We start from the raw sequence: 144,179 nt of genomic DNA on the forward strand, positions 1-144,179 counted from the left end.
ACCAGGGGTATTTATGCAATTGATCAACGAGGTCTTGCACGAACACTTGTTCAAGGGGGTCCTTGTGTATTTAGACGATGTATTGATATATTCTGAGACTGAAGAGGAGCACGAACGCTTGGTTAAGCAGGTGCTCAGGAAACTCCGCAAAGCCAAGCTATTTGCCAAGCTTTCTAAGTGCGAATTTCATAAATCTCAGCTAGATTATCTGGGTTACAGAATCTCTGAGAGGGGCATCAAAATGGACCCTGGGAAAGTCCAGGCCATCCTGGCATGGGAGCGCCCGCGCACTAGGAGGCAACTACAAAGTTTTCTGGGATTTTCTAATTTTTACAGGGGGTTCATCAAGGGACTAGCGGAAATCGTTTTGCCCCTAAATAATTTACTCTGCACCAAGGGTTTGGGAGACACGCGCAAGGCATGAAACCCGGGAGCGCTACTTAACTGGACACCTGAATGCCAAAGGGCTTTTGATCATCTCAAAAGCCTGTTCACAGCCGAACCGGTTCTACAACACCCCGACCCCACCAAGCCCTTTGTAGTCCAAGTAGATGCCTCCGATTTCTCAATTGGGGTGCCCCTGCTTCAGTGGGATCCAAATGATCAGCTGAAGCCCTGCGCGTACCTCTCCCGCAAGTTCTCCGAAACAGAACGGAGATGGCATGTATGGGAGAAAGAGGCTTTTGCCGTCAAAGCTGCCTTAGAGGCATGGAGACACCTCCTGGAAGGGGCCACTTGCCCCTTTGAGGTCTGGATGGACCACAAAAACCTGGAAGCACTCAGTACCCCGAAACGCCTCAGCCCCAAGCAGGTTCGCTGGGCTCAATTTTTCAGCCGCTTTAATTTTCAGCTGAAGTTCATACCGGGAAGAAAGAACTTCTTAGCTGACGCTCTCTCTAGGCGGCCCCAGGATGCCAGTCAGGCATCAGACATTATAGGTACTGTGTGGACCGACACACAGCTGGTTTGCCAAGCTGTCACGCGCAGCCAAACTGGAACACAGCGTACTCCGGCACAACTGCCCGCAAGGGGAGGGAGACGCATGTCAATTTCATCGCAATTGCAACAGCAGTTCGTACAAGCTTAAAAACGGATACATGGTTGCAAACCAATAAAAACAATGTTTCTTTTGAAAATGATTTGGCCTGGAAACAAAATAGCCTGTACGTGCTGGAGCAATTGCGAGCAGAGGTTCTGAGACGTTCTCATGATGACAAAACGGCAGGGCACTTTGGCTTTGTAAAAACACTACATCTGGTAAGGCGACAATTCTGGTGGCCTACACTTAGGAGGGATGTAAAAGATTATGTCGCTGCTTGCCCTACATGTGCTATGGCCAAGCGAAAAGTGGGTAAGCCCCAGGGACTATTGCAGCCGGTGGCAAGCCCCTCCCGCCCTTGGGAGGAAATCTCGATGGATTTCATCGTAGACTTGCCACCCAGCCAGTGGAAAACGGTCATCTGGGTGGTTAAAGACTACTTTTCGAAACAAGCCCATTTTATTCCATGCGCCTCCATTCCCTCCGCTCAACAGCTGGCACGCCTCTTTTTAAATCACATTTACAAATTACACGGTACCCCCTCCCGCTTGGTCACAGATAGGGGTACACAATTTACTTCTCAATTCTGGAAGGCATTTTTGAAGTTAATTGGCACCAAGCAGGCATTGTCCACTGCTTGGCACCCCCACACGGACGGCTCTACGGAAATCCTTAACTCCACCCTGGAGCAATTTTTGCGCTCCTTCATAAGCTACCAGCAAGATGATTGGGTAGACTTACTCCCCTTTGCTGAGGTGGCATACAACAATGCAGTGCACCAGAGCACGGGCCACACACCCTTCCGGGTAGTCTATGGATGAGACTTCGCCCCAATCCCGGAGTTGCCACAGCCAGCTACCCCGCCTTGTTCCCCAGATGACTGGGCTGCTCAGCTAGCCAACGTTTGGCCAATCATTCAGCTGGCTCTCTCTGAAGCCCAAGCAACCTACAAGCATTATGCGGACAACCACAGGGCTGCGCAGCCAGACTTCAAAGTGGGAGATAAGGTCTACCTCTCCAATAAATTCATTAAGTCTCCGCAGCCCTCAAAGAAGTTAGCCCCCAAGTTCATTGGCCCTTTTCCAATAGTGGAAATAATCAACCCGGTAACTTTTAAGTTAGAATTGCCACACAACTTGAAACGCATACACCCGGTGTTCCATTGTGCCTTACTGAAACCGGCTACCTCCTCAAAGTGGCATACCGAACCCCCCCCCCGCCTCCTCCCATCATGATCGATGGGTAGCAGCACTTTGAAATAAAGGAGGTTGTAGATTCCCGAAGGCTACGAGGCACCCTTCAGTACCTGGTCCACTGGAGACATTTCCCCCACCCTGAGTGGGTGCATGCCCAGGATGACTCAGCGCAACGGCTAGTCACACACTTCCATGCAGCGTATCCTTCCAAACTGGCACCTTGAAGTTTCTTTTTGGGGAGGCAGTATGTCATGTCCCCCGTTGCGATGTATACATACATCACAACGGGGAACATGCCTTTCTGGTGAAGGGGAGGGGGGAGGAAAGAATCAGTGCTAATCCCATAAGCACTGAAAGACAATACAGATAAAGGACAAAGGAGCCATACCTTTGCCCTGACCCGGGAAGCCATCATCCTATCTCCCTGACATCTCTGCATTACCACGGGGGACACACCTGCTCCGGACACAGGAAGAGGACAGAGGTAATCAGCGCTAATCCCCCTGATTGCCCATCGAGACTCCGGAATCGCCCCCTGATCGCCCATCGAGACTCCGGGTTCACCGTCGGTCAGGACTTTGAGACAATGGGGGGTGGGGAAGGATCAGGTCCGCACCGTGGGTATTTACCGGGCACCTCGCACACCATGTGCTCATTCCCGTCTTTCTCCGTGTCTGCATTCTATTCTTAATAAACCGGATATCCTTAGCCCTGGCTGGTGAGTCTGTGTTTTTTCTGAATAAGGCAACCATCACACCAGGTTACCTGAGGGACCGCCTCTTCCCCGTTACATCAACCCGTCTCACCCAATTGTGCAGAGAGGTCATGTTGTGGACCCTGTCTGTAAGAGAATTCCATCTGGCAGGGTCCAGGAGGTGGGCCTTCTCTGCAGTAGTGCCCGCCCTCTGGAACATCTTGCCCCAGGAGGCAAGGCTAGCCCCATCACTCCTGGCCTTTCGGAGAAACTTGAATACCTGGCTTTGCCACCTGGCCTGGGGTGGGGAGGAGAACAGTCATGCCTGGGGTTGGCTAGTGCCTTGAAGTACCTCTTCCACGCAGATACTCAATGAGGTACTGTGGGCTCAATGAGATCACAGCCATCTGGACTTTATTCTTATTTATATTTATTAGTGATGTGTCATTCTTTTATAGCGTATTTTTATATATTTACTGTTTTTGTGATTACTTTGTTGTAAACCGCCCAGAGTCCCTCTGGTGGGAGGAGATGGGTGGTGACAAATTTGATAGATAGATAGATAGGTAGGTAGGTAGGTAGGTAGGTAGGTAGGTAGGTAGATAAATATTGCAAAATCTACCTGGAGCAATGCAGATAAATAGAAACGGAAGAATCAACTGCAGCCATCTCCCAATGGTAAATCGACTACTGGTCTCACTCAAGCCAAGTAATTTGGAGAATCCCTATCGAACATTTGAAACCAATCCAGTTTCTGACTACAGACCTTCCATGCTGCCACATTGGCAAGGCCGGGATAGTCCTTTATTATTCTAATCAAGAGCACTATGGATCTTTTAATAGCTGGTCTGCTGCACCCATGGGAAACTCTCCCCCCCCCCAATATTTTCACTCCTCCAAATGGGAAAGAGATGATGGTTAGAAGGTTCACCTTGGAAAGATTTGTGCCTACAAAAAAGAGCAATTGCAGTCCCTTCAACTCCTAGAATATTGAAGTGTGAGAGCAGATTCTTGCAATCTGTTCTCAATCCCTCAGTGTTCAGGTTTCTCCCCATCAGTACATTCAAGAGGGAACACAAAAGATTTTCCTTGGGTTTCTGGATGCACTCAGGCTTTGGAGAAAGAATGAACTGGAAGATGTCAAAAGCGTTTTCCCCCGAATGGCGAACTTCATTAGTGAACAGCTCATGCGGATATCTTAAATCCTGTTCCTAACCGCTGATCCCTACCTGTTTTGGGAAGAGATATATAAGGATGCTTATAAGCAAGTGTCTCATTTCCATTTCCAAAAGGTCACATTTCTATTGAGCAGATGCATTTGTGTACGCTGACGCCACTTTCCCCTGCCATCGTGCTGTTTACTCCATGATCAATATCACAGTCTAGACTTGAATGTCTTTGGAATCTGATTGCAGCTTAATTTCCCACAAGATCAACTGGCCCTGGCTGAAACTGCTGCAATTGGCAGACCTGGGAGGGAAAAAAAAAGACCCAGAATGGCAAATGCCTTTGCAGCACAGTTAACGCAGCCCAGTGTAGTTTGGTGTTTTTATCACTTTTCAGGGAGAATTAATCTGTCACATTTCTCTATTATCAGTTCGGGAACAAAACAGAGTCATTTGCACCATCTTCAGACCATGTCCAGGTCTTGCAAAGATGCCCTGCGTAGATTCAGCTACAGGGGTAAATTTGAGATTCCGTCCTTGCTGCCTCCTCCTCCTCCCATCACCCCCTTTCAAGTTTTAATTACTTGATGGTGGATTCCTTTCAGACTACAGTGACCAGATTGATTGTAGATGCTTTCAGCTGAAACATTACATTATAGGTTGAAATAAAAAAAGATAATAAAAATAATAGGTTGAAATAAAAAAGTTGGTAAGAAAATAAAATGTTTAATACACCGGTCTGGAAACACAAGCAATCAGAAGCTCTTACTGCTACCAGCACAGAATAGACAGGTTGTAAGAATAATAACTTGCACACAGCAGGAAAGATGGGTACCAAGAAAAAGAATTTGAGACAGCATTCATTCTGATGGACGGTTTCTATCTTCCATGTCTGGAGAATACAGTATCAAGCCATATCTTAATATTAAGCTATGTCTGTTGTTCATTTCTAACACCTTCATCATGCCTGTTAAGCATAACCCTTCTTTCTGGAGTGAGGGGGACAGGGACAAGATGATCGGCCTTCTCTTCGGTGTCCCCATGCTTTTGAGCTACTTACTCCCAGATGTTCATAAAGCTCCCTCCTTCCTGATTTTTAGAAGATGGCTTTATTTACTAGGCTTTCAACCCTCACTAAGTTTGATTGGCGTCAATCTGTTGGGACAGGGGGGTGATTTATTATTGTTGACTTGTTACTGTTCCTCTTATCATTTCATTGTTGCACATATCATTTTTACTGGTTGCAACCCCCACCCCCCCAAGGGTCCTTTGAATTGGCTAGAACAACTGCAAAATAAATAAGTGTAGGCATGCACAAACATACACACAGCCCTGTCCAGATCATAGAAGGAAATTATCTGCCTGGGAGAAGAACAGCTGAAGGCACCTCCTTTCTCATTTCCATAATTCCCTAAGAAGATATCAAATGCTATTACTACCAATCTGATCAGGGATGTGGATCAGCAACACCAGATCCAGTCTATGGCTAGATTTCTCCTATATTTTCTTCCAGAAGTTTCCTGCTGGGAATTTCCATGGGAAGCCAGTTCCCAAGGATGTGGGAGCAACCTGGCTTGAAGGCAATTCAAGTCACAGATCTCCAGTTTCATTATGAGAGCATTTGGTTTCTCATTTCTCTATGTGAACCAATGCATTTGGGATCAAATGCAATACTTTACTGATCAAAGAATTCAGGGCAGTAAATATAGATTTCCCCCTTTTTATCTTCCTAACAATCCTGCAAGATAGGTCTGGTTAAAAAAAAGTCATCACCCAGTTACCTTTAAGGCAGGAATTTTAGCTCTGGTCTCCTTTTAACTATTTAATCTCCTGTTCACTTCACTGGGGTGGAAAATCTTTAAGTGACTGAGAAAAAGGAGCATATTTAATAATTTTGGAAGGTAACAGCGAGTGTCCTGCTGTGGGTCAGGCTATGCCACATACAGTATTTTAAAAATGATAGAAAATTATACCAACAGTTGTTTTTGGTCAACAGTGAAGATGAAGTTTTGGACTGTGCCTACTGTATGGTAATATGCTGAATTCTTTGCCCAACTGTTATTTGAAGAAATGAATGGGAGGTTTTTAAACACCCCCCCCCCCCACAATTAAAAGCCACCAACCAACATGTGCCTGTTAAGTGACAGCAAAGGACTGGTGCCTTTTGGATGAACATATTAAAAACCCCAATTAATTCTGAATATTTGTCTATAGATATACATCAGAACTTTGGAAGGAAGCTTAAAATATACAAAAGATCCCTTGTGAATAGAAAATCATGTTATCTTATTGGACAACAGTCTCATAACTACCACATCCTGATACATTTCACATCCTCTCATTGTGCGTGTGTGTGTTTTTTTGATGGCCGTTTCAGCTTTTTCCAGTTCCAGGGCCACTCTGTCAAGAAGACTCATTCTGGTGTGCTGGAACATTTGCTATGACATCCAGAATTGGATCTTAGGACTCATTCTCTCCCAGCTGAGTGGCGCTTGGAAAACAAATCCAGAATCAGACAGTTTCGGGCAGATGGTTCTCAGAAAGGCAGCCTATGCCTTTTTATATGCTTATCAATATTTGTGTATTGGTACATTTAAAAAAGAAAGAAATGAGAGGAGGTCTGCCAGATTGCCTTGGTTTTCCATTTGAGATGAAAGTTGAGATAGAGATAAAGATAGAGAGATGTGATGATGGATGGATGGATGGATAGATAGAGATGATAGGGTAGAGCTGGAGATATATAGATGATAGGATGGATGGATGGATGGATAGAGATGATAGGGTAGAGATAGAGATATATAGATGATAGGATGGATGGATGGATGGATGGATAGAGATGATAGGGTAGAGATAGAGATATATAGATGATAGGATGGATGGATGGATGGATGGATGGATAGATAGAGATGATAGGGTAGAGATAGAGATATATAGATGATAGGATGGATGGATGGATGGATGGATAGAGATGATAGGGTAGAGATAGAGATATATAGATGATAGGATGGATGGATGGATGGATGGATAGAGATGATAGGGTAGTGATAGAGATATATAGATGATAGGATGGATGGATGGATGGATGGATAGAGATGATAGGGTAGAGATAGAGATATATAGATGATAGGATGGATGGATGGATGGATGGATGGATAGATAGAGATGATAGGGTAGAGATAGAGATATATAGATGATAGGATGGATGGATGGATGGATGGATAGAGATGATAGGGTAGAGATAGAGATATATAGATGATAGGATGGATGGATGGATGGATGGATAGATAGAGATGATAGGGTAGAGATAGAGATATATAGATGATAGGATGGATGGATGGATGGATGGATAGAGATGATAGGGTAGAGATAGAGATATATAGATGATAGGATGGATGGATGGATGGATGGATGGATGGATGGATGGAGATGATAGGGTAGAGATAGAGATATATAGATGATAGGATGGATGGATGGATGGATGGATGGATGGATAGATAGATAGATAGATAGATAGATAGATAGATAGATAGATATTATGTGAATCTTAAACCAATTTCCTATGATCCCTTCCCTTTGTTCTAGGCTGAGAATTCCTTTGGAAAACTCTTAAGTGCCAGGGTTAACCATTTTTTCCAGACGCTTGAGTATGCAGATCACACCAATCACATCATGTATCGATCCATGTATCAGAAGGTGGCTTTTTAAAATGCATCTCTCAGTCCTTTGCATAACACGCTGCTCCAGCAGATGCATCTACAGGATCAAAGGCTTCAGTCAGAATGACAAAAGCAGTGTTGCATTGCCACAATACCAGCTCCACCCCTGTGTATTTCCATGTGACATCATGATGCATTAACAAAAGGGTAGGAGCTTGTATTGCAATGGAACAACCCTGCTTTTCATCATTTCTGTCTTACACACCCACAAATGCTTCTGTGCACAAGAAAAGAATTATTTCCACCACAGAACTCTGTTCTCCCAAAAGTCAGTTTGGCATAGTGGTTAAGGCATCAACCTAGAAACCGGGAGACCGTGAGTTCTAGTCCTTCTTTAGGCACAAAGCCAGCTGGGTGACCTTGGGCCAGTCGCTCTCTCTCAGTCCTAAGAAGGAGGCAATGGCAAACCACTTCTGAAATCTTGCAAAGGAAACTGCAGGGACTAATGCAGGCAGTCTCTGAGATAGGACATGATTGAACAGATTAAAAATACATACACACACACACACACATGTATGTATGTATGTATGTATGTATATAGGATATACTGAGTGCCCCAGCATTCCCAAAAGTTACTCCTCCTCTCCAACCCTGGAATCATTGTGACTGCAAGCAAAGCAATTGCACTACTGCTGAACAACATACACCCCTTAAAGATATATATTCTAAATGTCTGCAACATTTATAAGCCTTCATTCACCCAACACATTTTTTTCTCTTGAAATGTATATTTTGATTTCCTTGGGGCAGAAGATTTAGCTGTTTTTCTTGTACTGGCCCAGGAAACATCAGATATGCATAGTACATGGTATAAAAATTAATTGAAAAACATTCCAGGTTACTCAGTCAAAATTCTTTTTCCCCTCCCTTCTTCCCTTTCCTTTATTAAACCAGCACAATGAAAACTTAACCACCATCCAAAAATGTGGTGGTTTTTAATATTTAAATATAACATTCTATCATCTTTTATTAAATAATTTTTTTAAAAGTCATTAGACCATTCCTTAATGCCGAATCCCTTTATGGAGATTAGGGCTATTTCCCCATATTTAAAAGAAGAGCTTTTAACAAGCAAGATGTAGAGATTATTTACTGCTCCTGCAGTAGTTTTTCTCAAAGATTTTTTGTTTGTTTGCTTGTTTTAAAAAAGAACACTCTTGATATTATGGATGCATAATATGCAAATGTGCAGCATCATTAAGATGCATTGGCTGCAAATCTCTTCTCTAAGGGGGAAAAGGACTGGAATGCAAACGAAACACAATATACCGAAGTCAGCAAATTCTTAATGGGTCTTTGTAGAAGCCAGACCGTATTTGGAGTTTTTATCCCTTATTTATCCTTCACAATATCATTTGCACTCTCTTGTGTGCTTTATTGGCATGTGCAAGTTGAGTGATAATAAAAATCCTCAGATGATAACCTTTACTAAAGCACAGCCTTTTGGTGGAAAGCCCTTGATCAGCGTAGAAGAAGAAAGGACAAGCAAATGCTTTTTTTTTCAGTTGTGGGTTAGTCTGTTTTACATGTTTGTTTGTTTACTTTCCTTGTTACATTTTGTCATTCACTCAGGTACTCAGGCTGATGTTACTGGCACACCCTTCCCCATTTTTTCTGCAATCTACAATTCAGTGAGCTAGTAACAGCAAGAGACTCCAAATGCAGAGCATCTATGCTAAGTGTAGACATAACTAGAATCTAGGGAGCCTCCAACTAATGACAGGAGAGGGAAAAGGAAGCTTAGCTTTAGATACAATCCCCACCCCCATGTACTGTGGTGTATGGGAAAAACCTTGGGAGATGAAGGAGGATATGCTGCCTAGGGAATGGTCAGATAAGAGACAGCATAGCCTGCAGGTGGACAGTGGGCGGGGCAAAAGGCTCAGGAGGGACCCTTCCTCGTTTCTTAGGCTGTAAAAGAGACAACGGGAGATTTGTACTTTCAGACTTGCAAGATTCTGTTAATGTAGCCTTGCAATAAAGTAGAATTAGCTTATCTGGTTGAGTTTCCTGTCTGGTCTATCTGGGAAGGCTGACAGGTTCAGTGAGCAGAACCAAGGGACAACACCAGAAGAAAATAGAGGCTACGTGAGTCATGGTTCCACATCCACTCAGAAAGAGATCTGATTACCTGACAATCAGTCAACACCATCTCTGGGTGTTTTCCATCATTCCTGATCCCAGGTTCCTCTCGTGATCCTTGTCATCACGATACAGAGAAATTGGATCTGGCACAATGGGATCAGTGTGTTACTTTATTCCAGGCAAATCGGGTAGACCCAGTTCATAAACATAATAGCATTTAAGGAAAACTTCTTTAAGATGTGATCTCTCTTTCTCTCTCTCACACACACTAATGTTTAATTTTCCCAGCATAGGCATCTGGGAGAAGTCACAATGTCATCACACACATCATGATGCCATCACAAAAATGATGTGAATTTTGGATTGTGCATCAGTTGCATCATGTCATGATGCAAAGTCATGCTATACATCATTTATATGAAAAGGTCATCTTCCTCTCTAGAGTGAATTTGCTGTTAAATCACTCTAGCATAGGCATCCAGTGGAAGCCACAATTTTATATTCCCCATGACATCATTTGCTCCCCCTGCAGGCACCCAGGCACTATAAACCATCATATTCCATTGTTAGTCTCTGAAGAATGTTGTGCTTAAGAAGGGAACTGTAAAATATGGCAGGGGGGAGCATAACAAGCTACGGTAAGTTAGATAGGCACATTACCTAGAAAAATTCATTCTGGAATAGGCCAGGGTTGACAAACTGCAGAGGAGATCTCCAAGGGCCACGTGTGTTCTGTGAATCAGGGTTTTCCACATGTGGCTGACCATGTAAAAAACAGGGGCCTGACAAGAAAATTGTTTGCTGGAACAGGATTTAAAATGCAATCCAAATAAACCAATATAGCCCAAAGCCTGCACCTCCAAAAGTTCTGTCCCAAGCTGAATCTAATAGATATTCCAGTGGTAATCCCCTTGATCCTTAAGCTGTACTTCCTTGACAGAATGCATGAAATAAAGGTCAATGGCTGAATCCTAAACATCTCTACTTGCAACAGTTGAGAAGGTCCTGGCATGGGAAAGTCTGCTTTAGGCCTTAATGAGCTATGACCGGTCAGAGGAAAAAACACAGGGCTAGACAGACCAATGAGCTGATTCAGTCGAAGACATCCTTAGAGCATTTGCCTCATTGATGATACCATTGACAGCTGTTGTTCTGTTTGCTGCTTTGGCCACTTGACTGTTTCTCCCACCATCTGCCCAGTTCATGCTTTTGTCCATAGCATACACAACATCCTTGATATTCATGATTTCCCTTAATAAATGAAGTGGACAGAGATGGCAAGAGATTAACCTTTTTGAAGCTGGCAAATGTTCAAGGGTCTTTGGCCACCCCTAATGGTTAATTTCCTTCTGGAAAGGAACTTGTGATGCCTTTGATTGAGAGGATATGACTAAGAGGAAACAATTTCCCAGCAGACCAAGGAGGTCTGCCGCTTCTGGTAGCTGATCATCAGGAATGCACATTTTAGCTTTGGTCAGGCAGCAGTTATGAATGAGCTAAAGCCTCTTGGTATTTGAACGGGGAGAAAGCTCCCTGGATCCTTCAGTTGTGTAGTGATTCAGCAAGAGCTCACCCTTAGGTAATGAGCTATTAAAACAAAACACAATCAGCTGGTTTGTTTTGATAAATCACATGAGAGCCAAGCAGGAGACGTAGCTGAACAAATGCGCAGGCACCATGAGATGGATTCCTGCTTTCTGTTATGATTAACTGTGCTGTGGTGAAAGTGAACAGCTCACTCAAAAGAGGTAGATATTTCATTTTAAAGCAGTGTGCATTGGACCAGAGCGATTAGTGAGTTACAGGTCTGACTCAGACAAAATCTAGATTGTATAAGCAGATGGGGAAGCTAAAACTTAGAAAGGGGGACTGATAAATTTTCCCTCTTAGGATCATGGGCTGGAAATTCTTGTTTCCAATGGGGAAGAAAGGTCATGGATTCAGGATCTTTTGGCAGGCTCAGTCCAGTATTAAGGTAATGAAATGATGACTTTGATGATGCCAACAGACATGTATGCTGACTGCAGGTCTAGGCCCCCAGAGAATTTCCGAATTCAACACCATGCATCTATTTTTTAAAAAAATGTCAGTTATCCTGCTGCTTGGTAAGGGAGGACGGAGGGAAGAGAAAGAAGAGACAGAAAGGTTAAACGCATAGGGTGCAGGGGAGAGAAAACCCAGGTTGTACATGCTGGTACAGATCAAAACATGTGTTATGGGAATCCAACCTAAGGGTGCCAAAAGGGGGAAATGAAGGAAAGAGAAATGAGGAAATTGACACAGAAGATATAGGACACTCAGAGGGCACCTTGGCCAGTGCTCCTTCGCCTCACTGCAGAAACACAGGCTTATAAAGTTCTCAGCATTTCTGATTAGAGCTTGAATCTGTTGGAATGCAGGCCAACTATGGGTAAGAGAAGCAGCAGGAGGAAAGGGGAATTCCAAGAAATAGCATTGAAATGTGCATCTTGCAGTGGCAAAGAATTAGTAACACTAAGAGATTTATTGTGGTCATTGCAGCCAGCAGTAATGATTAGACATTTACTCATTGGATTCTAGGCAGCTTACAATATGAAAACCATAAAAATGCAAATATAGTGACATCACTAATGAAACCATGCCTTCCTCCACCTCTGTCAGCTAATGAGGACCTTCCATTCAAAAGACCTACACAAATACTGTGTTCACCCCCTGCCTGGAACTGTCATGACCATGGGGAGGAGAGTATTCCATTGCAAAGAGGCTACTGCTAAGAAGGTCAACTTATGGGTCCCAGTGCCTCTCCCCTTGATCTCTTTGGGGTGGTATATGCAGTGTGCCCTCTGAGGCTCCATCTAGAGTAGATAGTCCCAAAGGTAACAAGGGTTCAATCCATGCGGCTTTATAAATACCTTGAATTGAGTTTGGAAGCCTGCTGGCAACCAGTGCAACTCCTGTAGACATGAGTGAGTGTATATATCAATATCAGTATGTATCTCCCCCTCTCCCTTTCTCTCTCTCTCTCTCTCTCTCTATCTGAGCATATGTGTGAATCTAAAGCTACAGATATACCTATTCCAATTGATATATTTGTGTATATATCAACCATTCCATAAACACTTACATCTACAAAAAGAACCAAAAAACCCTTACAATTTCTTGACCATCTAACAGCAGGCATCATATAGTATAAGCAGTAACACAGAATTTGGCCCCATGCTGGAGATACTCAAATATTGATTTGCTGAAAGGAGGTGCTTGTGAAATCCAATATCCCTACTTAGGACAGCTCTTAAAATATGCATCATTGTAGCAGAGACGCCTTATAGAAAAGGAAAGCAAAAAGCTAATTCATACATTACTATTGTGAGAACCTCATGATCACTGCTTACTTCAATGTTCTTCTAGAATTGGTTGCATCCAGGCGTTATACAAATGGGACCAGGGTTATCGTCACTTGCTGGCTTATGATCATCCAGCCAAAAGGAAGAATAATGCTTCAGTGACAAGCAAAAATTTCACTACAGGTAGTCTTTGCTTAACAACCACAATTGGGACCGGAATTTTGGTTGCTAAGTAAAGTGGTCATTAAGTGAATCCAACCCAATTTTACAACCTTTTTTGTGGTGGTCATTAAGCAAACCACATGGTCATTAAGCAAATCACGCAGTTCCCTTTGGCTAGGAAGGTCCAAAATGGTGACCATGTGACCACAGGATGCTGTGACGGTCATAAATGTGAATCAGTTGCAAAGTGCCTAAACCGTGACCATTTATTTATTTATTTATTTTTCAAATTTCTATCACTGCCCATCTCCCCCAAAAAGGAGACTTTGTGACTGCAGGGCCACTGCAATGGTCGTAAGTGTGAGTACCAGTTGTTAAGTTGGTTTTTTCAGCACTGTCGTAAATCTGAATCATCACTAAATGAATGGTCATTAAGTGAGGAATATCTCTACTATTTCTTTGGAGTTCTTGGATATAATACAAATGGAGGGGCATGGGAGAAGGCCACAGGGAAGTGAATTCCACACTGCTACTGTTAATAAATTCTATTACAGAGGTCAAGTAGAATGACCTGTGATTGTACTTTACATTTGTACTAGTACAATTATGTTTTTGTTATGCTGATGCTGGAGCTTGTTTCCTTTCTGGTCTTCATTCTCTGTCTTGCAACTTGATCAGGTGAAAACTGGAAGTTGGTGGTGAGGTCCCAAATGATTCCCTGGCCTTTCACAAAAGAAGCTGTAAGAGGTACATCTTGACAAAATGGCTCTGCTCTGCCTTAAGTCACTTTCCTGATCCAAACTACCACCGTGGTCTGATGAGAAGACTTTCCTTGACTCCAAAAATTCAGTGTCTTCCTTGACGCCTCAACTCAAAACACTGAAATGGGTTGAATCATTTGTCCATCAGTGCACAGAAGCCCCTTTTAGGGATGGGATAGAAGGAGGGAGATCCTCCAATCCCATGCTTCAAAACAGAGATCAGGTTTGACTCAACAGTTTGCTTCAAAGGGGTCCTTTGATAAAATCTCCCTTAATCCAAGTGCTCCACTGAAGCTCTACAAACTATAAGAAGTTGTAAAATCATGGAAAGATAAAACTTCTTGGATGTCTCTAAAAGGTAAAGTGAAGTCTTTTACCCCGTCTCAAAATATTATAAGAGATCCAGTTTGGTGTAGTGGTTAAGACACTGGGCTGGAAACTGGGAGACCGTGAGTTCTAGTCCTACCTTAGGCACAAAGCCAGCTGGGCGACCTTGGGCCAGTCGCTCTCTTTCAGCCCTAGGAAGGAGGCAATGGCAAACCACTTCCAAAAAACCTTGCCAAGAAAACTGCAGGGACTTGTCTAGGCAGTCAGCAGGAGTCACCACTGACTTGAAGGCACACACACGCAAAATGTTAAAGAACATATCTTGCTCACAAAGAGCAAAGAATTTCCTAAATGCAGGATCTGACCCAGTGTTACCTCCCACAGGTATATATTCCAAACAAATTATACATGTACAGAACATTCATAGGATGGCATAAGGATAAGACATTGATAAAGCTCGGATCACAGAATTTCACAGCTTTTATGTACTGTACTGTACCCCAGCGTCTCAAGTGTGGGGGAAATTCCTCCCCTACTGACTGGATTAGTAGTCAAACAAACAATTGAATTGGTCAAGTGGACCTATTTGGGAAAGTGATAGAATACCATTGCACACGAACCAAATGCTAAATAAAGGCAAAACATTAAGGAAATTATAGGCTTGTATACTGCAGTCACCAAACTGGGTGTCCACCATGCCAGGCTTCAATCAGCCTTCCAATCTGTTTCCTTGTCCTGGGATATGAAAGTTTGTGGGGACTGTGAAGAGTCTTTTATACTTATCTGATCAGGTTTGGGTTGGTAGATTACAATCCTTGCATGTTGGAGCAGAAATGTTCAGGAATGCTGTAGCTATCAATGAATGTGGGATGGCTAAAAGCATCACAAGATCTCCAAAGGCTGTCTGTAGCTTTAGTTACACTTTCAGTAGCAAAACAATGAATTACAGTCATCAGCTCTGTTATCAGTTTGGCAGGAGCTGCAAGAGATTTTTACACTAAGAGAGATCCAATTCTGTCAAAAGAGTGGTAAATAACATCTAGAACCTTTTGGAAACAATAAGTGCGTTTTATCAGCTGGACTACAAAGACAGCGAGAGAAATGGTATGGATCCAGGTACAAGGAGATAAACTTGAAGGGCATTTGATTTTGTGTTTTGGCCCCTAAACATTCTGAATTAATCTTGCACCTAATGCTGGAGCCTTGTAAAAGAAGCCATTAATAAATGGCAACTGGCTCTGCTCTTTGTTGTTGTTGTGAACCCACTCTAGAATTAATTTTTCCACTGGTTGGATATTTACCATGTGGGTTTGGCAAGAAAAGGTGACTGCTTTCTTGAAAGCCAAGGCAGTCAATATTCTTCTTGCATGCATAGTGGCAGAACAACAGCTTCAAGGTGACTGGATGTTTGGGTTTAGGGCAACACGCTGCGTGTGTTTTGGTAGAAGACATAAGGACTGTGTGGCAGTGCTGCGCTTGGATGCTGAAAAAGTAGAGCGGTGCACGCACTGCAATGTACTGGTGTGGTAATTAAAGAGTGGTGCAACGTTGCAGTATATTGTACTACAATCAAATTGAATTACCCATTCAGTCACATCCGACCCTTGGCAATTCCATAAGCCAGCTCTCTCCACCCAGCCATGTGCACGTGTTCATCCAGGTGTACATGCTGGTCCCAAGCCTAAGCAAATGGGGAGGGTTAAGGAAAAACCTGGCAACCTACCTTGTAAAAAACAATTGCCAAGAAAATTCCATGAAAAGGCTCTCAAATGATTGTATTATAAAGGAGGGTCAAAAATCTGAACTGCTCTTGGCAGTTCTTACCATTGGCCATGTAAACTAGGTGAATTCCAATACCTTAGTTGTGGATTGAAGTCTTGGATTAGGATCCGGGAGATCCATTTGGAAACTTTCTTATCTGTGTTGATGCTTTTCATCAAGCTTTGACTTCCTCTGTACTAATCTGACAACACCTAACTGACCAAACTGATCTTGCAAAGTCAAACAGGTTTAGAACAGATTAATATTGGAGTGGAAGAGCACTAGGGAATATACACAGTGAGACAGGATGGAGTGGGGAGGATGTCACAACAGGCAAGGTAGTGATAGAGGAAGTGCTATCCAAGCCCTTTGTACATGCATGCAACACTGATGCAGTTCGGAAGGGACAAGGCTTGGATCATGCTGTTGCAATTGCCACCTTACCTGTTGGACATACCCTGATGATGCCACTGAATACCAGAGCTGCAGCACTGGAGGAAGGCAATGGCAGACCATTTCCATATTGTTACCAAGAAAACTGCTAGATGTGACCATGAAGTCACAAGGAATTAAGCTCAATCTGAAGGAAGGTCTACCTTCTGCAACCAATTCAGAGAGTATAATAACTGCCAAATCCCCAGTAATCATTTTGGAAGAATGCCCACAGCATGGTCTCAAAGCTCCAAATGACCCCACCCCAGCAAGGATGACAATCTTGAGAGAATAAGAGACAGAGACAGAGAGAAAGGAGAGGGAAATGGGAATGGCCTTGAAGGACAGGAGGAAGAACTGCAACCAAGGCAATGGTCAGATAAGAGGGGGCTGAGCCCAGGTGAACAAAGTAGCATTAGTAAATGTCTCAGACAAGCCCCTCCCAGGTTAACACAAAGATGAAGGGAGGGAGGGAGGGAGGGAGGGAGGGAGAAGCGCATTCAGGTGTGCAAGACTGTGTTACTACAGCTGTTACAGTAAAAGTAGTCCTGACTTACAAGACATTGATTTCTTAGTCTGGTCTACCTTGATGGACTGACAGAGAGAGAGAAAGATGATAGGGAAGAAAAGTGATTGATTTTTTTTTGGCGTTAATTTTGTATTTAGTGATTGATTAGAACACCCTTAGATTGAGGCTGGGGTGCAGTTTAACAACAACAACAACAACAACTATAATAACAACAACAACAGATATTTGGGGCAAGTCACCAGAGCTCTCTTCAGGCACATATAGGCAAGGTGTGCCTTTGCAATGTTCTTGAAGGGTTATGTTACAGATCAAGCTTGTTCTCATCTCAGAGAGAACAACTTGCATCATGAATAGACCTCATCAGCAATTCATTGCATTCATTTCCTTGACTCTTGACGCACCTTGGATCATCTGTCTTGCTGACTCATTGATGTGACGTCTTTACTAATAATTCTTGGGATCATAACAACATTTTTTTTTCATATTTGTCTTTCCCCACCAATGCAAATACACTATTGCTTGTTAGGAGGAAAAGTGGTCTTAGTGTTCTCCAAAGATCTAAGACAGTATAATCAAATAATTCATCAAGGGACTGCATATGAATTTCACCAAAGGGAAGAGATATAATGAAAGGCAAACACATTTTGCATCAGCTACCATTTACTTAGGCCAATTATCCAGATATCCTTGGACTGAAAATGCACAATATTTTCACTGAATTCAATGCTTGGGTTCACACAACATGCTAAATTAGGCCCAAAGGGGGTTGGGTAGTTTGTGCTTCAGTATCTTGCCCAGCATGTCTAAACATTATCTGAGTCAGCTACGTGAACTAGATCACCGAATTAAGCTATAATGATTTATTTGTTTGGGTATATCGTATTATGTGAGCATAGTCATTGTGTTTTCTTAAACTGGGTTTATTGTTTAGAGTGTGTGTGAATCCCACTAATGAAACCCATAGACCAGTTTTGGGGTATAGTCCTCTGCAGCAGGATCTCTGCCCACTCATGCTACCTGGGAAATCTGAGAGTACTTGCCCAGCACTTCAGGAAGATGTGAGTCAGGAAAGGCTCACCAGGACAACTGTGGCTAAGAGACAAGGAATCATTTCACTTTTTGATCTAAGTGTTTCTTGCTGAAGCTCTCAAAATAATCATGGAAGGAATGGAAGCTAGTTCAGATCCACATTTTTGCATCCATTACTGAGAAAACAACACCAATGGTCAGTGATGATGTTTCCAAAGTCAAGGGTATTAACATTAACCTGTAGACACTTCTTTTGGTCCCTGCTTAGATTCCTTGCTTCTCCTAATTTTAATGATCATCCAGCACCTTTAAAAAATAAAAATGGAAGTGGCTGTAGCTTAATTTGGTTTGGAAATATGCTTCCCTGCCAAGAAAAAAAAAAGAAAGTTGGAATAGTAAGGGACTTTGGAAGGAGAAGTATGAAGGGGGTGAGAACAAATAACCTCCAAAATCTGGTTTCTAGTAAATATGTATTTGTGACTGGCCATGCACCTTCCCCCCATGGCAGCTATTTTGGCAATAGTCAAGCCCAGCCCCGACAGCTATTTTGTATGATTGCCCACCGTATGCTCTAAGAACTCCAAATATGCTCCCTTAGACCAAAAAGGCTACCTATCTCGGTTTGAATTCTTAGATTTTCTTTCACAAATGGCCCAGAAACAGCAGGAGACTTTGTGGATGGAGGAAGAAAAGACCCTCCAGAATTTACATCACCTGTCACATTTCAAATGAGGCATGATGATACTCTCCAGTTAGAATGCACTTGTTCACTGAAAATTTAGTCAAATGTTCAACTCTCCAGCATCACAAAACCTGATCTAAGGACTTTCTGTAGAACCTGTGTATGTGTGTGTCTGTGTTGATTCTGCTATCAAATACAACTATAATACATGATTATGATGTATTCTAGAGCCTTATGGTCATATCCTGAGCAGGCTACATCATAGCCTGACTATTTTGGGGGGTTGAATCTGATTTCCATCCTTGTAGTGAGACCCTTTTCTTCTTTTGTTCTGAGCCATGGGGAAGATACAAATGCTGGGACTCTGGGATAAATACAATCACTTTATATCAACATCAGCCTTACGTCAGGTTAAAATGTGACTTATGTGAAAATGTCTGTGTCTCCCAGAGCAAATAATGGGCTTCCATAGACAAGGGAGAGGGGGGAATCATTACTTTGAGATGGGCAGCTTTGAACAAACAAATACAATCAAAGAATAATGGCAGCTCTGAGACCTAACAAGATCTGCCCATAGGCTGCTCTGACAGTCTGGGGCAACATTTTGCCAATAAAATGTCTCAGATTGACTCAGTGTCAGCCCCACTAGGTAGACCAGACCAGGAAATAACAGGAAGGTTAAAACTACTTTTTACTGAGATTGGCTATAATAACAGAATCCTGGAAGTTTGGTTGAGCTGAACCTCCTCTTCCTTCTTATACTCCAGTGAATTAGGGAGGCATCTGTCTGAGCCACTTCCAAATGGTGTCTGGACTTTAAAAAATGCTTCAGCCCCTTTTGCCTAGGTAATGGTTCCTGCATATTTTGTCAAGGTCATCTTGCTTACTCTCTACATTGAATCTATGGAGGTGACAGAGATAGAGTCTTGTAATCTGATCTGGGATTCATTCCATCCCATAGACCTCAAAGAAGTGATCTCCACCACATGTGATCTGGACTTCTACTATTTATGGCTCTTTCAGGATGAAGTGGTGGTGTGATAAGCTGGATCACAGAAGTGCTCAACAACTTGCTGAAGGACTGTGTGGTGCTGCCTGCCTTGAAAGAGACAGTGATGCACTCCCTCAAGAAAAGGTCTTCTCCAGATCTGGCCATACTAGACAACTACCATCCAGTGTCCAATTTTCCCTTTCTGGAAAAGGTTGTAGAGAGAATGGTGAGGCTTCAACTGTGAAGCACCCTAGAGGAAATGAATTATCTGGATAGTTTTCAGCCAGGATCCATGCCTTGGCATAGGATGAGAACCACTGTGTAATGACTGTATTACTCAATCTGCATTAAACTCGATTCATACGTGATTATAGCAGAAATCTCTTTAATGGAGAGTAGCATACAGAACAGTGAAAAAGTTGCGAATGAAAGTTCCCACGTTTTTCCTAAGTTAAATGACCCAATGAGTACAATTCCCCCTCCCTCTCTCAGGCATGCAGTTCAATTCCCCCTCTTCGTGCCAGTCAGTTCAGCTTCACACAGATGTCTCCAACCATTTGGCAGCTCGACCTTGGATACCAGAGATAGTCCAAACAAGATGTTTTCACACTCCTGGCATGTTCCCCTGCCCAACTCCACTGACCCACAAGTCCCAACATGTGTTAGGTGCATTCATGCATGTGAGTCCAATCAGATGTTCTGGGAATGTTTGATTGGGGAGCATGACACACAGTGATCATATTGTTGGATTGGAGCTTGTATGGAGTACATGTCTCTTTGTGCTATTAGATATCTGAGTGGCATTCAGTACCATATCATGGTATCATTCTGGGATGCCTTCAAGGGTTAGAAATTGGAGACACTGTCCTTCAGTAATTCTCCTTCCTGAATGACCACTTCCATTTGGTGTGGAGGGTGGGGAAGGAGAGAATCAATGCCCATGCCAATGTGGGGAGCTTCAGGGTTCTTCTCCATTTCTTCTGCTGTTCAACATTTACTTGAAATCTTTGTGGTAGATAAGAGTCAAAACTGACTTGATGGCATATAGTTAAAATAAAAAATAAAAAAAGGCTCTCTAGAAGACTAAGAGGTTCTGGGCACTTCTTCTCCAAGGGACATGTTGCTCTAAAGGGCTGGGCAGCCACTGAGAAGGTTCACAATTGTGCCTTATGGTTCTCTAGACACCATAAGAAGGAATCCTGTCATTCTTTCAACTGCTGAGCATTACTTTGTGAAATCGTGTCCAGTTAATTTCATTGTGGCAATCCAGATTCAGAACAGATCTGAGGGATTTGCCTTGTGATACTTGTGAAGACCTTTCTGATCCCACAGTCTTTTAAAAAGCTGATAAACATTTATTGACCAGATTTATTGAAATTACAATAACAACATTTATGCTGCTTCTATCGATCTGTTTTTAGCAGTTTTTGGATATTAATGATTTTAGGTGTTTTTAGTATTTTACTGTAACCTGCTCTAATAATGTTCTTGAAGGATGGGGTCACATAATTTTTAAATGATGCTAGTAAAACAGATTGCTGTTTTATTGAATACAGCAGAAAGATCTTAGCAAATGCTTAAGTTTTCCATTTGAAATCAATGAGAAGTAAAAGTGCTTAACATTTGTTTTTCTAAACGTTTAATATAATATAGTAAGAGTGGATTGCAGTTATAACTGTTCATAATCACCTCTTACCTAAAAATTAAGGGGGGGGGAGATGTAATCAAAGCATGTGTGTTTGCATGCACAAATAAATAACATTAACTTCATTCAAATAATACAAATTTCCTTTCCCCCATTTTTTTTCCTCCCTCCCTCATCTCACTTCAATCTTTGTTCTGGAGATTCTTACCAATCTTTCCAGACTGCATCCTGGCATTTCATTTTCCCATTGCATTTATGAAAAGACACCAGTTATTCCCTCTGTGGAACCAGCTGTAAAGTCACAGCATTGATTAATCAGCAAAGGTTACTTTAAAGGGAAACTATCAACATCATCAACATCCTCTTTGCTGCTTGTCAACTGAAAAATAGCTGATCTTTACTCTGCAGGACCCTTAGGTTACAGACTTATTTCTTTTTTCTTCTGAACCTGTTAGCACTGGCCTTCTGCAGGAGGTGATGGGTGGCTAAGATGGATGGTACTTTCATCGCTCAGCCCTATTTTCTGAAGGATTTATTTCTTGGTTTTTTTCCTATTTCCTTTGTTCCACTGAAGAACTCAAAGTGATGGCCAAGATTCCTAACTCTCCCCACAGCTTTGTCCTCACAGCTATCTTATAAGAAAAGTTAATCTGAGACAATGTCAGAGGTTTTACCTGAATTTCACAAGAACCAAAAGCACAATCTGTCAAGTATGCATCCGGACAGTAAATGCCACCACTTGCCAATTAGATCCATGCCCCTCCTGGCTGGTGAAAGCAGCTCAGGAGGTGACATGTGGTTGGGCCCAGGCGATGGTTAATACATCCTTGAGGGAGCGGGTGTTTCCAGCTGTCTTTAAGGAGGCGCTGGTACATCCCCTCCTCAAGAAACCATTGTTGGACCCTACTGTACCGGATAATTTTCGTCCAGTCTCCCACCTCCCCTTTTTGGGGAAAGTGGTTGAGAAGGTGGTGGCATTACAACTCCAGAGGCTTCTGGAGGAAACGGATTATCTAGACCCCTTTCAGTCAGGTTTCAGGCCAGGATATGGGACAGAAACGGCATTGGTCACACTTATGGATGATCTCTGGCAGGAGCGGGATGGGGGTAGTGCATCCATCCTGGCTCTTCTTGACCTCTCAGCGACTTTCGATACCATCGACCACGGTATCCTTTTGGGTCGGCTCAGGGAGTTGGGGGTGGGCGGCATAGTTTTGCGCTGGTTCACCTCCTTCCTCCAGGGCCAGTCCCAGTCGGTGATAGGGGGGGAGAGATCTGACCCTCGACCTCTCCTTTGTGGGGTGCCACAGGGCTCGGTCCTCTCTCCTCTCCTATTTAACATCTACATGAAACCACTGGGCGAGATCATCTGTCACCACGGGTTGAGGTATCATCAGTATGCTGATGATACCCAATTATACATCTCCATCCCGGGTGAGGTAAGTGATGCAGTGACTGCCCTCTCTCAGTGCCTGGGGGCTGTAGGGGTCTGGATGGGGAACAACAGGCTTTGGCTGAACCCTGGTAAGATGGAGTGGCTGTGGGTTAAGGGTTCCTCCGTATCCGGGACTTTGTTATCTTTAGTTCTAGATGGGGTTGCACTGCCCCAGACAGACCCAGTGCATAATCTGGGGGTCCTCATGGACTCAGGGTTCCTGCTCAAAGAGCAGGTGGCAGCCATGGCCAGAAAGGCCTTTGCACAGCTTCACGTTGTGCACCAGTTACGCCCTGTCCTGGATTGGGGGGCCCTTTGGACAGTCACTCATGCCCTTGTTATCTCCCATATAGACTACTGCAATGCACTCTACATGGGGCTACCCTTGAAGAGTATCTGGAAGCTTCAGCTGGTCCAGAATGCAGCTGCGCGGGCTATTTTTGGCACCCCTAGAAGGGCGCACATAACATCTTTGCTATGTGAGCTGCATTGGATACCAGTTTGCTTCCGGGTCCAATTCAAGGTGTTGGTTATCACCTTTAAAGTGGCATGGGCATGGCATGGGACCTGGTTACCTGAGGGACCGCCTCTTCCCTGTATCATCAGCCCGTCCCACCCGCTCATGCAGAGAGGGCATGCTGCAGACCCCGTCAATAAGAGAATTCCATCTGGCGGGGTCCAGGAGCACCCACCCTTTGGAACATCTTGCCCCCGGAGGTGAGATTAGCCCCATTGCTTCTAGACTTCCAGAGGAAGTTGAAGGCCTGGCTCTGCCACCGGGCTTCGGGCAGGGAGGACAATCGACATACTTGGGGTTGGCTAGTGCCTTAAAGGGCCCCTCCTGCATAATGACTGAAGAGATCATAGCCATCTAGATTGTTTGAGCTGGGGTAGTTAAGAAATTGTTTTAGTGTTAGTTTTAATGGGATTTTATTAGAATTTTATTGTATATTTATTAGAATTTTATTGTATATTTATTCTGTATTGTAAACCGCCCAGAGTCCCTCCGGTCTGAGGAGATGGGCGGTGACAAATTTGATAGATAAATAAATAAATAAATAAATGCATGATGTCAGAGACTAACTAGTTGCAAATCATGATTAAGTGTCTTTCCCCACCAAGTAAGTGGGGAAGTGATGCCGTAGCTGCCCTTTCCAGGTGCCTGGGGGCTGTTGGGGTCTGGAAGGGGAACAACAGCCTTCAGCTGAAACCTGGTAAGATGGAGTGGCTGTGGGTTAATGGCCCCTTGGCTCCTAGGAATATGCCATCTTTGGTTCTGGATGGGGTTGCACTGCCCCAGACAGACCCGGTGCGTAACTTGGGGGTCCTCTTGGACTCACGACTCTTGCTCAAAGAGCAGGTGGCAGTCGTGGCCAGGAGGGCCTTTGCGCAACTTCGTGTTGTGCGCCAGTTATGCCCCTTCCTGGAGTGAGAGGCCCTTCGAACTGTCACTCATGCCCTGGTCATCTCCCATATAGACTACCGTAATGCACTCTACATGGGGCTACTGTTGAAGAGTATCCAGAAGCTACAGCTGGTTCAAAATGCAGCCGCACGGGCAGTTTTTGGTGCCTCAAGATCAGCACACATTACTCCCTTGCTCCGCAAGCTGCATTGGGTGCCAGTTTGCTTCTGGGTCCAATTCAAGGTGTTGGTTATCACCTTTAAAGCCCTACATGGCACGGGTCCAGCTTACCTAATGGACCCATTACATCAACCCTTCCCACCCAGTCATGCAGAGGGGCATGTTGCGGACCCCGTCTGCATGAGAACTCCATCTGGCGGGGTCCAGGAGGCGGGCCTTCTCTGCAGCAGCTCCCACCCTTTGGAACATTCTATCCTCAGAGGTGAGACTGGCCTCCTCTCTTCTGGACTTCAGGAAATGGCTGAAGACCTGGTTTTGTCACCATGCCTGGAGTGGGGAGAGGAAGAGCCAGTCTTGGGGCTGGTTGGTTCCCTTGTCCTGCCAGGACTGGTTCCGGTCGCCTTTGGGTGGAATTAGATCTGCCATCACTTGGATTTTATTATATTTTATATGTATATTTATTTATATTATTCTGATTTTATTGTATTTTATACTGTTTTATTGTGAACTGCCCAGGGTCCCCTGAGTGGGGGGGATGGGCGGCAATAAAAATATGACAAATAAATAAACACATACATAAATAAATAAAAAACCTGTAAGTCCTCAATTAGCATTTGCGTTTTAGCTATCAAACCCAGCCAGATTTAACAGGTCATTGTTGGATCACTCACAAGACAGCAGCGACCACAAACATAAGTACCTGTCATGTACTGCCTACCGCAGAGTAAAACACTGACGCTGATTCATGCGAGAGCAGGTTCAGGTTTATTTCTTACGTAGCAACAGTTGCGAAAAAAGCTGAGAGTGAGTGGAGCGCACCGGTGCGGGGTTTAAATACCCCGCGCCGGTCAGCGCCCCCTCACCCTGGGTTACGTCATCCCCCCTTTGTCCTGCATGCTGTCTTGCCGGTAGGTGAGGGGTTGCGAGGCCTCAGCGGGTGCCCCGGGATCGCCCATCATCGGTTTCCTCATTCAGCCGGTGATTGCTGTCAGCTGGGCGATCTCCGTTGCGCTTGTGCTAACAGCTTGGGTGTGCCTCGCGATCCGCCTATCCTTTGTCCTTTCCTCTCTCTCTTTTGTGTTTTGATGGCTGCATGCCCCAGCTAGGGTCTGTGGTTTTTGTTGTGCATGCTATGCTTATCTTGAGCCCCTTCCTCTGTTTCCTCATTATTGTCATTTGTGCCGTTGTGCTGATGTCTTCAGCTCAACGGCACTCATGACAGTACCTGGCAGGCCAGGACACAATGGCTGTCCATGGCAGCAACCAGCCTTGGGTGGGGAGGGGATGAGGGTGCTAGGCGCTGCAGCCAAGCAGAGCTGGAACAGCTACCTGAATGGAACAAAGTTCTGGAGAACATCAGCTCTGAAGGGCTTAAGACAATTCAGAGGTGGCCATGCTGGCAATGGGCCAAGCAGAAAGAACAGACCTATCCTAAGAAAACATGTTAGCTCCTGGTAACTTTGTGGATAGTTCCATGTACATTTGTTGGCAACATGGAAGTGTTTTGCATTTCCTGGATGCTTTTTCAATATCTTGGTCTAGTATATCTACCTTAGTGGTCATTCTGCCCATACACACCCTGAGTTGTATAAGCCATAGAGGTTACTGGTGATCAGGAAACCTCATGTTGCAGTAGAAACGAGGGTTGTGAATTGAATGAATTGGTAGTGGCCGTATTGCTAATAGGATGAGCAGAAAGTGTGGATCTGCCCACAGTGTAATATATGAAGAAAGAAGTTTTGGTTGGATATAAAAGACAGGCTTCAGTTCTTCTCTGTGGGCATTTTCAAACCATTGCCATTGTCGTTCCTCGCTTTCTCCAAAGCAGGTTTGAAACCAGGCTTCAATTGGCCATCTTGAAGTTCAGGAACATGTGGAGGTCAACATGAACCTATCAGTTCTCCTTTGAACTGACCAATAGAAGAGTTTTTAAAAAAACACCTTCATTCAGTCAGCGCTTCCCCTCCAGAGCTGTTGTGAGTCCCTGAAAACCACAACTCTCCTCCCCTGATGTTCTCACAAAAAAGAAAATAAATGATCCAGAACAAAATATATTTGCAGAGCATCTGTCTATCATCTCTACCTATCATCTGTCTATATCTATATCTATATCTATATCTATATCTATCTTCTATCTATATCTTCTATCTTCTATCTGTCTCTATCATCTATCATCTATCTATCCATCTATCATCTATCATAATCTACATGCAGAGATGCTTGGTTCAGTGAGCTAATACACAGACAAAAAGAAAGAGAGAAAATAACAATAGTACTTAATAAACATAGTGGTAAGATTTATCTATTACACCATTATGAACTAATCAATCATTGTTTGTTGGTGAAGGCACAATTTCCAGTATTCACACAACATACTAAGCCCAAGCCAAAGAATACATATGGTGCTTAATGTGATGTGTGAACCCAGCCCAATTCACCAACTGATTCTGACATCGTCTGCTAAACAATAATATTGTTGGACTGGTTTCAGGTCCAGGTGTTGTGTACATGTAGCCATTAATGTCTGTAAACCATGGTTTTATAGCTCAGCACTCTGTGTCGGCCCAGCCAATCATAGTTCGCTCAATAAAATGCAGAAAAGAAAACCATCTGTACCTCCAAGCTCCCGCTAAATGTGATGGGGATTTGGCTGAAACATGTGGACCTGTCCTTCAGCGAAGAACACGGGGCTGTGCCAAGAGATTTATGTCTTTATTTTGAAAGGTCAGGTATCTATTCAGAAAGCCAAAGTAGCACTGAAAAGATGCTAGGAAAAAGACAGGGGGGAAGAAGTGACAGGTTTAATGCTGTGCATTATGGAATCACTGCTCCCTGCTGGATTTCAAATTGCAGCTGAGCAGTTTGAGCCTTAATAGCAGCAATATTTTATTTCAGAGGTGCAAGTGGGCTCTTTCCTGCAGAATGAAAAGCATATTCATCTGCGATATTGCGTTTTGGAGGTTAAAGGCTTCCATGGGGTTGTAGAGGGAATGCTTTGCTTGGGGATTAGAGATTTCTTCTCCCTCAGCAGTCAGTAACAAGATGGCGTCCTGCGTTTCTTCTCTCAGATGCATACCAGGTTAAAAAATGGATGGTGTTCTAAGTAGAACAATGGCACAAAGCTAGGGGGAAAGAGTTCTGAATGCAAGTATATTTTTTATATAATAAGACAGGCCCTAATAAATAGTCAGCCAATTATTGCTGCCCAAAACAACCATCAATTATCAGCTCTACAACATCCAAGATATCCCTTGTAGTTAATGCTAAACTATAACCATCATCAGTCCCAGCTGGAAGGGTCAGTGGGGAGGGATCTGGAGGGCTACTGATGGTATAAATGGACAGATTGTGGGGTTAGAATCTTCAACACTCACACATAACTCCAGATCATTGATGGCTAAGCTTAAGAAAAGCAGTCCTAAGGCACATCCTGGAGAACCTTATTGTTTACCTTCTGATTTAAGAATGTCATAATTCAATCTTCAATGGAAGAGAATATCTATAGCTCAAGGCTGACCTGTGTTTGCTCAGCTTGGTTGTTTCATTACCCAACTAGGTAACATCATCACTGGCAGTAATGAAACATCTGCAAGTAAACAACCAAGCTTAGAGAACACCAAGAACTCCTTATTCTGATGTGCAGTGGCTGGCAAAAGGGAAATCCTGGAATGAATATATACACAGACATATACACTCACTCCCCCAGGGCTTAAGCTGTGTCATCAGATGTGTATATGTCCTTTGTGTTTTACTCCATTTAGCTAAAAATATCTCTACCACAGCACCCAAGATTCCTTGCATCAGCATTTTCTTTATTTCATGTTTCCAAAAGGATTTGATTTTTTTTTAATCTAGTGAAGGTCATTTTTGCATATATTTTCACTAGCTGAGAATATGTGCCCTTTGGGTATGACAGAGATCTGTTCAGTTTAGAAAATCCCATCTTCTATGTTCATATAACTGATTTAAGACTTTCTTGATCTTTTAAGTTTAGTTGTATAGTGTTCTTTTCAAAAAACTAGAATAAGTAACGTATGAGGGAGAGATCTTTCTTCAGTTTGTCAACTTAGTCCTAGAAGAAAGATTGTGCAGTGTGACATAGTGGCTACTGTGTTGGATTGGGACTAGGAAGATCTGGGTTCATATTCCTAGTCAATCATGGATTTCACTTGTCCATCATGTTCTCTTTGCCTAGCCAACCTCATGGCATCATTGTGGAAATTAAATTGAGAGACAGAGGAAGAAACTGTGGTTCCTTGGAACAAAGATAAGCAACCTCTCCATGGCCAGGGGTCTCAATTAAAAATTTTTGAGAGTGCAAGAATCATGGTGGGGGTGGCAATGAGGAAAGTGAACAGAGATTTATCATACTTGTCTGACACAGGAACTTCTATTTGTGGTTGGTGTTTCAGGGGAATTATGGGGAGTATCTTTGTTCTTCAAGTTTGTCTCAGTAGATGGTTGTGTTTCCTACCTCCAAATGGTGAAAAACTATTAATTTACCTGAAAACTTATTCAGAGCAGCAGGAGAGGAAGAAAAATGGAAGGGAGATAGGACAAGTTCTGGTTCTGAATAACAGCCTGGAGCACCAATTTACTCATCTCTGCCTGGTTATGGTTATAATGAAGATGGATGGATGGATGGATGGATGGAGAGAGAGAGAGAGAGAGAGAAGAGATGATAGATCGTCTTTCTCTAGTATCTTCTTTCTGACTCCTCTGCTCCTTAAGGGCAACTGTGCTGTTACAACATCCCCTTTGAGCCATTTCCTCTTAACTCTACAGCTCCTTTGTTCCTTCCTCCAACTCCCTCTCTGAAATGCCAGGAAGTTCATGAAGTCTGTCCTCTCTCAAAGTCATCCATCTTGTTACTCCCTCTGGTGCTGGGCCATCTTGACATCCAGACCCAAACAAGAAGCTAATGGCATCCCTGCTGTTTTAGCCTTGTACCTTTCTCTTTAAAAGGAAACCAAGACCAGGCTAAAGCTCCTGCTTCTTTTTTGGCAGCAGGAGAAGCAGTTTAATTGGTTTGTGTTTTTCAATCTCACTTGCACTACTTGACTTCAGACTTGTTCAGAATAGTTCCTTATTCTCACTTCTTCTGTAAGGCAAACATTAGAACGCCTCCACATTTCTTGGAGCCCAGTAAACTTAGATGCCATTCAAGATTGAAAGCAAAAAAGGTAGAGAAATGGAGGAAAAAATATAAAGAAGCAAGTTGTGAAATGGAGCTTAACTGCCCAAGCAAAGAAGGGTGCTTCCCACATAAACAAGACTGTGATCCTAAATCTTGTGGAAGTCCAGAGAATCTACCCCTGAGTATTCACTTCTCACAAGTGGCAGCACTGGGGCAAACTTGGTTGCCCATAAAAAGTGAAGCAGAGTGAGACCTGGTTAATATTTGGATGGAAAACCACCAGGGAATACCAAAGTTTTAGGCCAGAATAGAACATTGAAAAACTATCCCAGAAGCAGCCATTAACAAACCACTTCTATACCATGCCAAGAAAACTTCATGGATGTGATCATGCAAATCAACAAGATGAGCTTTTCTTGAAGAAGACTTGTTAGACATATTTAGGTTCACATTCTGCTCTTTCTGATGGAGTTTTTAAAGGTTAATAAATAACTCCAAGCAGCTAACAACAATCTTGCAAAGTAGAAGCGTGAACCAAAGAGAAACTTGCACATTAAGCTTAATTGTGTTCAGAAAAGAATTCAGTCTTCACACAGTAGTTTGATGAAGGGGAAAAAAAAGTAGCTTACTTTTATTCAGTAGATCTGGATACAATTAGCTTCATAGTAGAAAGCACTTATTCATCACTGGTTCTTTGTAGACACATTTCTATGGAAATAGAAATGTCTGCGTGCAAGCAAGTTGAAAGGAGGAGAGCTGCATTCTGCAGCACCTCCTGCTTGCAGGTGTGCCCAAGAGGTAAGATGGAGATTGTTAACCCCCAAACCCAAGAAGGAGGAGGAAGTGGAAATCAGGTGACCCATGTGACATCCCACAAGCACAATAGAAATGCATTTACTAGAAAGACCCCCCCCCCTTATACTTGTGAGACAATGCTGAGTTGACCCCTGATAATTCCAACACTTTTTTGGCTTGCAAATGTTTTTGTTAGGGCTATCAAATGTTTTGTAACTTTTCCACTGATTTTTTTTTAACCCGCTTGATCAGGAGTAGGTTTTTCTGCTGTGTACTTTACTGAAACTTCTAGACAACCATATCCACTGTTAAGACAATACCATGAGACATGCTCAAGCAACCCAGTGTAAGGTAGAAAAAGAAAAGAAAATTTCTTTGAGAAATTGCAAAACAAATTTTAGCACAGCATTGGACTGTTTCTAAAATTTCTTGGAAATGGTGAAATGGAACTTCCTGCTCAGGCACTCGACAATGATCAGGGATGAGTTCCCATTTGCAAAGCACTGTAGTATGTTGCCGTGTGATCTCCAGCTGGAGAAATTCCTCTATGTGTCTTCTTCATTCGCACTGCAGAATCCAGCTTTCCTGGATGAAGAATGTGAGCAACCTTAGGTCCAACTGAATCTTTGCTTTGCTTTAAGTGGAATATACAAAATATTGGAAAGAATGATCAATCAATGCTGTTAGGGAGGACAAAGAAGTCAGTTAATGAATACAGGTAGTCCTCGACTTATGACCATACATTTAATGACTGTTCGAAGTTACGACACCACTGAAAAAAGTGACTTGTGACCAGTCCTCACACTTACGACCATTGCAGAGTCCACATGGTTACATGTCCAAGATTCAGGTGCTTGGCAACCAGCATGTATTTCTGATGGTTGCAGCATCCCAGGGTCACGTGATCACCATTTGCAACCTTCCCAGGGGGCTTCTGACAAGCAAAGTCAATGGGGGAAGCTGGATTTGCTTAATGACCACAGCAAAAAAGGTCGTAAAATTGGGTGCAACTCATTTAATGACTGCATTGCTTAGCAATGGAAGTTCCAGTCCCAGCTGTGGTTGTAAGTCAAGACCTACCTGTGTGACAGCCAGAGTAACACCTGTTTCATCCCCTTGCTCCCACCTAAAAAACAAAAGACTTGGATCATCACATTTAATGAATGGGGGTCTGCCTGCAGCATTTTTTATCTATCTTAACAAATATCTCAGATTTCTGTTATTTTGTGTGGATACTTGTTTGTCTCTTGCAGTAGATACATCTGTACCCCAGGAGAATAGAAAAATACAAAACTCCTGAAAAATTCTTCTTTGTCTGAAATTCAGAGGCTGGTATTTTCCTGATACCTCACTGTGTTTTCAGACTTTAGCTACTCTTAGCTGGTGTTTCATCTAGCTTCCATTTAAAATGACTCATTTTAGGGTTAAGGTGTGTTTGAATTGTTTTCTGTGCCAGGGTATTTCTCACACTTAACAAGCATCAGCTATATTTTAGAGACCTGACAGCATCAGGTTGCTATATTGGTTAAATTGGAGATTGCTTGGTTCTTCTTCATCTTCCACCTTCAAAACCATCAAGCAGGCTGGTTTTGGAGATCAACTGATGTGGATGCAGCTGCTCCTTGAGATGGGAGCTATTGGATGGTGTCCCTCAGAGATTTGTTCAGTCTTCAGTGTTTCCAGTACGAAACTGCTGGGGGAGATTGTTAGATTTCTAGCTGGATGCTATCTGTATGCTGGTGACACCCAAATCTATTGCTCTGTGAGATATTCTTCTTTTTCTCTAAGTGGTTGAATACAATCAATGAGGAGATGGGGGGTTGTCATCAGCTTGACAAAAGCAATGTTGTAGTGTTGCAGTCTGAGCCCTGCCTCTTTTCTATGTGCCACTAAAGTTCACAAACACAAACAAGAACACAATAGCACCCTCCCAAATCACATTCCTCAACAAATGATAAACAGAAGCGTAGTGGAGATACTCACCTGGCATGCATATTATCCCAAACTAGAGTTTGCTTTATCATGTTTTTAAATAATTATTTTTTTAAAAAATGATATTGGTATATGTTAAGCTGTACATGATGTCTTTTAAACCAAGATGGCAGATTTCACACAGCATGCTAAAGCCACATTTTAGCTTAGTTCAATGTGTCAGTATAACCACTATATAGTGATGACATCTACCAGACACTATTTCCCATGAATCTGTCTAAATTCTTTTGAAACTTTTGGCCACTTCCATATCATCACCATTTCCATCCCCCAATTTCTTAAAACAATTTCAAACCAATCCATGACTGTTTCCATTTCCACCAGCTTTGAAACTCTGCTATGAAGGAGAAAGGGCTAAGTTGCCAGGCCTCCATTACTTGGTTGCATTGCAAAGGCATGGGGGGGGGGCAAGGGGGCAAGTAATGAAAGATGAGCCATGACATCATGACACAAACCCCACAACGTATGTCCTTCTGTTAGATGTCCAGATACAAGGACATGAGGTTGGGGGTTGGATCATGATGTTACTGGAGGCATCGCACCCTTTCTCCATCATTGTGACTAACTGCAGATGCTTGTAGAACTTAAGAGTTGGGTAAGGCAAGGGTACCTGTTAATGGGAAAATATCCCACCCACAGGCTTTTCAGAGCTGTAATGCAAATGAAACATCTGTCTCTCCTGCAATTGGGAAAACATCATAGCTGCACCAGAAATAAATCAGTTCAGCTGGTGAACACAGCTGTTCTTCTGAAATCAGATAGCTCGAAAGCCAATTCTACAAGACCCCAGTGTAGATGTTTCCTAAACTGGTGGCCTTTACATTCTGTGGTATCAAATTCCCCAGTTGGAAACTGAACTGTGTCAGAAAAATCCACCAGTATGGATTAGGTCCACCCCCTTTTTACTTTCACTGGGAAACAGAGAAGCCTATTTTTCTTTATTTAACAATGCATTATTTTAGACTCCTCAGTCTTATCTCCCAGTAGCTTCCCTTTCCTCCAGATACAGTTCTGGATGCCTAACACATTCCCTGTCCCATTTTGCCTTTTTAAAAATATTATTTTAATTGGATAAAAAGTAGCCAACATTCTGCAAAGCCCTGGCCAATAACACTGTATTTATTTGCAGCAATAAAAGTCCTGGGATGGTTGAAAGCTTGTTTTCTGGTCAGGAGGCATTTTGTAACTGTCCATGTCCACAACATGCTATTCCTCCAGTAACGTCATGCTCCAACATGTCCTTGTATCTTGACATCTAACAGAAGGATGTAATTTGTGGGGCTACAACAGTAGCCATTTTGAGAGTCCATCCATGACACGCTCTCAAAATTCCAAATCTGTCCCTGTCAAAATAAGGTTGCTTTGGGATAGCAACTTAATGCATTTCAGCAAAACTGATGGAAGCCACAGCCAGTGTTTACAAAGTTTTCAAACAGCATTAGGGAATAGCTGAAGTCTTCTTTTTCAGAAAGAAAACTCTGGTCTTGTTTTCAGGCCACATTCTGTGGGATGCAACAAGTTCACCCAGCAGGCTTTCAAAAGTGGCACCTTCTATGCTGTATTCTTCTTTCCATGATTGGAAGGACAAGGTAGACCGAACTGTCTGGCTAGGCTTCCTCTTTTTTTTTTTCCATAAAAGCACAGCTAAACAGGAGATCAATGGATATCAAAAATCATTCTGCTAAAATGCTGAGGAGGGATGAGATGCTCACTATGCAGACCACTGCTTGCCCTGCCAGAATTCCTTTGTACTGTATAGTTCGCAAGATAGGTTTACACTGCACAACTGAGGTGTCAAGAATTGTGACCTTCAAAATGAGAAGGCTGTTTCAGTCACTTTGGGGAGAATCTTGTCACTCCATGAGGGGGAAGAAAAAAACCCTAGAGATCACATTGTCTAGGAAATGAATGTTCTTTCAATCTATATGACAGGAGGAACCTTTCCTTCTGCTTCTGTGTCCCGAGAGACATTATGTTAGCTTATATTAGATTAAAAGTTTATTTTTAAGCTTCTTTTTGGCCCAAACAGCAGCCAGTGCAAGACCTCAAAATACAATGGAAGCAATCCTTTTAAAAAAGAGCAAACAAGGGTTAATTTTAAAATGTGGGAGGGGTGGAGGAAGCTTAGCCTCTATGAAATTGTAGGGCCAAGTAATAACACTAACTAGGTTTAAAGCCTGGATTTGCTTGTTGGGTTAAATTTCTGTATTTGTCTTAGAAAGGAAGGCTGTTAATGTTGAAACAGTCTTTCAAAAGATGGTCATCAATATCTGGAGAAATATCATGGATCCAATCAATATTAATATACACAATTTGTTCTTTACAGTTAAAATTTCAGTATTGGGAGGGGTGAGGTGGCTTAATATGGTAGAAAGAAAACAGCAGAAAGTTACAGTACATTCTTAACAAAAAACATTTTAAAAGTCAGTTCAAGCAGGAATAATTCCTTAGGCAGATTATCCCAGTGGGAACCATCAGGGATATCTGTAGAGTGTGTCAAAATCTGCAAGATGGCATCATGACACACATCTTGGGGTAGTTTTTTTTTATTATTATTTTTGGTGCCTTCAAGTCATTGTTGACTCCTGGCGACTGCCTGGACAAGTCCCTGCAATTTTCTTGGCAAGATTTCAGAAGTGGCTCGCCATTGCCTCCTTCCTAGGACTGAGAGAGAGTGACTGGCCCAAGGTCACCCAGCTTGCTTCATGCCTAAGGCAGGACTAGAACTCATGGTCTCCCAGTTTCTAGGCTGGTGCCTTCACCACTGCACCAGACTGGCTCTCCTAACACACATCTACAGTATACAAAAGGGGTAGGACTTTGATTGGGACACCACACCACCATCCTGCAGGTTCTGACACCTTCCCCCTTAGCTGTTCCTGGAAACAACACAGTTCATGATGCACCATCATTATCAGGAGCATTCTTAGAAGAAACAGCGACTCTTCTTACTGGTAAACAGCAACACCCTTTGTTCTTCAGCAGTGCAGGCACTGATACAACTAGATCATTTTGAATTCAGACTTATCTTACACTTACACATACGTACAGCAGATCACTCACTTGCTACAACACATGAATCCTTTAGAAGTTTATATGGCATTGCTTCAGTTGTGAAACTGACCCAGGAAACGTGTCTCTCCCTTTCTCATCCATCAATTCATGCTAATTGCTGCTCTGGAAGAAGTACACATTTATGCAGCAAACGAACAGTTTCCCGCCCTGATTTTCTTTGAACATCATTTGAAGTTCTGCATCTTCAACTCATTTAAGTTATATATCTCTTCTTGAATAATAAGCACCATTTTTAATTAAAGAATAAAATATCTTTAGAATTAAAATCATAAAAGTATCCATCATTTGTACATAGCTGTCTCCTTTGTTAATGAGAGAGGGAAAAAATTACTATATCGGTCACTGTTGGTGTCCTTCCTAGGCATGGGGGTGGGGGTTTTATTTAATCTAATTTTCTATTTTGAAGCAATACACAAACCAAAGCACAGTTACACTTTGCTATTCAATGTTCAATATTCAAGAAGAATCTACATAGAAATGCATACAGCCAGGAGAATAAAGTATAAAGAAGCATGACATAGGAGAAATTTTTAAAAAAACTTTTTAGGCAGCACTGCAATATAGAAATGCATGTTTGATGAAAACTACCCAAAAATGCAAACAAATCTTGATTAAAAAAAAAATTGAGCTAGTGTAGGCATGGAAGAAACCAAATGTGTAAAACAAGCAAAGGAAAAAAAAGAAAGAAAGCAACTGACATTGACAAATTTGGAAAAATGAAAAACCCAGGGTTCTTCCATATTAAGTTGCAGCTCCCTTTTTCAAATGTGAGGAACCTTCCAGATACCAGACAATATTGTATCTGAATGCTTGCAGCTGTGATTAATTCCATTTTCTTTATTTCTTATTGGTAGGAGGGCCTTGTTTCAAGGACACAATTGGCACTTCTGAATTGGGAGGTAATTCTGCCTTATTTTGAATAGGCATTTGTGCTGATTTCAACCCCACCTTGCAAGGGTTATCTCACTGCAGGCATGCTAGTTTGATGTAGAAGCCCAAATACAAGAATCCTGGCTTCTAACTATTTTTAAGGGGACCGAGTTTTGCCACCTTGCCTGCATTGAAACTCCTATTTATTTATTTCTTAGAAAAAAGAGATCCGTGCTGACGCATGAAACTGAGTGGGGGCGGGGTGTGGAGGAGTAAATAAGCACTGATTGTTTGAGCATTCTGTGAGCTCATTCATTGGCCAAAAAGGAGAAATGCAGATTGGCTGGCAGTTCCCTAGATCCACAAATATGTAAGTATGTTCCTTCTATTGTGTCTAAGTATCCCCAAGGATGAGGAGATAATCTGAAGCAGTGTTTCTTAACTTTTGCAACCTTAAGATGTGTGAACTTCAACTCCTAGAATTCTGGGAGTTGAAGTCCACACATCTTAAAGTTGCAAAGGTTGAGAAACACTGATCTGGAGGCTAGACTGCCTGAATCAAAGTTGCACACATGACAAAGCAATGTGAAATGACTGGGAGATGAAAAGGTTGGGGACTTGCAGGTGTACTGAGATTTGAAATGTACAAAAATGAGAAACGGAGAAAAAACTGAAATTGACAGATTGGCCAGCTTACCTTCTGATCCTTGATGTTTTGCCACTAGTTGCCTCATCTGGTGCTTTCATGCAGGACCAAAACCTAAGATTTTGGCCCCCAAATGCAACTCTCATTCCATCATGGTCTCAGCCAAGGAAGAAAGGACCCACTGAAGTGTTTACAGTGGTGTTTTAACAGCCGCACCACCAGCAGAAATTGAACAGATGATGTTATTTTCTGTTGAGTTAAATTTCTGCTGGTGGTGCAGCTGTGGAAACCCTATTCCATTAAAAAAAAAACAAGAAGAAAAATTCATATTTTCACCTTTTTGAACCATTGGAAAAAGCACTCTGGTTCTTTTACATCCATTCAATTTAGCTCATGCACAAGGGCTCTACACAAATGAAGTTCTGTACTTTTGCAAGCATCGCCCTGATGCCATATGTTGAGCAGCCAGCAGCCTGAGATTCCACCCCCCTTCCTATTCCTTTTTGTTAATGACTTAAATGGCATTTCGTCCAAGAAATTCTGAAACAGAGGCATTGCTCAATTGTGTGGAAGTACCGAGCTGTATCGTGCTGGCAAATATTTCATAAACATATGTCAGCCACTTAGAAGAAATGCAGTTTATTTGTACATTAATTACATTGACACTCTGGGAAAATATTTGAGTATTGAGAGCTATTTAAACAGACAAGTGTGAAGAGTGCTAGCTATTAAAGACAAGCAGCATTTGCAATCAAACTAAAAACAAAAATGCAACACGTGGGAGATGGTTCACTGTACTGTAAATCCAATTCCCCCAGCAAAATCTATACCAGAAATGTAGTCCTCATTTGTATTCCATGTCATGTGAAAAGGGACTGTGGGTTACATGCTGTATTCCCAAGCAGGTGGACCTGGAGATCCAAGTCTTATGCTCAGATTACCACCAAGGGTTCCTTATGTGCTTTGGAAGAAAACATCCTGACAAACTGAACCTTGGTCTCTTCTGGGAAGAAGTGACTGCTAGATTTCAGATGCTTCACACTAGAACTCCCACACTCCCTCTGGTTTACAAGCTAAGACTGACTAATTTCGAAGTCCAGACAGGGTTGTCCACCCAGTGTTGTCAAAAATGATGATGAACACGAATGGGCTATAGAAAGTTCTGTGACACACACACACACACACACACACACACACACACATTTTTAAAATTGTGTTTCAATAGCACCATTGGGACCGGCATCTTGACTTTGTTGCCCATAGCCTGTGGACACCCTGAGTCTAGAATTCCTGGATGGGTGGTAAGTTGCCTGTTGGTGATATTTTATACATCTTGCTTGCATTCACATTTTATTCCTGAAGCTTTAATGTTTTTTAAAGAAAATATGGATGATTTACTTATTTTTCCAGTGGGAGTGGGGCAATTACCCAGCTTAGTGTAGAAATCCATTATCCTGATTCTTACAACTGCCAGGAGGACACCACTGAGAAGCCAACAAGCAAAATATGGGGCAATTGTTCCTGATCTTTGCTTCCCTCAGCAATGGATATGGAGGGAGTATGGAACTATTACACCTAGGAGCTGTTGATAGAATAGTTTGGACAAATCAATCTATTATTAGACCTTGCCACCAATAATGCAACTAAATAATGTTAGATTTTTGAATTAGAATCCTAGAGTTAAAAAAGGCCACTGAAGACACCAAGTCCCCCCATTCAATGCAGGGATCCAGATTAAAACATCTTCAACAAGTGGCTTTCTAGTCTCTGCTTGAACCCAGCCAGTGAAGGGGAGTCCACCACCCTTCTGGGCAATAGGTTCCACTTAACAACATTGAACCTTCAGCCCCATTTTTGTAGAGCCAGGAATACTATGGATGTCATTGGAGCACACACCTAATATTTCACTTCTTCATTCACCCAGCATTCCATTCTTCACAGCTGCTCCTATATTTCTATAATATAAGAACATCTTTTTCTGGCCTGATGTCCTCAGGATGAAGCATGCTGCCTGCAAATTCTCAGAAGTGCATTTTTAACATATCAGAATGCTAGATGAGCAGAGTATTGGGTTAGAATATAGCAAAGGACAAAAAGGAAATGAACCCTGTTGCTAATCCCATTTTAAGAAAAGAAAAGAAAAAACCTACTTTACCCTGCCTTGATCCTTTTTATAAGCCAATAAAGCCAGTGGAGAGTGGACAGGGCTGTTAGGGCCATAGGGTCCAACCCCTGCTCAGTGTAGGAATCCTAACTGAAGTATCCCCAACAGATGGCTGCCCAGTCTTTGCTTGAACACATCCAATGAAGAAGAGGCCATCAACTTTCTGAATTACTGATCCTACGTCAAACTGGCCTAATTGCTAAGAAAGCTTTTTCTGATGTTCAATCAGGATTTGCCTTCCCATAACTTCCATTTTTCTATGTCAGGCCCTCTGAGATGAGAGAGGATTTTATTTTCTTCTACGTGACTTCCATTCAGGTATTTGAAGAGTGTGATCATATCCTCTCCAGTCATCTGTTCTCAAGACTAAACATAGCCAACTTCTCCAATTTCTCTTCATAGGACTTAGATTCTAGTCCTCTGATCATCCTTGTAGTCTTCTCTGAACTTGTTCCAATTTTTCTGCATCTTCTTTAAAGAATGGTGCCTTAAAATGAATATAATGTTCCACATGGAGTCTATCCAAAGCAAACTAAAGTGCAGTGATTATTTCCTGAGATGGGGAAATTATATTTCTATTGATGGCAAACTAAACTTGCATTTGCATTGAGCCACATCGCACTGCTGCTTCATAATCAGTCTGGAATCAAAGACTATTCCACCATCTTTTCACAAGTAGCATTACCAGTCCATTTACCTGCCATCCCATGGTGCCACACTTGCTTTTTGTTTCCTAGGTGAAGTACTTTGCATCTGTTACTACTAAATTTTATTCTGTTCATTTCAGTCCACTTCCCTAACCTATAGGGATTGCTTTATTTCAGTTTTTTTAGAGATAATAGCTATCCCATCTAATTTGAGTCCTCTGAAAATTCCTTCAATCTCTTTATATCCCCCAAATCTATTGAGGAAGTTAAAGCTGAGACTAGGCTATGTAAAGCTGAGACTAGGCTAATCTGATAGCTTTGTTCTTGACAAATCCATGCTGACTTCTGACAACTGCAATATTGTTTTAAAGGTCTTTATACAGTAGATGGATCTCTTTGTGATCTACTTTAGAACATCTCCAGAGAAGGATCTTCCTTCTGGAGCCCCTGTCTTCCCCTTTTTCAACATAAGGACAATTGAATCTTTCTAGGCATCCTTGAGAAACCCTCACCAGTTCTAAGAAATTCTCAAGAATAATTCATAAGGGTCCAACCAGACCATCAGGTAGTTCCTTCAGTATCTTAAGAAGAGGTATGGCCTCACCGTGTTTCTCTAAATCTAAGTCTCAAACTTCAACCTGGCTTTTTTCATAATTTTCTACTAGAAGACATTCTTCTTTATAGGAGAAGATTGAGTCAAAACAGGAGTTGAATAGCTTTGTCTTTTCTTGGCTGCCATTTTGCCATATGCATTGGGAGCTAGTAAACTGATTCTTTTCTTTTTCTTTTGAACACATTTAAAGACACTTTTTGTGTGTGTGGTTATTCTGAGGTTTTGCTTTCCTGGCATCAGTTCTATAGATCCGGTCTGTAGACCCCTGGTGTGACCTGGCCTCATTTCCATTTCCTATCTGTGTTCTTCCTCGTTGTCAAATATGTATTGTTTTTACCGCATAGTTCTTTCTCTATTTTTTTTTCCTCATAAAATTATTTGCAATGCTTTTAGCATCTTCTTCTTTAGGAAAACCTGGCCTCTTTTTCCATAAGCTTCTCTTGTCAGCAATCCTGCTTATTACAGTTTTGATTTGATTAAACTCCTTTTTTCAAATGGAAGGTATGTATTTGATGTGACTCACCTTTAATTTCCCTTAAAATTGAAAATTCCAGTATTATAGGGTCACTTCCTCTAATGTTTTTGTTACTTCCACTTCCTCTGCCAAATGTTGTATGTGGATTCATATCAGGTTAAGGACAGGTGATCCTCTTCGGTCTTCCTCCATCCTGTGATGGAGACAGTTGCTACCAAGGCAACTGAATTTTTCTGGAAGGACCATGCTTGGCAGAGTTGTCTCCCAACAGAAGTTGGGGTAATTAAACTTTCCCATTGCTCCTATTTCATGTTTCATCCATATTACTTCCTTGGCTGGGCAGGTGGACAGTTGACATGAGTAAGTATTGGATTAATTTGTGAAATTGTTTTACAGTGTGTTTGATATTGGAATTTTATTATATATTTATTGTTTTATATTGTAAACCGCCCAGAGTCCCTCCGCTTGGAGGAGATGGGCGGTGACAAATTTGACAAATAAACAAATAAATAAATTTGTTCCTCCTCTCTATACCATTGCCAGGTTCTGAGCAGAAATGGATATTCTTAGCATACTATGCAACCTTCCTTCTTTTCTGTAGCATTGGTCCATTTTGAAAAAATAGTATCTTTCAACTGCTATATGCCAGTCATCGGAATCATGCCACCAGGCCCCTATTATACTTGTTAAACTGTATTTGTCTTTCTGTACTAAAAGAACAAGTTCATCTTGTTTATTTCCCTTACTCTGAGCATTAGTGTACAGACAATGAAAGTCATGAATTTTATGAGCCAATATATTCAATGCATATTTAAGAGACCCTATTTCAGCAACATTCTTGCTTTCTACCATGTGCAAATCTGAGATCCTTACTTCAGGATTTTCACTTCTATCTCTCACAAGATTAAATTTAGAGTCCTCCTAATCGAACTGGCTATGGCTTGGCCAAACATATTTGTGCTGTTCTTTTCAGATGCAATCCATCTCATGCTAGCAGTTCATCATCTAGATAATTGAGACAGTGGTCCTAGGAACCATATCTTTCCTGTCAGTGCCATTTGTGGATCCAGTCTTCTCATCTTTGGCAATGAATTCAGCAAAGAAATTAGGTGTGATATGCTTCCTTCTGTCTGTCCTCACTTTGCTACCAGTCTGATTTATTAGTTTATTCCCAGGCTCTAGTGTTATGACACTGGGAGACTGTCAAAGGAAATGTATCACACTCGACTTCATCATCTGAAAAGTTGCTTTGAAGGGGGAGCATTTTCCCACTTAAAGTACCTATAAATAGATTGCTACATTAGCTGAACCCTGGGATCCTGGAGGAGGAGCGAGGCAAGAGTTCCTTCCAACTTCTGCAGATCTTCAGCTTTGCAAAAGAAAAACTCCGCTGTTTCCTGTGAAGATGAACTCTTAAAATTTCCCATGCAGTGTGCTTTCAGCAGAATCCAATAAACATTAAATTATTTTAACCAATGTTAAATATGTTTGGGATTCTCTTGAATTTCCTGAGCAAGAACCGTATAATAAAAAGCAAACAGGGCTTTGGGTGGAAATGCAGAAATGTAACCGGAAGTTGGTTCTTTTGTATCCTGGAGCGGTGTGGGGACATGGACACGTATGCTCCATGGGAAAAGATATTTACATGTGCTCTTGACTATTGACTCATAGGACAATCCATGCAAAGGATCAGGGAAAGGGTCACTGAGGTGGTTAAATGCCTTGTGGAAGGAAGATTATATTTCATGGTGCTCTGCTATCTGAAAAAAATAATTAGCTTTGATAAATGAAACTTGAGTAATTTCTGCTGTATGTCAATTCTCCTTTTCTTAGGCACAACTGTTGTTGCTATTTCCCTTCTTTGGGGGGTCAAGTGGCTTTGACTTTTATGGTCAAAGATTGAAGTCCATCAGGCTGGGGATGATTGCCTTGAGTGATCAGTGAGCCTGACTGGGCAAATATAAGGAAAGGCATCACAATGACCTTCAAACCTTTGAAGAGCTGTCAGAGACCAGTGTTTCTCAACCTCAGCATCTTTAAGCTGTCTGGATTTCAACTCCCAGAATTCCCCAGCCAGCATGGGGAATTCTGGGAGTTGAAGTCCACACAGCTTAAAGTTGCTGAGGTTGAGAAACACTGAGCTAGACAATGAGAAAAGCTGGAGAGCAGGATAAAATAAAGGGTTGAATTGCAGGAAAGCAGCTTTTTCATGGTTTGTTGTTTATTCATTTAGTCGCTTCCGACTCTTCGTGACTTCATGGACCAGCCCACGCCAGAGCTTCCTGTCGGTTGTCAACACCCCCAGCTCCCCCAGGGACGAGTCCGTCACCTCTAGAATATCATCCATCCACCTTGCCCTTGGTCGGCCCCTCTTCCTTTTGCCCTCCACTCTCCCTAGCATCAGCATCTTCTCCAGGGTGTCCTGTCTTCTCATTATGTGGCCAAAGTATTTCAGTTTTGCCTTTAATATCATTCCCTCAAGTGAGCAGTCTGGCTTTATTTCCTGGAGGATGGACTGGTTTGATCTTCTGGCAGTCCAAGACACTCTCAGAATTTTCCTCCAACACCACAGTTCAAAAGCATCGATCTTCCTTCTCTCAGCCTTCCTTATGGTCCAGCTCTCGCAGCCATGTGTTACTATGGGGAACACCATTGCTTTAACTATGCGGACCTTTGGTGTCAGTGTGATGTCTCTGCTCTTAACTATTTTATCGAGATTGGTCATTGCTCTTCTCCCAAGGATTAAGCGTCTTCTGATTTCCTGACTGCAGTCAGCATCTGCAGTAATCTTCGCACGTAGAAATACAAAGTCTTTCACTGCTTCTACATTTTCTCCCTCTATCTGCCAGTTATCAATCAAGCTGGTTGCCATAATCTTGGTTTTTCTGAGGTTTAGCTGCAAGCCAGCTTTTGCACTTTCTTCTTTCACCTTCATCATAAGGCTGCTCAGTTCCTCTTCACTTTCAGCCATCAAAGTGGTATCATCTGCATATCTGAGATTGTTAATGTTTCTTCCAGCGATTTTAACTCCAGCCTTGGATTCCTCAAGCCCAGCATGTCGCATGATGTGTTCTGCGTACAAGTTGAATAGGTAGGGTGAGAGTATACAGCCCTGCCGTACTCCTTTCCCAATCTTAAACCAGTCCGTTGTTCCGTGGTCTGTTCTTACTGTTGCTACTTGGTCGTTATACAGATTCCTCAGGAGGCATCCAAGATGACTTGGTATCCTCATACCACTAAGAACTTGCCACAATTTGTTATGGTCCACACAGTCAAAGGCTTTAGAATAGTCGATAAAACAGAAATAGATGTTTTATGAAACTCCCTGGCTTTTTCCATTATCCAGCGGATATTGGCAATTTGGTCCCGAGTTCCTCTGCCTTTTCTAAAGCCAGCTTGTACATCTGGCAATTCTTGCTCCATGAATTGCTGAAGTCTACCTTGCAGGATCTTGAGCATTACCTTACTGGCATGTGAAATGAGTGCCACTGTTCGATAGTTTGAACATTCTTTCATGTTTCCCTTTTTTGGTATGGGGATATAAGTTGATTTTTTCCAATCTGATGGCCATTCTTGTGTTTTCCAAATTTGCTGGCATATAGCATGCATTACCTCGACAGCTTCATCTTGCAAGATTTTGAACAGTTCAGCTGGGATGCCATCATCTCCTGCTGCCTTGTTATTAACAATGCTTCTTAAGGCCCATTCAACCTAACTCTTCAGGATGTCTGGCTCTAGCTCACTGACCACACCGTCAAGGTATCCCCAATATTGTTATCCTTCCTATACAGGTCTTCTGTATATTCTTGCCACCTTGTCTTGATCTCTTCTTCTCCTGTTAGGTCCTTGCCATCTTTGTTTTTGATCATACCCATTTTTGCCTGGAATTTACCTCCAATGTTTCTAATTTTCTGGAAGAGGTCTCTTGTCCTTCCTATTCTATTGTCTTCTTCCACTTCCGCGCATAGCTTGTTTAAAAATAATTCCTTATCTCTTCTGGCTAACCTCTGGAATTTTGCATTTAATTGGGCATATCTCCCCCTATCACTGTTGCCTTTTGCTTTCCTTCTTTCTTGGGCTACTTCTAGTGTCTCAGCAGACAGCCACTTTGCCTTCTTGGTTTTCTCTTTCTTTGGGATGTATTTTGTTGCCGCCTCCTGAACAATGTTGCGAACTTCTGTCCAGAGTTCTTCCGGGACCCTATCTACTAAGTCCAGTCCCTTAAATCGATTCTTCACCTCCACTGCATATTCCTTAGGAATATTAGTGAGCTCATATCTAGCTGATCTGTGGGTCTTCCCTAATCTCTTTAGTCTGACCCTAAATTGTGCAAGAAGAAGTTCATGATCGGAACTACAGTCAGCTCCAGGTCTTGTTTTTACCAACTGTGTAGATGTCCGCCACCTTTGGCTGCAAAGGATGTAGTCAATCTGGTTTCGGTGTTGTCCATCCGGGGAAGTCCATGTATAAAGCCGTCTCTTAGGTTCTTGGAAGAGAGTGTTTGTTATGCAGAGTGAGTTGTCTTGGCAAAATTCTATCAGCCTATGTCCTGCTTCGTTTTGTTCTCCCAGGCCATGCTTACCTGTAATTCCAGGTGTCATATGACTGCCCACCTTAGCATTCCAGTCTCCCGAGATGAAAATAACATCTCTTTTAGGCGTGTTGTCCAGCCGGTGCTGCAGATCCTCATAGAACTGCTCTACTTCAGCTTCTTCAGCATCTGTGGTTGGGGCATATATTTGGATCACTGTGATGTTAGATGGCTTGCCCTGAATTCAAATTGAGATCATTCTATCGTTTTTTGGATTGTATCCAAGCACTGCTTTAGCCACTTGACTATTAATTATGAAGGCTACTCCATTTCTTCTGTGGTCCTCTTGTCCACAGTAGTAGATCTGGTGGTCATTTGATGTGAAGTGGCCCATTCCAGTCCATTTCAGTTCACTGACGCCCAAAATGTCTATCTTTAATCTTGACATCTCACCAAGAACCACATCCAATTTGCCCTGGCTCATAGATCTTACATTCCAGGTTCCAATGGTGTGTTGATCCTTAGAACATCGGATTCGCCATTCACCACCAGCACCGTCGGCCACTAGCCATCCTTTCGGCTTTGAGCTAGCTGCGTCATCACGTCTGGGGCTAGTTGAGCTCATCCTCTGTTCCTCCCCAGTAGCATTTTGACCATCTTCCGACCTGGGGGTCTCATCTTCCAATGATATACCGACATATCTCTGGTTGTACTGATCCATTTAGTTTTCATGGCAAGAATACTGGGGTGGGTTGCCATTACCTTCCCCAGGGGTCGCATTTAGTCTGACCTCTCTGTCATGACCTTCCCATCTTGGGTGGCCCTTCATGGTTTAGCTCATGGCATCATTGAGGTGCTCAAGCTCCAGCATCACAACAAGGTAATGATCCTTCGCTGAAGTTTTTCATGGTAGGACTTCTCCAATAAGGAACAGACAGTCCACCTAGAAAGGTGGTTGGGCTATCTTTCCTGGAGGTATTTTAGCACAGACTACTCAGCAATCTGTCAAGGAACTGGAAGTACACTGAGCTGAGGGTTAGCTTTGGGATGGGTAAGAATTGGTTTGCCATGCTAATCAGAAGATGTGGGGGCAGGACAATGGTGTGAAGTTAGAGACCATGATCCAAAAGTTGGATTCACACAACCCATTTAACTCAAATACCAGGTTAGCACATTTCCTGCACTCACACAATCCATTGAATCGCAATTTAACCAAATAGGTGGGGTACACATCAGACAAACAGATACACAAAGAAACAAACACAGGGACTGCCAAACTTAACATATTGTGTGGATGTAGCTGCTAGGTCTTTGGTTCAGTATGTGGTGTGAATTTCAGGTACATTGTGTTGGTTTGTATGTTTAGAGTTGGGTACATTTAGATCATTTTTTTCAGTGTGGTAAGCCTATTCTAGTTTAGTTGCGGGTTGCATCTAAACATTGCAGGAAATGACATAATCAAGGTTTGTCAATGCAGTGCTGAAATTTCTGGCTTAATTGGAAGGATTCCAGGGGGAGCAAAAATGGAGCCAGTGGAGTGGATGTACTGTACATTCCTCACTTTGGTGATCCCCTAGGCATCATCGAAGTCTGTAATTCTACCACCTTTGGCCAAAAGAGGATTTGTGGGCACCCTTTTCCTGGTTAAAAATTCAGGGCAATTACTAGCTGAACTATGGATCTACTCTAAAAAGCATGAAATAGCATTTTGAGTTAATCAGTAGTGCACTCTGATCTATGTGTGTAGTTCAATAATATATTATTTATCAAGTAAACAATGTATTTCAACATGTTAATTAATTATTCAGTTAACTGATGCTATATGTCTTGATGCATTATATAATTCACATATAGGAAGGAAAGCTTTTTTGAACTCAACAGAACTTATTCCTAAATAAGAATGAGTACTTGAAATGTTGCTTGAAGGCTTGGGGATAGATTACAGCTGATTAAAAGAAATGATCTTTATTTTTTATTTTTCCTTTCAAAGAAAGGAAATTGTTATCGCTCATAGCCCAATGCTCAAATTGCCCTCCCCACTGATGTCTGGCTCAGGTAAATGAATTGTATACCTTTAACATCTAGCTTGGCCCAGATAAATAAGATAGTTAAAGCCTGCATAACAGGAACACTTTGGTGTTCATCAACAAGGGAAGGGAAACTGTTTTAAGAACTCATTGGTAGTGAAGTATTTTAGGAACCAACAGTTTCAAGAACAAATTTGTGTGGGCACTTTCCGTTTCCATCCCTGCAGGTCAATCACGTGTTTCCAGCCCACATCCTCTCTTAGGTACAAAGAGTATCTGGATAGCAAAAGACATTTAATATTTAAATAGCTTGATTAACATTGTTCTTCTCAGGAGGACCTCAGATTGAGGAACTGGCCCATCAGACTCACTTAAGGGAAACTTCTTTCCAGGGTCCAACTGAGGCAGATGCTAAACCTGGGGGATTCTCTAAGCAGAGGTTGTGCTGTGGTACTAAGGAGAGAGAAGTGAAAATTTCATGGAGGGAAAAGATTGTATTTATAAACTGTTGTGGTGTTGTTGTTGTCAATGCAGCTTTTAAAGCTATGGAGACTCTGGAAGCAAGGGGAAGGCCTAGAAAACACAGACAAAAATGTTTTCAAAATATGAGCGTGTGAGCTTAGAGCACAGGTGAGGCACCTATGGGTCCTCCAAGTGTTGCTGAACAACAATTCCCAGCACCCTTTTCTCTAGGCCACCCCTGATCCTTAAAAGCCTTTTTGTGCCCCACAGAGGTTCCTTTAGCTCTGATCACAGAAACCTGATGACATTTCCAAACAGTGTGAGCCTTGCGAAATTGGAAGAAAATGTATTGTTTGTTAGATTTATATCCTACTTTGTATTCTCAAAAAGCTCACCATAGCATGCATGGGTATTGCCCTTTGTTTTATTCGCACAACAATCCCGTGAGGTAGGTTAGAGACAGGGACTGACCCAAAAATCATACATTGAGCTTCTCTGTCTAAGGGTGCACTTGAACCTGGGTCTGTTCAATCCTGGTCCAACATCTTGTCCACTATGCCATTGGTAGTGGGATGATGATGATGATGATGATGATGATGATGATGGCCAATATGATGTAGTATTTAACTGTTCCCTCAACCAGGGAAACTCAGTGGGTGATTTGGGGCCAGTCCTTCTCCCTCAGCCCAACCTATCTTACAGGATTGTTGCTAAGTGGATAAATCAAGAAGAGACCCCCATGAAAGTACCCTCAACTTCATGAGTAAAGATGGGACACACATCTAACATTTCATATGCTAAGATATTTGGAGAAATAAATCAATGAAGGCCAAGCTAGGACTGCCAACTTTTCCAACTAGTGTTTGTTGATTTTTAAAGATGACAGAGAAAAAGACCTCACAGCAGGAATGGGTTGATAAGCTGATAATGTGTAAAAATGCCTATTTTACTTAAAATCTGCTGCTAAATTGGGGAAGTGGGAGTGCAATGGTGCTTTGACCTGCTCTTACTTTCTCTTTCTGCTGCCTTCCATGCCTTTTGAAGTGCAATTTTACTTATGACAAAAGTGCAGTTAGGACACAATTGCCAGGACAAAGAATTGGATAGAAATGAATCACTGAATTATCATTTCCTGAGTCACCCGCAGAGTTCAGTATAAAGGAAGAACCTCTGGTTTGCATGCATGTTACCTGAGGCTGATCTTCAGAGTTGAAAGCAGCCCCTGGAGAGTGTAAAAAGGATCTGAAAATCAAGTTGATTTGCATGTTGGTTGTATGTACAAATGAAGATTCCCAGCTGTTTCAGGTGTACTTCCTCATCCATGGTGTAGTCATACCCAGCCCAAGATTAAAACAAAACATGCCCTCCCCTCCCCTCCCCCTGAAAGCAGAGTGAGGCTCTCCTTGCACAAATGAGACATGGAGGACTCCTGAGTTCTTTATTTCGGGCAGCAGAGAGCATTGCCTGCATGGCATTAAGGCAATGTTGCCCTTGAACCTTCCCTGCCCTCCTGGCCCTGTTGAGCTCAAGACCATTCGGTCACCATCTCTTCAGATCCTTTTCTAGCTGGAAGCTGATCGATTCTACAGAACCCAACATGGTGTTACTCCTTGCTGGGTGAAAAGGATCGTGGGGGGCTTCAGTTTTGTGGCTTGTAATGATTTGAAGGAGTGGAGGGGGATATTGAGCAGTGTGATCTCTTGGTCCTATTTGTTTTCTGCTAGAAACTGGAGGAGGGCTTGTGATGTGTATATTGAACAGATGCTGCTCATCCTGAAAGGCTGACTTAAAAGTTGACTTAAAATGCAGAATTCCATCAATGCGGAAGTTCTGCAATGGGGGACTTATACAAAACGTTCATCAGACTTTGTTTATTTATCCCGTAAAAGATTATTTTCATAACAGAATAATATAGTTTGGACTATCACACACAGAAATGTGCGAAAACCATAAAATACTTATGCAGCATTTCCACTGCACAGATCCACAGGGCATGGAATAATGAGGAGGAGGAACAGGGGTGACTCACAGGTTATATAATGGTAAAAATACAAAAATCAAACTGCAGTGTAAGCAAAATATGGGAAAACCCATAACGGATCTGTTCCTAGAAGGAATCATTAACAATATTTTATTTAATTTATTTCTGCGAAAATTGTACACCGCCTACTTCACAGACATCAAGCTGGTTTGAAATGCCTGTTTCTTGGTTGCTGTCTTCCTAGGATAGGAAAAATAGAAAAAAGTGTTGCGGCTGCACCAGGGAAACAATTTAGAATAGTGGCACATCAAAAGTTGCACTGGAAAAGCTCTCTGTTCTTCCCTTTAATCCCATTGTGTGGCCAGAAAGATCTGCTCCTGATGTAGCCCTTGGCTGGACTCTATGTGTTCGTTGAAAAGATGGCATATGATGGCCGAGTTTGGACTGTTGGCTTGAATAAGAGATTGGCTTCCGGTCTGTGTGCTTTGGGTAACTTCACTGCGGTTGCAAATACTGTCTTTCTATTTTCATGTGGTTACATCTGAGCCAGTAAAGCTCTCTTTATAAAAGAAAAGGATAAGAAAGTCTTGAAAGATCACAGCACTGGTTGCTGTGTTTTTGCCTCTAATTTAAAGTGTGTTTTTCTTGCTTTCTGATAGTTAGATACCTCTCTATTATCTACCTATTATCTGCACATACCTACCTACCCATTATCTATCTGTATACAGAAAGATAAATAATAAAGAGATAGATCACATTTTGGCCCGTAATTATATTTTTACTTGCTTTCAGAAGCTCTGGTACATTGCCACCCCAGAAAAGAATAAAAGAGAGAGGTGTAACAATTACAACCACAGGCATTTTAGATTTTTTTCATCTTTAAATAGAGGAAAAAAGATGATCAAAGGGGGTCTACACCCCACAGTCACTTTTAAAGTTCTCAAAGCATTTAAATATTGTTGAAATTGTTTATGCAGCTCAAGCCAAAGCTGTCTCATTTCTTTGGTATATCCCTGTCCTAGGAAATGGGAAGTGGTTTACAGACTTCCTTATATAGGGATATGAGTTTTGCAAGGTTAAAAAAAAAAAGGAAAGGAAAGAAATTCCTCCTGATCAACGATAAGAAATTGGAAGCCATGTTTACATATTTTTAACTGTGTATCCTTTTATGTAGGGGAGAAGCTTTATTTCTCTTTAAAAGATAAACAGAATTCTGCAAATAATCATTCTGGGTCAGGATGGTTTTTATTTTTGTTTTTTTTTGGTGGGGTCTCAAGGGTTGAAATCCCACTTAGTTCTCAGAGAATAGCTTCCCTATTGCTGACATCTCAATGTAGTTTCCTGTTTTGTGCATTGGAAGGATGATATCATACCAAGCCCCAGATTGCATATAGTCAGGTTAATACTATGTCAGACTCTGCCTTCCAAGTTCCCAAAAGTTTTGCCTCTGCAAAAGAGGCTTTTGCTTTTCCAAGCATTGTAAGAGGGCTGGGGATCCACAATGAATCTTGCAGAGATCCAATTTAAGTGCCAACAAATTTGTGGTGGGGTAACTGCTATATAGAGTGACATTTGCAGCACCTTCATCCTTCCTTGTAAAATAATCCATGGTGGCAACTAATGGTTTTGCACTGACTTTCTCTCAGTTTTATGAAGTTGTGGGAGGGTCTGCCTGCCTTTCTTTGGAGAATCATCTGTCTGGGATGATTTAGCTGAGATTCCTTCACTGAGTAGGGAGTTGGATTCAGTGGAAGGGCTTTGATGGCCCTCCCAAATCTAGGATTCTCGGGTAAGAATTTCACATAAATGTTCTTCTCCGCTAGGGAAACTATTTAAAATAGTTTCATAAAAAACTATTCAAAAAATTGAATAAGAATAGCTGGGAAAAAAAATAAATGTTTGACACAGCAGTGCTGCTATTTCCTTAGTCCACCACCTCCTCTACAAATCGCAGCCCCCCTCCCAGCTGTTTTCCAGTCATTTTCTCCCTTCAGATAGCTCTGAAAAATGAAATATGCCTGCTTTGGAATGACAAAATGGAGGATGTGGATTGGAGAACAAATACAGCCAAGATCAGAAATGGAAAAAAAAAAGAATGACGACTACTAACTTTCAGCTATTTTTCCTCCTGATCACCACAGTACCTGCATTATTGCAATCAATGTAGGGTTGGGGCAATACTCTTCACCTTTACGTGGGGCTAAAGAGTACAGATTCAGACACAATCTGTGAAGACCCAGCTTTCTGGAGAAGGCTCTGATGCTGGGAAAGGTGGAAGGAAAGAGAAGAAGAGGACGACCAGCAGCGAGGGGGATGTTATAGTGCTAATGAGTGCACCGTTGGAAGACCTGAAAGACCAAGTTAGGGAAAAATAATTAATATGGAGATAATATTTTGACTAGGAGTCAAAAACAACTTGATGGCACATACTAAAAAAAATAAAATAAAAGGAGTGCAGAGGTAAAGGACATGAAACCTCACTGACACTGTTAAGAGAATAAATGGAACACTTTGTTCACTGCTGGATTTCTGTAGCAGAAATGGCAACCGCAAATGGAACAGGTCAAAGAGGGAAAGCAAGCCACTGTCAAAACTGAAATCTGAATCCACTTTTTATGCTTAAGAAAATACTTTAAAACATTTTTGCTCCGATTGTTTACATTAATTGTTCCTGAAGAACGATTAGCTCTGGTAATCAATTGAGAATGGCAAACGTGAGAGGTGGGGAGAGAGGGATATTCTGCAACCCAGAACATATGGACTTAGAGCTAGTATTCCATTAACACGCATTATTTGCTGCACTGTTATTGGATTTCCCTGGCATAAGTCCCAAGGCTTGATGCATTTGGCAGTGGAACCAGATTGGCCCAATGTTCCTCCTGATAGGGCTCAAATCAAATTGCAGCACCAGCTCTTGCTATCAGTCCCTATAACTTGGTTTCAAGGGATAGACACTTGTCCAAATTAAACAATTTAGCAGATGGCGTTTCTTTCCAGCCCAGGCTGATGGGAGCCTGGAGATGGGTCGAAGAGGGGGAAGTTGACCTGAGCTTTGACTTCGGAGAAGAGGAAGGTAATGCAGGGAGGAGCAACATGAGAATACAACAGAAGGCATTGCAGGTTAGTGCCTGGGGTACTCAGATGGAGAAAATTCATGCCCAAGGTCAGAAGCTTAATCCAGTCTGGGAAGGGGGCTGTGAATCCATCGTTTAGAAATAATCTGTTGCCCTAATTGTTCACACTTTGTGCTACTGGTTTAGTTTAGGAATGAGATTAGAATCCTGCATTTTTGGGGTGGGGGGGTTATTAATCAAGTTATCTTTGCTCTGTCCATCTTTCTAGATGTCTTTGGCTCTCAGGTCTGGTTTTGATCCACCTTGTCTACATGATTGGCCACAGTTGACCTCTCCAGACAGAGGTTCACTGTGTTTTCTCTGCTGCTGGGAGCATCTGGCTATGCTATAAAGCCCACCCTGTACATGTCTTGCATGTATCATCTATCATCTCTCCAAAAAAGCTCAGAGCAGAATTTGAACATCTCAATAACCCTATGAAAGCAGGCTTGGCTGAGAAAGATTGACTAGCCCTAAGTCTACCTTGCTGAATTTCAGTGGCTCAATGAGAAGAGGGGCCTGGATTGCTCCAGACTGAAGGTGGATACTTGGGGCCAGACATCCAAGCATCTCACTTTGGTACTGAATTTTGGATTGCCAGTTATGTAGCAGGAGAGCTGGGAGATGGAGAAGCAATAGGTGGCAATGTATCCATTGTGAAAGACAGGAAAAGGAGATACGCTTTTGAACACATTTTCTCTGTTTTACCAAGAGACATGAAAGACATAATGGTTGAGCGTTTTTCTTTGGGAACAACTAGGGGAAAAAAGGGAACATTTGCTGCCAGATTTCAGTAGTGTGAGCAGAGTGGGTTCTTGGAATTGCAAAATGGGTGCTGGAGAAAGTATCTGGGTTGTGGGCTATGGATTGCTCATGCCTGAAATAAAAAAAAGGTTCAAAACTGGCCCTTGGAAAAGGTCACATGACTGCCTTCAAAACTTCAGCACTTCCACCTGCATTCTCTGCATTTAAACATCTGATGAATGAAAAATTTAGTCTAAATTTTGATGAGTCTATTGAATTTTCACCTTCCCAACCTGCATGTGAACTGGAATTTGGGCATGCTGAAGTTCACAGTTTTCACAATTTCAACCTATGGTTTGCAACTGCAACTCAGACACACCTGTTAATATGTTTTCTACTACTGAGAAGAGCAATGACAAATCTCGATAAAATAGTTAAGAGCAGAGACATCACACTGACAACAAAGGCCCGCATAGTTAAAGCAATGGTGTTCCCTGTAGTAACATATGGCTGCGAGAGCTGGACCATAAGGAAGGCTGAGCGAAGGAAGATCGATGCTTTTGAACTGTGGTGTTGGAGGAAAATTCTGAGAGTGCCTTGGACTGCAAGAAGATCAAACCAGTCCATCCTCCAGGAAATAAAGCCAGACTGCTCACTTGAGGGAATGATATTAAAGGCAAAACTGAAATACTTTGGCCACATAATGAGAAGACAGGACACCCTGGAGAAGATGCTGATGCTAGGGAGAGTGGAAGGCAAAAGGAAGAGGGGCCGACCAAGGGCAAGATGGATGGATGATATTCTAGAGGTGACGGACTCGTCCCTGGGGGAGCTGGGGATGTTGACGACCGACAGGAAGCTCTGGCGTGGGCTGGTCCATGAAGTCACGAAGAGTCGGAAGCGACTAAACGAATAAACAACAACAACTACAGATTAAGATTACTATGGTAACTAATCATTTTGGTGAAGAGGTTGAATTTAATTGTCCCCTTTTCACATGTTAATGGTTGTATTGCCTAAGGGGAAGAACTTGCCTGGACTTGTTTCAGTTTCAGTTTCCCTTCTGTGTAGGCTTGCAGAAAATATGCAGCTGAGAGAAATCTCTCCTCTCAGCAAACAGCCTTTAAATATGTTTTGCTTTCTGTAAATAAAATTATGTTTATAGAAATGCCTGGTGTGTGACTTTTCTGATCTCTCCTGGGCCAAATGCTTTCTAGCACTCTGCCAACAACACCCACATCCACTTGCCTATTATATTCAGGAAAAGTGCATCCCCAGATGTATGAATTTGGGGGAATTAAACACAAAAACACATTTATAAAAGGGAAAAATGTGTGCTTGCTAGCAAATGTGCATTTTAAATGTGTACAATTTTATGTGGACTTTGGGGAGTGCAGGGGAGGGGAGGTAAGCACTGAATTTAGAAACATTGGCAGAAGCAAGCAGAGTTTGCCATTGTTGAAATAAGGAAAAGGAAGAAAAGAAGGGAAAGGGAAAGGAAAAGGAAATACAGGTTTACCCATGATTAGAAAGAAATATAATCTTTTTTTTTTTTTGGCGTTGGGACATTAGACAAAAGTCATGAGCTTATTTCTCTGCTCCTACCTCCTTGTAAAAATGTCACAATGGTACATCTTTGTAGTTTTAAGGAAAGAGTAACTTGGACTTACTTATGTCATATAGTTAAGCTAGAATAAATTGTGCTATCAGTCTACTAGCAAGAGTCTGACAGCCCTAGGAAAAAGCTTTCTCTTTGATCCAGTAGTCAGATGAGATACTGTGGTCATTTTTCTCACCCAGAACTTTTATGGTTTGACTTCTGATGCTCATGAGTCCGGCTGAAGAGTATTTGGCCAGAAGCCTGAGGTCCTTGGTTGTTGAGGGAAAATTGTCACCTGGTTAGTCATAGAGGGATCAGATGTTTGTTGACCAAGATTAGCTAATAATTGCACAGCAGGACATCAAAGTATGGGGCAGAACTAAACACAGGTTTTGTAGGTTTTGATATCTTAGCTATAGCCTTGGACTTTGAGTTCACAAATTCAGGCTTTGAATGACGTATTACGATGCACTCTAGGAGAGATGGAACACAAAGTCAATGATAGTGTGAGGAATTTGACTGTGATACTGAAGTTGGCCATGCTGAAGTCAGTCTGGAAGAAGTTGACCGTAATAATACATTCTATTTCAGAAATGGGTAGACTTTACAGGCTATAGAAACTTCTGTTAGAATCCTGAAGCCCACCAACTGGAGATACACATGAAATAGTAGGCTGTGCAAAACAGCCTTACTCTATCTCAAGGAATGACTTTATCTAAATATCCACAGCAATCCAATTTGAGGTAGCACCTCATCTTGAAAGCTGGAGTAACTCTGCCACCAAATCTAGGTTGAAGCATTGAAACACCAGCTTGAACCGGCCAACCATTCTGCTCTTTTTGTCTTGGCAAATTGGCTCTTCAAAGATCTTCAACTCCTCTCAGATAATGAGCAGAAATACACAATGAATTAAGGAGTCAAGAAGCACCACTCAGGCCAGAACAATGATAATCAAGCTCGGAGGTTGCATTATATAAAATATCCTTGTTTTCATTGAAGTTTTTAGGCAGACCAGTTTAGGGGCAGGGAAAAACTTCCGTTATTTTGAATCTGCCATGAAAGGTTTGAACGATGACGTCCCAATTTGTGACACTGTTTTGGAAAATGAGTTCTCCAATTCAGTTTCATTCTTCCTTTGTATCTCATGAATATTGCTCCTGATATGTCAACAATTCATTTGTTTATCCTTAAAAGCACAAGAGCAAAGTATTCCAAGTCAGAAATAGGTAAAAAGAACTCTGTAAACCCTATTATTTTTTTTAAATAATCTGCCTCCAAACAACTGAAATTCTGCAAAGGAATTTTGTCTAGTTTGGGATAGTGCATTTTTAGCATGATTTGGAAAGCCCATAGCAAGAGTGCATCCAAAGAAGAATAGTGAAGATGATGTGGATTCTATGAATCAAGTCCAGTGACAAAGGACTGGAACACAGCAATATATTTAGTAGGCTTATGCAGAGCGATTTTGATGATGGTTTTTTTGCCTTGCATCACAGCTTTGACTGGCCCTTCCAATAACCTAACATCTCTTCTGCACATGCACAGATGCCTCTTCCAGCTATTGCAGTGAGTCCTGAAGGGGGCAAACCAAACTGATGTAGATGTTTCTCTTCACTCCAAGAAGCAAGATGGTTGCTTCATCAAGCAGTTTTGAGCAGATGTTTCTCCTGAACCTTCAACAAAGCAAAGCACCTGCTTGAAGATCTGCACAGTCCTAAGGCTGAGCCCAGAGAAGACAAAGCCAAGAAGGAATTGTATAGCAAACATGGAATATCTGAAGGACAAACACATTAGAGATGGGCAGAGACATTGTGCATTTTTTCACAGGGCAGGATTGCAACTAGTGGCTTGCAGGGAAACAGATTTCAGTTCAACTTCGGGAGACAATTCCTGGTGGTGCTAGCTGTTTGATGGCAGAACAACCTGTCTTTGGACCTGTGAAGTTTCCTTTGCTAAAAGTATCTAAGCAAATGTTGGGCAACCATCTCTCAGGGATATTCTACTTTCAAGTATTCTTGAGTGAGCAGTGGGCTGGCATACTCCCTTCCAATTCTAGTATTGAATGAGTATATGAAGAGTTGGGTCTGTGACCTCGATGTCTGAAATTGTGACTTGGAATAGAGGACATTCCTTGTAGCCAGGTGTAATTGTTTCCACATTTTCATCAAACATATGAATACTCTGTTTCAATTCCATTTACAGTCAGGAAAGCGGCATGTGATTATGACCACACTGTACTAAAGTAACTATGATCTTTGCTCCTATTTTTGCCAAGTCCATTATTAACCCATGTTGGTGTGCTCAATGTTTGGAGTTCTTAGCTTGCAGAAAGTCATCTTTGGAGAAGCTCTTCAAAACTGCTTCTACCATCTTTATTTTATTTACAGATTCTTCTCCGAGTGCCAGAATGTTTTTCCAGCATAGTAAAAACAAATATTTCATTCATGACCAAGTAGCTTAGTCATCTAATTTTCAGTCCTGATCTGATCTTTGGGAACAATGGATGGCTTCCATTTCACTGGCAACTAGGAGCCTGCCTTTTCTTTAGAGTTCTCTCCTTGCCCCCCCTTCTTTTAATATCCTTGGCTTTATCATAGAAATTGATTTATTAAATGCACACCTGGCAAGTTTCCTCTAAAGGAGAAAAAGGAGAGAGGGAGGAAGGAAGGTTGTTACTGCAACAGATAAGAGCAGACTCAAAAAGGAAATGTTCTGGGGTAGAATTCAGAGCCTAAGTTACGGATTAATCTGTAAAATCCTTCCTTTGGGAGCCTCACATTTTGCCTCCATTGCCATCTGTACCAATGGAGCCATTGTGTTTGTGTAATACATTCCCTCTAAGAACCTACAGGTGATGTTCACCCCAAATGACTATAGCTTTTTTGTGCTCCATCTTGGATAGAGGTAGGCCACCTGGTACCCTCCAGATGTTTGGAACTACAGCTTCTTAATCCCTTGGTATTGCCTTGGCTTGGAGGGAGTGACAGGAGTTGAACTTCAGAACAATTCTCCACCTCTGAGCTAAGAAGACATGATACTTGTGATCCAGCATTTAGATCAGTGTTTCTCAACCTTGTCAACTTTAAGATGTGTGGACTTCACCTCCCAGAATTCCAGCTGGGGAATTCTGCGGGCAACATAAAGTTGCCAAGGTTGAGAATACTGGTTTAGACAGATGTCCTTGGGATGTTCACAAGCAACACCAAAAACATACCTTCATCCTATTGTAAACCCTCAATATTGATCAGAACTGAGTTGAAAGCCACATGGCATCCCATGCTAGTGTAGAGGAGAGGCTACAGTAAGCAAGGACAACTTTTCTTATTTGGTGAGTTGCAATTCCCAAGGATGATTTGTTGAGGGCTGTATAACAGCAATGGTGGTGGGTCCAGAGCCAAAATTGGCCACAATTGTCTGCCTACCCCATTGTTTTTTTCCCCATCTTTGCCACCAATATGAAATCAGGTTTAAACTGAGAGTAGAGTTAGACCACAGAGATTGAGGTTCAGCTCCTGAGTAGCCTAATGATGGTATTTCCATGCCCTGCTTGTCACAACTTCCAACAGCTCCCCATGACGTAGCACTGTAGAGATTCACATACAGCAGGAACTAAAACAAAGTGCTGAACATTTTTAGGGATTTGTAGCTTCATGTTTGTAGCTGTCCAAGAAAGGCTGTTTCCTACAGAGCTTCTTCTGAACGTCTTGCTAATGTGGACCATATATTCTAATAGAAAAGGCAAAATGCCTTCCTTGCTGCAAGTAGCTCAATAATGATTCAGAAGTCAGATATTACTCTCCCTCCCACCCTGCACAAAAAGGCCAATGTTAACCCTTTAACCTTTATTCTAATATTCTAATAGAAAAGGCAAAATGCCTTCCTTGCTGCAAGTAGCTCAATAATGATTCAGAAGTCAGATATTACTCTCCCTCCCACCCTGCACAAAAAGGCCAATGTTAAGCTAGCCTTTAGGCATCATGGACAAATGAATGATGAAGAGCCAAGCAGATTGTAGAATTGTCTAAGTCTGTCTGAGCTATTAATTTCCCCTGCAACTCTGAGAAACTCCTATGGCTTTTCCGAATCTTAGCCTATCCAGTTGTAAAAATGAATTGGGGAAAAAAATAGAACTTGCATTTTAAATCAGTCCCCTCCCCATTGCAACTCCCAGCATTCAGTGAATAAGGTTTTATGTGGTGCTGCATTTCTTTGCATTGTGAATCTCACAATGTAGTCCCAGTATTTTACAGAGCAAACTGCTGGCAGGTTTGAGAAAAACCATTAGTGAAAAGCAAGCCTAAGTTTTGGTTTTGGGGGTAATCTATGTGCTTCTGTGACTGGACAGCTTTGCAGTAAAGGTAACTTATCAGTTTTATCTAGTGTGGACTCCCTGCAAAAAGAATATCATTTATTACAGACAAGGCTCCTTTTAAAATATGTGCGGTCATAAATGCCTCACTCTTTTACATTAGGGAAATTGCTGCTTGTTTCTTTTTTTTTATAAGAATTTTATTAAGTTCAAGACAAAGATAAAAATTGCAAAAAAGCAAAAAACTACAAAAAAAAGAGAACTGAAAAAGTGCAAAACAGAAGAAAATTGCTGCTTGTTTCTTGATGGGAGGCATTTTTGTACTCTGATCCAAATTGGTCCATGGGAACAAATAACGCTGGCTTCTTTCTTGTTTTTTTCCTGCTAGACGTGGTGCATTTTGAGATAAACCCACCTCAAATCTTGCTGGTTAAATAACAAGACTTGGTTTGAGCCAAAACTTTAAACTGGGAAGGGGCACAACATTTTTTAGGCCAGGGGCTGCACTCCAAAAAGGGAGGAAAAGGATAGGGCACTATGATTTTATTTATTTATTTACATTTATTTATTTATTTAAGTTGTATATGACTCTGGGCAGCTCACAGCAATTAAGTGACTTGGATTCCTAGGCATTTAAATAAAAAGAATTATTGTTAATACTGTAACACGTCAATCATGTATTTAATAGTCTTCTTCTACCACATTAAAAATTAGAATATAGGAGGGATCTCTACTATGGGGTCATACTACAGCCTAGACAAGGAACTACCAAGGAGAAAACCCCACCCCCACCAACACTGGCAGGGCAAGCTACTATATATAAACAGGGAGCAATCCCCACACTCTCTTGCACTGATGATGCTACCTAGTTGGGTTATGAAATGTTTGCAAGGAAACAACCAAACTCAGAGAACACCAAGGACTCCCCAGTTCAACCCTGAGCTACCTATATTCTCTTCTATTGGGACCACTAGTATTCACACTTACATTTTGGGTGGCCACAACCAGCTCTAGGGCCTCAGGTCATGCACCTCAACTGTAAATCCTAATTTGTTCATCTGCTGTATTTAAATACTGGTCTTGCTTTTAGGAAATGGAAAACCAAAAGATGTTTAGAATTGTTTCTGGAATTCTTTCCAAGTCTTTCATAATAGCTCTACTTGGCATCACATAATCAGGACAGATGAGGGAAGTAGGATATAGCAGCATTTGAAGCTTCTGTCCAGTTTCTTCTTTCACTGGGGATTTTTTCCTGAGCTTGTTTCCTTCACAGCCCCCAGCTGGACTGAACCCATTTTTGAACTCAGAATTTATTTTACCCACTTCTCCCACCATACCAAATTTGATCCTATTTGGTCTTGTTTTTAGAGGCTCACCCTCCTGCCAGGTAGAGAGTTTCAAGGTCCTTTACATAATTCTACCCACCCCACCCCCAACATCCCGTTGGGTTGGGAAGAATAAAAAGCATCCACAAAAATATTGGTTAAAGTAATTTGCAATTCTCCCTGAAATGAAGTCATATTTACAGGTCATAAAGGTCCATAAAGAGGAAAAGTAAGTTAATCTCTCCAGCCAGGGAGTTCTTCTGACAAACTGAGACTGCCAAGAAAATTCAGTGTCCTGTAGAAATTCCCTGAAGTAGGCTGACCATATTTCCTTGAGACAAAAACAGGATATTGGGATGGCCAAAAGGGGCAGGGCTGAGCGACGGGCTGGATTGGCAGGCAGGAACTTCTCCAGTTTTCTCGGGCTGGGAATCTTCGGATTCCTTTGTTTGCAAGAGGCAAGGTTGGGCTGGAGAGTCTAGTGAACGGTTGTCCCCGACAAGCCGTTCCTCCTCTGGCCGTGCTTTTACATTCTTTTCTTCCCACCCTTTCAAGGCAGGAGCCAATCAGCTCGCCCTCTGATCACCGCCTATCAGCCGATCCTGTTTTTTTCTTTTTAGGTTTCACGCCAGGTTGAGCTCTGTGGCTTTTTTCCCACCATTTCTGCTGAGCTCCCCCTCTTTCCACTCAAAGTCAGACTGCATTCTGACAGGTTCACAGGAACTTTCAAATTTTTCAGTAAGGCTTTTAAGAAAACGGGACAAAATGGACATCTATGTTAAAACGATGGGATGGTCTGGAAATGTTAAAAAAATGGGAGTGTCCTGTTCAAAATGGAACGTATGGTCAGCCTACCTGAAGCAAAGACACCAGGAGGTGGGGGGAGAGGGACACACAGAGGAGGTCCTGTTTCAATCTGATCTTTAACATCTTCATAAAATGTATCAGATCACTAAAAGCAAGTACAAACAGACTTACTGGACGTCAGAGCCACCAGTCTCCAGGAAACAGACAAGTCCTAAATCGGACTTACCTCTTTCTCAGAGAAGTCAAGCTTGAACAGCAAGTCTTAGAATCTGAACTTTGACACTTCATTTCTTCTCCATTACTTTCTTCTTTCTTATTATATATACTGATGATCTGGCAATGGGTGTTGACAGACTTCTGGGGATATGTGATATTTCTGGGATCTTAGGGTTTGTGGTTCCTTGGAAGCCCTGGTCAAGTGGTCAAATTCATTTTGGGGATCTGTGTCTAGCTCTTCCCTTATTGCCACTTCTGGTTTTTCTGATGTGCTCTGTCCATCTCAATCTATGGAAGAGTCCATCTCACTCTACTCAAGGAGGGGCTCCTAGGGAAAACTCATGGGGGGGATTTATATATGATTTCCTCTATCCATGGACCACTCAACCCCCATTTTCAGTCTAAATCTTGATGGAATTGGCCCTGTGCATGTATCCCAACCAGTATCTATGACATTAATTATACACATGTGCTCCAGTGGTCACTGTGACGTAAGTTGGAGGTTAACTACCTCCATCTTACCATCGCAGTCTGAGGAATTGTGGTCTTCTTTGCAATGGAAAGGGAAACCACAGGATATTGTATCTTGAGAGATGCAAAGTTCTTTATGTAAGTGGTCAATGTCTATGGTTAACTACACCCACACTCGTCATTTACACAGCTGTTAGTATTTACAACCCTCACACTTTCAGTAAGGAAGTGGTAGCTTTCCCAAGTGTGGTCACCATCAGATTGTTTGCTTGATGCAGTGCTTTTAATATGGGAACATGTGGTTGTTATTCTAAACATGGTGTGCAATGTCTGTTAAATTAAACTACAAACATGGCTAATCAGTACCAGGGAGTCATTCGGAGTCCTAGCATGTGTATCCAATCTCAGAGCACCATTCTGAAACATGTGATGCTAAGATTAAATGAAAATAGATGTGACCTGGTACCAAATGCCTTGCTTTCATTACAGAAGCTTCTTCATTGCATGCAGTTCTCCAATAAAATGTCTATAAAAATGCAGTATATTCAGCAAATTATGTGCAGAAATGCACATTAGGCAAGCTTGTGTTAATGCTGTCATGTACTCCATGTGGAGAAACCCACCCACAAAACCTTTTAGACTGTCATGCTAAATAATCTAGATGTTAAGCCACAAACAATGAACCAAGGTTAAAACTAACCAGGTTTATCATGCTGTGCAAATGTAGCCACTAGTCTTTCATTGATCTGGTTGAAGCATCTTGTACAATACAACCAAAAGCTAGATTCCCAGAGACTTCATGGACATGGGCAGTTTTCTTTGGCAACACCATGGAAGTGGTTGACCAGTAGCTTTTTTTGAGATGCTTTTTCACCTTCCCACTCTAGGCTATAGCTTAGGGTCCTCTGGTGGTCTTCCATCCAAGTACTGACCAGATCTGAACCTCCTTAGTTTTTCAAGGTTGGCTAGATGCATAACAACCATTTGGCTTGGTCTTTCCTACCCTTCCATTACAGGCCAATGTCACAGGAAGCCAAAGCTTTTGAAAAGCTACAGATTTATAGTGACCCAAACATAAATTTCCCTGAGCTGCGGCCCATTTGCTGTCCTCTACATCTCATGAAATGGGCTCTCTGGCCTGTAGAAACTCATGCCACAGTCTGTTTGGCTGCCTTGGCTGATCCAGGAAACAATGATCTGTTTCCACTCACGCCCACCTCCCCATATTCAAGCCAAGGTGTTTATCCTGCTCCAAATTCAGCTATTGTTCCATAAATTTAGTTTCATAAGAAAGGCATTTGTTTTGCTAAAGGGTTATAGCAGATAATAGGGGGCCTTGGTAACATTAATGACGCCCTTGATAATTGTGCCATAAATTTTTAACCGGTGCCTTTTTACCTCCACCCCCGAACCACTGATCTCAATGGAATAATAGCCTAGCTTGTGTCTTGCTAATCTCGATGTAGGAGAAGTGAAATAGCAACCTTCATTTTGCAGCTTATGACTGACATATTTCACTACATAATCAGATTGCTCCCTCTAAATTAATGTTGGCTCCATGCTGCCTCTTTCAATTTGCAGGCATTAATGAATAAATTTAAAACTACAGATGGTCGGGTTTTAAATTAGCTAAAGGAATAAACATATCTACATTCATAAATATATATCAAAGTGAGCTTTATATTCTCCCTTTCCAGGGCGAGCAACACCGTTCCCATTATCATTAATGGGAGCTAATGAACGGGCGTTGAGAACCAACTTATTTCCTTGCCAGAAGCTCAAGACTTATTTGTCTGGCGGAACTTTCCATTTTCATGCTGCTGCTGAAATGAAAATATGGGGATTTATAAAGCCTTTCCTCGGATTCCAGATCATCCCTAACTTTCAGAGAAGTAATATCTGAAGGCAGTTTTAAGTAAAAAGTCAGGCCCCATAGGCCAATCACCATAAATTTTATTACTTTTTTTGTTGTTATTCTTATTGCAGAGAAAATGCTAGTGTACTTAGGAACGTTCAAAGGTCAGGCGTCAAACGAGTAAGGAAGTGTTTAGAAGGAAATGGCAACCAATTCAAACATTTAAGGTAATTCATATAATAAATTATCTTTGGGGGACTGATTTTGTCTACAGGGCCTGACATTTGGTGCACCCATATGTGTGTGTGGGTGTGGATGTGTGTAAAAGACATTACTTATTTATCAATGATGTAAGAAGGCATGGCTTGTTGCTAAAGCATATATATATATGTATGTGCGCATATAGATAGACACACACAGAGACACAGAGACTCTTTGAGTCATTCTTGACTCCTGGCAACTGCTAGGACTAGTCCCTGCAGTTTTCTTGGCAGGAGTTTTCAGAAGTGGTTTGCCATTGCCTTCTTCCTAGGGCTGAGAGAGAGTGACTGGCCCAAGGTCACCCAGTTGGCTTCATGCCTAAGGCGGGTCTAGAACTCACAGTCCCCCAGATTCTAGCCTGGTGCCTTTAACCACTACATCAGACTGGCTCTCATACGCATACACATGAACATACCCATACATCTCCATATAAAAGATTTAAATTACTTATTTCTGAAAGGCTATAAGCAAGGCATGGCTTGTTGTTTAATGCTAAAGCATGTGCAGAAGGTCCTGATTCAAACCTTGTATCTGCAGATAGACATGAGATAGCCTCTTGAAGATAGCCTCAGACTGAAGATCTGTTGCCAACCATGACTCCACTTACACAATACACATGAATCAGAGCAAAAACTAACAAAAGCATTCACACAACATGCTAAGCTTGGTTTGTATAAATCTTGTTTAAGTTTCTTAGTGGCTTAGCATGTTGTGTGATCCCAGCCCATTTGGTTTGCTTGGGAGTAGATGGATTGTATAAATCTATCTTATCTATTTATATTTTAAATGTCTAGGGCTGCCCATTCATCAATGATTCTAAGCAACTTAGAAGGATTAAAACCAGAAACAATGCATTTAAGTCATAATAAAAGGCAGCCATACCAGGGGATGAAATCCAGAAAAAGGATAAGTAACTTAAGAGCGGTGGCTGAACATAGACCACTGTAGACCAAAGATAAACAACCAAGAACCCTACAGACATTTTGGACAACTCCTATCAGTCCTAGGTAGCATGCTCAAAGCAATAGTCAGATATTATGGGAGTTGTAGTCCAAGACATTTGGAGGACATCAGAGTATCTAATCCTGATATAGACTATATTGGGCTAGCTGAAACAACGATCTGACTTGGACTAAGGCAGTTTCCTACAACTCTAAATGGTTAGTATTGGCTTTATTATTGACTGTGAAATGTCAGGCTTTGTCAAAAATTATAAATTATTCAGGCCTGTTCCTAGGTTTAGAAGATAAAGTGAAAATGTATTGGAGAGTTAAAAATAGGGAATGCATAGATGCAGTTTTACAAGTTAGTAACAGCTAAGTAAGAGCTATGATAGTGAGTGCAACCTGACAGTTCCTCCAGGACCTTTACTGAATTGGAAGCTGTGTCATCAATAGTTTCTCCTGTTCTCTGTGGATTTTGCCTGTTTCAACTTCCAGCCCATCTGCTGTAGTCTTCAATCCATTTATAGTATAAGGCAAAGAATGGGGAAGGATCCAGACTAATATTTACCAACCTGGAATCTCCAGATTTGTTGGATTATCATCCCCAATATCTACCACAAAAAACCCAAATTTTAGTGTTTAATGTCTGTAATAGGTCTTTAACTCATGTTGTTGTTTATTCGTTTAGTCACTTCCGACTCTTCGTGACTTCATGGACCAGCCCACGCCAGAGCTTCCTGTCGGTCGTCAACACCCCCAGCTTCCCCAGGGATGAGTCCGTCACCTCTAGAATATCATCCATCCACCTTGCCCTTAGTCGGCCCCTCTTCCTTTTGCCTTCCACTCTCCCTAGCATCAGCATCTTCTCCAGGGTGTCCTGTCTTCTCATTATGTGGCCAAAGTATTTCAGTTTGGCCTTTAATATCGTTCCCTCAAGTGAGCAGTCTGGCTTTATTTCCTGGAGGATGGACTGGTTGGATCTTCTGGCAGTCCAAGGCACTCTCAGAATTTTCCTACAACACCACAGTTCCAAAGCATCGATCTTCCTTCTCTCAGCCTTCCTTATGGTCCAGCTCTCGCAGCCATATGTTACTACAGGGAACACCATTGCTTTAACTATGCGGGCCTTTGTTGTCAGTGTGATGTCTCTTAACTATTTTATCGAGATTGGTCATTGCTCTTCTCCCAAGGATTAAGCGTCTTCTGATTTCCTGACTGCAGTCAGCATCTACAGTAATCTTCGCACCTAGAAATACAAAGTCTTTCACTGCTTCTACATTTTCTCCCTCTATTTGCCAGTTATCAATCAAGCTGGTTGCCATAATCTTGGTTTTTTTGAGGTTTAGCTGCAAGCCAGCTTTTGCACTTTCTTCTTTCACCTTCATCATAAGGCTGCTCAGTTCCTCTTCACTTTCAGCCATCAAAGTGGTATCATCTGCATATCTGAGATTGTTAATGTTTCTTCCAGCGATTTTTAACTCCAGCCTTGGATTCCTCAAGGCCAGCTTGTCGCATGATGTGTTCTGCATACAAGTTGAATAGGTAGGGTGAGAGTATACAGCCCTGCCGTACTCCTTTCCCAATCTTAAACCAGTCCGTTGTTCCGTGGTCTGTTCTTACTGTTGCTACTTGGTCGTTATACAGATTCTTCAGGAGGCATCCAAGATGACTTGGTATCCCCATACCACTAAGAACTTGCCACAATTTGTTATGGTCCACACAGTCAAAGGCTTTAGAATAGTCAATAAAACAGAAATAGATGTTTTTCTGAAACTCCCTGGCTTTTTCCATTATCCAGCGGATATTGGCAATTTGGTCCCAAGTTCCTCTGCCTTTTCTAAACCGAGCTTGTACATCTGGCAATTCTCGCTCCATGAATTGCTGAAGTCTACCTTGCAGGAACTTGAGCATTACCTTACTGGCATGTGAAATGAGTGCCACTGTTCAATAGTTTGAACGTTCTTTAGTGTTTCCCTTTTTTGGTATGGGGATATAAGTTGATTTTTTCCAGTCTGATGGCCATTCTTGTGTTTTCCAAATTTGCTGGCATATAGCATGCATTACCTTGACAGCATCATCTTGCAAGATTTTGAACAGTTCAGCTGGGATGCCATCATCTCCTGCTGCCTTGTTATTAGCAATGCTTCTTAAGGTCCATTCAACCTCACTCTTCAGGATGTCTGGCTCTAGCTCACTGACCACACCGTCAAAGCTATCCCCAATATTGTTATCCTTCCTATACAGGTCTTCTATATATTCTTGCCACCTGTTCTTGATCTCTTCTTCTTCTGTTAGGTCTTTGCCATCTTTGTTTTTGATCATACCCATTTTGGCCTGGAATTTACCTCCGATGTTTCTAATTGTGGCTAACCTCTGGAATTTTGCATTTAATTGGGCATATCTCCCCTTATCACTGTTGCCTTTTGCTTTCCTTCTTTCTTGGGCTACTTCTAGTATCTCAGCAGACAGCCATTTTGCCTTCTTGGTTTTCTCTTTCTTTGGGATGTATTTTGTTGCCGCCTCCTGAACAATGTTGCAAACCTCTGTCCATAGTTCTTCCGGGACCCTATCTACTAAGTCCAGTCCCTTAAATCGATTCTTCACCTCCACTGCATATTCCTTAGGAATATTAGTGTGCTCATATCTAGCTGATCTGTGGGTCTTCCCTAATCTCTTTAGTCTGATCCTAAATTGTGCAAGAAGAAGTTCGTGATTGAAACTACAGTCAGTTCCAGGTCTTGTTTTTACCAACTGTATAGATGTCCGCCATCTTTGGCTGCAAAGGATGTAGTCAATCTGATTTTGGTGTTGTCCATCTGGGGAAGTCCATGTATAAAGCCGTCTCTTAGGTTGTTGGAAGAGAGTGTTTTTTCTGCGGAGTGAGTTATCTTGGCAAAATTCTATCAGCCTATGTCCTGCTTTGTTTTGTTCTCCCAGGCCATGCTTACCTGTAATTCCAGGTGTCATTTGACTGCCCACCTTAGCATTCCAGTCTCCCGAGATGAAAATAACATCTCTTTTAGGCATGTTGTCCAGTAGATGCTGCAGATCCTCATAGAACTGCTCTACTTCAGCTTCTTCAGCAGCTGTGGTTGGGCCGTATATTTGGATCATTGTGATGTTAGATGGCTTGCCCTGAATTCGAATTGAGATCATTTTTTGGATTGTATCCAAGGACTACTTTAGCCACTTTACTATTAATTATGAAGGCTACTCCATTTCTTTTGTGGTCCTCTTGTCCACAGTAGTAGATCTGGTGGTCATTTGATGTGAAGTGGCCCATTCCAGTCCATTTCAGTTCACTGACGCCCAAAATGTCTATCTTTAATCTTGACATCTCACCAAGAACCACATCCAATTTGCCCTGGCTCATAGATCTTACATTCCAGGTTCCAAGGGTGTGTTGATCCTTAGAACATCGGATTCGCCGTTCACCACCAGCACCGTCGGCTGCTAGCTGTCCTTTCGGCTTTGAGCTAGCTGCGTCATCACGTCTGGGGCTAGTTGAACTCATCCTCTGTTCCTCCCCAGTAGCATTTTGACCATCTTCCGACCTGGGGGTCTCATCTTCCGATGATATACCGACATATCTCTGGTTGTACTGATCCATTTAGTTTTCACAGCAAGAATACTGGGGTGGGTTGCCATTACCTTCCCCAGGGGTCGCATTTAGTCTGACCTCTCTGTCATGACCTTCCCATCTTGGGTGGCCCTTCATGGTTTAGCTCATGGCATCATTGAGGTGCTCAAGCTCCAGCACCACAACAAGGTAATGATCCTTTGCTGAAGAAGCCATATCTACTTAGATAAATCTCTACCACACTATTATTTTCCCCTAATAAAACAACAAAAATGTATTGACTGAAAGAAGTCTTACAAATGTAGAAAAAGAACCCCTTTGCCAATTCTGCATTTTCCTTTTGTAACATAATGGCAAAATTATTTAATAATCTATTGTTTCTTAGATCATAGGTGATAAGTCTGAGGGTATGTGAATTAAAGACTGAAGAAACATTAAATTATCATTAAATATGCTGCATCATCTTATTTAAATAATTGTGAAGCACAAGTATTATTAAGTCTTTCTTCCTGCTATCTGGAACCAGTGAAATTAGGTTTCAACTTAAACATGGAATCTGATACAGCTTTTTCTGCCTGAAGTCTACTAAAGAAACTATTCAATTTTCTTCCCTACCTGTTCAAGTTTATCTCATAACATATTGGTTCCCCAACTTCCTTCTCTTATTGCTGGTGGCAATGGGATTTCTCTTCTGTAAACACAATTCTAGATTGTAGCATGAAACATGTAATTAAAAAGTCAGTTACCCCAGACAAGGGAGGGCCTGAAAATACATCCAGAGCAGTTAAGGTTGAAGAAGTGTATCCTGAGAATAATTTAGGCTAAATGAGTTTCCACAGGCCAAAGTTGAATCAGAACCTTTCAAATAGATTCACAAGTTCATAAAAGCATTTTCTGACTTTTTAATATATATTATTTGCCTCTCTGTGGGATTCTGTGTACACAAACAAAAGATAAGTCAGCTTTTTAAAAATTTCTCAGGGTCTGATCTTTTATGAAAAAGAGTACTCTACTAACTGCTATATTACTTCCAGGAGATGTGTACATCCATCTATCAATAAAAATCTCTTGAGGTAAATCCAACTACATTTCAGCTGAAAAAAAAAACACTTGAAATTTGCTATAGAAGAGAATCCATCTCTCTGTGTCCCTTTATTGGCAAACTGAACGCAGAAGTTTTCATTTTAGATTCGATATTAGGTGAATGCAACTATCTGAGACAATTGGCAAATACACTGGTGTGGCAACATAATTTGTTAACATTTACTCACTACATTTACTTACTGTACTATGTACTTACTACATACACTAAGTTCGGTACTCAAAACAGAAAAATAGTTTCAGCAAGCAACTAATATTCCTTCTGAAATCTATTTTTATATTGAAAAAGTAATGTTGATTTAATGGTTGGTTACCATAGTGTTCCAGATTCTTTATCTACATTATAAAATTTCATAAATCTCATCCATGTAACATTGAACCTGCAATATGTTTACATCTGATTTGGTGAAGGTGTAACTTGCTAGCTAAATGCTAAGTAGATACATACATCTTCACACAACTCAGTTTATGAAATTCACACCCACTAGATAGTTTTAGTATTTTTATTTGATATGTGCTTGTATATAAACACAGTACAAGGCCTGTTTTTTCCCCCCACAACAGCACCCCTGAGAGGTAAGTTGGGTTGAGTGACAAGCTCAAAGTCATCCAGTGACCTTCCATGGCTGAGGATGGATTAGGACCTAGTTGTCCCAGCTTCTGGTCCAACACCTTGACCTTCACATTTCATAGCTCTCACAAAACCAGTAAGGATAGAATTTGAACCCTTAGTGGATTAATCAACCATCTTCAACTTGTCACTAGATATGCATAGATGATTTTCAGAGATGAATAGATAAAATTATGAAGATCAGGTCTATCAAAACCTATTAGTCACATGGCTATCTGCCACTTTTATTGCACAGAGACCAGCTGTGTTATATCAAAGATGAGAAAGATCCTATAATCTTCAAGCCTAACTTATGAGATTCCTGAAGGCAGCCAGCTGGCCACTGACAGAAGTAAGATGGTATACCAAAGCTTTTCTCAAACTAGTGCACTCCAGATCTATTGGACTCCCAAATTTCCTAGCCAACATGGGTGCCTGGGATTTGCAGCCCAATATATCTGAAGGATACAAGCTGGGGAAGGATGCTGTTTTTGATGGACTGTTGGCATGATTTGGCAAGGTCTTCTTCTGTTCTTCTGCTGTGATCCTATCAGCCAGGGATAATCATTAACATCCCACATCTTGCTTGAATTTGAGAAGAGATCTTTTTTTTTAATCAGATCAGTGGCTAAGATCAGATTCTCTGTATCTGAAAAAGCATCTCTTGAAACCCTCCAAATGAATCCCTTGTATATGTTGAACAGCATAGAAGCAATTGACATCTATGTAACATCCCCTTGAGCTCCTTAGAGGAAAGAAAGGCCATAAGTCTAAGAAAAATAAATAAAAAAATAAAAATTCATGGTTCACGAGATTAACTTTGGAATACATCCAGGAGGATGGATGCCTAAATTGGACACCCAAGCCTCCTTCCCCAACTGAGTTTGCTGCATTGCTAAGATACAATAAAAAGTTAATAAATAGTTCATGGGAAGCATGTTCTCAAAGATTTGTTCCCTTTCCTTATGCCTAGCTTTTTCCTGTTTTATTTTACCAGATTTTAGAACCAAAATAAAGCAGCTGGACTCACTTGTGGGATTATTTCCAATAGCCCAGATAGAAGCTTACCCTAACTAAAGGATGAGCAGCTCCTGACCCATCTGTGTCCTATGAATCCAATTTATTTTCCCCCTGAATCTTCCCGAAATTGCACAATAGCTGCAAATAGACAAAAATGGAAGCCCCAGTTCCTGCAGGCGTTAGCTGAAAAGAAATCAAACAGCTGTGCAAGCCATTATCAAGGCTTGATACTCCTTAAGGGGAAAGGGGGAACCTAATCTCCCTAAATCACATGCAGAGAGAGAGAGAGAGAAAGAAATCTGAAATCACATGGGCATCTCTGGTAGGTGCAAGTGATCTTAGACATCATTGGGTCTTCTACTGATGCCTGTGCCAACTTTGCTTATTTATATGACAAGTTGTGGTTCCCACCATTGGGTAGTCCTTGGTTCCTACCCACCCCCAAATTGATTTGACAAAAGATGACCCTCCACCCCACTTCTGAGCTCTGATCCCAATCTATTGAAGGCTTGCAGTGATCCATTGCTAAGTCCTTTCAGAGTTCTCTAGAACTACGGGTCCTTGCAGAATATGCTAGTATAAAATATGGTCAGCTAGCAAACACACACACAGAATTATTAGCCCCTACTGGTTTTGGAAAAGGTATGGTCATTACAGCCCTCTACATTCTTCTAGGTTAGGGACCTATGCTTTTATTTTTATTCTACTCTCTGTCCTCCTGCTCTGGTTCAAAGCACATGCATGTGGCCTCTCTTGACTAATATAGGAAATGACTCACACTCAGAATGCTGGTGCTATAGTGATCCTTGTCTGGATGTAAGAGGGAGCAGAGGTATCAATTTTAGAAGCTGTCGTCACTCACAATTGATGGCCTGTTGAGCAAATTGCTCCTCCTCATTATTAGTTTGCATAAACGAAAGATTAGCAGCTTTCAACTACTATTTGTCAAAAATTGCTTTGGCAGAGAAATATGATGTCAAGTTCATTATTACATTGCTGCTAACAATTCTTCCCTCCTTTCCTCCCTCCCAGTATTTTCAGGAAAACATAAGATTCATATTTAGCTTTAGCTTAATTCCTCAGACCAAGTTGTGTCTCTCCCTGCTGTGCATGATCATGTCTCCTTTAAAGCAATACGAGGGGACATTTCAGATTTCCCTCCTCTAACACAAAATGACTCATTATCAAAAATACAAGTTTATTTATTATAGCAATTTATATAGCCAACAATCATGCAATTGCAACTCTGGGTGGTGAACATATGGTTGAAAGCAAACCAAAACCACAAAAATTAATAATAGAAGAATTTCACTTGAGGACAAACCCAACTCAGATCATAAGAAAACACATCAGTGGGCTCAACCAACATCCCTTACCTGAGGAAACATCCAGGTTTTTGAGGACTTATGAAATACTAGCAGGGTTGGGGCCATGAGAATCTCAGAAGGTAGAGAGAAGGCACTTTGTAATGGGCAGAAGGATTAACCTTGAGGAAGAGGTGGAAGAGCTGCAGCAAAGACAGTGGTCAGATAAAAGAAATTGAGTCCAAAGCAGAAATGTAATTTGAGAAAGTATCTCTGTCCCTAGTTCTCACAAAGATAAAGGAAGGGGGAGGCACATTCAAACTTGCATAATTCTGTTACTGTAACCTTATAATAAAAGTAGTATTAGCATTTCATAACTTCAGTTTTCTACTCTGGTCTGCCTTGAAGGGCTGACAGGCTTATGAGTATTAACTGTCTTCCTGATTTATTAGTAGCATCAGATCAATGTCAATTCTTAGCAACTGCATAAAAATTCTTAGCAACCTTCTCAAAGGTGGCCAGTTCACAACCTGGCCATTCAAGTTTTCCAACAATGAGTCTTAGTTCTCACTTAAATATTTTTAAAGGATTCATACAAAGTTTATTGCTGAAAATTCATTTGTTCTTTTGACCAAAAATTCAAGCAGATGTTGAATTATGATTTTTCTGTAGCAGCTGAACTCAAACAAGTATCTGGTAATTTCCCCCTTAAATGGGTCTGTGAGCTGGGATTAGGCCACTGTAATCTAGTGCTGTTTCTTCCAGATTATAAATGATATAAACCCTTAAACTGAAGTGAAACTTAGGTCTGTGCTTAAATCCAAACAAACTTTAGATAGGATTTTAGGGTACACACCAAGGGCTTCCACTGGTGTGGGATATTCAAGAGCCACTGCAGCATAGCTGGTTTAACATATTTTGAAGTGATTATGAATCATAGATTTCCAACTATAAAACAGTCCCCATGAGAAATCAATCCCAAATGTTAACATTACTAACTATAACACCTCCTTGTCTGCTGAAGCATGTCCTGTGCTGAAGAGAAGGGGTGAAGCTGAAAAATCAGTGGTCCCTCTCAACTCTGCTTATTTTGTCTGAGCTGTGGAGGGGGAGCTGCTAAGTCAATAGACCACCATGTCTCTTAGAGGCCTGAGAGGAGCAGTGAAGCAAGACATCTCTCCAGCGGGGAAAAAGAGCTTAGTATCTAAAAAAAAATCCAAAACAAATACCCTTCCTTCATTGCAAGTACAACACAGCTGAATTAGAAAGACAATTGACTGAATTGACACAGCTGAATTAGAAAGACTACTGACAATTGTGAGAATGCCAGAAGTTTGGGCTGCCTTCAAAGTGGTGTAGAATTCTTGGGTGGAAATACCTTTAGTTGCATTTGTTTCTATCATCTCTGAGTGCTTCTAATACCATATAGATCTATCTCAACCCAGTTATTCATGGAATCATGAAATCAGAACACACCCTTTAAACCCTGCTCAGTACAAGAATACAAATCAAGGCAACCCAGACAGATGGCTGATCAGCCTCTGTTTGAACATTAAACATTAATTTAGCTTGCTCACACGTTGAATTTTTCTCCCTCTAAAACTAACTCTGTGAATGTGATTGCTTTCTTCTCAAATCCTTAGTTCCATTCCTTTTGTATTCCTGCCTTTGCTTCTCCATTAGTCAGCCTTTTCCAATGTCTTGCTTTTTTTTCTTAGGTGCACCTCTCTCTCCTGCCTGGAAGAGGAAGGAAACTATCTATCTAGAGCTATTAAACTGTCATTCCTCTTGTCTTCCTTAAAAGCCCATGTTTGACTGGAGTCCTGGCAGTGGCTTGGTTGCTCTGTAGCCACTTCTGCTTCTTGCATTGATCACAGACTGTCTTACTACTTCTTCATCTAAACAATCAATATGGAGTAAATATATAAATCATAGTAGGATGTTGTCAGGACCAGCAAAAATGAAGGCAACTGAAAAGGATGTCAGGACAGCTAAAACAACAATAGATGATACAGCATAGGCCCTATGATGGTTCCAGTGCAGAATGCTGTGTGTCACTTGGACTTTGAGTTGGGCTAGAGGACTTTGAGTTGGGGTAGATGCCAGGTAGTTCATTGATCAATCAAGTGCTTCTTAAAATTCATCAATTTAAAATTCATTTTTAAAACCACAAATTCTGCAAATCAACCTTGTTAAATTCCCCCAATTTAATTTGGGGAAAGTTTGAGCAATGGTAACATAGAGGCTTGCTATCCTTAAGCTAGCACCCCACTGTTTTTCCCACTGTGGGGTGGGGTTGGGGAATATTCAGCTTTGAATATTCCTAACCTGCCCTGAGAAGTTGCACTGGCTGGGAAATAGGAGATTTGTAGTCCCATTATATCCACAGGGCCTGAGTTGCAGGGAGCTGTGATAATTATTTGCAAGCTGCAAGCTGCATTCCCCTACCCTTGGTCAAAAAGGTTAGGGGGTGGCATTGCTTGCTCATTCCTTAAAGACCTATCTCACAGCATTGGATATAAGACCACTTGCAGCCAGGAGTCCACTGGACACAAAAACAAGATTAGGTTACCTGTGGACCTTCAAATGTTACAGAATATTTGGTTATCTGGACTGAGTTCGATTCTGTGACTTCCAAAGAAGTGAATGAGGTGCCCTAATCTATCCGTTTGGGCACCTATTTCTTAGGGGATGATCCCACCAGCCTTGAAGGAGGCAGTGGTATGCCCCCTCCTCAGGAGGTCATTGCTGGACCCCTCCATTCTGGGCAATGATCATCCAGTTTCCAATCTTCGCTTTGTGGGGAAAGTTGTGAAGAAGGTAGTCAGATGGCAGTTACAGAGGATTTGGGAGGAAATGGATCTTCTGGACCCATTTCAGTTGGGTTTCATGCCAGGATATAGTATGGAGTCAGCATTGGCTGCACTGGCCTTTGGTGGAGCTGGGATGGGGTGGTGTATCCATCCTTGTGCTCCTTGATTTTTCCGTGGCTTTCAATACTGTCGACCATGATATCCTTCTGGGCTGGCTGCGAGGGTTGGGTGTAGTTTGCCTTTTTCCTCAGTAATCAGTCCCAGTTGGTGTTGATGGGAGAGGAGAGATTATACCGCAGCCCCTCACTTGTGGGGTGCCTCAGGGCTCAACACTCTTCCCCCTCCTGTTAAACATCTACATGAAACCACTGGGTGAGGTCATACATTAGTTCAGATTTTGGTATCATCAGTATGCTGATGATACCCAGCCCATCTCAACCCCGGACTCTGCAGGTAAAGTGGAGAGGAATAGACTTTGGTTCAGTCCTGACAAGGCTGATTGGCTGTGGCTGTTTGGCTCCCCTGGGTCAGGGACCTTTTCACTGTTGGTCTTGGGTGGCAGTGCCCTTTCCCATGCAAGACTGGTACACAATGAGGAGGTCCTTCTGGACTCGCAGCTACTGCTTGAAGAGCAGGTGGCAGCTATGGCTAGGAGGGCCTTTGCTCAGGTTCATAGTGTGTACCAGTTGTGCCTTTTCCTCAACGAGGAGGCCCTTCAGATGGTCACTCACAACCTCATCACCTCACAATTGGATTATTACAATATGGTCTGCATGAGGCTGTCCTTGAAGACCATCTGGAAGCTATGGTTGGTTCAAAATGCAGTGGTGCAAACAATAGGCATTTTTCATTATGCCCATTAGCTGCCAGTTGGCTTCTGGGTGCAATTCAAGGTGCTATAAAGCCCTTCATGGAACAGAGCCTGGTTATGTGAGGGATCACCAATTTCCAATTGTTTCTGCCCACCTGGTACATTCACCAGAGTGGGTGTGGTCCAGGTCCCCTCAATTAAACCTTGTCATCTTCTGTTGTTGGCCCTGCCCTGTAGAACAGCACCCTCCCCCCTGAGATATATGGACAGCACCCACATTCCTGGGGTTCTGGAAAGCCCTTAACCCCTTACTGTCTTCCTAGGCCTGGAGTTAATGTGTTTGTGGGGCCCTTGTTATGTTGTTATTGTTATTGTTATGGCTGTTTTTAGTCCGGGCTGTCCATTTTGTTTTATGTTTTTTAATCATTCTGTTTATTTGGATTTTGTAAGCTGCCCAGAGTTTACTGGAGTGATCATCCATAAAAAATGTAAAATAATAATAATAATAATAATAATAATAATAATAATAGCAGCAGCAGCAGCAGCTACAATTCACAGTGTCTGGACTGGCTGGGGCTATGAAAGGGGTAATTCAGCAACCTCTGGATGGCTACAGGTCATACCCATCATCTTGTTTCCAAATCCAGTTCACACTAAATTTAGGAAAAGGGGAAGTATTGAAGGTCAGGGAACATGCAGGAGTATCCTGTCTCCCATTAAACCTATTATTTTGTTACAGTCTTTAGTAAAGAACCTTGTAGGGAAGTATAGGGCACATGTGATAAGGTTAAATCCAATGCAGGCTCCCAGGATCAAGCCCTTCTCAGTGGTGGCACCTGTAAACAAGAGAGGTTAGTGACCTGCACTGTTAATTTTGTTATTGTTTGTATTCTTTGTTTCTCTTTTCAGCTTACAGTAATCTGGGAATGTGATGGAAGGGATTTTAAAATGTAAATGTAAATCATGACTGTGAAGAGCTGCTGAAAAATGATAATTTGAAGATGGACTCCCCCCCCCGCCCCCAGCATGGAGCTTTGAAACCCAACCCCTTCCTCCATTCTTTTCCTGAATTTTCTTCTAGGTAGCATGGGATTTTGGACTTTGTTGTTGTTTATTCATTTAGTCGCTTCCGACTCTTCGTGACTTCATGGACCAGCCCATGCCAGAACTTCCTGTCGGTCATCAACACCCCCAGCTCCCCCAGGGACCAGTCCGTCACCTCTAGAATATCATCCATCCACTTTGCCCTTGGTCGGCCCCTCTTCCTTTTTCCTTCCACTCTCCCTAGCATCAGCATCTTCTCCAGGGTGTCCTGTCTTCTCATTATGTGGCCAAAGTATTTCAGTTTTGCCTTTAATATCATTCCCTCAAGGGAGCAGTCTGGCTTTATTTCCTGGAGGATGGACTGGTTTGATCTTCTGGCAGTCCAAGACACTCTCAGAATTTTCCTCCAACACCACAGTTCAAAAGCATCGATCTTCCTTCGCTCAGCCTTCCTTATGGTCCAGCTCTCGCAGCCATATGTTACTACGGGGAACACCATTGCTTTAACTATGTGGACCTTTGTTGTCAGTGTGATGTCTCTGCTCTTAACTATTTTATCGAGATTGGTCATTGCTCTTCTCCCAAGGATTAAGCGTCTTCTGATTTCCTGACTGCAGTCAGCATCTACAGTAATCTTCGCACCTAGGAATACAAAGTCTTTCACTGCTTCTACATTTTCTCCCTCTATCTGCCAGTTATCAATCAAGCTGGTTGCCATAATCTTGGTTTTTTTGAGGTTTAGCTGCAAGCCAGCTTTTGCACTTTCTTCTTTCACCTTCATCATAAGGCTGCTCAGTTCCTCTTCGCTTTCAGCCATCAAAGTGGTATCATCTGCATATCTGAGATTGTTAACGTTTCTTCCAGCAATTTTAACTCCAGCCTTGGATTCCTCAAGCCCAGCATGTCGCATGATGTGTTCTGTGTACAAGTTGAATAGGTAGGGTGAGAGTATACAGCCCTGCCGAACTCCTTTCCCAATCTTAAACCAGTCCGTTGTTCCGTGGTCTGTTCTTACTGTTGCTACTTGGTCGTTATACAGATTCTTCAGGAGGCAGACAATTTTGGACTTAGGTCAAGCCAAAGCCAGGGACACGATGGCGCTGTGGGTTAAACCACTGAGCTGCTGAGCTTGCCGATCAGAAGGTCAGCGGTTTGAATCTGCGTGACGGGGTGAGCTCCCGTTGCTAGTCCCAGCTCCTGCCAACCTAGCAGTTCGAAAACATGCAAATGTCAGTAGATTAATAGGTACCGCTTCAGCAGGCAGGTAACGGCGTTCCGTTTAGTCATGCCGGCCACATGACCATGGAAGTGTCTACGGACAAATGCCGGCTCTTTGGCTTTGAAACGGAGATGAGCACCGCCCCCTAGAGTTGGACATGACTGGACTTAATGTCAAGGGAAACCTTTACCTTTACTTACAAGCCAAATGAAGTTCATTTTCAATTACTACATTTCTGTATGCTTCCATTTTTTTTTCTAAACATCTTGCTAAGCCTCAAGGTGTAGCTGTTTACCCTAGGGAGGACAACAGTTGTTCTTGGGCATTTCTTTCTCTAGCTGAATTGAAAATGGAGTGATGGGGTGGGGTGGGGTGGAAGAGCGAGAAACAAAGAAATAAATGTCACAATTCCCATGGATATCAAACATTCCTAGATGACTTCAGTTTAACTTCTCATACAAATACGTTGGCTAGCCAAACTGTTTTGCTTTGCTTGTCCTTTTTTTTTTTAAAAATTCTTTTATATTTTGCTTTTTTCACCTCTCTTAATAATTAGCTTTTCAACAGAATGGAAATAAAAGGCAAATTCTGGTTGCTATGAGCAAGATGTGGTGCGTCTTCATGAGATCAGCCAAAAAAAAAAAAAGATCCTAGCTATTTATTTCCCCTCTGGTTCCTCTTCTCCCTTCCAGATATATTGATTTTTCTGATATTACTTCAAGCTTTGCTTTCTAACTATTTCTCAGGCTGGATTCTGGCTGCCTCCTCAGGTGTCTCCATACTGTCATAGGCATGTTGTCTATGCAAGAGAAGAGAACTGACCACCCAGTCTTAAGCAAGGAGAATATGAAGATTGGCCTGTACCCAACATGGCATCTGCTGGATACTGGTTGTTCAGTTTAAGTTGATTGACCTGATCCCAGACTTTCAGAGAAGCCTGAGAATAGAACCCTACATTCAGTAAGTGCCAATGGACTTAAGGCTTATTTCTCTCATTTGCCATGGAAACTCCTCAAAGTAGGCTAAGCTGGTTTTTGACCATAATAAAAATTTGATTGATTCCTCAAAGTAGATTAAATTCCATCATGAATTGGTGACATACTATTGATAGCATTGGTAGGATTGGTGTTGCCCAATAGACGCTGAAAGATCATTTAGGATTTGGTATGATTGGTCTAAGGCTGGCTGAGATAATGGACAAGATAATGTTTGTTTCCCCAGTTTTATATACAAAACATAACTAAATTGGCAGTGGATTGTACTATGAAACCTGTTCATCATCACAGCATCCTCTGCCACTTACCTTTGAGATAAGTAGACACACATGGGGGTGGGGTAGCAGATCAGGCCATGCAGCACCCACAACTTGGTCCACCTCAGTTCTTCACCTTTCAAGATCCTTCACCTGCGGGGTCTAAGTCTCTATGCCTAATCTTAGGGCCAACTCCTAGATTTGATAAGGAGGAGTTACTATTTCCATTTGAATTGATCATTCCTGGAACTAGCTTTCTAACAAGCTGCACCTGTGGTCCAATTCTAGCAAAAATCAACACTGAAAGGTTGCTGGTTAGGTTCTAGCTTAGGTAAAGTGAAAAACAAGGACCAAAAGTAGAAAAATCATCAAAACATGACAAGACAGAACAATCCTTAATGTTACTTGTCTAATAAGATATACAGCTTGGGACAAGAATTAATAGAACCAGCTAGGTTCCTGCGGAGTTCTCAGTTACATGGTCCTGACTGGATGGAAGATCGGAGGTTTTACTCTTGATGCATATGCAATGCATTGAAAGAGTTTAAGCCATCTTTCAACGTTTAAAGTTTCAGTGATCAAAGAATTTAAGCCATCTTTCAGTGCACTGAAAGAGTTTAAGCCAGTAATGCCATGATTCGACAACTGTTGCTGTGGTAAGGCCATCTGCCCCTCAGGTTTTTTCTGGTTTGCTTAATAATAGTGGAGAACTGGATCTGGTCCATGTAATGGATGTGGCCTCCTATCTGCAGGCCAGGCCAAATGACACCAGGAGGTGAAACTTAGGAAGAAGGGCTTTTTTTCCTCTCTCTGCAAAGCTCCCCACCCCCCCATATCATCCATTTCTCTGTGCAGGAAGAGATGGACACAGTTAGCATCATGAGTATTCTAAATGTAAGTCTTTGTAGGAGGAAAGCCGTGTTAGTCTATGGTGGCTGTAGCTCATGAAAGCTTATGCCTTTTCATAATATTTGTTAGCTGGAAGAGGTGCTACCAGATTCCTTTAGATAAAGTGTAAGTCCAAGGATGAGGCATTTCCCATCTTTGGCCTAACAGAAAGAACCTGACACTTCCAAAAGCCAATTTACTCAGTCTCTGTACAAATAAGCATATTGTTGTTCTTTCTTTTACTAGTCAGATTTCATTGGAAGTGAATACATCTGTTGTGTCCCTGTGTCAGGTGTAACTAGATCATTCAATGAGGAGTGGCCAAATAAATTACACAGATTATGCTATCTCTAAAGAGGTTAATGTCCCACTGCCCTGCTCCACCACCATATCAAAATAAAAGTTAAGCAAAACAAGTCCAACTTTTTTCCCCTTTCATCTGAATTGCAAATATCTTCATTTATGAATCAATTAATTGATTACACACAAGTATTCTTGTTGCTTGTAAAAGAACAGCTTGAGATTTCAGTTGGTCAAAAGTTGACTGGAGTCAATCACAAGCTAGATACTGAACTGGAAAAGGAAAAAAAAAGATTAATGCAAGTTTAGACTGCATTCATAGAACTGTAACTTCCATATTACAGAAAGTAATTGTTGTATTTTATTATGTGCAACTCAGAGCCAATTTGAAATTCTGTGTTCAGTTCTTCACAATATAATTAGGGATGGAAGTAAAGAAAGGCAGGGTTTGTGGAAAACAAATCCAGTGAAAATTTTTTGGAGTAGTTGAGTATTTTGGTTGAAACATCTTAATAGTAAGAACAGTTCAACAATGGAACCAATCAGCCAGCAATGTCAGGGCACTCACTCTCACTGAAGGTTTAAGTAGGCATTGGTCAGCAATCTATGGGAAAAACTATATCTCTGAGTTCATGCATGATGCAAAACTTTATCTTGCTGAGCTAGATGGACCTCTTCATGTCATATATGTCTGTGGTGATGACCTGATCATTATTCTTAGACCTATAGGATTCAAGAATGGGCAGTGCATACCAGACCTGCTTCACCAACAATAGACTACCAGTTGGAAAGATATCTCATTTGGGGATCCAAAAGACTTAAGGATTGAACATATACTTTTCATATCAACTCTGATGTCTTAGGAGAAGAACAAACATGCAGAAACCCATAGCAAATTAAACAGTGCTCTTCTGCTATCTCAGAGCTTCCCCATCCCTGAAACAAATCAAAACAAACAAATCAAAAAGCTTCCTCCCTAAGCCTTACTCATGAGACACTACACATGATCAGGATCAGAACATTTCTGATACTCCATAAAAGTGAGACTAGAGGGCAGCAATGTTGCTGCTTAACTGTTGCTGGCACAATGCCTTCCTGGGTTGGTATGGCAGTTGGACAGCTCCTTTGACAACTTTTAACCCTCATCTTAGAAGGAAAGAGATGACCAGCAACAAGGTGGATGGACTTAGTTACAGTGGTGATGGGTGTACACTTGGAAGACCTGAAGGACCAGCTTAGGGAGAAAGATCTATAAGGTTGCTAAGAATTGACACTGATTTGATAAATAGTCTATCAATCAATCAATCAATCAACCAACCAACCAACCAACCAACCGTTATCTACTGGACAGGTCCCTAGGTTTCTTTCCAGTCAGTGATCCACAAAGAAACAAATAGCATGGATTGATTCTTTTGAATGTGGGGATTCTTATACATAAAAATACTAAAATTTCTGAGTAAGGTGAGTACAACTTGCCTCCAATTTTAATTCAAAGTAAGGAGGCTTTATGAGACTGTAGAAAGCATAGCCTGTGTCCTAACAGCCAGGAAACACACTGAGACAAGGAACTGGTCTCTAATATTTATTGCTAGTACTTAACAGGAATCCTAACAAACTGAAGAAGCGTGGGAAAACCCAGACATATAAACCCCAAGGGTTAAGGCGGTCCCGATCTGTGTCTCTTTGAATGGCTGACCAATTCCTCAGTGCTACGCATGCGCTTGACAGTCTGGATGGGAGCCCCCTGCTGGCCATCCTTACTCATGACAGCCTGATTTCTCATATCAAAGAGTATCACTGCTGCAAAGGAACATCTACCTTAGAAGCTGTCACCAGAGACTATAATTAATACAATTTTGCATGCATGCACACACGCACACACACACACAATCAGTTATGTAGAACTGACGATGACAGAGCAGTGTTCCTATTCTTTAACCTGGAATGATTTTAGATCTAAGGGAAACAATCAGGAGATCATTACATGACCATTTTCCCAGTGATCATTTACTTCTCAAGAGTAATCCATTCAGGACAGTATTTTTGGTACAGATAAAGCAGTAAATAATACATAGGTCCATTCCTTTGAAATACATTTGAATTTAATTGGATCAATTACATACTTTTTCCAAGCAAAAGTCACTCATTGTAAAAAACAAAAAATGACATTCCAAAATAGTGAAATTCCCCCACATTTGTTTTGGAAGATTGTGGATACATTGATTGGGATGGTTTTCTGAGTACTGAAAACCACAGAACATTTTTGTTATAATTACACAGAGATAAAACTGGGGATTCACCACCCAATATGTTAATGATGATCAGTTTGTTTGCAGTTCTAATTTTGCAATGGCATTTTAGGATCCTGAAAGTTAAAGAGCTACTATAGCTTGGGATCATGTCAATAAACTATATTGATGGACCACATTTTGAAAAATCAATAGTCAATATGTATTTAAATATCAGAAGTGAGAGGCAGCATGATTTGCCAGTTGAATGCTGTCCAAAATTATTGAAAGGCTGAGCAGCATTTAAAGCCTACTGTAGTAGAAATAATGAATCCGTATATTTTCTGAGTTTCTGCAAGCCCATCACGATGAACCACATTGTCAAAGCAGCAGGAGGACATGCTCCATTCATTCACAGAAACAAAGAATATTAAAATCGACTCAAATGTGGTAGAATTTTATACTACAGTTTCCGCTGATTCCTTATTAAGATGCCTGCTTCAAATGACTACATGAAGAGAGAGTATCTGCTGCTCATCCACATGGATAAGAAGTAGTGTCTGCTGGTCAGTAAACAGGAAGAAGATATAGCAGAATGGATTCTGAAGTGAAAATGCTTCACTTCACTTGAGAGCCTTTTACAGTACACAGAATGGGAGAATACAGGATGCTCCTTCGCTCATGTGGTCCACCACGATAAACTTGGCAGTTATCTAATATGGATCCATTTGTCAAAGAGGATTGTATAGTTACTATGTCTGAAGAAAAGGGATATTAAAACAAGACATCAGTGCTTTATTCTGATCACCTTTCAGATGCCAGAAAATGTATTCTTCCCTTTTTACCAGCTCTCTAAGTGAGGAATCTCAAATATGGTGCTCATGTATGAAACCAATATGGCTTTCTGCCCCATCTGAATTTTTCCCCCCTAAACTAAATTACGTAAATAAATAGGAAATCAGCATGTTATAAAGCTGCCAGCTTGCAGTGCTGTCTTCATTTCCAGAAATGTCTCTAGACACCAGATGGGTCCCATAAGCAGCTGTGGAAAATAAAAGTAGTAAATCTGAGACCTTATCTCTAGGTTATTTATGTAGATTTTGTCAAAAGACACCTCTATTTTTTTCTTTATCTTCTTACACAACCCACACACTTATGTGGCTGAAAATGTGTCTCTGTATGTGTGTATGTATGAGAGAGAGAGAGATGAAACATATCCATGGCTATAAATAGACTCTATGTTCAAGACAATATTTTTTCCTCTTTACTAAAACCACTGCTTCCTGCCTTTTCTGCTACAAATTGTCAGCAAACAGGTTATACATCCTTCTACTCTTCTTCATTCTGTCAGGTTCCACCTTCAACACTTAGATTTCACTCTTAATACACCTACTTCCAGGGAACTCCTAGTGACCTCTCACGGAAGCCTAGGGTGCCATGGAACCCTGGTTGAGAAACCCCGATCTATATAGTTCCCACCATGGTGATGTTCAAAAGTCCTTGAAAACCTGGTGGTTTTCCCAGGCCTTGAGCTAGAATGGTTGTTGAGCCCCTGATGTTTTTTCTTTGATGTGTTATATATGGGGTGGTTGGGCTTTTTTGGGCTGGGGGTGGGAGGATGTACATGTTTTTCTCTATTTTATTCTTCTTTACTTTTGGAAGTATAAGCTGTCTAGAGACATTCGGAGTTGGGTGGCCTCTAAATATAAATAAATCAATAAGCTACTAAATAAATATGTATTCCCTCTACCTGAGGCTGCCCTTGAAGATAACTCAGAAGCTACAGCTGATAGACTCCAACTGCCCCCTGCTAATCATCAGAAGCCAGGACAGCAGACCAACCTCAATACTGGAGGGACTAAATTTGCAGCTGGTTGGCTTCCAGGCTGAATACAAAATATTGTTTGTCACCTGAAGTCCTGGATAGCTTGTGGCTTCCCTATGTTTGGAGCCTGTACCTAGGTAGAAGCTGACTGCCCAAGTTGGGGGTTGCCATGTATTCTACAGCTGAGGAACTTAGGGGCACAACCCAAAGGGATCACCATTTTGATTGCAACCCCCTGGCTTTGGAACAGGTCAGAATGTTCCTTTCTCATTATCATTCAAGAGAACAGTAATAAAGCAGATTTTCCACAGGGACTTCAGAGAGGACAGCCCCAATAAGATAGAGATCCTGTGCAAGATTGGCAGATGTTATTGTTGTTGATTATGTTTTATGTTGATTTTAGATGTTTATTGCATACAGTTGGAAGCCACCTAGAAATGAATTATTAGATAATATATAAATGGTTGTATAAATGAACTAATTCATTCATTCATAAGTGTCTTTCAAACAACCTGATGCAGCCTGAATTATTGCCATGGTTACCTACTTCCCCCCCCCTCATACCTGGATACTGTAAGATATAATTTCTTTTAAACAGCAGTGTTAACATGTTTCAAATCAAATAATATGTCTTAATGTTTTAGTTAATTAAAATGCTATCTTGGATAGTATCTGATCTGTTTTCAAGGATTTTAAATTTGAAGTGTTTTACTGCTATCTAACAATCAAAACTGGCATGACAAAGAGCTTCAATCTGTCTTCCAAGTATTTTCAGAGTACAGTGATTGAACACCATCAACAAAGTGCTATCTTAGATAATAACACCCTTAAAAACTACCATTCATGTCTGTTCTTGATAAAATTACTGGCTGTTTAATATTCAAGATACTATCCTAACTAATAGCAACAATAAGGGTATAATTAATGTTCCAATCTTTACAAATCAAATGGTTCCCTTCTATTTATCAGTCATGGTGCTATCCTAAATAACAGAAGTGGTAATAAAATAGAGATGCTCTGATGCAACTAAGTACTAGGTATTCATTCATTCTTTTATTAAAAATCCCTTGGTTGATACCTTTCTATAAGATCAGTATCATGCAAGCAACGTTATTCCCTGTGACACACCATGGAAGCAAAAGCTGGGCATTGAAGTAGCGGAATAGAAAGAGTATTGATGCTTTTGAACTTTGGTGTTGAAAAGAATACCATGGACAGCCAAGCAAATAAACCAATGGATCATCAAACAACCCAGAGTTCTCACTTAAGGCACAAATGACCAGACTCAAATTATCCTACTTTGGACACATTATGAGAAGTCCAAGCTCTCTGGAAATGGCTCTGATGCTGGGAAAGATGGGAGGTAAGAGAAGAAGAGGACAACCAACAGCAAGGTAGACAGACTCAATTACAGTTGTGATGGGTGGACTTTTGGAAGACCTGAAGGACCAAGTTAGGGACAGATCATTATGGAAAACATTTATCTATGTGGTAACTAAGAATCAATACCAACTTGATGGCACATAATCAATCAATATCTCTCTGTTCATTCATTCACTCATCCTTCAAATGAACCAGGTTGCTGATAGCTTGGCTCCTTCCTACTTCCAAGAAGAGGAAGGTCTGCCATTGTGTTCTGTAAAACACAGGAGCCTTCGTATAACTACTGCTCCTAAGGAAGTTAACAATAGTCCTGACTACACTTTCTGCTGGCAAGTCATTCAGACAAACCCAGTGTTGGTTGCCTCTGCTCTCTTCCAGTTTCTGGGGAACTATGGTGGACAAAGTGGTATAAGAACATGCTCTACATAGAGGAGCAAGGAGTCCCAACACTACTGTGGCTCAAAATGGGAGCACAGTCAAACGATAGCCTAGCCAGCAACTTCTGCCGTTTCTTCTCTGCTTTTGAATCTCTAAAGCTTTGAGACACCCTAATGTTCAAAAGCATTAATACTCTTTCTATCCTGCTACTTCAATGCCCAGCTTTTGTTTCCATGGTGTGTCACAGGGAATAACATTGCTTGCATGATACTGATCTTATAGAAAGATATCAGCCAAGGGATTTTTAAAAGCCAAAAGAAAAGAGCCATTAGGAAAGAATTAACAAACAGCAATAGAATTCAGCCTTTCCATTATTATTATTATTATTATTATTATTATTATTATTATTATTATTCAGTAAGTAAATAAGCAAATAAAGAGCTCCCCCTTGAATTGATCATTCTAGGATGTAATCGAACTCTTGGAATGAGCTTTTTCATCCATGTATGGGCCATCTTATCCTAGACCTTCACAACTATTCAGCAGCCTTCTCCTCCTCCAAGGCAATTCTCCGCAAGCCACAAATTCTCTCATGGTCCTAATGAAAACTCGAGAACTGAGCGGGTGTTGGTGCACAGGAGTTCAGACATTATTAATGGTATTACTTGCTCATGCTCATCTAATTCCAGATAAAGCCATCCATTCTGGAGCATCCTCAGGGCAAGGCAACTGCTAGTGACGTGGAGATGCAGCAAAAGTGAGTTGTAGCTGATAGGCAGGGAGACTTTATTGTGCAGGAGGACCCAAAGAGCCTTCAGTGAGAGTGATCCTTCTCATAAATCTGCTAGTTATCTAGCAGATATGAAGCCAGTCTCTGCTAAATACGTGCAGCAGCCTGTGTGCAGTTGTGTATATAGTACATATTGCCCATCAGTTATTCATACTGAGGTGGAAGGAAAATCTATTAGTAAGAGCCTCGTTTATATTGCTCCTGGATGCTTCTTCCTCTTTGGCCAGGCAGTCATTGTGATGCTGATGTGCTTACTTTATCAATCCTGGCCATTTTGCCTGTGTGATACAGATGGTTATTTTCAAGTTCAGGCAAACTAGCAATGCTGGAGAATTGATCTCATCTATAAGGCCACTCTTCAATGGAGTCTGTCTTCCAGTTCTCGTACTGACCATTTGACAATCAATATTTGCCATTTTCTAGGCCAGCACTCCCAATGCTTTGTCCTCCAAATATGCTAGATTTCAATTCCCAGAATTTTAAGGTTGGTCCAGCTCTTAAGAGAGCCGGTTTGGTGTAATGGTGAATGCACCAGGCTAGAAACTGGAAGACCATGAATTTAGATCTGCCTTAGGCATGTAGCCAGCTGGTGACTTTGTGCCAGTCATTCTCTCTCAGCCCAAGGAAGCAGGTAATGGCAAACCACATCCAAAACTCTTGCCAAGAAGACTGCAGGCAGTCCCCAGGAGTCAACACTGACTTGACCAACTCTTAAAGTAAAGCTGTGCAGATCCAGGGGTGAAATCTTCAGGAAAAGCAGGTAGCTCACTGAAAGCACATGTGTTTTGCATGTAGAAAGGTTCCTGTAACTCCAGACAAAGGATCTCAGTGAGCAATGCTCAAAGACATTTCTATGCACTTTGCTAGATGGAGAGAAAGTAATGATCTAGAAAATGATGGGAGAGAGAGAGAGAGATCTTTGTATCTTGAATTTGAAAGAGGTTCAGGACAACCTAAAATAAGAGTTCATCAAGCTTGGGAAACTTCAAAGCCCTTTTCAAGAGTTCAGTTTACATGATTCACATGTCTGGAAAGATATCTAGTATCCCACTGAATGGGAACCAAAAAGGAAAGAAAGGGTAGGAAAGAGAAAGGGAGACAAAAAGAGCAGAGTTGCCTCCAATTGCTTTTGGGTTTATCTCCCCTCACTGCTGACCTCAGCTCTGGCACTCAGCCCCCAACAGATTGCTCCCAAAGAATTTGGTCACCTGGGATAAATCCACTAAACTAATTAGCAGCAACTTTGGACAGACCTAAAATCTGTACATGTCACCTTTGGGGAGCTGCTTAGGCCTACCAGCAATATGTTTTTGTTCTCCCCATTTAATAAGCTGTTGGCTCTAGAAGACACCATTTTTGCACCAAGATTGCCTTCCGCACTGGAGTTGGCCCAGAGTTTGGCCTGGAGGAGTAATACAGTAGAATAGGGCAGAACAGATCAACCAAAGTCAAGTGGAGAACTGCCAAATCTCATGGGCCTAAGCCCTTTTGCCTCCATGACCCTAATCAAGGCTTCAGATAGGATCCTTCCAAAGACTTGTGACTCTCCAATATCCCATGCCATTGCTGCTTTGTATCCTACTCTCTTCTTTTGTCACCATTAAAAGATCTGTTGACGACTTATCAAGGCCAACAGCAAGTTTCTTGCAAGTAGACGTTTGTAGACGTATTCAGCTATGTTCTTGCAAGCTAGCCTTCAAAGCTGATGGTCTCCCACTCTTAGCTCTCTAACACACAGAATGGGAATAAAACCTACCCCATAAAGAAAACCAGTCTGCACATTGAGAAACATTCTGTCAAGTCTGCACAGGCTGTGATCTGGTGTAGGAAGCAAAACATACTTGCCACGTGGACTTAAACTAAAGGGGGTATGTTTTTTGAGCCCAAGGGGCCTTATTCCACCAAAAATAAATGACCATGGGCTGCATTCCTGTGATCAATGGTCTTGGAGGAAAAATGGATGACTCAGAGCACATCCAAAGAGAAAGAAATGAGGTGCCTAAGAGGAGCTCTGCTCTAATTCCATAAAACTTGCAAGTCTCAAAATCTGAAATTTCAGTGATCTTATATGAGATCTCTCAAGGTCTTATTGATCTTGCTTGAGAATATCAAGATTTCATTCCCAAACACAAAAATCTATGAATTTTCATAAGATGCTGGTTGTTGTGCAGGTTGATTCTGGCCATCTTGCACAAGATTTTTGAAGGTACATGAAGCCCAGAAAGGAGACTGACTCCTGACTTGATCCACACCAATTCCTTGACTTACACACTGCTCAGCTGATCACTGGAAAATTGCAGTAGGCTGTGAAGAAATAAGAAATAGCAATTGATAGAATGCTGGAAACACCCATATTTTCTCAATTACAATTTTGTCAATTGGGCAATGAGACCTGGGGAGAATATTCCTTTGGGACCTGACTGGGACTATATACTTAAAGTGACTGAAGACAGGTACCCTCTAAATCATCATCATCGTCATCATCGTCATCGTCATCGTCATTGTCATCGTCATCATCCTTGTGGGAATTATACACTTGCTCCTGACTTAGCCTGAATAAGAATCTAATCTGCCTTTTTGCATTAATAAAATGCCTGCAAGGTTTAATTCACTGCAGAACTCCTTTTGCATGTAAAGCAGTATCATGCAGAAAGACATCCTGCATTTTTCCTATCAGTTTTCATTCAATTGGATGAAAGAAGATTTGCTTTCAAAATTCCTTCCAAAAGAGAAGAACATTTGAGAATCATTCTCTTCAGTAGCATGTGGTGTCTTTGCACTTATTTCCTTTGGAAAAGGTCAAAGCGTGTGTGTGATTTCCCATTTTTCACTGTCTAACCATCTCTTCCGTGCCTGTGTTTTGCCTTTTCTACTGATCAAACAAAAGATACTGGAGTCAAGAGCAGGTTTTTCTGAAGTTTGCTTTCCTTCAGAAGTTCCAAGTTCCCAAAAACTTCAGTGAATCTAGAATTGCAAGATATACAGGTAACCGCAAGTAATTGAATGCTAATAGAAGATCACAGGCATGTTTAATCAGTCAATAACATCCATAACTCCATATATTAAGGTCCGTAGATTGGGAAGTATGAACATCTAGGTTGATTTCAGAATAACAGAAAGATGTGCACAGGTTACAAAAAAAAAAAAAAATCAAGCAATAACACCGTCCATTGGCTCCAACAATTAACACCAGCAAATGAGATTTAAAAGAAAATCTCCAGAGCCCTGAGAATAGGGTAGAAAAACAGAAGCATCTTTCACAAAAGAATTGTTCTGAGAAATGAAAGACAGATTTCAGTACATTAGGTAAATGTCAGTGAAGGATTTCATTTTTTTATTCCCTATTGTAGTCAAGAAAGTACATTGTGAGCTGCTGTGGCACATTGGCAGAAAATTATACATTTTTCCAAGCATAACTTTAATCAAAAGAACATGCTCTGTTGCCTTTAAGTGGGCGGCATAAAATAAATCAATGCATCGTGCATAAACAGCAGAATTTTTAGTGATGTTCATGAGGGGGTGGTCTTTGGCTTGAGAATGTGGATGTTATCAGTGTGTTCTCATTTTTTATTGTGATGGGGTGGAAACATTGAAGTTAAGACAGTCCAGAAGATCTTCCTTCTCTTGGTATTTCAATGTGTCCTTCTTCTCCTTCCATGGAGCAGCTGTGTCTTTGTGTGACACAACATGAACACTGTGCAATTCAGGCACCAATTCACTCAGGAGGACAAGGTGAGATCTTGGCATCATACTGAGTATTAAACATCTTTAGACATGCATTTTGCATGATGACAGGAAATTACAGGATGTGAAAACTGCAGATGACCAATTTGGCAAGTAGAGATTCCACTCCTTTTACTGTAGGAGAGCCTTTTCAAGGACCAAGGAAGAATATGGTTATGAGGACCAATTTATCTGCAGCAAGAGAAGTCTCCTTGATGGATTCACCAGGGAATAAATCAGACAGAAAGAAAGGAGAGAGTTATACTGGATAAGGCGGCCTTGGCTGGAAGGATTTGAAAAGTCAAACATGTTCAAGGTGCTTTCATAAAGAATATTTTTTCCCATTGTGATGCTTCTTAGAAGCTACAGGGTTATATCAGATTTTTGTTAGGAAAACTAGATAGCATAAATATAACTCCAGGAAGAACTAGATTACATAAGCCTGTTAGCAAGTAGGTATATTTGGATTCATACACACTGGACAATGTAATTCCACTTCTCCCTTCCCATAAAATATACACAAAGAGGCACAAATGACTGTTTTAAGCTGATGTACATATGAATCAGTGCCAGGGAACTGCCATTTTATTGTATTTTATTTTATGCTATTTTATTTTCATGTAGGTTGACAACATCACCTTTCTCTAGGGCAGAGGTGGACAAGCCCTGACCCATATGCGATCCACCCTTGGCACCCCACTTATGATCCCCAGAGCACACCAAGTTCTGTGGCAAAGTGGCTAAATTTGAGTGGCACGTTTTTCTACTCAAAAATCTCATACTACAGGTGGGAAAGGCAGCCACAGACTCAGCAAGGTGAACCCTGTCTCCCTCTTCCCTTAAAGAGATTTTTGGCCCCATCTCCACTAGTGCTATTGCATCATCTGACAAGCATCCCAACTCCCCCAGGTTGGAAGGAAAATTGGAGAGTGGTCCCTCGATGAAAATTATATCACCCACCTGTGCTTTAGAGCTAGGGAGAGGTTGGTAGACCCTAGAAAATTTAAATGACAGCTAATGAATCCAGCTTCCCAAAGATGCTCTAGGTGGCATGCAGGAAACTCAACAGTTACTGGACATTCTAGAAATGAACTTGAACTTTTTCTGTTCAGGAAAGACCGCAGCACTGGACCATCCAAGCGGTTGAGAGATGCTTTCAGCCAGCAAGACTACTTGGGCTCTGGTGAAAAATCTAGATCACCTCAAGCTGTTCATTTGATTCCTCATTTGATAGCCCAATTCAAAATGACTAAAATCAGACTTCCCAGAACTGGAAACAGCATATGTACATTGCTTCCATCTTGTCGGGATTCAGCTTCTGATTACTAGCCTTCAGTCACCCAATTATTGAACCACGTCAACCATTCCATGCCTAGGCAGCCTGATTTCTAGAGAGGGAGGGAGGGAGGGAGAGATACTAGGTCCATGTAAAACTTCAAAGGAGCACTTTGCTTCAACAATGCCTTGAGTGAGATGCCTCCTTCAAGTTGAGTTCAACCCCTCATGATTTCATGGACACATCCATGCAGTTTTCTTAGCAACAGTACAGATGTAAGAGTTGGTTCTCCCCCAGTTCAGTAAGAAATAATATAACAGCAATTTGATGGTCACAAAAGCAACAGATAGTTGGAGATAAGCCGACACCCTGAAAAGAGGAAACCAGGTGGTCTGTACATAGGGTGGAAGAGTGAAATGCAAGAGGATTTGAACGTTGCTTCTTATCTAGTACATGTTCCTGAATCACAGCAGTTGTTGTAGTTCTTTGCTTAGGACTTCCTACTTCCCTAACTAAATAGTACGTATTGTTAGAGTTTGGATTTCTTATGACCTTGCCTAAATGGTTCATTCCTGCCAGGGGGTAAAGCCTAACATGGAAATACAGTAGTTTGCTCTTACTTTCTCCCAAGACATTTTTCAGCTTTCCAGTCTAATTTACAGCTGTGCTATTTCTTTGCAGTGTCCCTTCTAAGTGTGAAACCGGTCCAACCCTCCTTAGCTTCCAAGCTAGGATAAAGGCAAGAACAGAAGCATCATAGTTCCCTTGCCATTTCTAAAACACAAAGCAAAGTTACTGCAATGCTTCAAACTCCACTCTCCAACCACCTCCTCCAGCAGTTAAGAGCACTGAAAGAAATCCTATGTATGCACAACTCATGTGCAAAAGCCTCTTCTGACTCCTGAGAATGTTAGAAGCAGCACTGGAGCAATATCAAGACAAACAGAGCCACTTCCATGGAGGAGGACACCTCATCAGGATCAATTCACAGTCCAGAAGCAGTGCAGAGCTTTCAAAAATGTATCCCCAAACTTTTTCAAAATGAGACCAGTTGGAGCATCCTCGACTGATTTATTGATTATGTGCCATCAGATCAGTATCTATTCTTAGCTACTGCATAGATAGATTTTCTCCATGTGTTATGGATATTCATCAGGCCAGAAGATTAGTTCTTAAGAACCTTGGTCAGAGATCCGCCATATACTCTAGCTTCATGAGACCAACACTCTGTTTGAAGGCATCTTCTGAATGAGAGTAATAATTCCAAAGTTGCCCCTCTGGGTTGGTGGCAGGTAGCAGATGGACAAGCCAATGAAAGACTGGGGTACCATCTTCCCTATAGCTAGTCCTCGACTTACAACCACAACTGGGACCAGAACTTCCATCACCAAGCAAGGTGGTAGTTAAGCAAATCATGCCTGACTTTATGACCTTTTTTGCCCATGGTTGTTAAGTGAATCACATGGTGATTAAGTAATCTGGCTTCTTCCATTGATTTTGCTTGTTGGAAGCCGGCTGGGAAGGTCGCAAATGGTGATCATGTGACCCCAGGATGCTGCAACTGTTGTAAATACATGCAGGTTGCCAATTGCCTGCATTTTGATCACGTGACCTCAGGGATGCTGTGACAGTTGTGAGTGTGAGTACCGGTCATAAGTCACCTTTTCAGTGCCATCATAACTTTGAATGGTTGCTAAACGGTCATAAGTCGAGGACTACCTGCACCATGCTATGTTTTCCACTGTTACAGCAATTGCAGTAACTGCTTCTTAAGTTGTATAAAATAACACGGGCAAAATAGCATGTAACTCTGTGCCTCCTTCCTTCCTTCCTTCCTTCCTTCCTTCCTTCCTTCCTTCCTTCCTTCCTTCCTTCCTTCCTTCCTTCCTTCCCTCAGCACAATCCTCTCTCTGTTTCAGCCACCCACCAACTAATAGGGCAGCTTAACAAAAGGTTACAAATCACAGAAGGGAAGTGGGAGGGGGAGGGGGAGGGAGGGGGAGAAGGACAGAGGAGCTCTTTTTCTTCTCTTTCCCTCTCTCTCTCTCTCTCTGTCTTTCCAGAGAAGGAAATTCTATAATTACACCAAGTGACATCACCAGGAAGGGGACCATTTGCTCATTCTCTGGAACATGACAAAAGTGAAGAGTTAAATCCAGCCCTTGCCACTTGTCAGATCTGGCACACTCCAGCCAACAGCTGGTGGAGACGACTAATGAGGCCCCTGCTTCACTCGGAGAGCAGCTTTCTTTGGCAAAGAAAAGCAGTCTGCCTCCACTTCTTCGCCTCTTTCTACTAAAGGAGGCCTGCACCATCAGATTACCTTGGCCAGAATCCAAGGCCAGCATGTCCCTTGCCTGCCTGGTTTTCTCCATGGCAACGTGGATGCTAGCTTTGCCAAAGCAGCAGCTGGTCGATGGTTGGCCGATTACCTGCCAAACAGATTTACTCACTGCAAAGTAAGGCAGTGCGGCTCTGGGATGGGTTAAATAAAGACTAGAAAGAGGGGGAGGAAGAAGAAGGAAGAGGAGTCTGGAACAAAAAGATGCTTATCCCTTTTAAAACAACTCCCACTCCCCCTTAAAGTGTTCCAGACGTCCAGCTGCCGACTTGTGGGCAAACCACTTCCCTATTCTTCTGGATCTGAAAGGCATTAAATAAATTAAGCTTTATCTTAAATTCAAGGCCCTCCTGGGCTTCCAATCAACAAATGTATGCATGCATGGATGAGTGTGCATGTGTTTACACACATGACCCTTCCCTTTCCTAAAACATGTATTTGTTTATTCCCAGGTTGGGCAGGTGGCATCTGTTATTTTCATAGCTGAACACGCTGTACCGATTGGGTTATTGGCTTCTGTTGGTGCAATTTAGTTTCCAGGTTTGGAGATTCCCCTCCCATCCTGTTACATGAGTTGTGGCTGAGAGGTGGGAATCATCATATTAATTATTTAGACTGGCAAATGAGGAGTCAAGCCCATCCTATAAAAGAGAGGAGGGGTTGTTGTGAAAATGGAAGGATGTCACGAGAATGCAGATGGCTTGATGAGAGCGCAAAAGGAAAGAATGCATAATGCCTATTGAGGTAGATGTTACACACCAAAATTAGAACAAGCTGGTTCAGGATTAATGGGCAGACCCTGCAGATTTTGATTACAATAGCCAGCATTTCGAGAGCGGGATCTTTAATATTTTCAGGACACAGATAATTGACAGAAACAACTGGGGGAGGGGGGAAGGACAGATGTTGAAAATGTGTGTTTTTGTGTGTCTTTTTAGGAACAAGAGGGAAAAAAATCTCTTCATTTTTAAAGTTTATTTTCCCAAGTCCAAGACTCATCTCCTTTAAGAAGGGTTATAATAATAGCTTTGTATCTGAAGTTTCTTTTTTTCTTCTTTTTGGTTTGGTTTGTTTGCATTTCTTTAACACTATATACAAGTATACAGTAAAAAAAGCAAGGCTCTTCCAGCTTTATAGCTCAGAAGATTAGCCTCCTTCACATGTTATCCAAAAGAACAGATGCTCCCATGATGACAGGTGAACCTAGAATTAGTATCCGTGTCTATGGTGATGATAACATTTGAAAGAGGAGGGGCTTACACTGCTGTGTCCATTCACAAAGCCATTTTTGTGGCTGATTAAGCAGGGGGAAATGATGTATACTCACAGTGTTTGAATAATGAAAGCATCCTGGTGGACTAGAACTGGCAAGCACTGGCATCTATGAAGAGGAGGGGCTTTCAAAGAGGCAAAAAGGTGATCATGGTAGTGCAATCAAAACCCCACCCGGGGACAACTGCGAAGAGGTTAATGTCATCAAAGTAGCAGGTGCCTGAATGACTGAAGCTCCACCTCTTTTTAGTATGCATCACATGGATTGCCTCAGTTGGGGCTGCCATTTTGACAATGCTGATCACCTGTAGATAACCCTGGACCCTTTTGTATATGTATCATTAAAGTTGCACCCAAATATGAAGTGGTGGGGCTTCAGTCACCCTGCTGAGACCACCACCTTTGCCTTTTTTGAACTCCTGTGACCCCTCTTCCCTGTGGATGCCAATACTACCAAAATCTTCATGGGGATATCTCAGTGTTCTTCATGAGCAGCAGAGGCCTATACTTTTTACTTCATGCATTTCCAATTTCTCTGGATAAGAGCTTATTTTATTAGTGGGGGTAATGGTAGGAGACTGGTTTTGTGCATCACTGAAGTTCTGCACCATACTCCCTGGCTGCTGCCCCACTGGGACTTAGCTGAAATGTGAGAAACCAAAGAGGATGCAGACACATAGAGGTGACTGTATTATAGGATATTCTCATGGACTGCTGGACCACCTTTTAAATAAATAAGATCAGGAACTCCATCTCTGCTTTTGAATTCCTTTCAGATTTCTAAAGCAGATTTTCCTTCACATGGATGAATGGGAACCGTGCAGAAGAATTTTTCTGCATAGACTCCATAGGTGTTCACAAGGGGCAAGGTGGGGTGGGTGATGTCACAAACAACATGATGCCATCATGAAAATGACACAAATTATATACTGTACATTATTTGAATCCCATGACACAAACTAATTTGTGTCCTTTGTGCAAGACATCATGGTATTTGTGACCTCCTAGTAGCTTCCATCTGCCAACTTTGTTCATGGGCGCATCATTAATTAAAACCCTGAAATAGTGACCATTTAGCCTAATTACAACTCTTCTTGAAATATCTGTTGCCTCAGATTTCAGTTCTCTGTTGAAGAGACTCCGAATTACCCATCACATTCATGTCTTCCTTATATGGTCTTAGGACCCTCCCAGCTTGGGATGAGCTTTTTAAGATGGAGCAAATGTTCTTTCATTTACATCCAACATAGCAAAAATAGGATTACAGGGCATTTATCAGCCTTTCCCAGTTAGGAGGCAGGAAATTATGAGGTGATTTTTTTTTCTGGCATTAAGACAAAGAGATAGCAATGATGCTCAACATTTGTATAACATTTCCAGAGTACTTTGCATGCTTTATCAACTTACTAGATAGAATGACACAAATACCTCAGGCTGCTTCACTCTTAGCCACTTCTCCAACCATTCCCTTATACCAGCCTTTCTCAACTTTTGACCCTGGAGGAACCCTTGAAATATTTTTCAGGTCTTGGGGGACCCCTGCACAGTCAGGTTCAAATATGGGCCAGAAGTTACAAAATTATTATCTTTCTTTCATGTGTAGGCCTGTATATTTGCATGAACAGTGTTCTTAAACTGAAAATAAAGAATGAAACGTACTTCTTTAATGTGAAGTTGCCTGAATTTGAAATAATTTTTTAAATAAATTGTGATCTCCCAGGGAACCCCTAGTGACCTCTCACAGAACCAAGGGTGCCACGGAACCCTGGTTGAGAAACCCTGCCTTATACCGAAAGACACAAGTTGTCCTTTCTCTCCTAAGCTACTTTATTGGCCTCAGATGCAACAGAGGGCACCATTTTCTATCCAGTGTTGAAGTAAGATTCAGGTTCCTGTCTGTTTCATAATGGAATGGAGAGAGCACCTTCTTATTTATCTCAGGCAGCAAATGTTCATGAGCCATCCCTAAATCCTTACAATTATCCTGTAGGATAAGGAAGTATTATTATGTCATATACAAAAATAGCAGTGGGACAGCTAGTGCTGGCCAGCTGTCTTTTCCATTAACGATTACAGAGCTCTGTCTTACTGGTGCAAACTGTGTAAACTTAAAGAAAATGGTTTGCAATGTTTGCATTTTCTAGAAATGTAGCTTTCTCAATCACGTTTCCATTCTGACACACTCGAAGAGAAGATTCGTGTGTGACATAAATTTCTTTCTTTTCTCTGAATGACTTCCCTGCTTTTGCATAAAACAATGCAATTTTTTAAAAATACGTGATCAGCTTTATGGCACCACAGAGCGGAGGCTGCCCGTTGGACCGATCATAGAAGCGGAAATTAACTTTTTAAAAAGTTTGATGTGTATTAGCAGGCAAATACCTTTCTATCATGTAGCATTATAACAACTTGCACTGTAACATATATGTTGTACTGTATCATATTTTATTATATCATATATATCATATGTATAGGAATATACAATTATATGGAGTTTATAGTTCCTCAGCATAGTAAAATTTTATTATGTGATACTAGTTTGTTTTGCTGTTTTAGTCTTGTTCATTCTTTGTAGGATTGTAAGCTGCTCTGAACTGGTTAATGACTGGAAGGGCATATATGCCTAATAAAATAACCAAATCAAATCAATCAATCAATCAATCAATCAAAGAGCAAACATTGTCTCTTTTTTAAAATAAGACTCATAAACAGACGCAGCATGAAAGTAGATTGTACCTTTGGTAGTGTGCGGTGGCCATGATCTCATGGATACCCAGCTAGGGTACAAATATATCCTGGCAACCTCTTTTTCTGCCTCTACAACATTTCCTTCATCCTTCCTCTAGCCAAGAGACAGACAGACTTAGGTCATCTTTATTTAAACTAATACTGAAGAAATGTTAGGGATCAGCATTGAGAAGGGCTGTTTTCAGTTGCTTGCTGATGACTCAAGGATGGTCAGAGATCACTATAACCCTAGTCCTGCTGGGATCGCTCTTATCCCCTTATGGGTTGAATTAGATCTGCCATTACTTGGATTTCATTCTATTTTATATTTATTGATCATTGTTCTTATTTATGATTTTATTGAATTTTAAATTGTTTTTATTGTGAACCGCCCAGGGTCCCCCGTGTGGGGGAGATGGGCAGTGATAAAAATATGATTGATAAATAAATAAATCAATCTGGGGAAAGGCTCTGTGAAAAGAGGAGTGAGTACAGGGTGTGTGTGTCCACAGGGTGTGGTGAAAAAAGTCAAGATGGTGGCTGTAATGGTGTGATCAAAGCAGCTGCCATCTTGACCTATTTGAGCATATCTCGCAGACACCCCCGGGGAGTTCTTGTTTGGATTGGAAAACAGCTCACAGATATGAAACTGGCAGAAAGGGGATGCTGAGAGCTAGAAACAAGGAAAACATGAACATTTAAGCAACCAGCCCAACTTTGAGCTAAAACCCTTCCTTATAATATGTGTTTATTTCCTGTTCTCAGCTGGGCAGTGGCAGATGGCAGGGACACCTGTTCTCAGATCAGCTTTTGTGCCAGCTTTCTTTGGCTTGTTCTTGGCCCAAACAGAAAGAGAAAGGGGAGGGGGAAGCATTTGTTTCTTTACTGTGAATTAAGCCTCTCCTCTGAGATGGGACATTGACATAATATAACTCAAACATGGTGGTGGGGGGGGGATCAGTATCCTCCTGCATGTAAACTATTCTTAGCATCCCCTCCCCTGCTTTTGAAAACAGTACAAATGTCCCTGCTTTATTTCCAACTGCTTTGTGCACTTATGTCCACTTCAGATGGATGCAACTGATGTGAAATTCTGCAAGGCGGAGTTTGGGAAATAAATCCATCTGCCTTAATTGTCAAGTCCTCAGGGCACAGGAGACTTAGACAAAAGAAGAATGTGAATGGGTTGCTTCCCACCTCCCCTGAGCATGGAAGTTTAAGAAGCTAAAGAGAAGAAGGATTCCTTTTGGTTGGAGTTTTCTTATTATCCTGAAGAAGCTTGCTGGGGTTGCCTTCTTATCAAGCTGCAGTTGTCAAGGTCATGTCTTAATTATTTTTTTGTGTAGGGTGGGAGGAAGAAAGGATCATCCTCCCTGTGTCAGACTGTTCTCCCCAAAAGTAGTACACATAAGAGCCAAGAGAAAATGTCATTCATGAGCTTAGCAGTGGGTGTCTCAACTCTCTTTGAAGAGTCTATATCTGATTTTGCGGATCCAGGAACTTTGGAGGTGCCTGAATTGGTTGAACTGATACATCAATCAATTATAATCTTCTTAGCAACCTGAACAGGTGAGCTCTGAGTTGAAGGTACTGCCATTCAAGGCCTATTTCCACCACCCACTCATTTCTCGTATTGGCTGGAGCAGTGTTCCTCAACCTTGGCAACTTGAAGATGTGTGGACTTCAACTCTCAGAATTCCCCAGCCAGCCAGCCATGCTGGCTAGGGAATTCTGGATGTTGAAGTCCACACATCTTCAAGTTGCCAAGGTTGAGAAACACTGGGCAAGAGAAATATGCCCCCTCCTCTTTATGTCAAATTTCTTGAAAAGGGGAAAAAAGGTTTGTTTTCCTGAAATTAATTCCTCCTGTTTTCTCAGGATCATGATGGAGAATGGAATAGTTGAAACTTTCCTCTGGTGCTGAAGTCCCAGTGAAAATTTGGATGTGGGGGGAGAACTATGTCTAATAATAATAATAAAAAAATTAAACTGAGAGAGTTGCTAAACCTAACTCGATTAATTGATTGGTGATGTGCCACCAAGTCAGTGCTGACTTTTAGTGACCACATTGAAAAATGTGGTCTATCTTCATGATGCTCTGTCTCCAACCTGGTCCTTCAGGTCCTCCAACGGTACACCCATTGTCAGGGTAAATGAGTCCATCCACCCTGCTGCTGGTGGTCCCCTTTTCTTAAGAGAAAAGAGTTAAAGTAATTAACTCTTAGATATAATAGTTTGTTCAAAGTTGCAGAATGGTTTGGCAGCTATAGATAGGGTGGAAACTGAGCCACCAAAAATCTATGCCTGCATATTATTTGGAAATGATTTGATTAGGAAGTTGAATTGGTTTAAACTAGATTCCCAAAAATTAAGTGCTGTTTTCAAAGTTGGGAGGAAATTTAGATCGCTATTTAAGACAGGAACAGAAAGCACAAATCAGTAGTACTTCCTGCTTTTCTTCAACTTATCTGGTGTCACCTGTGAAATGGCCTTTGTTTATACTGTAGTTCTGAGTTTGCAGCAATGAACCAGTTCTCATTAGACCTGACCCAAAACTTCCCTGAAAACGTTTTCCAGCAAACATTTCTGAAACTTTCTTTTCATCCTCTTCTACGAAAGGGTCACATTGCAAAATGTTGGACATTCTCTAACCAGAGAAGGTGTGAGCAAACTCATCTTTCCATGACATTAGTTGAAAGCAAGATGTTTCAGATCATTCTTCCCACCCCTGATAATTCTCTTTATTCAGTTTATCAACAGAATTTCACTTGTGTTTGAATCAAAAGTGTATATTATGATTGAAGCAACCAAAGTCAAATAAACAATTGTCGTGTCAATTAAACTTGAGTTTAATCACATGTGATTTTCTAACAATATTGATGAAAGGAGGAAAGAGAGAGAGGGAGGGCAAGAGAGAGAAAAGTAGAAATGTGATCAAGAATCATAAATTGTGTTTCTCTTGGAATATGTGTTTCGCAGGTGTTGTAATGTGTCTGGGAGATGAACAGGAAGAGGTGGCAACTCCATTCCATGTAGAAAAGTCAATCAGATCGGTGATGGAAGCTGAATTCTCCAGGGCTGCTAGAGCAGAATAGTTACCACTCTCATGCAGAAGGGTAGCTTCAAGTCCTGGGAAGTTAATGATAATGGGTAGGAATATACAGCCACTAGCTGCTTTTCTATAGTAAAAGATTATACCTGCTGTTGTAAATGGGCAGGCCATCTCCCACCTCTCACATTCACCCCCTGCCCATCAGCCCCTCATGCCAGGTTGCAAGCTACCAGAGCAGACATTTGAATCAACATCTTGAGGGTGAGATGCTTATTTTAGTTTATAGAAAGAGATTCCACCCAACCTGCTTTTCCAGAGAGAAGAACTCTGTTATTTTGGAAACTGCCATTTGAATTCCAGGATAGAAGGAGCAAGAAGATACAGGTTGAGGCAAAGTTCTTCTCCACCTCTATTGAAAATTGAATTCCCAAGAAAGGTTAGTCTGTTTTCTAGAGGAATAGGGGAAAGGGACTAGAAGTCACAGTCTCCTGGTTTCTAGCTTGGTGCCTTGACTGGTTCTTGAACTATATAATAGTTCACTTAGTTCAAAGAACCAGTTAAGGCACCAGGCTAGAAACCAGGAGACTGTGACTTCTAGTCCCATCTTAGGCACAAAGCCAGCTGGATGATCCTGGCCCAGTCACTCTCTCTCTCAGCCCTAGGAAGAAGAAGGTAATGGCCAACCAATTCTAAAAATCTTCTCAAAAAAAACTGCAGGGGGTTGCCCAGGCAGACTCCAGGACCTGAAGACACACACACACACATACTCAGACACACACACAAGAGAGATTCAAGAGAGCCAGTTTGGTGTAGTGGTTAAAGGCACAGGGTTAGAAATAGGGAGACCATGAGTTCCAGGCCTTCCTTGGACACTAAGCCAGTTGGGTGACTCTGAGTTAGTCTCTGTTGAGGTTTTCCTACTAACGATTAAGACTGCTATTGTACCTAATCATTTTGGCCGGGTGAAGAGGTTGTATTTGATTGTCTCTTCTCACGTGCTTCATGCAAATTGCCTGGGGGGAGGAAACCTGCCCGGACTTGTTCTTACTTTCTTTTTTTTCTCTCTGCCGGCATGTAGTCAGCCAGGCTTGCTCTCAATGAGAGCTAAGTCCTTTAAATGTGTTTTGCTTTTGTTTTGCTTTCTGTAAATAAATTATTTTTATAGAAATGCTTGGTGTGTGACTTTTCTGATCTCTCCTGGGCTAAAGGCTTTCCCAGCATTCTGCCAACAGGTTATGGGCCCAGTAAGCCCAGTAAAACCAAGAGAGATCAGCTTCACACCTCATGCACAATTTAAAGGCAGGTAGCAAAGACCTGTGAAGATTTTCTTTGGAGCCACCTGGAGATTTTTCAGCAACTGCAGGTCTACAGGACAAAGAAGCTAGCTGAGGTGACTTGCAAAAGGAGGAAGAAGCCATGGCTACCTCCCAGCCCTCAGCGATGCCTCTGGAGCGCCTATCAGAGACCAACTATTTGAATTGGGCCCTGAAGATGGAGATGTATCTTTGCAGAGAGAATCTTTGGCTGCCAATTGGTGAGCAAAACCCCCAAAATCCCAGTGCTGAATGGCTGAGACAGGATGAGTGGGCTAGAGCCACCATTATCTTGGGAGTTGAGGACAATCAGCTAGTCCATGTGCGAGGCATGCAGTCTGCAAAGCAACTTTGGGACGCTTTGAGAGACTTATATGTAAAGGCAACAGCAGGGAGTAAAGTTACCCTGACGAAAAAGCTGTACAGAGCCTACCTTGCAGAAGGAGATAGCCTTCCTGAGCACCTGCATTATATTCAGCAGCTGTTTGTTGAGTTGCAGGAGAGAGGAATGGAATTTACACCTCTCACAAAATCATATATCCTCCTGTCCTCACTGAATGAAACGTGGGACACGCTGATTTGTACCCTGGAGGCTATGCCTGAAGCAGACCTCACCCCATCGTATGTTACACAGCGCTTACTTGCTGAATGGGAGAAGAGAGAGGAAAGATCCCCCCCCTATCTCTTCTGGAAAGCTGCAATACCAGAAAATGAGGGGAAAGAAAGGAAAGGAACCTGAGGCCACAGCACTAGCCAGCCAGCGATGCTTCACTTGTGGTTCAGCTGGACATTTGCAAAGAGACTGTGCCATGAGACCCAAGACTAGAAAGACAGAGAAGAAGAACACAAGGGCAACACAGAAGAAGGCTCTTCAGACAACCCAAATTGCACAGGTTGATGAGAAGGGTAATTCTGATGTATGGGTGTTAGATTCTGGGGCCAGTTGTCATTTATGTAATTGTAAAAGCTCTTTTGTGTCACTGTCTAAAACTGAAAGACAAAGTGTATCTTTGGCTGATGGGTCTGTGACCAAAATTATGGGACAAGGTGACTTGTATTTATCCTGCTTGGGAGAAACTGTAAAAGGTGTGTTGTATGTGCCAAATTTACAATCAAACCTTTTATCTGTGGCACAATTGGCTGCAACAGGCTATATCATAACATTTAAGAAAAATGGTTGTGAGATATGAAAAAATGGGAAATTGTGTGCTACTGGTATGTTAAAAGACTCCTTGTACATTGTGCAAAATGCAAGGAAGCCAAGCTGCAAGGCTGCAGTTGGCAACACTCCATATCATGACCAATGTGTACACCTGATGCACAGGAGATTTGGTCATGCTAATTTCAAGTATATAGCACAAATGCCACAGCTGTGTGCTGACCTAAAGATAAAACCCTGTGATAAATACTTAGACTGTGTAGTTTGCAAAGAATGCAAAACACTAAAAGCTCCTGTGAGTAAGCACAGCGACAGAGTTACAACTAGACCTTTGGAAATTGTACACTCTGACATTATTGGTCCTTTTGCTCCAAGTCTTGGACAAGCAAGGTATGCAATGACCATCATTGATGATTTCTCAAGATACACATTTATCTACATCTTAAAACATAAAGATGAGGCATTTGAGAAATTTAAAAGTTTTGTGACATGGGCAAATGGAAAATTCCCTAGACCTGTATCTGCACTCCAATGTGATAGAGGAGGAGAATACCTTTCTCACAAATTCAGAAGGTTCCTAGTGGAAAAAGGGATAGAACAAATTCTTTCTAACCCTTACACCCCTCAGCAAAATGGTGTTGCTGAAAGAAAGGGCAGAACCTTGCAAAATGCGATGGAATGCATGTTAAAAGATTCACGATTATGTTTTAAGTACTGGGGAGAAGCTTTATCGACTGCTTGTTATGTACAGAACAGGTTGTATAACTCTGTGATTCAGGACACTCCATTCCATTTGTTTTATGGTGTGAAACCAAAGGTAAACCATCTTAGAGTGTTTGGTAGCACTGCATGGGTTCACATTTCAAAACAGCAGAGAAGGAAAGGAGGCCCCACAACAAAGAAAGCCATCTTTGTTGGCTATGAACAAAGCCAGAGGAGCTACAGGTTCATAATGGGAGAGAAATTAATAATTAGCAAAAGCGCTTCTTTTGCTGAACTAAACTGGGGGAGATTAAACTCTAGCTCTCCAGTTGAACTGACCACCACAAGAGAACAGCAAGGACTTGCTGATGGTGATCTTTTGCCTGATGAGGACATTAAACCAGAAAAGCAAACTGAAGATCTGTCTGATGAGACAGATGCTTCTCAGGAAAGTGATAGGAGTCAAAATTTAAGCCCTGTATTACCTCGCAGATCTCAGAGGAGTAATAAAGGTGTTCCTCCATCACGTTTTCAGGCTGAAACAGTAAAGGCTTTTCACATATTCACAGAACCTGAGTCTCTAGAACAAGTGAATGCTTTACCACCTGAGATTGCACAAAATTGGCATTCTGCCATGCAACAGGAATTAGCATCCTTGAAAGAAAATAAAACATGGAAACTGGTAAATCTACCTCCCAATGAACGCTGTCTGGGTTGTAGGTGGGTTTTCAAACTGAAAAGGGATGCTGATGGCAAAATCCAAAAAATATAAAGCAAGGTTGGTTGCAAAAGGGTTCACTCAAAGGAAAGATTTAGACTTTGACAAGACTTTTGCACCAGTTACTAAAGGTGAATCAATTAGATTACTGTTAAAAGTTGCTGCACTCAAGGGAATGTCAGTTAACCACTATGACATTCAAACTGCATTTCTCTATGGTGATTTAGACCACAGATTATACATGCAGCAACCCCCTGGCTATGAAAAAGGGGAGAATCTAGTCTGTGAACTGCAGAAGTTGATCTATGGGTTAAAACAAGCTGCTAGATCCTGGAACCAAAAATTAGATGAAAAACTGCAGAGTTTTGGTTTTGAAAAAGGAAAAGCAGATCCCTGTGTATATATGAAGGAGGACAAACAAGGCTATATGTATCTGTACATTTATGTTGATGATTTGCTGCTGTTCACATCAACAGAAAAACAAAGGCTTGATTTTGAAGCCTGCATGAAAAGCCATTTCACATTAAAAAGTCTTGGAATTATAACAACCTAGGTTTGGAAAAACACAGGAAGAAGAATGGTAGTTTTCTGTTGAACCAAAGGAGATAATGGTAAAGTAATGTGAATGGAAAGACATATAAAGTTGTCAGAGAAGATTGGTTTGCATCTTAATCTATAGTGTAAAAAGGGGAGTGTTGAGGTTTTCCTACTAATAGATTAAGACTGCTATATGTGCCTAATCATTTTGGCCGGGTGAAGAGGTTGTATTTGATTGTCTCCTCTCACGTGCTTCATGCAAATTGCCTGGGGGGAGGAAACCTGCCCGGACTTGTTCTTACTTTCTTTTTTTTCTCTCTGCCGGCATGTAGTCAGCCAGGCTTGCTCTCAATGAGAGCTAAGTCCTTTAAATATGTTTTGCTTTTGTTTTGCTTTCTGTAAATAAATTATTTTTATAGACATGCTTGGTGTGTGACTTTTCTGATCTCTCCTGGGCTAAAGGCTTTCCCAGCATTCTGCCAACAGTCTCTCTCTCTCTCTCTCTCTCGCTCTCTCAGCCCAAGGAAGTTGGCAAGGGCAAAACGCTTCCAAAAATGTTGCCCAGAAAACTACAGGGTCTTGCCTAGGCAGTCACCAGGAGTCAAGACTGATTCAAAAGGAATAATAATAATAATAATAATAATAATAATAATGTTTTAAAATGTGGTTCCGCCTATTGTAGGAACTCAGCCATTGTTCTAGAATGTTGAGTGAACTAGCCCATCACATCAAAACAATATTGTGATTTGGCTGGGCACCCTATGTTCTTTGAAGGCAACAAGTATATTCACTCAATGTTTAGTATGTTGCATAAAACAACCCTTCAGAAAGCATTGGACTATGTGCCCTGGCTTTCCTAGTTGTAAATGAAAATAATTTCTCTGTCTTCTAATACCTGCTTTCAGAGTGCATGGAATAAAGATTTTTAAAAATTCTTTGCAAATTGAACATCCTACACTAATGGCTTGTAGACCAGCAGCAGCAACAAAAACTTAGCACCGCTGATGTTTTGAGGTAAGAATAACACAGTAACAATAACACTAATCCCCAAGATCTGTTGCTGAAGTTTTAAAAGGTACTTAAACATTACAAGAAGTAGTGTTCCCAGTGTGCTAGGCATCTGTTCAAATATGCTGTTTAATTACATGAGAGGCAGCTAATCAGGTCAAAGAGCCCTATTAATAATTGATAACCACTGAGCAAATATGATTAAAATTAATTACAGTGAGCAAAGCTACCTACAATTTTTGCTAGCTTTGAGAATGCAGAGGAGTTTGTGGAAGTCATTAAGATTGTGGTGAACTGGAGTTGTATTGCAAAGCACCAGCAGAGAACTTTGTCTTATAGATGTGACAGTTGTAGTGCCAGCTATGGGTAATCTGTATTCTCAAGCACCAGAATATGGATTCTTTAATTTAAGCAGCCACTGCTTGGTGATCTATAGACTATATTTAAATCTCGTCTGCGCAAGCTGTAGCCCAAATGCAACTTACCTGCCAGATAGTTGTCAAAATATCTTTAAACCTATATTGTATCCTAGGAGGGCAACAAATCAAGAGATTTGTCCATTCACTGATGAACCTATCAGTCAAGGCTGGTGAATTATATTAAGCTTTAATGGAGGACTTAATGGTTCAGGGACCTTATTCCCATACCAAGATAGACTAATAGACAATCCAGAATGAATGAATCAAGACCAAAGAGCAATCAGGACCAGGGACAATCTAGAGCATGAGTGTGGAAAACAAGCCAGGTTGATGAAGTTTGATGAACATGACAGAAGAAAAAGACATAACAAAATTTGTTGAGATGTTATCGTTCAAATGAATTTCTACTTGGGGCAGAAGTCCTCTTATTTCTTTTATGTCTAAGAAAATCCAGATTCACAAAGATGCTGCAATTGTGTAGCTTCCCATAATAAGGCAGGAGTGAGTAGCTCCTGATGTCTAGGCATTTGCCTGAAGATAGTAATTTTCAGATGAAGATCTTCAGTAAAGGCTTCAGGCCCGCCCAACTAGAAAAGAAGTTCTACAAATTAGGACCCATGGGAGAGAAAGCAATGACCCAGATATTGTTTTGTTTTTAAGCATTCTATAAAACAAATAGATGGGAGATTGTAAATTAGTGTTTCTCAACCATGGCAATTTCCAGGTTTGTGGACCTAAAATCCAGAATTCCACAGCCAGCATGACCATTGATGAGAATTCTGGGAGTTGAAGTCCACACACCTGGAAGTTTCCAAGGTTTGGGAAGCACTGTTGTAAATGGTGTCTATTTGCACAAGTATTGGCATTCAGATTCCAGCAGTAGTTTTCTCAGCTAGGCTCAGTTTGCACAACATGCTAGATTAAGCTAGCATAAGGCTAGGTAGGGAATGGTTCAACTTTCATTTATTTCATTTATTTTTATTTTATTTTATTTAATCAATTTATATGGCTGCCCATCTCATATACGTGGCTCTGGGCAGCTTACAGTACAATAGATAAAATGTATATCGTTGAAAGAAAAAATAAAAACAGAAAAAACACACAGTAGCCAGGAATCATAAAAAAGCACCATTAATGTAACCTGAAGATACTGTGAGAATCCAGCTACAGTTGTAGCATGTTGTGTAAACAATCAACCACAATTTGGGCGTCAAGCATGTGAGCAGAGCAATTGTACTTTCTTAACCTGGCTTTAGGTTTTAGGGTATTCAGCTCTATTGCTGGGGTAGTTTTGGATCTCTGTGTTGCTATCCTGCAACTTGGAATTTCTTGCAGACCCTGTAAAGACTTCTTTGAACAAGTCCTTGTTGTCCAGATTAGACTTTAGAATAGATTTCTTCCATGGGCCGGGACTTTACATGAACAGTAATTGTGTTTCGGTCTTTGATATATTTCTTTGTGCTTTCCAGCTCTGACTGACAGGTTGGTCCTGCAGCATCAGAAGCTGATGGCATGCAAAGTGATAAGTCTTCAGATAAAGCTATATAATAGCCCTAGGTGATTAATCGACAAACTGTAGGATATGGCATTGACTCAATTAGATATCTTTAAAATCTGGGCCAATTCTGCCCATTGATTTCATGAGTCCTGGTTAGGAAACAGTTTGTGTGAACTTCCTGTCTCAGGTAAACTTTTCCTTAGCAACAGCACTATCTTCTTGAGCTTTGGAGAAGTCGTCTTGGCTTGTAACTCCTTTGTCCTCCTATCCAAAATTGTGTGTTCCGAGTTCTGTCTTATTCAACCATCCCTGAGACATCATAAGCAAATTCCTCTCATTGGGCTTCATCAGATAGGGAACTGAGGGTAGCCAGGGAAGATGTTAAACAGGAAGAACTGTACCAGAGAAATAGTACCAGTTGTAGGCCATATCCACCATCTCTGATAAGCTCAAAAACACTACCAAAAGCAAACCAAAAGAAATTTTCAAGCACATGGAGAATAAGATAGGAAGAAAGAAATAAGAAATCCATCTCAAGGTAGACTTTGGCTCAGCATTACTACAGAACATATGAAACAAAGCCCTAATGTTCTAAATATTTCTGCTTCCACAAGTGGGGTTGGAGCTAATAAGCTGAAATCAAGAAAAACACAATGTGATGATAATGCTTCAAAGATGGTTTACTAAACTAGGAAAGGAAGGGAAGGGAAGGGAAGGGAAGGGAAGGAGACAGAGGGAAGGGAAGGGAAGGAGACAGAGGGGAGGGAAGGGAAGGAGATGGAGGGGAGGGAAGGGAAGGAGATGGAGGGAAGGGAAGGGAAGGAGACGGAGGGGAGGGAAGGGAAGGAGATGGAGGGAAGGGAAGGGAAGGAAAGAGAAGGAAGGGAAGGGAAGGGAAGGAGATGGAGGGAAGGGAAGGGAAGGAGATGGAGGGGAGGGGAGGGAGGGGAAGGGAAGGGAAGGGAAGGGAAGGAGATGGAGGGGAGGCGAGAGGAGGGGAGGGGAGGGGATATAGGTGTAATGATTGCCTATTCCAATAAAAGGAGTCTCATCAGTAGTTACTAGGGAAAACTAATTTATTGAATGAATAGTATGCAAAGTACGAAGAAAGCTGAGAATGAGCAAAAGCGCACCAAATACAAACTAAAAACCCTCGCTTCAAAACCAGCCCCGCCCTTCCTCCCTTCTAGCAACCACCCCCTCCCAGGTGTTAGCAACCATTACCCACATCGGCCTGAGAAAGCAACCTTGAACAGAGTCAGTAACCCAAACATACATTCCACAGTTGCAGTAAGAAGATTACAGCCCAGCACGGCTGGAAATTTCCAACCCGCAAACACGGGTTAGAAAAGTGACATGCGAAATGTTACGATGTATACAGAACATTGAAACGATGAACATGACAATAGGGTTGCCACTTTTGGGGGTAAGTGCACACATATTGTAACCTTGTGTTCCCACTTCAGATATCAACCTTAGCTTATTCCCTTTCCTTTGTAGAATAGCTCATGGCATCTTTTGCATGAACACGAGGTTTTGATGAATAACTAGGATTTCATTATCTTGCACAGGCAAGGAGGTTGCATAAATCATGGGAGAAAAAAAATGATAGACTTTGCATGCCAATTTTATCCCCACTCCAGGCAAATCTCTCAATTTCTATCCAGATTTATTAAGAAATCAATGCAGGAAGCAGATCTGGGACATGAAACTCAAGCACAATTAACTAAGTGAAATGCCTGACTCTAGTGCTCAGTTTTATGTGCACAATGCATTGTAAATTTCATGAGTCCCCTTCTGTATTTCATTCCCAGGCAAATTGCAAAATGGGAGAAAAACAAAGCTACTATCTTTTTCTCTTAACAATTACAAAAACGGTGAAGTAACAGTAAGCCAGAAAATATACTTCACATAGAAATTTGATTCCATTGCTGAGTTTTTTTTAAATTCTAAATTAAACTGAGAATCTTTCTCAGCATGAAGCCATTTTTTTTTTTAAAAATGCTCTCCCTAGGCACCTGGATCAGGATGAGCAGAGTATCTGTTTGGTGGGATACAACGTATTTTAGTTTCTGATCATTTTTATTTTGTTTTGATTTAATCATTGTTTTGATTTAATTGTTTTATTTTGTTTCAGTGGCATATGCCATTTTTCTTTTGCACTTAGTTTATAGATTTTCGTATGCCACCCAGAGTCCTGTTGTTTGAGTTGGGCAGCCATATAAATATTCTAAATAAGTGTTCTAAATAAATAAAATAAAGTGTCATGCACAAAACAGTTATAGCTTTGGGATACACAGAGCAGGATTTTCCCTATTACTTGTCTGCTTTCAGAGGCAGCTTTCCACCCCAGCAAATTTTCATTATATTAAAATTAAATCATTAAAATTAAAAATATTTAGAAAACACTGCCTGGTAGTATCTGGAGGGTAGAAACAGGGTTGTCCTTACTTTCTTAACAGGGTTAGGGGTTTCTGCCACCTTTCTCTAATTTTTAAAACACCCAGCATGATTACAGCATCATCAAGCTATTTGAAGAGTGAAAAATGCACCTTTTAGACTTCCTGGAGAGACCATGTGATCATGTGGCATTTTGGGGTCAGCTGCCCTTTGTTGTTTATTCAGCATATGTCTATGTTGAAAATGCAGAGAACTATTCTTCAAAGAGTCCAGAACAGAAGAAAGAGAAGGAGAAGAAGAAGAAAGAAAGAGAAAGAAAGAGGAGGGAGGGAGGGAGGGAGGGAGGGAGGGAGGAGGAGGAGAAACCTCTCCTGAAATTCAGTTTTAAATTGAACCTCCATCTACTCCAACCACTGATTTTTTTTCTTCTAAGAAAGGGTACATTTTAGTTGAATTTCACCCATTCATCCTTCTGTGGATCTGTACACCATGAAATATCTACATTCACTCCCAGCAGGATTCATGATGGAATTAGTTCTAATCACTATTTAAATGATTCCCAAATCTTTCCTATGTTTATTATTTTTCCTTCTAAGGTGAGACATCTCTAACTATGTGGAATCTTCCATGTAAATCAAGTACATACAGGCCTCTTTCACACATTCAATCAGGACCACTCAACCCAGAGTGAAAATTGTGCACTGCAAAAAGGCACCATGGAGGTGCGGGGGCACTTGCAAGGTTTCCCCCCCCCCCAAAGTTGTGGGGTAGGTTTACCACAATGCATGGTTATATAGAAAGAGACTTTTATGGAAGAGAAGATACAACAATATGAATATTTTTAAAAAATGATTAAGGGGGAGAGATGCTAAGTGGAATTCTGCACAAGCATGCCTTGTATGCCAGCACCCACCCTGCCATCAAGTGTGCAGATGCTAAGGAGTCAGCCCAAAGGACTGTACAGAAATTGGGGGCATGGCACAGTCACATTCGCTTGTTTCCTGAATGGATGTCTAGGATGTTCTGAATGTTTGTGTAGTATGCTAATCCATTAACCTGGGTTAACAAACACTGCTGTGTTCATGTACCATATTGTGTGGAAACAAACCAGCCACATGATTGCTTGGTTTCCACAACATACTACTGTAAGACAATGGCTAAAAAACACAGCCATTCCATCTTCACCTCTCTAGTCTGTTCTGTGTGAGATGATTCTGAAAAGGAGTTATGATAACCTTCGTGGTACATATGTCTCAAGAGCCGTTTTAGAAGCACTTGAGTAGTACTTAGGGGGTTTATGGGGTTTCTTGAATTCTAAAAAAAATCCAGCAACTATGGTCCAAGTTTAATAAAAGTTTACGTTATTTTAAAACATGCCTGCCTTTTCCAGAATTTTAAGTGCCCAAGTAATCTGTTAAGATTTATTTACAGATGAAGAAACCTGTTGATTTTGCTTATTTGTTTTTCTAAAATTCTTAATTCTTTTTCTGGCCCTGCTAATGAAGACGTTTGTGAATGTTGATACCTTATCAAAGCACAACTCAATTCTGACTTGTTCCTAGTTTTATTGGAATTTTTCAGCGGCAGCAACGTGCTTGGTAGCAGAGATCTGCACAAGTAACTGCTGAGATCAAGCAGATCTTCAGCAATTCTGCAACAGCTGTATTCCAAACGTGAGTTCGTGTGAAAGGCTAAGCATTTTGTGGTTTGCTGTTTTACACCAGACTCAGTTCATTCAGGATAATTCATAAAGACCTACAGGAGTCAAGGACTAGAGAGAAGATTGCAAAACGCGGCCAGTTGGGGTGATATAAATAGAGTCCAGGACTGTTCAACTGCATCTAAGTAAGTATCAGTTAGTATCATTATCCAGTTATCATGGATAGTTAATGACTTCTTTGTTCCTTAAGCGTAATTTTAAGTCAAATGTAAGTAGTTCTCTGTGCAGTCTATAATACACTTACAAAATTCATCATTAGAGAATGCAGTCTACTGTCCCAGTTTTGATCTGGATGAAGACTTAGAAATACATGGAGGATAGATTTATGAGTAAGGTCAACCATGAAAGTAAATTGTATCTTCTCTGTCCAGGAACAATGTATCTCTAGACACCCAGTTATAGGACCAGATTACAGCAGATGGGCCATCACATTCATAACCTGCTTATGAGCTTCTAGTATAGCCTTCCTTATTCTCAGCCCCTCCAGATACTTTAGATTGCAACTCCTATCACCACAAACAACATGGTCAAGCATGATGGAAGATATAATCCAATATCATCTAGAGCAGCAGTTCTCAAAGTGTGGTCTGGAGACCCCTGGGCATCTCTGAGATCCTTTCAGGGAGTCCACTAAGTCAAATAAAGAAATATTTTAAATTTCTCGGTTTTAATTTCTAATACAGTAACTATTGATAGATAAAACCCACATAAACCAAAGCTCTTTGGGGTCCTCAATCATTTTAAAGAATGTAAAGGAGTCCTGAGACCAAAATGTTTGAGAACTGCTGATCTAGAGAGTTCCAGCTGAGTGCTAGACTAGATGGATTCTGGTCTGGCCCAGCATAGTTCATCTCATGCTGTCTGAAGATTGAAATAGAAAGGAAACTGTCATTTATTGGAGTCAATTATTTCTTGGGAGGAATACCACCTTGGCCCCATTCATTGGTCAGAGGAAGAGGATCTTCAATACAATTACTTCCCACTTCTTTGCTGTGAAGAACAGAACTTGACTACCAATTGTCCCAGGTAGATCTGCAATATCGAATCAAAGCATCTTTGGGTCCCTCCATCAGCAGGAAGACTAAGGACTCTGGGGTTTTGCAGGAGTATGTGAGAATTCCAGTGGATTTCTCTGTGGATTTGAGGGTATTAGTCCCTGTTGTTTGTAAGCCTTGAAAATCATTTGATTGAAAGGCAGGGTATAAATCTTCTGGAGAGATAAACAAACATGTTCCCTTCATGCGTGTGGTAAAAATGCTCTGTCAGATCTTTAACTCCTGCTTGCAGAGAAACATAACTCTGGACTGTTGTTTTTATTATTCTGATTTACTCCAGCCTTGTTATGTTTCTTCAGAAAACACATCACCTCTCATTCTATTTTTCCCCTTTCTGGAGAGATAACAGCAAAAAAACACACATTTGAATGGCAAACTTTTGGAAACTGGATCTTTCTCTCCCCTCTGCTGGATAATTCCTATTGTGGCACTGTGCAGGAATGTGGGGCAGTATTGGCTTTGCTCATCAGATGATAATTGGCTCCAGTTTTGGAGAGCCCTTGCTTCAAACTCTCCCATTCTCAAGGTCTCTGAACATCCTGTGAGGTCTCTCCAATATTCCCCCCCCCCCTGCCCCTTTTCAGGGCTTTTCTGCAACCAGATGTAGGCAATCACTAACAAGCTGCATTCTCTCTCCCCAGCAGAGCCAAAGGTGACTTTGAGTTAAAAAAACCCAGTTGATACCCAACTTACTCATTGACCTCTCCTGCTACAAATCAGTGATTGCAAGTTTGGGATGCTTTGGGTCTGAGGCACAGGTTGTGATTCTGTGTGCAGCAAGACATGCATAATGCTAGCCAACGTGTGGTCCTTGAGCAATTTGATCCATGTATTCCATTGGAGCAAATCCTAGCTATTCTAAAATGCAGCTGAAGATAGCTACTTCATCTGGCATCACATAACTATATAGTTACTATTGATTAATTGACTGATTATGTGTCATCAAACTGCTGTCGACTGTTAGTAGCCACATAGGTAGACCTTTCCAAGATGAATACAGTTAATATCCATTTGATTGATAAATGCATGCATGCATGCATGCATACATACATACATACATACATACATACCACTACAAAGTGACTCAATCCCAAGTAAATGTTATTTGTTTCATTTTAAAACATTGTTTTCCTTCCAATCATGTACTGTATAACATCTCCACGGGGCATACAACTCAATGGAATAAGGTATTTGTATATTGTATTTATGTATATTTATGTATATTCCTAACCTTAATTTACAGAATAAGGTATGTAAACTGTTCAGAATCAGTTATGATTTAAGCAGCCAATAAAACAAGGATACAAACTTTAAATGTATATAGGATTGCCAGTTTAACTGCCTACTGGGAAGACCCTCAGCTTGACCCATTTTCCTTCCTAAAAATCACTTTGCTGTTAAAGGAAGCTTTTGAGAGAAGACTGTAAAATTCTTTTCTTAACAAAAACAACCATGTTGTCCTCCTATTTATAATTCACCACCACTACCATCGCTTTCTCTCTCACACACAGTATTGGTTCCAGACAACCAGACTTCCCATCTTCCAACTTTTTTGAAATCCATGTGATTGATCCAGGATTGCTGTTGTTTATTCATTTAGTTGCTTCCGACTCTTCGTGACTTCATGGACCAGCCCACGCCAGAGCTTCCTGTCGGTCGTCAACACCCCCAGCTCCCCCAGGGATGAGTCCGTCATCTCTAGAATATCATCCCTCCATCTTGCCCTTGGTCGGCCCCTCTTCCTTTTGCCCTCCACTCTCCCTAGCATCAGCATCTTCTCCAGGGTGTCCTGTCTTCTCATTATGTGGCCGAAGTATTTCAGTTTTGCCTTTAATATCATTCCCTCAAGTGAGCAGTCTGGCTTTATTTCCTGGAGGATGGACTGGTTTGATCTTCTGGCAGTCCAAGGCACTCTCAGAATTTTCCTCCAACACACAGTTCAAAAGCATCGATCTTCCTTCGCTCAGCCTTCCTTATGGTCCAGCTCTCGCAGCCATATGTTACTAAGGGGACACCATTGCTTTAACTATGCGGACCTTTGTTGACAGTGTGATGTCTCTGCTCTTGACTATTTTATCGAGATTTGTCATTGCTCTTCTCCCAAGGATTAAGCGTCTTCTGATTTCCTGACTGCAGTCAGCATCTGCAGTAATCTTCGCACCTAGAAATACAAAGTCTTTCACTGCTTCTACATTTTCTCCCTCTATTTGCCAGTTATCAATCAAGCTGGTTGCCATAATCTTGGTTTTTTTGAGGTTTAGCTGCAAGCCAGCTTTTGCACTTTCTTCTTTCACCTTCATCATAAGGCTGCTCAGTTCCTCTTTGCTTTCAGCCATCAAAGTGGTATCATCTGCATATCTGAGATTGTGAATGTTTCTTCCAGCGATTTTAACTCCAGCCTTGGATTCCTCAAGCCCAGCATGTCGCATGATGTGTTCTGCGTACAAGTTGAATAGGTAGGGTGAGAGGATACAGCCCTGCTGTACTCCTTTCCCAATCTTAAACCAGTCCATTGTTCTGTGGTCTGTTCTTACTGTTGCTACTTGGTCGTTATACAGATTCTTCAGGAGGCAGACAAGATGACTTGGTATCCCCATACTACTAAGAACTTGCCACAATTTGTTATGGTCCACACAGTCAAAGGCTTTAGAATAGTCAATAAAACAGAAATAGATGTTTTATGAAACTCCCTGGCTTTTTCCATTATCCAGCGGATATTGGCAATGTGGTCCCGAGTTCCTCTGCCTTTTCTAAACCCAGTTTGTACATCTGGCAATTCTCGCTCCATGAATTGCTGAAGTCTGCCTTGCAGGATCTTGAGCATTACCTTACTGGCATGTGAAATGAGTGCCACTGTTTGATAGTTTGAACATTCTTTAGTGTTTCCCTTTTTTGGTATGGGGATATAAGTTGATTTTTTCCAATCTGATGGCCATTCTTGTGTTTTCCAAATTTGCTGGCATATAGCATGCATTACCTTGACCGCATCATCTCACAAGATTTTGAACAGTTCAGCTGGGATGCCATCATCTCCTGCTGCCTTGTTATTAACAATGCTTCTTAAGGCCCATTCAACCTAACTCTTCAGGATGTCTGGCTCTAGCTCACTGACCACACCGTCAAAGCTATCCCCAATATTGTTATCCTTCCTATACAGATCTTCCATATATTCTTGCCACCTTTTCTTGATCTCTTCTTCTTCTGTTAGGTCCTTGCCATCTTTGTTTTTGATCATACCCATTTTTGCCTGGAATTTACCTCCAATGTTTCTAATTTTCTGGAAGAGGTCTCTTGTCCTTCCTATTCTATTGTCTTCTTCCACTTCCGCGCATTGCTTGTTTAAAAATAATTCCTGATCTCTTCTGGCTAACCTCTGGAATTTTGCATTTAATTGGGCATATCTCCCCCTATCACTGTTGCCTTTTGCTTTCCTTCCTTCTTGGGCTACTTCTAGTGTCTCAATAGGGGCTATATCCAAGGTTTTTAAGAGATTTGTGTGGCTTTAAGGGCTCAGATTTGGATCCTCTGGTCTAAACACAGTTTGTATTATTGCAAGTGTAGCTGCTGAGTTAGAAACAAAAACAGTATCTCAATGCTAAAACTAAAAAAAGTGAAGAACTGAGTGAAGCTTTGTTGAAAATAATCAAGGGCTCCCTGGCCTTTGTCCCAATGTGGGAAAAGTCATATACTAAATAATAACATAACAAGCAGTTCAAAATCTAAATGATTTTGCTACAAATACACATACACATTTGAAATATTGGTAGTTTTGTTCCATATATTGATTTTACTAAATGTCTCATTAGCTAATACAACTTGATAGTGGGTGAAAGGAAAAAACTTAGCTGTGGCTTTGTTTCACCATTCCTTTTTTTGGGAAACAGAACCTTTCCTTCTCTTGTCTCTCACTTTCCCTATAACCAGACCCCAAGATTTGTTGTCAGTCAACCAATCATCCCTTGTCTTTTCTATAACTGAAAGAAGGCTGCAGCTCTGAGCTTCCATTTCCTTAAAAATCCTTCATCTCAAGGGACTGAGTGGACTTTGAAGGCCTACATTCCATCATGATCTCTCTTTTTTTTGTCTTGCTAATGACCAGGGGCCTAGTTAGATGTCCAGCTGTGTTCCTCTAGTTCTCGCTTGGAAAGAGAGCAATCTTATCCACAGAGGGAGACCTGGTTTTAACAATAATGTCCTAAGAATGGCCTCCATCATGAGATGTGGAGGTCACATGTGGCTCTCTGTTGACAAGCAGCAAGGCTTTGAAGACCTGGGATGGGAAATGGGTAACAACCAGAGTTAACAACAGGATGAAAGACATTCTCCAGAGCCACTAAACTGTGAGGAAAGAGTGGGGGAGGTGTTTGCCAATTGTGGGAGACACAAAGATTTAAAAGTAGGAAGCCATATTTTAAAAGGATGCCAATTGCAAAGTAATGCAGGGTTTTGGGGTGGTATCTACAGACAAAACCCTGAGTTTACATAGCACATGGAATGTGGTGTGGCAAGGCCACTGGTGCCACTTTTCTTGAATCCATTATGTAAGTTACACTTCTTTCATCTTCATTCTGCCCCATCCAGATTGTGTGAAAAATTATGTCCAACATCTATGGCACTGAGTTTGGGAAGTATTTCTCAGTTCTGCAAGGTAATTATGGTAATTCTAAAATTTCTACCTCAGTTTGGAAAAAAGAATCAGTGTTTCTGAACCCCCTGCAGGTAGAATTAGTTCAAATGCAAACCACTTCAAAAATTAGTGTTGGTCACCATTAGATAAAGAGTATCTTCATTTCTTTTAGCCTTTTGATACCGTCCATGGGGTTTTCTTGAAGAATTGATGCTGTCAAACTGTGGAGCTGGAGAAGACTCTTGAGAGTCCCTTGGACTGCAAGGAGGTCAAATCAGTCAATGCTACAGGAAATCAACCCTGACTGCTCATTGGAAGGACAGACACTAAAGCTGAAGCTCAAATACTTTGGCCACCTAATGCGAAGAGAGGACTCACTGGGAAAGACCCTGATGCTGGGAAAGACTGGAGGCAAAAGGAAAAGGGACAGCAGAGGATGAGATGGTTAGATAGCATCACTGATGCAATAAACATGAATCTGAGTAAGCTCCAGGAGACAGTGGAGGACAGGAAGGCCTGGCATGCTCTGGTCCATGGGATCATGAAGAGTTGAACATGACTTAATGACTGAACAACAACAATCTTCATTTCTACTGAACGAAAGCCTTCCAAAGTTCTGAAAACTTCCTGTTATTGTAATCCCAAGCAGGTAGTTAAAAGACGAATTCTACCAACTTCCTAGTGGGTTTCATTTGGCCAAGGCCTCCTTAGTCTGATATTTTGTTTTTCACAGTAGCCCATCAGATGCCTCTGAAGTGGTTACAAGCAAGAGATGAGACTCTACCCTCCCCTGACATTGTTCTTCTGTAACTTTTATTTGGAAAAATGCTGCACCCAATCTGGAGGGAACATTGACTCCAAGATTAATAGTCCATGATAAACCTGTCCTTCATGGAGATCTCTGATTGATTACATTCACTTCTTCCAAAGAACTCTGAGAACTATAATTTTATGAAGATGTCAGGAGAATTTAATTCATCTTCTGAATATCTTTGGTTGACTGCCACAATTAAACAGGATAGAGCAAGAAACATGCCGTTGTAGTGGACACTTGCCCTTAGAAATTGTGAGTAGTAGAAAATAATAGACAATTAGGGCAAGGCATTTGACATTTTCCTCCCATTAGATTTAACATTTAGCATTTTCCTCCCATTATATTTTCAAATACTGCTCTGAAAGCATCTAGGCAGGTAAAGGAATTTCTCCCTGAAAGCATGGGGACAGATTTTCAGGACCTGAACACAGCTTTTGTGTCTCTATAGAAGCAAATCAGATTATAAATTGTCTATCATCAATCTCAATATTATACAAAACCTTTTTTTAAATAGTATACTACATGCTGAACATTACCAAGATCTAAAGAGAGGTTTACACAAAATTCTTGGTTACCACCAAAACATCCATGAGCAAGGATTACCCAGCTTGATTAGAAAGAGGAAAGTTGTTTTACAATAATATTAATATTCCTCAGAGATTTGATAGCTCAATTTTTTAATAGCCTGTATAGGTATGTAGATGCACACACATGTGTCAGGATGATAAATATACCATAACGAACCAAATAAGTGAACATCTTTTGTCATTAAATGGTACCCAGACATCTATGGTAGATTCTGGTATTATCTCAGCAATGCTAATATGTCCAAAAAAACGTATTTGGTTTATTTTCTTGCCATTCTTGTTCTTTTGTCTTGTGTTGTTTTTGTGGTTTTGTATTGTTCTTTGTTTTTAAATGTTTTAAGAATTGTAAACCCCCAAGAGTTGCTGGGAGTCAGTTGAGCGGCATATAAATTGAATAGATTGTTATTATTATTTAAACATGCTTCTGAAATGTTAAATTTCAGTTCTGTCAGGAAGACCACACATTGAAAATTTGCTTGCATGGATATTTTTCTTCCAGAGACACACAGATGAGACATTCTATTCCTGGACTCTTCTCCCGTGTTCTACTGCCCATGAATTCCATTCCTCTTAAACCCAGCTTTAACTAAGGCAATTTTCTAAAATTAATTTTAGAATCTGCACATGCGGATACAACATGATTTGCTTGTAGTAATTTTGAGTTCCATCTTGCTACCAATGAGTGGGTGGCCCTGAGTATATGAGATCAGGCACTGTGCAAAGGCAACCATTAATGAATTAATCAATCTGTCAATCCACTTATACCTTGCTATTCCATTGAAACATGTTCCTGAAGCTCTTAAGTGCAGCATTTCAGAACAAATCAATTTAAAATAGATAATAAGTCCGAAACAATGCAAAGTACTCACAAGAGAAGAATGAAATGCATTAGAAACTATTGGGTGACATACCAATCAGGCAAAACTTTTGCTGTTTATTGAAGGGCAAGCAACACATTTTGCCAGGTAACTTTTATTTATTATTTAGTTATTTAACATATTTATATACCACTTCCCCATAGTATAAATCCTGAAGTGGTTTACAGTCGCTTAACATACAAAACAGAGGGAGACTAAATCAGTATGAAATGGCATTAAACGATAGGCTCAATTTAAAAAGTGAAAGAAGTAAAGAAAACTGAGACAAAGCCAACATTGCTTTTAAAAAAAAACAACCCAAATGTATTATTTCACACAGTATGATCTGGTAGTCCTTTCATCAATGAACAGCAGCTATGAAAACTTACATTCTGTGAAAGTCATAATTACTCATTCAATATTCACAGAGGGTGAAGAGGCATTTCTTTAATCAGTACCCGAAAGATGTAAAAATAGGTACTTCATGAAATTCAGAAGGAAGAGTGTCTCAAAGTGAAAGTGCCATCACTGAAGGACCCTGCCTATGAGTGACTGCAGGAAGGTGCTCTTTAATTCTTGCCAGATTTGGGAGCATCTCCCCAGATCACCTTAGCATTTATTTATTTATTGGATTTATATGGCCTCCCCATTGACACACAACTCTAGATGGCTAACAGTCAGTAAAATTAAATTGATGATTAATTGATAATTAATTAAAAACAACACATCACACATGGAGTACAACCTCCCCAAACATGCAGTCATCTTACCGAGATGGGCTCACCCAACAACCTGGCCCCATACTTGGGGAAAAAGCCAAGTCTTATGAAAGGCCAACAAGGTTAGGGCCATTGAACCTCTGGGAGTATCCTGTTCCATTAAACAGGCACTGCCACAGAAGAGATGTGCCTCTCTGGGCCCCATTAAAAGTAATTTAACAGAGGGGACACGGAGCATGTCCACCTAGCCAGATCTTGTGGGACAAGCAAAAGTAATTGGAAATAGGCATTTCTGCAAATAACTTGGTCCTCTACCAGAAAGGACTTCTAGATTATAACCAGCATCTTGAACTGAATTTGGAAGTCCACTGGGAGTCAGCGCAATTCACAGAGTAGACGCATTACATGGGTGAACCAAGACATACCCATTAGTATCCACCACTGCATTCTGGACCAGCTGCAACTTCTGAGTGGTCTTCACGGGCAACCCCATGTGCAGGAACTAGTCCAAACTGGAGATGTCTAAAGCATGAGTGACAATGTATAGTGCCTCCTGGTCTGGGAATAGGTGCAACTGGCACACAAAATGGATATGTATAAAGGCACTTCTAGCCACAGCTGCAATTTGTTCCTCAAGTAGTAGTTTAGAATCTAGGAGGACCCTCAAATTACACACCAGCTCTGTCTGGGGGAGTGCTACCCCATTCACTCCCAGCTCCAGAAGGTCCCAGAAGCCTGGACCCTCCATCTTAACAGGGCTGAGCCATCCAAGTACTTATAGCCTCAAGACACTGAGAAAGCATTTGACAGTATCACTTGGTCAGCCCATATATGGTGCATCTGCAGCACCAACTGTATTTAAATTAGCCTGCAGAGGCTAGAAATGGCCTGGTAGAGTCCTTGAAATAACCCAATTCCACAACTCAGGATGGCTCAAAATTGGCAGGAGTTACATTCTTGTCAAGATTCATTTTGTGGAGTTTCTTGGAAGTATCTGTCCTGACATCTGAAAGAAACCACCTGCATGAACCAGGTGGATCTGAAGCTTTCATCCAGCATTGCCCTGTTTGTCTTAAATAAAAAAAAAAGATGTAACTAAAGGAGTTAAGTTTGCTTTTAGTTTCAATTTCTTTTTAAAACAAAACTGTTGGGGGTCTGCCATGAAGATTAGTTACTTTGGTTCTGAGCAAATTAATACAAAATCAGAGACAGCCACAAGATCCCTTTATATTTCAAGCTTCTGCTTTGCCTGAGGACAACTTCACTGTTTGGTTTTTCACCCCACCCCATTTCCACTGTTGCAGCTCGACACAGATCAGTGAGAGAAAACCAGAGTTTAATTCCTTCCATGTGTTCCACAACATCCTTCCATGACTCTCCCCTCCTCCCCTAATTGAACAGGGGTTATGGCTAAAAGTTAAATTAACTATAACCCCTGTTAAACTATTAGTTAAACTATTAACTAATTTAATAGTTTAATTAGTTAAAAGGCCTAATTAGGGTTCATGGCAAAAAGGACAAAGAGGGCAGTAAAACTTAGTCCTCCTGACTCCCCCTTCCCCAAAGTCTTGAAGCTTGGCTTCCTCTTTCCCTTGGTATCAAATGGCAAGTCCATCAGGGACTAATCATGGGCTTTGGGAAGTCTCTGCATGCCCCACAGATGATTCACATATCTAAAGAGCAACACAATACCTCAATTCCAACTCCCCCAACCCCAACTGCACATAAAATATGATAGACTTCTGAATGCTCAAACTCAACTAGTAAGTTTGGTTTGTTCTACATTGCAACTGCACTGGAATCAAAAGCCAAGAATTGGCTCAGTTCTTTCTTTCTTTCAGTTCTTCCTTTGAATGAAGCTTGACTCCAGAGGACTTCATGGACCTGTCTGTGTAGTGATTTTTGGGTTTGGGTAATACTACAGGGGGGTTTGCTACTACATTCTTCCCAATGGTTTTTCTCTTCCCAGTGTAGCCCAGTTTGCAGATGGTCTCCCACCCAGCCTGGCTTAGCTCCTCAAGATCAGGTAAAGTCAGTGAGGGCCTCCCAAATAGCTGTGTTGCAAAGTTTGGATGGGCTGTTCAGTTTGATTATGTTTTCCTTCAAGTGTCCCTTTAGCAACATTTTCCCCCAAAGTACCCCCTTGGAACAGCTGTACCACTCCAATCTGGATGCTAAAGTATATAGAATGTACACATTACAGAAGCTCTTTTTCACCAGAGCAAAGTAGCTGGTCAAACTAAATCAGCCTCCTTCAACATTTTGATTTAAGGCATCAAGCTAGAGCAATTGGATCATTATGATAGTGCAAATCATGTCATAGTGTGATACCCCTAGGCAGAGTTGTACTATTTCTTCCAGCTGTGGTAATGACTCTCCTATAGTATAAGAGGACAATCTTACGCTATATGGCCCTTGACAAGAGGGAAAAATTATTAAATATTGGCAGAGCAATTGCATGAATTATAATCAATATGAATGAAAATGAAAATAAAGCATTAGATTTTTGTCCTGATTTCTTCCTCTAGGTTTTTAAATGCACCCACCAGCAAAAGTTGACTATAAATAACAGTTGGTTTGGTAAAGTTTAACCGTTGCCCTATATCCAAGCCTATAATGCTGTGCTATCAATATTTCAAAATAGTGCTTAGAAGCTGCTGTCATGCGCTGCCTACCTCCGAGTAACACACAGACACTGATTCCGTTGAAGCAGGCTCTGGTTTATTCGTAGTGTAGATACAGTAGTAGAAAAAAGCTGAGAGTGACAGGAGCGCGCTGGTGCGGGGTTTAAATACCCCGCGCCGGTCAGCGCCCCCTCACTCACGGTTACGTCACCCCCCCTTTGTCCAACATGCTGTCTTGCCGGTAGGTGAGGGGTTGCGAGGCCCCGCTGGCGCTCCGGGATCGCCCATCATCGGTTTCCCTATTCCTCCGGTGATTGCTGTCAGCTGGGCGATCTCCGTTGCGCTAGCGCTAACAGCTTGGGTGTGCCTCGCGATCCGCTTAGCCATTGTATCTTGTTCTTTAGTCTTTGTAAGTTGATGGCTACTTATCTTGAGCCCCTTCCCCTGTTTCCTTGTTATTGTCATGTGTGCCATTACGCTGATGTCTTCAGCTCAACGGCACTCATGACAGCTGCTCTGTGAAGTCACCAGCTGCACCTTGCATGAGAACCTAAGAGTTCATACCCAGATATTTGCATGCCAATGTACTACTGAAACTCAAGGCACATAAACAAGAAGCTAATCTAATGTCTGGTCAAACTTGTTTATATCTAGCTCAAGAGTGGAGGAAGTTACAGCCTTCCAGATATTGCTCAGTTCTATTACCCTCAGCCATTTGTCCAAATAATAGTGTGGGGACCCATACTCCAAATTTATCTGGAAGGTCAATTTTCCTATCCTTGATAGCCATATCCCTATTCTGATATGGTTTGCTTGGACTGGTAAGGCCTCATCCCCAAAGCTTAAGTCTTTTCAGTGTCTTCTAAACCTGGATTGAACCTAAGGCTATCTGTGTGCCAGGTATGAGCTGTGCAACTAAGCAATGATTCATCTCATGCGTGATCCCTCTCCCTCAGATCAAGATGCATCTCTGTCCCCTAGTCTGGAGTGCTAGGGAACTTGAAGAAATAAATGGACTCCTAAAGAGCATCACCTCTACCAACTTGATTGATTATGTGCCATCAAGTCAGTGTTGACTCTTAGTGACCACCTAAATTGATTTTCTCCATGATGATCTATTTCTAACCTGGTCTTCTGGAACTTACCTCCTAGTAAAAGGCCTCTTTTTAACGAGGCCTCCTCCAGAAGACAAAACTTAGGAACAAATTTGGAATACTGCTTTATCAGTGACAAGGTCCAGAAGAGTGAATGCTCTGGTAACTGGGATGCAGTGGCTGTCTCCTGCATTTACAGTCTTATATTGAGCAGTGATTGAGCTGGATGATCTCTGATGTACCTTGTTTGGTAATTCAACAGACCAGCATTCCTCATTCAAAGCACACAACCATTGCTTTGATCTAGGGCTCTCCACAAACTGAGACTCAACTGCAGCAAAAAATGGTCCCTCTTGAGATGCACAAAATCCTCCCCAAATTTTAGCAAAGGCATTTGGGGAGGATTTCCACAGGTTCCTGAAAGCTCAGGTACTGATCCTTTGATCCAGGTGAAACACTCAACTTAAAAAAATGAATCAGAAACAAATATGAGAGGGACCAGGAAATTGCTCTCTAGGGTTGTGCAAAGCTTCAAAGAATAGCTTCACTTGGAGAAAGGGTTGAGCGAAGTATCTCTTCAAAGCTGCTTTGAAAAGCAATGCCCCGCCCTGTAAATGAAGCCACCACATTGTTTTGCTTATTCCTCCTCAAGTGACATCACTCAAGCTGCTCCAATAGCTGGAATAAGCTTCTACACATGCACCAAAACTCTTTCTGATACTTTCAGTCAGCTTCTAAAAGTACTGGCCTGTGCAGAAGCCTTTTCCAAGTACTAAACTGCTAAAGGGGCAGTGAAGGGATGCAAAGCGTACAGTACATGGAAGAAAATCTCAATGACTTCTCACCCTGACAAGCAGAACTGCTTCATCTCCATAGACATTTTGTTGGGATGAAACCACACTGCTTTGCACTCTTCCCCGAAGAGACAGAAGCTTGAGCAGGTTCCCCACTATGGTAACATGGGTGAAATCTCCTTTGGGAAGGAGAAGAACATGCAAATAAAACAGCTAATAATTGTGTCCATTTGAATTAGAGTACTTCCAGGCTGCGATCTATTCATAATAATTAGCAAGTTCACATATTGTGCACATCTGTGAGTCTTTTTAGGATGTGCATTCCCCCTTCTTTAGCGGTGGATAAGAGGCCATCCATGGGACAGATGAGCTTCCTGTGTTCCAAAGCTGATAAGAAGTTCCTTTGTAAGAAGGTCAGTAAGGGCAAAGACCTTTTTTCTGAAAGAGCTTCAATTTCCCCCTGGAGAAGGTTGGGTGTGTTGCCAGTGACTCTCAGTTCAACACTGGCAGCCATTGAAAGAGCCACAAGGCATCTGAGGCTCATTTTTAGCTTCCTGTGAGGAACTAGGGGTTACCAAGAGCAACAATCACTTCCCTTGGCCTGAGATGAGAGGCCAAGCTGAAGGAAGAACTGTGATGAAAGGAAGTTTTTTTTCTTGTGCTCATAATAGAAGAACCTGGGATCAGGCAGGATGGGACCTATAAAAGGAAGTACTTCTTTACTCTGAGAATAGCTAAACTATCACATTTACTTTTTAGAAAATATGGAGATGCCATAAAGTTGGAGGCTGAAAAAGGAGAGGTGATTGAATTAACCAGAATGGTTAGTAGTCCATGAAGAATGGGAACTGTAATCAAACAATGGACGGCACATCATATAGTCTGCAACCCTGTGGTTCAGCCTCTATGCTGGGCCAGCACAGCTTCTCTTCACAGTAGGGATTTGGATCAGGTGGATCACACTGGGAACATAGCTGGGTGTTAGACTATAGAAGTTCTGTGGCAGAGACTTGAAGGATGAGGACCAATATGCCATCTGGGTAGCATTTGTTCTCCTGTAGAAAAGTAAGAGTGGGATTGAAATGGACAGTACTGATAACATTTCCTAAATTCTGGGAAGTGTTTTTCTCCTCCTCTTTAAATACATGGAATGGTTGTTATAGGATTGCCCATGCAACTGTGCAACATTACAGGTCCATTCCAAGAAGAGCCAAGTAAGAAGCTGTTTGATTTCTTAAAAAACAACAACCAGAAAATATCTCAACCACCCTGTAAATCTTAAAAGCTAACTGCAACTTCTATCCATCTCAGGGTACACCCTTGTGAACTTTCCTTTGAATTATTTTCATGTACAAAAATCAAACCGAAGGTTAGTCAGATAGGAGATATTTTTCCAAAAGTGGGAAGTTAAACAGAGCAGACCTGTTGTGGTTTGCTTGTTGGGATCTTGGTGCCTTTCAGCCACACCTTGAGACATCTTGGTCCTTCACAATCCAGGGTGGCTGAAAAAGCAGGACAACAGACCAGTTTCCCTGAAGATACTTAGCAGTGTTTCTCAACCTTGGCAATGTTAAGATGGGTGGACTTCAACTCCCAGACTTACCCAGCCAGCTGGCTGGGGAATTCTGGGAGTTGAAGTCCACCCATCTTAACATTGCCAAGGTTGAGAAACCTTGATATAGAGAGAGACAGAGGCAGGCAAGAAAACCAAGATGGGGCGAGAAACTTTATTTGGAAAGCACTGAAGTGAAAGTCTACTTGTTTTTTTTGGAAGGATAAACAGGAGGTTAGATTCTATGTATGAATTTTACCACCAGGATCTTTACCATATAAACTCTGTCTTTTATAATATATTGAACCGAGTTCAATGGATTTTCCTGGGATTGCTTGTTTTCTCAGCCCATCTTCTCCTCTCTGTTGCCTCTTCTGACAGCCAAATAAATACAGAAGTTTTCACCTCCAGCACTAGCTACACCCCACACACATTGTAGGTAATTGTTTTGAGATTTATGGCCTGTGAGTTGCCATTGTTCAGCTTTTATTGAATCAACATTCTGTAAATAATGCTGAAGTGAAGGTGTGGGTGATGAAGCACAGTGGGCGGATGTGCTGAACATTGTCTTTTTTGGGGGTGTGTGGATTGAATGCTCCCATTGGTTTAGATGGGATTAGCCATGCGAAGAGAAAGTGCCAGAAGTTGACTCATAAAACTGATATCACAATTGGGATTGTCAGAGGAACAGTAGTGCAAGATCTAAAGGATTATTGATCTTTGATTGTTGGGTCACCCCAGCACTAACTTTGGGGTTGGAGGTTAACTTCTTTTTAGGAAAAAGAAAACAGGGGAAGTGTTTCCTTGGTTGTTGGGATCTCGGTACCTTTCAGACACACTGTGAAACACCTTGGTCCTTCACAAGTCCAGCGAGACTAAAAAAGTGCCACATCAGACCAGCTTCCCTTAAGATATAGAGCAGTGTTTCTCAGCCTTGGCAACTTTAAGATGGGTGGACTTCAACTCCCAGAATTTGTCAGCCAGCAAGTCCACCGGTCTTAAAGTTGCCAAGGTTGAGAAACACTGATATATATATAGAGAGAGAGGCAGTAAGTAAGATAAACATCAGCCAGAGGGTCCAATGGGAAAAAAGAAAAAAAAATGATATGCTTTGCCGAAGCAAGTCCCCCACGCAAGATGTGATTTCAGACTAAGCATGGCTCACCTTCTTAGATCCCAGATGAAATGTGCCTTCCTTTGCTCACACGCAGGAGGAATGGAATGATGCAATCTGCAGTTTTTAAAAGCTTCTTCTATGGATACCCCAGCTGCTAGCTAATCCACTTACCTCAATAAGTGAGTCTATGTTAACTCATGGAGCTTTCAGGGGTTCATGCTCTGGCATGACAAATCCATTGCCTTGGCAATGAACAAAAACTGATCTATGCCACCTACAGGTGTTGCCTCCCTAACTGAATACTTTACTTGGCTTTCAGCTGTAGAGAGAAGATGCTGTGTTGTGCCCTGCAAAATTCCACCATAGACTTTGCAATCATTGCAATGTTTGATGACTATCCTCATCCTTCATGTTGCATGGAGAATCCTGGTTTCACAGAAATTTTATCTCAGCTGGAGACTCCACTGCATTGAGAGAAAAGAGATCTGAGGCCAAGATTTTCCTAGCAGTGTAATACTAGAGTTTTGTGATGGAGGAACAGTTTCCAGAGCCCTTCCTACTAATCCCCACATCACTGTATACTTATGTCCAACTCAAGAAACAGAAAATGTTCATGCCTTGAGTAGTTAAGAATGCAAATTCCATGCTGGCTATTATTAGGGAAGGGACTGGAGAAAAATACCATGGATAGCCAAGAAAACAAATGCATGGATGATCAAACAAATCAACCAAGTTTTCAGTTAAGGCACAAATCACCAGGCTCAAATTATCTTACTTCAGACACATGATGCAAAGACCCAGCTCTCTAGAGAAAGCTCTAATGCTGGAAAAGGTGGAAGGAAAGAGAAGAAGAGGATGACCAGCAGCAAGGTGGAGGGACTCAGTTACAGAGGTGATGATTGCACCATCGGGAGACTTGAAAGAACAGGTTAGGGATAGATGTGGTCACTAGGAGTCAAAAACAACTTGATGGCGCATAATCAATCAAGTATAAAAATGCTTTTTTAAAAATCAAGGTAGTGGACTTGTTGCCTAAAAGCCATAGGAAGATCTGAGCCAGTTTCATTCAGGCCTTAGCCCATTTTGAGACTCCTCCCACCACACCCCAGGCTCCACCCACCACCACATACTGTACAGGCATCTGCAGGAGTTGGTATCTGTCAAGGAAGGACTTAACATCACAACATCAGACTATAAAACTATAAGCTGTGTGGTCAGCAAACTGAGAACAGCTATTTTGTCCTGATTTTTCATTGAGAGATAGGAATGTAGGACAGTCTTCTCTCTACCAATTGACTGTGACTTCTTCCTGGAAAATCGTTCATAGAATGGAATCACAGAATCACCCTTGAAAGGGATCATTCAGATCATCTAGCTCAATCCCATGCACAGAGCAGGATCCATCAGAGCATCTCTGACAGATGACCATCTAGCCTGTGTTTGAAGACCTCAGGTGAAGGAGAACCCGCCACTTCATACAGCAGCCTTTTCTACTGGCTGACATCTTGTATACTCAGGAAGTTCCTCCAGATGTCTAGCCGGAATTTTCTTCCTGGTAATGTCAATCCTTGTAATTTTGATCTTACCCTGCCCTCTGGGGCATCAGACAATAAGTCTACTCCAGCTTCTGTGGGACTATCCTTCAGATATTTGAAGACTATTATATCTCTCCTAAGTTGTCTTTTCTGTAAGCTAAATACTCATATCCTTTAACCATGCCTATTAGGATTTATTTTCCAGACCTGTCATCCTCTTGGTAGCCTCCTCTGAACTTACCGTAATTTGTCATTGTGCTTTTTGAACTGTGATGTCCAGAACTGGACACAGGACTCAATGGAGTCTGACCAAGGCAAAGTAGAATAGAACAGGTAAGGATCTTTCTAGTGTTACCTGAAGAAGCCAAGGATTGAGGACCTTTTCTATGCAAAGCATATGTAACTCTGCTCGTAAGTAATAGCTTCTTTGTTTGCACTACCTTGATACCCTGGGTTATGTCTCTGTAAATTGTTTAGCCAGCAGTGCATTGCAATTGAACAGAATACACCACCATTCAAATCAATCTTCTCCAAACTTGGTGCCCTCTGGATGAGGTGAAATTGCAGCTCCCCAAAGCCTCAGCCATCATAACTCAACATCTCTGGAGGGCACAACGTTGGAGAAGAATGCTGAACATGGCTAATACATTGCAGTGGGGAGTCCTGTCATAGCTCAGCCACTTCTGTAAATATATACTGCAGGGCTGGAATGAACCATCTCTTATATGGTAAAACAAATGACGGCAAAGAACTGTATTTAGGCCACGTGCCCAGTTTCTCTTGTTCTTTGAATAAACATTTTACTTTTCTCTGCTTCCAGTCCACAACCAAAATAGGAGACCTCTGTCTAAAATTAACCAGGGCTCTTTCATCTTCAAGACATTTGGATCTGTAATTTCAAGCAAGGCCCCTTTTTAAAAAAAAGAGAGAGAGGAGGAGAAAAAGGCTTCTCTTTTCCTTGCAACAAACTCCCAGGAATTTTTGGGCTAGCCGCCCTCACCCAGATCAAGAGGAGGTCTTCATAAGTGGGAAATGATTTTATTCTCCATTTATCCTCTTTTCAGTCATTTTCAAACTATTTTGGCCAAGATTCTCTTTTTCAAAATGCATGAGAAGCACCAGTTTAACCATTTGAACATCGGTTAATACGTCAGATTCAGCCAGTTCTCTTTAGCAGTGCTGAATTCTGAGCAATGGAGACGGCAGAGGGAAAAAGCAACAGCCATATCTTAAACTGCAATAGGAAATTCCCTAAATCTTTTTTTCTTAAAAAGGTTACTTGTTCCTTAAACAAACAAAGAAACAAAACCTTTAACTAAGGACCTTAACAAATCTTTGTTTTTCAGTTGAACAAACTTTATCAAATCTTCTCTCTTCTATCTCCAAAAATATCATCTGTCTTGGGGGTATTTGCAGGGTATGGTAAAAGAAAAAGTCAAGATGGGAACCACAATGAAGTGATCAAAGTCCTGCCAGATTTTTTATGTGTGATGCTTCAGTGGCACCATTGCAGCTGCCATCTTGACTTTCTTTACCAGACCCTGCAGATGCCCTGATCTGTCTTCAGCTATGTCCCAGAAGTATCCTTTAGCAGAAGAAGTGAAGCTGAACTTTTGACCTTTAGTCCAGATTTATGTGTCTTTCAGCCTAATTTCATCAGCCCACTGCAAGTAAGCAGAACAAATCTTTTCTAAGAACAGTCTTGAAATGCAGGCCCCACATCCTTTGGCCTTTGGCTCTGGCCACATTTGAGCTTCAGTTCCACCCACATATAGCATCTCCAGAGCAAAGCCCACCCACACTATCCTTCACCTTCCATCTGGGTCTGACTCTGCCCCCTTCTTTTCTTTGTATGTTAGCTTATGATAGCCTCTCCCAGGCTAATGTCGTTCAGATGGTTTGGAGTACAATTCTCATCACTTGCATCCAGCAGGACTGTTGGCTATGCTGGCTGAAGGCTGATGGCAATTATGGTCCTGTCCGATCCATCTGTCGGGCCACAAATTTTAAAAGGCTCCATCTGGAAACAGTAGGCACCTCTCATCCACCCACCCACAGATGCCAACCGTTTTGAAAGCAAGGGTATCTCCAAGGCACCTTGTGAAAGTAGGAAGGAAGCTATTGAACACACCCAAGGATGGCCTGCTGCATGGGACAGGCCAGTTTCAGAGACCCATTGAGGCAGCAGAGTGTGGCATCATTTTGTTGATTTTTTAAAATTTCCGTTAAGGCCCCATGATGAGAACAAAAGCATCAGGGAAGGTAGTCACAGGCACCATCACAGAGAGGACAATGACCACAGAGGCATTTAGGAGAAAGGACAGTGATAGCTGCCAGTGTCTTTCTCCTGGAAGACTAGTTGGATGGCTGGATGGCTGGATGGCTACATAGAGAGATGCAAGAGGGACAGAAGGAGGGAGGGAGGAGGGATTCCCTGGTGGTTTTCTATCCAAGTACCAGCCAGACCCAGCCCTGCTTAGCTTCCCAGCTTGATTTCTATTGCAGAAACCACAGAAAAGCTTGATGGGAATTAAGGAAGAAAAGGATAACAGAATTTAGAAAGTGAGGAAGGGACCTTTGAAGGAAGGGAGGGAGAAACTTTCACTATTCCAAGCAGAAGTCGCCTTGTGCTTAGAGGAAGCATAAAATTTAAATAAATTAAATAAATCCAGTACGCCTTGGGAGGCGGTGGGGGAGAGAGAGAGAGAGAGAGAGAGAGAGAGAGAGAGAGAGAGAGAGAGAGAGAGTGTGAGTGAGTTTTGGCTGAGTGCCTAGGATGAAATGAACTTTCCCCTACAATCTCTGCGCCAAAACTTTCATGCGCAATGTTGCTCTGTCAATTTACTTCTTGAAAGAAAGAAGTGCCTTGCCTTCTTGACAGGTTGTTCTGTTTTGTTTTTAAACTGGCATTGGTTCAGACCACATTACGATGCTGGGACATTATCTCTGATTTGCAAAAACACACCCACCCACGTACTGAGTGTTCTCTTTCCAGTGACTGAACAGCTTGTGAAGTTTTTACCGGGGCTTTCTCGAACTGGGCTCTGTTTCCTCTTTCGTGTTCTTCCCTGCCCCCAAGTTCAGATCTCCTTGGCAGCAATGACAGAAGTCTCCCTGAGCTGCCCTTTGCTGACACCTGTTGATCGACTTGATGGGCCAGATTGCAAGAAGGCGTGTCGCTTAGTGGAAATGAACAAAACGTGGCCTCTGCTGGTCCTGGTTATGTTCTTCTTAGCAGAGTGGTCTGCATTGGGTAAGGAATCCATAGGAGTGCAGTGCTGGGTGTTCTGTTGCATTTACTTATTTTGTAGAAAAAATAGAGCCTTTTGGAAGAGATAGCAATTGTTTCCCATGGAACCAATGCTTCTTGGAGGGAGAACACAGGAACGTCACTGTTTTCTAGTTTCTGGGATCTTCTATCCTCATCATCAGAACTTGATTCGAGTCTTTGCCAGAGGGCCTGCTGCAACTAAGTCGAGCAACGTCACTTTGCTGCTGGCTCAGCTTGGCTCAGCTATGGAAGCTAATAGACAGCCACCTGAAAATACCAAGGAAACTTGCTTTTGCTTTAAGGAAAAGAAGCATCAGCTGCCTGTTGGCCTTTCTTCAGGACTCAGATAGTGAGAAGGAAGTGGGAGAAAGAAGGGAGTCAGGAGCCCTGCTCAGAAAAAGGGGAAGGAGGAAGAATAAGATTGATCATAGAATCACTGGGCTGGAAGGTACTTCCAGAGGTCATTGAGTTAGGCTTACCATATTTCCTTGAGACAAAAGCAGGACATTGGGATGGCAAAACAGGATGGGGTTAAACTTATGTCATATGATGTCATATTCTGCATTCATGAATAAGTAAGACGATAAAAAATGTTTTAAAGAGTTTTTAAGATCCATTTGCTGGTCCTTGCTGGGAAGGTGCAGGAGGAGGAGGAGGCGCGGCAGTGGTTGGGTCCAGAGAGGCTGGTGCAGGGCTGGTGCTGGGCGGAGAGGTTGCAGGAGGGCTGAGGGTGGTGGCGAGCTGGGATGGGAGGAGAAGAACGAGGCGGCAGCAGGCTGGAGAAGTGCAGGAGATGTCATGAGTACTGATGGTGAGCAGGAGGGGGCCCCTATCCAGGGGGGAAAATGCATGCGTAGTACTGAGGAATTAAGCAGCCATTCAAAGAGACACAGATCAGACCTGCCTTGACTTTTGGGGTTTATCTGTCTGGGTTTTTCCCACGCTTCTTCAGTTTGTTAGGATTTTCTGTCTAATGTAGCAGTAATAAAACACTAGAGACCTACTCCTCGTCTCAGCGTGGTTCCTGACTGTAAGGACAGGAGGGCTGAAGGTGGCGGAGAGCTGGGATGGAAGGACAGGAACGGACGAGTCTAGTGAATGGTTGTCCCCGACAACCTGTTCCTCTCTGGGGCGCCCTTTTATTTCATTTTCTTCCCGCCGTTTTGGCCTGAGAGCCAATCGGCTTCTTTTCTGCTGGGCGTGCTTTTCCGGCCGTCTTCCACTGCACTGATTGGCGGCAGCGACTCTTCCTCTTGCTCACTGCCAATCAGCTGTTCCTGCGGTTCCGCTCTTGGTTTCCCGCCGGATTGGGAACTACTGCCTCCTTTCCAATTTCAGATTGGGTAAGTCAGCCTCCTTTCCAATTTCAGTTTCATTTTTTTCCTGCTTTTCCCAATAATGGCTCCAACATTTTTAAAAAACAGGACAAAATTGACATTTATATTAAAACGACGGGACGGTTGGGAAATGTTAAAAAAAGGGACTGTCCCATTCAAAACGGTACGTATGGTCAGCCTACATCAAGTCCAACTCCCTGCTCAGTGCAGGATCTCTGATGGATGACCCTCCAGCCTCTGTCTGAAGACTCCTAGCAAGAAAAAGTTGACCTTTTCATGCAGCAGCCTGTTCCATAGGTTGACAATTCATACAGTCAGGTGGTTCTTCCTCACTCCAAACCTGAATCTACTTCCCTGTAATCTGAACTGACCAGTTCTGGTCCTGTACTCCGGGGTGACAAAGAATAAACCCACTCCTCTTTCTCTGTAACTCTCCTTCAGATATTTCAGATGCTATAGTACTTCCCTCAGTCATCTTTCCTCCAGGCTAATCAAACCCAGATCCTTTAACTGTTTCTTGTAGGAAATAAAGTTCAGTAAGTGTTAGCAACCAGCTCTGTCTGACAACTACTAAACCTCAGAACCTCAGTAAAGATCCTTAAACCCAGTCTTACCATAACGGAGGAGCTGATATTTTTTATTCCCGGCTCTCATTTATTATCTGCCAACATTTGTTGCTTGTGCAGTTGTCCTGTGTTTTATTGTATAAAACATGGTGTGTTCCAGCTCAGTGCTTGAACAGTGGCCTTCAAGAGATGCATTATCTCCATTCTTTTTTATTCTGATTTCCTTTGACATTCCAGATCAGTGCTCAGAAGTCTTCAAGGATGTCTGCAGGATGTGGTCAAGAAAGTCAAGATGGCATCTCTGCCTATTGTTATGTGTGTTGCACAGAACAAATAGCTGGAGCATCTATCACACTGTCATGGCCACCATCCTGACTATATTGACCACACCTTGTGGACATCCCTGGATGTCTTTGTAGGCAGTGTAGAATTTGAGAAGTCCCACTAATTCCAGAATTTCCCCTAGAGATAAGAAGCTGCCACCGTCCCACCCAACCACAAAGATAGAGCAGATCAGAAGGCCTACAACAGAGACAACATAGGTAGGTGCATGAGATAGAGTGCTGCTGTCACTTCTGCTGACATCTTTGCTTTAGAGGTGGTGTGTTTTTTCCCCCTTAGCTGCAGAGTCCAGCAGCTGTCAGTTCAGCCAAGTTTTCTTAGGAGCACCTGTGTTACCCAGTAGGTGATTGATATCCAAAGAGGCACATCAACAGTGACTGAAGGTCATGTTAAAAACACAGTTCTTTGAATGGGCATTTGGGGATTGTTATAAGAGGCTTTCCCTCTGCTACAAAATTAGGAATCTTTTATGCACCACCAGAGCAAATCCAAGGAACACTCCTCATTGATTCCATGTGACTACCAGTTGATTTTAAAAGCTCTATTTTATCAATACAAGCATCTCTCATTCTCTCACTCATTCATTCAGATCATACATCCCTTCTTGTTGCTGGTTAGGTGACTAAAAGATATTGGGAAACCTCTAGAGCAGTGTATTTCAAACTTGGCAACTTTACAATGTATGGATTTCTACTCCCAAAATTCCCCAGCATCTAGGGAATTCTGGGAGTTGAAATCCACACATCTTAAGGTTGCCAAGTTTGAAAAACACTGCTCTAGAGCGTTCTTAGAGAGGAACCATAATGCAGTGGAAGACGGGGCTTCAAACTGCTTTTTCTTCCAGTTTTCTTTCGTAGGCAGTGCTAGATTAACTTAGTTTGCTAATGGGTCATTCCAATGTCATAATCATTTGTCAAAGTTTGATAGATGTCCATCTGGTCAAATGTTCCATCTGTGACCATTCCATGACCATAGGGATGACCAGAATTTTATCAGAGAAGTATTTCCCCAAGTTCTCTAACACTTCATATTTTATTTTGGAACATCTTCTAGCTCAATACATTCCTTTCAGGTTCCATCTCCAGTGTAATTTATTAAACATTTGTTGTCTGACCATTGACTTATTCTATAGCATTAAGGATGTGATCACGAGATATCTTGGATGTATGTGGTCCTCTCTATTATGATTTGTATAGAATTATGGTTTAGTGTTATTTTACATTGCAATACTAATTATTCTGTTATTTGTTTTGTTGTTCTTGTAAGCCACTTGGATTCATCTGACTGAAGCTGTATAAGTACTTGTAAGAAGGAAATAAAGAAGGAAATAAAGTTAGCTAGGAATATTGGAGATTGACACAGAAAACTCTGGGCAAATGCCAGTTGTGAAAAGATATAATACTCTGTTTTTCAATCATTACACATTTCCAATGCTACTTTTAGAGTCTTTTATTTTGAATGTTTCCCATTGTTGCTGTCATTGTTTTCCAGCTGTTTTGTGGTAGGTAAGAGTGTGGTGGATTTGCAGAAGAAGCTGCTCAGCATAACACTGATTTTCCAGCTTCTGTTTTTTGTGAAGTCTCCCCAAAATATTGCTGCTGGGTGGCCAAAGCACCGCAGTGATTTATTTAATAAAGTCCTGAAGCTTCTTAATAACTGAAATTTTGCAGTGTTATAGCACTCTATCCCAAATGGATCTTTGGTTGCTTAAATAAAATAATGGTAGCATGAGAAGTGGCCAAGAGTAGCAATAGAATCATAATCTGTGATTGCTCCTGGAAAGAAAAACCTGTCAGGACTCCTAGTTTCTTAGGGTTTTGTTTATAGGTACTCAAAGCTTTTAAGATCTCACCCAGCCCAATTTGAAGCTGGAATTCTTGGAAGGAAGATTGGTGTGTTAGCAGAAATGAAAGAAATGATATGCTCAAGCCTTCAGAACACATTCCACATTTAGTCATTAAAGTCTAATTGGTACCACGCTGGGCTTAGCGATGCCCTTTGATCCCTCTGCATTTCCTAGGTCATGTCACCCCAAGATGTCCTTTGCCCCCAGGGCTCTTTTATGGCCAGTCCTTTTGAACTCTTAATCTTGTTCCCGCACCAACATACGTATTAGGAGGCAGCATCGATCACGTTTGAAAGTGCAAAAAACCTCTCTTTTTTTTTCTCCCGGTGTTAATTTCTCTCTTCCTTCTGCTTTCTGTAATTATTCAAGGTTGTCTCTTAGAAGTTTAACTGAAGGGCAACATTAGGACCCTGGCATTTTGTGACACAGCTATTGCCCTTGGTAAATTTTAGAGGACTTCACCTTCTATTAGATTGAAAATCTTCCCTGCACCATCTGTCACATTCCTGAGAAATGAAGACCTTGGCTCCATTATATGTATCCATCTAATTTTGTATGTACTGAACTACAGTCACATCAGCACATAAGTTGCCAAGAAGTTCTTGGAAAATAAGATTTGGAAGGGAACGTATTAAGTCCTTGAAGCACTTTTGATGATAAACATGCTGGTTCCATTAGAAACTGAGGGACAGCAGTCTGGAATAGGGAAAATGAAGTACACACTGCCCTAGTTCGGCTGACATACTAAATCATGCATGTTTTCTTCTAGTAGCAGAATGAATAAGAGGCAGTGTGGTGTAAGAGTTAAAGGGTTAGACTGAGACTGGGAAGACCCAGGTCCTAATCCTTGGATTTCCTTCTGTTCCTCTGACTCCACCATCCCCTTCTACTTTGCACAGCACTGTGCATCTTGATCGTGTTATAACTATCCATATAATGGCATCAATAAAATATTTAAGGATTGACACTGGAATCAATGAGACGAGTGTATAATTGTTCTGCACATGCATCACAAAGGAAACCAATGAACAGATTTGGATAAGGAAAGTTCAGTCCCAGTAAAATAATCATGACAAGGTTGCCCAGGTAAGGTTGGGCAGATAATCAGAGTCCAATTCAATTAAAACAAGTAAAGGCAAAGTCTCCTTCAAGTGGAGTTCATCCTCCGGTGACTTCATGTCCATGTCTATGCAATACCTTCGCATAGATTTGCCACTGCCTTCATTTTCTGACTTCCCAGTCTAGTTCACAACTCTCCAATTTCCTGGTGTTCTCCATCCAAATACTCACCAGGTCCAACCCTGACTGGTTGTTTTCAGGATGATCCAAGAGCAGCTAGGTGGCCAACTCTTACTGGCCATAATTTTTCTGTGCAACTATTGACTCTTAATGGCCATCTGTTCTCAGCCATGAAAGCTCAGTGGCTGACTTTGGACCACCCACTCTCTCTCAGCTCAGCCTACCTCACAAGGCTGTTCCCGTCCATTAAAATAGGGAAGGGATCAGTCCTGTACAAAAGGTGGGATATAAATCAAACAAATAAATAATATGTGAACCTGGTGCATGTAGTTAAGATGGTATGTCTGGATAAGTTATTGTATTGCCAGACTGCAATGTTATTTATTTATATTTACATCCTGCTTTTTTGTAGCATCTTAGCAGATCTGAATGCATTGTAGACCTTTGGTGGCAAAATTATGATTTTTCAGATTTTTTTTGCTCATTTGCCCATTGACAACACTCAAGATCTGGCATAGATGCATTAAGCTCTTGAGAGTTTAACATACTTATTTTGCAACCCCTGCCCCACCCCACAATCCCCTACAATTCAATAAAAATTTCAGTCTTGACCATTTTGGTGATATCATCTTGAGGTGCTAAAATAATAATAATTTGGACATTAGCTGAAAAAGATTGGCAATCTCTGCTTCAGGAGCGGAGGCTCCATAAATAATCCTCCATCCTTTATTTCCCTGCAACAATAACCTTGTGAGAAAGATTGAGCTAAAATATAGTCCAAGATCATCAAGTGAGCATCCATGATTAAGTGTCGGGTTGAACCTGGGTTTTCTGGTCCTAATCCTGTCCCGTAACCATAAATCATACTGGTTATAGACTTAAAAAATACTCCTGTAGGCTAGATTCACACAACACATGAAAGCAGGGTTTGGTAATTGGTTCAATGTGTGGTGGGAACTCAGCCATTTTCTATATTATATAAACCAAGCTGTCACATTAAGCCAGGGTTTCTCAACCAGGGTTCCGTGGAACCCTAGGGTTCTGCAAGAGGTCCCTAGGGGTTCCCTGGGAGATCATGATTTATATAAAAAATTATTTCAAATTCAGACAACTTCACATTAAAGAGGTAAGTTTCATTCTTTATTTTCAGTTTAAGAACACTGTTCATACATATATGCAGGCCTGCCCATGAAATAAATATCATAATTTTGTAACTTCTGGCCTATATTTGAGCCTGAATGAGCTGGGCTTCCCTGAGGCCTGAAAAATATTTCCAGGGTTCCTCCAGGGGCAAAAGGTTGAGAAAGGCTACATTAAGCCATAATACAATTTATTCATTTCTTTGGACATAGCCTGGTAGGTGACTATGGGAAATATGTTTTGTTAACCCAGGATTAAGGGGCTAATACTTTATTGTGTTGTGAGAAGCAAGCAATAAAATTCAGTTCTAGGTAGCTGGTGCACCTTCTACTCTTTCAGTTGTAGTGGCAAATTTCAGCAAACCTGCTTGTAATATAACTATTTGAAAGCCCGCCCTAGAACGGATGTCAATATCTGTCCTCAGTTTTCTCATGTTCTCAGAACAACTTGTTTATTTCTTAGAAATTACTGGCACAGCACCCATTGCTGTTCTCTTAACTTCAAAAACATTGGTTTTTCTGAGATATAGAGGAGAGAGAATAACTGGCAGGATGCAGGTCAAATATTGGGTGTGGGTGGGAAGATGTACAATGTTCTGCAAAAATCTTAAAACTCAATATGTTTTGTCCTGTTTTTATTGAGATATGGAAGGAGTTGTAGCTGGTGTTTTGGAACGAAAGCAATCACAACTATGAACTTAGGGTTACCTTGCTTGGAACTCCATTCCTACCAAGAATAGACTTGAGATATGATAACTCAATCTTTCTCTTAAAATAATATTCTGAATGATATAAAGGGAATCTGAAATATAGTCCTGTAGTATTACCACTGTATCTCTTTAATATCCAGACAGCAGTAGATTTTGGACAGATGAGAAATGATTCACTAAATAATCAGTGAAATTATTTCAGCTGACAGTTGAAATAATCTTGATCGTAGATTCATTCATGTTCTTTAAAAACCATTCAGCAGCAAAGTTTGTGCAGTCATAATGCTCGGTGTCTTTTGCCCACATTTTCACTTCATTTATTGATGAGATAGAGATTCTGGCTCTATCAACACTGATAAAGGGAAGAAGGTGCCATCAGCTCAGAATTGGCATCTGATATAATTCTTTGGTTGGATTATACCTTCCTTCACTAAAGTAATGGCTGTGAGCCACCAAGAATCATTATATGAGATAGGCAACTATATAAGTCCTGAAAATAAAAATAAAATAAAAAAGATAATAAAATAAAATAAATAAAATAATAAAATGAAGTCACATGTGTTGAAGAAACCCTACAATTATAGTGTTTTGCATTTCCAAAGCAAAGTCCGTGCAGGTACTTCTTATTGTAGAAGCTGCTTTAAGCCTGGATCTTGCCAAACAGAATCAGACCTAAGTCTCTTAGTTCTTATTTTGTCCAGAAGCAACTCCATTCCTTCCTTCCTTCCTTCCTTCCTTCCTTCCTTCCTTCCTTCCTTCCTTCCTTCCTTCCTTCCTTCCTTCCTTTTTAAATTTTTGAATAGAAGGTGGCATATTAACAAGTGAGAACTGCTTTCATTTTCTTCCACATATTTTCATTTTTTCATCTCTCTACATCAGAGGTACATAAGCTCAGGATCTTGCATTCACATGCGCCCTTCCCATAAAGTCTTGAATGCTGCCCCTAGAAGCATCAGAAACTTATAACTACATTGTTATGTTGAATGTGAGAGAAGTGGAAAATTATTGCATTCATGGAAGTAATTATATTTCCTTCCTTCCTTCCTTCCTTCCTTCCTTCCTTCCTTCCTTCCTTCCTTCCTCCCTCCCTCCCTCCCTCCTTCCTTCCTTCCTTCCTTCCTTCCATAATGTAGAATGCCTATAACATCTTCCTTCCTTCCTTCCTTCCTTCCTTCCTTCCTTCCTTCCTTCCTCCCTCCCTCCCTCCCTCCCTCCCTCCTTCCTTCCTTCCTTCCATAATGTAGAATGCCTATAACATCTTCCTTCCTCCCTCCCTCCCTCCCTCCCTCCCTCCATTGCAGACAAATACAGAAATGCAACTACACCTTCATTGGAATACTGTAACTGTGCTGTATGGGTGGTCTCTTTTAAGTTTGCCAGCAAATCTGTACTGTTCTTTGCCTACCACAAGCACATTGGCAGCAGGTTATAAACTTGGCACTGATGGCAAGCTGTAAGAATTCTCTGCAGCAAACACTTGACACCGCTGCTGATGCTGAGCTATGGAAGGAACTCAGCCAGCCACACCAGCTAGCCAATCTGGTTTCAGGAGAAACTTATTACATACAAAGTGGCCATGGATTTCCAGAATTAGCATCTGCCTTTGCCCAGACATCTGAAGCATTTGAGGCATTCACTGTTCCTCCTTGCCAATGGCCGGAGATGAACTTTGGACTAGAATGGCATCTTGCAGCTGGGTGAGCTGTTTATTTAGCACTTTCCAATAAGAAATATTGGAACCGATTCACCTTTCGTCACTGCTCTTTTTTTATGCTGAGGATAAGAGTTGCCTGAAATATAATAATATACATTTATATAATCAAGGACTAGAAATCAAATGGAATTGGTTTCATACTGTTCCTGGATAAATGTCTCATTTTGGATTTATCTGTATCCTGCCCTTCCTTCCAGGAGCTAAGAGCAGCATGAAGGAGTGGTCCCATTTTATCTTCATAACTCTAAAAAGTCAGATTGAGAGACAACAAGCATCCCATGGCAAACTACTGATCATCATGGCTTAGCAGCAATGTATTAGAGCAGCCTTTCTTGATCTTTTGACCCTGGAGGAACCCTGGAAATATTTTTCAGGCCGAGCTTTCAAATAGTTATATTACAAGCAGGTTTGCTGAAATTTGCCACTACAACTGAAAGGGTAGAAGATGCACCAGCTACCTAGAACTGAATTTTATTGCTTGCTTCTCACAACACAATAAAGTATTAGCCCCTTAATCCTGGGTTAACAAAACATATTTCCCATAGTCACCTACCAGGCTATGTCCAAAGAAATGAATAAATTGTATTATGGCTTAATGTAGCCTTTCTCAA

Source organism: Candoia aspera, chromosome 3 (assembly GCF_035149785.1).
Source record: "Candoia aspera isolate rCanAsp1 chromosome 3, rCanAsp1.hap2, whole genome shotgun sequence".
Taxonomy (NCBI): domain Eukaryota; kingdom Metazoa; phylum Chordata; class Lepidosauria; order Squamata; family Boidae; genus Candoia; species Candoia aspera.